This window comes from Stegostoma tigrinum, chromosome 35 (assembly GCF_030684315.1).
Source record: "Stegostoma tigrinum isolate sSteTig4 chromosome 35, sSteTig4.hap1, whole genome shotgun sequence".
Taxonomy (NCBI): domain Eukaryota; kingdom Metazoa; phylum Chordata; class Chondrichthyes; order Orectolobiformes; family Stegostomatidae; genus Stegostoma; species Stegostoma tigrinum.
In genome coordinates this window covers 16377637-16520009 of record NC_081388.1, presented here as the reverse complement: position 1 = coordinate 16520009, position 142373 = coordinate 16377637, and the positions used below count along the sequence as shown (strand labels likewise).

Genomic DNA, 142373 nt, shown 5'->3' with positions numbered 1-142373 from the left:
GGTCTTACGAGGAAAGGCTGAGGGATTTGAGGCTGTTTTTGTTAAGAAGGTTGAGACATGACTTAATTGAGACATATAAAATAATCAGAGAGTTAGATAGGGTGGATAGGGAGAGCCTTTTTCCTAGGATGGTGACGGCGAGCACAAGGGGGCATAGCTTTAAATTGAGGGGTGAAAGATATAGGACAGATGTCAGAGGTAGTTTCTTTACTCAGAGTAGGTAGGGGATAGAACGCTTTGCCTGCAACGGTAGTAGATTCGCCAACTTTAGGTACATTTAAGTCGTCATTGGATAAGCATATGGACGTACATGGAATAGTGTAGGTTAGATGGGCTTCAGATTGGTATGACAGGTCGGCACAACATCGAGGGCCGAAGGGCTTGTACTGTGCTGTAATGTTCTATGCCTGCCTCAAGCCCCACCTCTGGATGTGATAGCATTGAGGTGTGTCAGAACATGTCCAAACAGGTTTATTTTAGAAGAAAACTCCTATGATGCATAAAGAGAGTTTAGCTGAGCAGGCCACTTGTCATTTATCAATGGATGCTAAATACAATACCTCTGCTCTGCCATTCTAATTAATTGCAACTGTGTCATTAAACTAATAGTCAGCAATTGCAATATTCACAGGTGTTTCACAGCGATTGGATAATAAACCATGACTTCCTAATTTTTAAGGTTTAGTATGACCACAGCTCATTCTGCATGCACTCCCTGAATCTGTCACTCCCTGCTGTTGAGGCATCTGTCCTTGGAAGAGCTACATGTCGTGCCAACTAACTTGCAACTTGATTCTAATGCGCAGAATAGGATTTTTTTTTCTCTCAAATCAGATGTAATCCAAATGTCAGCTGTATTTTTTATAATATGTTGATTGCTGACATTGAAACTATATCTTACAGTTGAGGTGGGCACATCACTTCGTTCACTTAGCCAATACTACGAAAACTGGGGCACTGTACATAACCAGAGAGGATGCATGAAGTTGCAGCTACTGTAATAGGATGAATATGTCACGTTGTGTGACAGTGAGCTGACTTCTGCGTATCTCAGCCAGCAGACGGGTGCAGGTTTTTCTTTTGCGTATCATGGCATACAACTTCTTTCCCTTGTTTGGCGATATCAGCTTACTGAGCCCTCACAAACAGTCCTTTCATGACCAGTAAGTCATGATGTGGTAATTGTACATGAAGTCCTGACCCAGAGATGGAGATGCTATGCACTGCACCCTAAGTTCTCTTACAAAGGTCAGACCATTGGTGTCATTGTTCTTTGCCACACTGAGTGGTTGACTGAATCCTTGACGATCTCCGATGGAAAATAGACATACCTTTGTAGTGTAGTGACCTCTGTGTAGGGGAGTTTAAATATTTAACAGTTCCTGAATGGCTGCAGTTATACCTCTGTTGAACTTAAACTGAATCCTTGATCTTTGCTGGAGAACGCATGCACAAATGCATTGGAGCTGACCCAGCTATCATTGACCCCTACATTCCATGTTTTCCATTTCAGTAAACTATCTTGCTTGCATGCTACAGCTTCCATCCTGCTGATGTTTTCCAGAGATCCTCAAAGTGAACTGGAAGAAAAAAAAACTCACTTTTTGCTTAGAGATAATGGGAACTGCAGATGCTGGAGAATCCGAGATAACAAAGTGTTGATGAAGGGTCTAGGCCCGAAACATCAGCTTTTGTGCCCCTAAGATGCTGTATGGCCTGCTGTGTTCATCCAGCTCCACACTTTGTTATCACTTTTTGCTTAAGCGTTTTACACCACATTGTGTTCAACAACTTCAGATCATGAACACTATCCTACATTCTGATTCTCTCTCGCACCCCACCCACACTCCTTTGACTTTTTTTGTGCCTTGTTGGCCTTGTTCCCAGCAGATCTGATCTATTTTATTCTATTGTATTAATCCTATCATTAACACCTATTGTACATATCTGTCACTCCTTTAACACCTTTGTCTTTCTCTCTGGGCACCCTTGCCATCTGTTCTACTCACGCCAATGTCGACAGTGCAAAAACCATAATTTTTCATCCTCCTTCAGTTCCATAGAGTTTCTCCAGAGGTTTCTGCTTTTTGTTTTCGTTTCAGATTTCTAGTATCTGTAGTGTTTTGCTTTTTTTATGGCTGTGATCTTATCTCCTCCCTTGATTGAATAGAGAGATAAGGTTCCCTATCCAGACGCTTGCATTAAGAAGAGCCTGAGGTAGTTACTGTAGCCATGAAGCCATACCTTGAAGAGAGGGGTAGGAGAAATATATTAAGTTTCAGAGGTTGACTTGGGAATATTTTAACAACTGAGAGATTAATTACCCATTCATGCAATAACCATTCCCTGAATTGCCACGTTGTTGTACTATTTCATTACTGATCCGTGAAAATAAAGCATCATCATACAGAGTGTACCTGAGTGGGCTTAAGGAAGCTTGTACAGTGTCTTAGATAATAAAATGTGAGGCTGGATGAACACAGCAGGCCAAGCAGCATGCGAGATGCTGCTTGGCCTGCTGTGTTCATCCAGCCTCACATTTTATTATCTTGGGATTCTCCAGCATCTGCAGTTCCCATTATCTCTTGTACAGTGTCTTGTTTCTTTTTCTGATGTGAACCCAAGCATTGGAGGAAACATATTCCTTGGGCTCCCTCTCCTGGCCACGTTTAGAATACAATTTCACATTTGAGTTTAGAAGTAATGATGCCTTGGTGAGACCACAGCTGGATTATTGCTTGCAATTTTGATCTCCCTAGATAAGAAAATATGTACTCGCGGTTGAGGGTATGCAGAGGAGGTTCACTAGGCTGATGCTGGGGATGCAGGACTATCCTATGGGGAGAGATTAGTTTAACTAGTCAGAGGACTTGACAGAGTTTATTTGGACAAAGTTGATTCAATAGACAATAGGTGCTGGAGTAGGCCATTTGGCCCTTCAAGCCAGCACCACCATTCATTATGATCATGGCTGATCATCCACAATCAGTATCCTGTTCCTGCCTTATCCCCATAACCCTTGATTCCACTATCTTTAAGAGCTCTGTCTATCTCTTTCTTGAAAGTATCCAGAGAGTTGGCCTCCACTGCCTTCTGGGGCAGAGCATTCCATATATCCACCACTCTCTGGGTGAAGAAGTTTTTCCTCAACTCTGTTCTAAATGGCCTACCCCTTATTTTTAAACTGTGTCCTCTGGTTCTGGGCTCCCTCATCAGCGGAAACATGCTTCCTGCCTCCACAGTGTCCAATTCCTTAATAATCTTATACGTCTCAATCAGATCCCCTCTCATTTTTCTAAACCCAAGTGTATACAAGCCCAGTCACTCCAATCTTTCAACATATGATAGTCCCGCCATTCCGGGAATTGACCTCGTGAACCTACGCTGCACTCCCTCAATAGCAAGAATGTCCTTCCTCAAATTGGGAGACCAAAACTGCACACAATACTCCAGGTGCGGTCTCATCAGGGCCCTGTACAGCTGCAGAAGGATCTCTTTGCCCCTATACTCAATTCCTCTTGTGATGAAGGCCGGCATGCTATTAGCTTTCTTCACTACCTGCTGTACCTGCATGCTTGCTTTCATTGATTGATGTACAAGAACACCTAGATCTCATTGTGCTTCCCCTTTACCTAACTTGACTCCATTGAGATAGTAATCTGCCTTCCTGTTCTTGCCACCTAAGTGTATAACCACATATTTACCCACATTAAACTGCATCTGCCATGCATCCGTCCACTCACCTAACCTGTCCAAGTCACCCTGTATTCTCATAACATCCTCCTCACATTTCGCACTGCCACCCAGCTTTGTGTCATCAGCAAATTTGCTAATATTGCTTCTAATGCCTTCGTCTATATCATTAGTATATATCGTAAACAGCTGCGGTCCCAGCACCGAACCTTGTGGTACCCCACTGGTCACTGCCTGCCATTCCAAAAGGGACCCGTTTATCACTACTCCTCTTATGGGAGAGTCTAGGATCAGAGACGTAATCTTAGAATAAGGGAACATACATTTAAGACAAATGAAGAACGTCTTCTCTGAGGGTCGTAAGTCTATGAAATGCTTTACCACAGAGGGCTGTTGAAGCTAGGTCATTAGGACACATGGTGGCCCAGTAGTTAGCACTGCTGCCTGACAACATTAGAGACTTGGGTTTGATTCCACCCTCAGGTGCCTGTCAGTGTGGAGTTTGCACATTCTCCCCGTTTCTGCGTGGGTTTCCTCTGGGTGTTCCAGTTTTCCCCTACAGTCCAAAACTGTGAATTGGCCATTCCTAGTTAGGTGGTTTAGCCATGGGAAGTCCACGGTTACAGGGATGGTGTGGGTCTGGGTGCAATGCTGTTTGGAGAGTCAGTGTGGACTTATGAGCTGAATGGCCTGTAGGGATACAATGGTTTTTTTCATTTTGAGGGATGTGAGTGTTGCTGACTGGCTAGCATTTACTACCCATCCATAGTTCTGAAGGTGGGGGTGAGCGCCTTCTTCAACTACTGCAGTCCACCTGCTGTGGGTTGATCTACAATGCCATTAGGGAGGAAAATCCTGGATTTGAAGCCAGCGACAGTGAAGGAACAGTGATATATTTCCAAGTCAAGATGGTGAATGACTTGGAGGGGAATTTGAAGGTGGGGGTGTTCCCATGTATCTGTTGTCATTGTCCTTCTTGATAGAAGATGGGTTTGGAAGATGCTGTCTGAGGATCTTTGATGAATTTCTGCTGTGCATCTTGTAAATAGTACATACTGCTGTTACTGAGATTCGGTGGTGGAGGGTGTAGATGTTTGTGGATGTGGGGCCAATCAAGTGGGCTGCTTTGTCCTGGATGGAGTCAAGCTACTTGAGTGTTTTTGGGGCTGCACTCATCCAGGCACGTGGAGAGTACTCCTGAATTGTGCCTTGTATATGGTGGACAGGTTTTGGAGAGTCAGGAGGTTTTGGAGAGTCAGGAGGTGAGTTACTCGCCGCTGTATTCCTAGCCTCTGACCTGCTGTTGTACCCACTGCGTTCATGTAGTGAGTCCAGTTGAGCTTCTGATCGATGATAACTCACAGGATGTTGATAGTGGGGGATTCTGTGATAGTAACTCCATTGAATGAAAAGGGGTGGTCGTGGTTAAATTGTCTCTCATTAGCGATGGTCATAGCCTGGCATTTGTGTGGTGTGAATGTTACTTGCTACTTGTCAGCCCAAGCCTGGATATTGTCCAGATCTTGTTGCATTTGGACACGGACTGTTTCAGTGTCTGAGGAGTTGCAAATGGTGCTGATCATTATGCAATCTTCGGTGAACATCTCCACTTTTGACCTTATGATGGAGGGAAGGTCATTGATAAAGTAGCTGAAAATGGTTGGGCCTAGGACATTACCCTAGGAACTCCTGCAGAGATGTCCTGGAGTTGAGATGACTGACCTCCAACAACTATGACCATCTTCCTATGTGTCAGGTATGACTGAAACCACTGGAGAGTTTACCCACTGATTCCAGTTTTGCTAGGGCTCCTTGATGCCACACCTGGCCAAGTGTGGCCTTGATGTCAAGGGCTGTCACTCTCACCTCACCTCTGGAATTCAGCTCTTTTGTCCATGCTTGGACCAAGGCTATGATGTGGTCAGGAGCTGAGTGGCCCTGGCGGATCCCAAATTGGGTGTCACTGTGCAGATTATTGCTGAGCAGGTGCTGCCTGATAGCACTGCTAGTGACACCTTCCATCACTTTACTGATGACTGAGAGTAGACTGATGGAGCGGTAATTGACAGGATATACTTGATATGTACAGGATATACTTGGGTAATTTTCCACATTGTCAGGTAGTTGCCAGTGTTGTAACACTGGAACAGCTTGGCTAGGAAAGCAGCAAATTCTGGAGGACAAGTTTTCAGTACAATTGCTGGCATGTTGTCAGGGCTTGTAGTCTTTGCAGTATTCAGTGCCTCCAACCTTTTCTTGATATCACATGGAGTGAATCAAATTGGTGGAAGACTGCTATCTGTAATGCTGGGTACCACTGGAAGAGGCCGAGATGTTTCAACCACTTGGCACATCTGGCTGAAGTTTGTTATGAAAGCTTCAGCCTTATCTTTTGCACTGAGATGCTGGGCTCTTCCATCACTCAGGATGGGGATATTTGCAGAGCCTTCTCCTCCAGCCAGTTGTTTAATTGTTTACCATTATTCACGACTGGATGTGGCAGGACTGCAGAGCTTAGATCTGATCTGTTGGTTGTGGGATCCCTTAGTTCTGTCTATCACCTGCTGCATATGCTGTTTGGCATACAAGTATTCCTGTTTGGCTGCCTCACCAGGCTGACACCTCATTTTCAGGCATTTCTAGTGCTGTTCCTGGCATGCCCTCCTGCACTCTCCTTTGAACCAGGGTTGATCCCCTGGCGTGATGGTAATGGTTGAGTGGGGGATATGCTGGGCCATGAGTTTCCAGCTTGAGCTGGAGTACATTTCTGATGCTGTTGATGGCCCACAGCGGCTCATGGATGCCCAGTCTGGAGTTGCTAGGTCTGTTCAAAGTCTGTCCCATTTAGCACGGTGATAGTGCCACACAACACGATGGAGGTTATTCTCAATGTGGAGGCAGGACTTTGTCTCCACAATGAGTGTGCGATGGCCACTCTTACCCAAACAGTCTTAAACTGACATAACTCTGCAGAGGCTGGTGACCTGTCACCGAGACAGCTCTCCCAATTTTGGCATTACCCCCTAGGTGTTAGTGAGGGGGACTTTGCAAGATCAACAGTTTTTTGCCATTGTCTTTTCCAGTGCCCTAGGTCAATGCCGGGTGATCCATCCAGTTTCATTTCTTTAAGACTTGGTCACAATTGATACAGCTGAATAGCTTGCTAGGCCATTTCAGAGGACAATTGAGTGTCAGCCACTTTGCTGTCAGTGTGGAGTCACATGTAGGCCACACCAGGTGAGGGTGGCAGATTTCCTTCTCTGAAGGACATCAGTGAACCAGATGTTTTTTCTGACGATCAACAATGATTTCACGGTCATCAGTAGATTCTTAATTACAGATTTTTTTACCAGACTTTTTTTTTCCAGATTAAAAATCTCATTCAGCTTAATCAGTTAAGGCCATGAGGAAAAGGCAGAAAAGTGGATTTGAGGACAGTCAGATCAGACATGCCCTTATTGATTGGCAGAGCAGACTTGTTGGGTTGAAATCAAGACCTGATGATCTTGTGGACTGGGCCTGTACTCAGTTGAATTTAGAAGAATGAAAGCGGCCGTGATTGAAATAGATAACATTCTGACAGAGCTGAACAGATTGGGTGCAGGGAGAAAAGAAACAGAAGTTGGTGGAAAAGTGCAGCAGGTCTGACAACATCTGTGAAGATAAAATCAGAGTTGCCGCTTTGGGTCCGGTGACCCCTCCTCAGAACTAGGTACTGAGAGGATGTTTTCCCTAGTTGGGGAGCATTGAAGCAGGGGACAGTCTAAGAATACGGGGGAGAGCATTTAGGACTTGGGTGAGGAAGGATTTCTTCACACAGAGCGGAATTTGTGGAATTTCTTACCACTGAAGATGGTGGAGGCCAAGTCACTGAATGTATTCAAGAAAAGAGATTTAAGTTTCAGAATTTAAAGTCTTCATGGGGCATAGAGAGAAAGCAGCAATACGGCATTCAGATGGAGAAGCAGTCATGAGCGTGTCGAATAATGGAGCGTGCTTTATGAAGGGCTGAATGACCTACTCCTGCTCCTATTTTCTATGTTTTATAGTTTTGATCAATGTTGACCTGGATACTGGGTCAAAGAAAAACTGATTGTTTTGGTTACCATCACTACTGTCAGACACAGCTCCCATTTTGTGCACAATGATGTGTTAAAGATGAAATAACCTATACTTATTGTAATGTTGAATGAGGGGTAAACATTGGGGGTGGGATCATTTCCCTGTTATGAAATAGTACCTTGGGATCTTATATGAAAACATTTTAAATAAAATGAAACTGGAATCACATGTGATTTCCTACACCTAAGCAGGTTGATGCATCTTTACATGGCTGCTTCCTGTGACAGTCAGCACCACTGACAGAGCCGCACTTGCTGATTACTGTACTGAAGTAACGCATTGATTTGTGCTCGAGCCCTAGGGTGAGATTTGAACTGGAGCTTTGTGGTATGATGTGGTTATCCTGCTGACCCAATTGATTTGTAGGCTGGGGCAATCAGGCAATGAGATTGCTCGCATGGGAGCAATTGATAATGTGAAAGTTCCAGCCTGCAAGCAGAAGAAAAATGTCAAGTTTATAACATTCCCATTTGCTAACCAAGTTGAAATTGGTGGTTTGTCACAGTAGAAGGGGAAATACATAGGTTAAAAAGAGTAAAAGGTCTGTAAGAATGGCCTTTTAACAACAGTCTTGGATGTTAGTCATGGAGGATTATCGTATGGAAAATGGCTCTTCAGCCCATTGTCTTAATGCCAGTCATAGAATCCCTACAGTGGAGATAAAAGCCATTTGGCCCATCAAGTCTGTATCAAGCTTCCAAAGAGAATCACACCCAGAGTCAGGCCCTTACCCCATCCCCGTATCCACGATGGCTAACACACCTAGCCTACACGTCCTTGGACACTACGGACAATTTAGGCATGGCCAATCCACCTAACCTGCATATCTTTGTGTCTGTTGGGAGAAAGCCGAGCTTGAGGTGGAAATCCACGTAGACACAAGGAGAACATTCAAACTCCACACAGACACTGACCCCAAAGCTGGAATTGAACCTGGCACTATGAGGCGGCAGCACCAACCACTGAGCCACCATGCTGCATTTACCGTGCTGTCATCAAGCATTTTTCTGCTCTAATTTCATTTTCACAGCCTCGTATGCCATGGTGTTCTTCGTGTTCATCTAGCACTTCCAGATTCTCACCAACTTCTGGGTGAAAATTCTCCCTTAAGTACACTCTAAATCTGCACATGCACAATACAAAGAACTCAAGTTAATCTGTGTTTAAAGCCAGTATCACAATAGAGGGTCAGATAACATTGGCAAACAGCACAAATCGTAAAATCTACAGCAAGATGTCAACTACTGGTCACATTACTAAAATACAAACATCTCCTGCAGTAGAATATGACTCCTAACATCTTGGACAGTGATTCAGTTTGAGGTGAGTCCAGAAAATGATAATATATTTTTCATACAGAGGTTCTGGGAATAATAGATGATCATCAAGAACTACAGAAAGAGGTCCTTTGGTCCAACATGTCTGTAGGAGTCACCTATCTATTGAAATGGAATTTCCTCGGTGGCCAATCATACTCATTCGCAAGTGATTACTGCTGCCAGTGATCTAGCCAAGTCTCATTTTCTAATGCTTGGCTCATAGCCTTTGTAGTTAGCGAGTTTTGAGGAGATTTGTAGCTCAGGTTGAGTTTCTGGATGTGAGTTTGCTCGCTGAGCTGGAAGGTTCGTTTTCAGACGTTTCGTCACTTTTTTTATTTGAAAAAATATACTTTATTCATAGAATGTACAAAAAATAAAACATTTATACACCTACCCAGTCATGCAAGCTGCTCCGGGTTACCCAGGGGGTACGTACACCAACTAAAGGAAAAAAAACCAAATGAAGAAAAAAAACAAAGCAAAGAAAATACCCCGGCAGTCGTCTCCCCACACAGTCCCAGTTGGCCCCCTGACCAGTTGGGGAAGGCGCCAGCTGGGCCCAGTTACCAATAGGGCCCTTTTTTCTATTCTGGACAAGGGGGCTCATACGGTGGTCTTTCCCCTCCGCGCCTTGGCGGCGGCTGCCCCAAGCTTTAGCGCGTCCCTCGGCACATAGTCCTGGACCTTGAAGTGTGCCAGTCTGCAACACTCGGTCGGGGTCAGTTCTTTCAGCTGGCAGACCAGCAAGTTGCGGGCAGACCAAAGAGCGTCTTTCACCGCATTGATGGTCCTCCAGACGCAATTGATGTTGGTCTCGGTGTGCGTCCCGGGAAACAGCCCGTAGAGCACGGAGTCCCGCGTCACGGAGCTGCTTGGGATGAACCTCGACAAATACCACTGCATCCCCCTCCAGACCTCCTGCGCACAGGCACACTCCAGAAGGAGGTGATCGACAGTCTCGTCCCCCCCCGCAGCCACCTCGAGGGCAGCGTGCGGTGGCGCAGAGATTCTGGGCATGCATAAAGGATCTCACTGGCAGAGCCCCTCTCACCGCCAGCCAAGCAATGTCCTCGTGCTTGTTTGAAAGTTCTGGCGATGAGGCATTCTGCCAAACGACTTTGGCAGTCTGCGTGGGGAACCACACGACGGGATCCACCCTCTCCTTTTCCCGAAGGGTCCCGAGGATACTACGTGCTGATCACTGCCTGACGGTCAAAGGTGTTTCCCTTCAAAAATTTCTCCACAAAGGACAGGTGGTACGGGATGGTCCAACTACTCGGAGCGTTCCGCGGCAACGAGGCCAGGCCCATCCTTCGCAACACCGGGGACAGGTAGAACTTCAGTAAGTAGTGACACTTGGTGTTTGCGTACTGAGGATCTACGCACAGCTTGATGCAGCCGCACACAAAGGTAGCCGTCAGGGCGAGGGTGGCGTTCGGTACGTCCTTTCCCCCATTTTCCAGGTCTTTGTACATGGTGTCCCTGCGGACCCGGTCCATCCTCAACCCCCAAATGAAGTGGAAGATGGCCCGGGTGACTGCAGCAGCGCAGGTCCAGAGAATAGGCCAGGCCTGCGCCACATACAACAGTACCGAAAGCCCCTCGCACCTGACAACCAGGTTCTTACCCGCGATGGAGAGGGACCGGAGCGTCCACCTGCCCAGCTTCTGCTTCAATTTGGTGATACGCTCCTCCCAAGTCTTAGTGCACGCCCCAGCTCCACCAAACCAAACACCCAGCACCTTCAGGTAGTCTGTCCTGACAGTGAAGGGGATGAAGGAGCGGTCGTCCCAGTTCCCGAAGAACATGACCTCGCTCTTACCCCTATTGACTTTGGCACCCGAGGCCAGTTCAAACTGGCCGCAGATGTCCAATAGTCTACTCACCGACCGACGATCAGTGCAGAAGACGGCGACATCGTCCATGTACAGGGAGGTCTTGACCTGAAGGCCTCCGCTCCCTGGGATAGTCACGCCCTTCAGGCTCACGTCCTTCCTGATGGATGCGGCGAAGGGCTCCACACAGCACACGAACAAGGCAGGAGAGAGCGGGCAGCCCTGCCCGACTCCAGATCTGACAGGAAAACTGTCTGATTCCCACCCGTTGATGGAGACTGCGCTAACGATGTTGGCGTAGAGCAGCCGGATCCAATGGCGGATGCCCTCCCCGAACCCCAATTTGGAGAGGACGTCCCTCATGTAAGCATGAGAGACCCTGTCGAAGGCCTTCTCCTGGTCCAGGCTGACGAGGCAGGTATCCACCCGCCTGTCCTGTACGTAGGCGATCGTATCCCTGACGAGCGCGAGGCTCTCAGTGATCTTCCTGCCTGGCAAGGCACAGGTTTGGTCAGGGTGAATCACTGACTCCAGGACAGACCTGACCCGGTTGGCTATGACCTTGGCCAGGATTTTGTAGTCCACGTTCAAAAGTGAGATGGGACACTAATTCTTAATTTCTTCCCTCTCCCCCTTCCTCTTGTAAATGAGGGTGATGATGCCCTTCCTCATGGACTTGCACATTTCCCCTGCCCGAAGCGCACTATCGTACACCTCCAGCAGGTCCTGGCTGACCAGGCTCCACAGAGCGGAATACAGCTCGACCGATAAGCCGTCGCTTCCGGGAGTCCTATTCCTCTCCAAGGACTTGAGGGCTCTGCTCAGCTCGTCCAGGGATATCGGCCGGTCCAGCCACTCCCTCGTGCCGTCGTCTAAGACCTCCATGATAGACAACAGGAACGACTCGGAGGCCGTGCTGTCCGTGGGCTTCGTGTCGTACAGTCCGGCATGGAAGGATCTGCTGATCCTCAAAATGTCGGGCTGAGATGACGTCACCGAGCCATTGTCCTCCTTCAGCCGGCTAAGCACAGAGCTCTGTTTGTGCACCTTCTGAAAGAAGAAACACGAGCACTTCTCGTCCTGCTCCACGGAGCGGACCCTGGACCGGAAGATTATCCGGGAGGCCTCCGCGGCGAAGAGCGAGGCTTGCTGGCCCCTCACCTCGCGGAGATCCTCCGTGACATCGACCCTCATCAACTGCAGAAGGAGCAGGTTCTGCACCCTTTTCTGGAGTCGCGACAGCTTTCCCCGCCTCTCTCTTGCCTTCTGAACACCCTTGAGGACAAAGAACCTCTTGATGTTCTCCTTCACCGTCTCCCACCAGTCCCCTGAGACTCAAAGAGGGGTTTCACGGTTCTCCAACCGGCGTACTCCCTCTTAAGCTCCTCGATGTTCTCTGGGGTCAACAGAGTTGTGTTGAGCTTCCATGTCCCCCTGCCAGCCGGCTGGTCGTCCTGTAAGTGACAGTCGGCCAGCAGGAGGCAGTGGTCAGAGAAGAACACCGGCTCGACGCCAGTGGACCTGACCGAGAACGCCCGTGACACTCACAGGAAGTCTATCCTTGAGCGGATAGTCCCGTCTGGCCGCGACCAGGTGTACCTCCGCTGCGCTCCATCTGCAGGGGTGCTGAAGACATCGAGCAGCTTGGCGTCCTTCACCGTGCCCATCAGGAATCTGGACGTGACGTCCAGTTGACTCCCCCCACCCGCTGTCCCCACGCCGGATCTGCCATCTGCATCGATGATGCAGTTGAAGTCTCCGCCTAGGATGACCGGCCTGGACGTAACCAGCAGGGGTGGAAGCTGCTGCAGGACGTCCAACCGCTCACTCCGTACCACTGGGGCGTACACGTTGATCAGCCTCAGGGGAGCGTTCCTGTAGGTGACGTCAGCCACTAGGAGGCGCCCCCCCCACCACCTCCGGAACTTGAGAGATGGTAAAGTTGCGCCCCCGCAGCAGAATAGCCAGGCCCGAGGAGCGACAGTCGTTACCCCCCGACCAGATTGAAGGCCCACAGGTCCAGGCGCCGGACCATTTCCCGTACCTGCCGAGGTGCGGTATCCCGCACTCCTGCAGAAACAGGAGGTCCGCCTTGATGGTGGTCAGGTAGGCCAACGTGGACACACATCTCGCGGTTGACTTGACGCTGCGCACATTAATGCTCGCAACTCGTACCCCCATTGTGGGCAGTGACCGCAGTACCCTCCCCAAGTCCAAGGTCCAGCCCCTCCATCTGTCCCTTCATGCCCATTGCCCGGGCTAACTGCTGGACGCTGTCTGGGCTCAGGAAACCGTCCGTGCTGCCTTCCGGGTGGCATCCCCCCGTCAGGGGTACGGAGGCAGGAGGGTCCGGCTCCGGGTCAGGCTGGGGACGCGCTGTTTCCTCCTTCCCGCCTGGAAGTTCCGGGGGGCCCTCCAGTGCTCCAGCGGCACTTGACTGGGTGTCGGAGGGAGCCTCAGGACGCCTCCCGTCACCTGGAAGTGGGGTGCTGCTTTCCTTCTCCCTCGAGATCTTTAACTTCTGCTTCGGGTGGGCCCTCTCCGAATCCCCCTCGTCAGAGGAGCTCTTATAGCCCCCCTGTAGCTGCCTCTTCCCGCCTGATGGTTGCGGTTCCTGGGCCCATCGACGCACCTTCCTCCTCGCTTTCCGGACTGTTGTCCACTCCCCTGGGTCGCATGTCGCCGCCTCCATCGACTCCGGGTTGTCGGGGGGGAGCGGAGCCTGCAGGGGCGCTTTGCTGGCCTCGGGCCCATCCTGCGGGGCTGGGCCCTCCTGCACGGCCTGGCCCTCCTGCACATTAGTGGGGTCCTTGCTGGGCCCTGGTGCCTTCCTCTCCTCCGTGGGGGGCTGGCCCCGCATTTCCCCTGCCGGCGACCTGGCTGTAGGTGGTACCCCGCCACGGACATGCCCTATAGAAGTAGCCCGCTTCCCCGCAAAGGTTGCAGCTTCTCTCTCGTGGGCAATCCTTTGCAAGGTATCCCTCCTCCCTGCAGTTCCTGCAGATGGTGGCTTTGCAGTCGGCCGCCACGTGACCTGGCCTACCACAGGCATGGCAGACTTTAGGTTGCCCTGCATAGGTTAGGTAGCCTTTGCTCCCGCCGATCGTGAAGCTGGACGGTGGGCGTACGACATTCCCATCCGCGCCCATCCTCAGCGTCACCTTGACCTGCCTCTTACTCGTCCAGATGCCAAAGGGGTCCATGATGTCAGTTAGGTCCCCTTCCACCTTCACATACCTTCCGGGGAAGGTCAGGACATCAACTGCTGGCACATGCGGGTTGTACATATGTACAGTCACCATACGGCTCCTCTGTGCTGGCATCACAAACAGCGGGACAGCGGTCAATACAGAGAGGGGGCCCTCACCTCCTTTCTCCTTGAAAACCTCCAGGAAGCGCTCGCAAAGCTTGGCACTCCTGAAGGTCACATCGTAAAAACCTCCTCCAGGGAAATCCTGCAGGCAGTAAATGTCCGCAGCAGCGAACCCACAACAGTCCAACAGGACTCTCTTCACGAAGAAGGTGCGGTCCACAGGTGCACCTTCATCCACCTTCTTTACAGAAACACGGATGGTGTTCCGGACCCCCTGACCTGGGGCACGAGCACTTGTCGCAGCCATCGCTGCAGGCTGGCTGCTCCCCTGAACCAGCGTTAGGCCGAAGCCAGCATTAAGATCCACTGGTTGCAAGAGTACACAGCCAACCCGACGTCTTCCTTCCACCTCCAACACAGCACTCTCCCCCTCTCGGTCCACAAGAGAGTGGGTCTTTATTGTGTTCGAGATGTAAGCTGGTTCACTGAGCTTGCCGGTTTGTTCCCAGATGTTTCGTCACCATTCTAGGTAACATCATCATTGAGCCTCCAACGAAGCACTGGTGTTATGTCCCACTTTCTACTTATCTGGTTAGATTTCCTTGGGTTGGTGATGTCATTTCCTGTTCTTTTTCTCAGGGGATGGTAGATTGGCTCCAAGTCAATGTGTTTGTTGATGGAGTTCCGGTTGGAATGCCATGCTTCTAGGAATTCTCGTGCATGTCTCTGTTTGGCTTGTCCTTGGATGGATGTGTTGTCCCAATCAAAGTGGGACAAAACACCAGCGCTTCATCGGAGGCTCACTGATGATGTTACCTAGAATGGTGACGAAACATCTGAAAACTAACCTTCCAGCTCAGCGAGCAAACTCACATCCTTTGTAGTTATTTTAATCAACCTGTTCAGTCATGTTACAATATATCTCCAGGGTAGGTGGGACTTGAACCAAACCGTTCTGATCGAGAGGCAGTGTCACTGCCACTGCACCACACAAGACCCTCCACAGTTACTCTGGCACTTCAAGAGATCATCTAAATATTTCTCAAATGTTATGAGAGTTCCCACCTTTACCACCGTTACAGGGACTGTCACCTCTTGGGTGAAAAAAATCTTCCTTAAACCGCCTCTAGGTCTATGCTGTCTGGTAACAGATCCCTCTACTAAAGGACAAGAACAATACAGCACAGGAACAGGCCGTTCGGCCCTTTAAGCCCACATCACCACATTTTGCCCTAAAACTATTTTGCTACTTAAGCTGTCTTCCCTTACAGGATCTGTATCCCTCTATTCCCTTCCTATTCTTGTATTACCCAGGCATTTCTTGAAAGCTGCTACTGTGTCTGCTTCCACCATCTCCTCTGGCAGCGTGTTCCAGGCACTCACCACCCCTTCGTGTGAAAAAGTGCCTCGCACATCTCTTTCAAACTTGCCCCCCCCCATGCACCTTGAACCTGTGTCCCCTTGTAATTGACCCTCCATCCTGGTGAACAAGCCTCACACTTACCACTCTGCCCATGCCATTCACAATCTTATAGACTTCTATCAGGTCACACCTCGACTTCCTGCATTCCAGTGAAAACAAAGCCAGTCTATCCAACCTTTCTTCAGGCTAAAATCCCCCCTCTCCCATACCAGGCAACATCCTGAGAAACCTTTTCTGTACCACCTCCAAAGCATCCACATCCTTCTGCTCATGTGGTGACCAGAACTGCATGCAACTTTCCAAGTGTGGCCCGACTAAAGTTCTATAAAGCTGCAGTATAACTTGTCTATTCTTATACTCAATGCCCCTTCCAATGAAGGCAAGCATGCCATAATCCTTTTTTACTATCTTATCTACCTGCACTGCTACCTTCAGCGATCTGTGGACCTGCACACCCAGGTCCCTCTGCAGATCAATACCCCTAAGGGTTCTGCCATTCACTGTATAATTTCCACCTGCACTCGACCTTCCAAAATGCATCATTACTGAGGGGCAGTGTTTATTCCCATCGATCCTATTTATGCAGCTTAAGGTTTATAGATCGTAGTCAGGACCCCTCCTCAGCCGATAAAAGAAAGGGACTGCAGATGCTGGGAATCAGAAACACAAAAAGAAATTGCTGGAAAAACTCAGCAGGACTTTCAGCATCTATGGAAAGAGAAATCAGAGTAAATTGTTTCGGGTCGAGTGACCCTTACAATTTCACAGAAGTATTACGGCACAGAAAGACCCATCAAGCCTAAACTAGCCATCCAAATGAGTGCTATCACTGAGGGCCATTCTCCTCCCTTTTCCCTTTATACTAGCACATTGTCTATAATTCCCTCTATTGACCAAGACTGTTCAAATTGCCTCTCACACTGAAGATTCTTAGCCAGTATGATTAAATCTAGAGACTGTTCAAGGCTAAAAAATATTTTGAACGATATTAAAGCCTCTGTTCTAGTTTTGAAGAATTAGTTATTTTATATTGCCAGTCTTGGCAATCTTATTTGCCAACTGTGGTATTTTAATTTGTAATGAATATTAAATCAGGGAAGAAGATTTTGATTTTAAGCCTGAGGCATTGCCCATAATTAACTATTCTATTAGGAATCTGCAATTAACTCTGAAACCCTTTTCTTTTAAATGTTAAGTTATTACCTGTCTATTGCCTGAAAGATACATAATGCTTACATGCATGTTAGAACGTGAGGTGGAAGCATACGGGAGGGAGTATTTTCCTGTTAGAGTGAAGGGTAAGAATGGTAGAAGTAGGGAACGGTGGGATGAATAGAGATACTGAAGCTCTGGTCAAGAATAATGAGGCATACGTCATTTGTAGACAACTGGGTTCAAGTGAATCAAGCATAAGGGGAGTAAGGGTATTCTTAAGAGGGAAATCAGGAGGGCAAAAAGGAGATATGAGATAGTGCTGACAGAAAAGGTTAAGGATAATCCAAAGACATTCTACAAGTACATTAAGAGGAAACGAGTAACTAAGCAGAGAATAGGGCCCCTTAAAGATCAACAAGGTCATCAATGTGAAGAACCACAGGAGATGGGAAAGATACTGAACAAATACTTCATGTCAGTATTTATTGTGGAGAAAGACATGGAAGTTAGGGAACTCAGGGAAATAAATATTGACGTCTTGAAAACATTATAGAAGAGGGGATGCTGGAGGTCTTAAGAAGCATGAAGGTAGATAAATCTCCGAGATCTGATTAAGTGTATTCCATGAGGTTGTGGGAAGCTAGGGAAGAAATTGTGGGGCCCCTAGCAGAGAAATTTGTATAATCTACAGCAACTGATGAGGTGCTGAAAGACTGGAGAGTGGCTAAAGTTGTGCCTTTATTTAAGAAAGACTGCAAGGAGAAGCCTGGGAACTATAGATTGGTGAGTCTGATGTCAGTGTGGGTAATTTGTTGGAGGGGACTGTGAGGGACAGGATATACATGCATTTGGACTGGCAAAGACTGATTTGGGATAGTCAGCATGGCTTTGTGCATGGGAAATTGTGTCTCACAAACTTAATTGAGTTTTTTGAGGATGTGACTAAGAAGAGAGATGAGGGCAGAGCAGGAGACATTGTCTACATGGACTTCAGTAAGGCCTTTGACAAGGTTAGACATGGTTGACAGGTTAGTAAAGTTAGATCAGATGGAATTCAGGGAGAACATGCCAATTGGATACACAATTGGCCGGACAGTAGGAGACAGAGGCTGGTGGTGGAGGGTTGTTTTTCACACTGGAGACCCGTGATCACAGGATTTGGCACTGGCTCCACTGTTACTTGTCATTTATATAATCTACTTGGATGAGAATTTAGGAAGCATGGTTAGTAAGTTTGCAGATGACACCAAAATTAAAGAAGGTTATTTAAGATGACAAAGGCGTTTTGATCAATTGAGCCAACAGGCTGAGGAATAGCAGATGGGAGTTTAATTTAGATAAATTACATTTTGGTATGACGAACATGGGAAGGACTTACACAGTTAATGGTGAGGCCCTGGGGAGTGTTTTAAACAGAGAGACCAAGGGGCTCGGGTACATAGTTCTTTGTAATTTGTGTCACAGGTAGTCAGGATGGTTAAGAAGGAGTTCAGTACACTTACCCTCATCGCTCAGACTATTGAGTATAGGAGATGGGATGTCATAGTGAGGTCTTACAGGACCTTGGGGAGGCCACTTTTGGAAGCCACACTTTGTTGTGGATAGTCTGCTATAAAAAGGATATTATTAAGTTGGAGAGGGTTCAGAAAAGATTTACAAGGATGTTACCAGGACTGGAGGGTTTGAGTTATAGGGAGAGGTGGGTTAGGCTGGGACTTCTTTCAGTCAAGAATAGGAAATTGAGGGATGACCTTATAGGGGTTTATAGAATCATGAGGGGCATAGATAAGGTGAATAGCATAGGTCTTTTTCCTTAGGGTAGGGGAGTTCAAAACTAGAGGCTGTAGGTTTAAGGTGAGAGGGGAAGGATTTAATATGGGCCTGACGGGCAACTTTTTCACACAGAGGATGGTTCGCATGTGGAATGAACTGCCAGAGGAAGTGGTGGATGTGGGTACAGTTACAATATTTAATAGACATTTGGATAGGTACATGAATAGGAAAGATTTAAAGGGATATAGGTCAAATGCAGGCAAATGGGACTAGTTTAGTTTGGGAAATTTGGTCAGTGTGGATGAGTTGGATTGAAGGGTGCGTTTCAGTGCTGTATGACTCTGACTATGAATGCAGCAAACTTGAATATATTAATTTGGGCGCAATCCTTTGCTGATAAAATAAGTGCAAGCTTTGTTGTATTTCTGCTGATTTCTGATATTTATTTTCTAGCCTGCTTACTGCTAACCCTTTGGAAGCTCATCACAGCTGCTTAATACCTTTGCCTATGAGTCAGAAAGTAATAGGGCTAAATGTCACTTCACCATTTGAGAAATTAATCTGAAATGACATTGTGGTGCGTGACTGAGGGAGTGTCATGTTTTGCATGAGGAGTATTCCTGGCCAGTATTAATCCCTCAATCAATTCTATTTCACAAGATTAAAAAGATGAACTGGTTTTGGCCTCATTCCTATTTGTGGGTACCTGAGTGCATTTTGGCCACTGCATTTGTCAAAAAGCAAGCAAATAACAGCACCTCAATGCTAATGTACATTTACATAATACATTCAACATAGCAAAATATCCCAAATGCTTAGGCCCTAAGAAATTGGAACGGGAGTAGCCTATTCGACTCCTTGACCCAGTTCCTCTATTTGGAGGATCACGGATGATCCAAAATTCCTCACATCCACCTTCCTGTATTTTTCCCGTAACCCTTGATTCCCCTGCTGATCAAGAATCGATCTATTTCAGCCTTAAGTATGCACGAGGACTCTGTCCCCACAGCTCTCTGCGGCAAGGAGTTCTAAAGTCTCACAACCCTCAGAGAGAAGAAAAGTGATAGCAGTAAAATTGTTTGTTGACGCTGAACGGCAGGAGAAGGAATCGGGCTGGATAACTAAACATTTGAACAGCAAGATGGAGATGGAGAGGCTTACAGGATGACATCTAAAGATTAGGGCCAGGGCGAATGAGAATACAACTGTCAACAGTTGTGCAATTAAAATTGTAAAGATGTGAGAGGTAAGAATTGGAGGGATGTGAAAATCAGTGGCAAGTAGCAATATTTAAACATTCCAGAGACTTGAGCACAGCATCTAGGCTGACACTCCTGTCACAAGGGTAAAGGAATGCTGCGCTTTTAGAGATTCCATCTTTCAGATGGGACATTGACTGAGGCCTTATCTGTCCTTTCAAATAGGCATAAAATATGCTACAGTGCTATTTCAAAGAAGGGTGGGGAGATTCCATGGTGTTTTGGCTAATAATTAAAAAAAAAATACCAATAACAGTATATCAGTCAATATCACATTGCAGTTTGTGAAAACTGGCTGCAGCATTTCCTACATTACAACAGTGACAACATTGCAGTTAGATAGCTGCAAATGCTTAGGGCTGTCCTGAAGTCATGAAAGGCATGACACAAATGTGAGATCTTCTTCCTTTATGATTATCAGAAAACCATGCAGAAAATTAATTCAGTCAATTCCTCTCACCATCATGGAGTCAATATTGACAAAATGAATGTTCCAGGCCTTTGTGAACTTTGCAGGCCACTGTTGTATCGTAAAGATTTGACTCCAATAAAGTGAGAAGCGAGCTTCGGATTTCTTGGTAAATAAATGCAGTCTGATATACTGTAGGTGAGGAAGATTGCACGTTTAAATTCTGCTTCGTAGCTGAACCTATATGGGACAATACAATCGATGAGTATCCTGGGCAATGATCGGGCAAAGTCAGCTAGGATTCCCACTCCTGATCACTGCTGGAAAGGACATGGTATTTGATAATGACAGACTCACGTTCACATATTTAACATTGTACATTATCCCCCTCAAGCTCTCCCTCTCTCTCTGTCTCCATGTATTGTCCTCATTAAACAAGGTTTACTCATCATGGCTTATGTCACAATAGGACAAAGTGGGAAGGTAGATACTAGGATCTACTGCAGCCAGCACAGGGATAGAGCCTGCAATACTGCCATTATTTTGTACCAAGTGCTCGATATCTGAACTACTAACACCCCTTCAACTCCTAAAGTCTGCCTGAACTCACTGCCATGTGCCCCAAGAAGTTCAACGACCTTACTGGGAAGGACAAGCTAACCAAAGGGACACGTGTTTTTCTTCCTTGCCGCCTCTGGGCACCAGTACCCAAGGGGCATCTGAACAGCAAACACCTCACCAGATGAAGGAAGTCGGAAATCACACGACACCAGGTTATAGTCCAATGAGTTTATTTAAAATCACAATCTTTCGGAGAATCACTCCTTGTTCAGGTGTTAGTGAGAGGTAGTATCAGGCACATAATTTATAAGTAAAAGAACAAAGGTTCATACCATTGATGAGGATGTACTAAACAAACTTAAGATCCTGTTAAATCTTTAATCAGTTAGAAGGTTTTAATTGATTAATATGTATATGTAAAGCCCCGAATTCCTCTCAAGTCACTGTCCTGAGAAAACTAAATGTTTTATCAGTGTAAAGAGGAGGTGCCAGTTTAGGTCAGACAGTGCATGTTTGGTGTGAGGCTTTGTTTAGAATCTGGTTGTGTTTTCATTTGGAATCAGACGGGTTTAATTTCTAAAGTAGGAATTTATAAACGCCACGTTAACTGACTATCTATAAGTTGTTTCAGAGATAGTAGGAACTGCAGCTCTTGGAGAATCTTGAGCTAACAAGGTGTAGAGCTGGATGAGCACAGCAGGCCAAGCAGCGTCAGAGGAGCAAGGAATCTGACGTTTCGGGCCTAGAGCCTTCTTCAGAAAATCAGAAAATTATTTTCTGAAGAAGGGTCAAGGCCCGAAATGTCAGCCTTCCTGCTTCTCTGATGCTGCTTGGCCTGCTGTGTTCTCCCAGCTCTACACCTCATTATCTCAGTCTATAAATTGTGTGCTTTTTGAACAAAATATGTATCAGCAAATACAAATTCAGCTCATAAATTCACGTTTGTGTGTGTATCTGTGTGTGTGTGTGTCTGTGTGTATGTGTGGTGGGGGTGGGGAAGAGACAGTGTGTGTGTCTGAGGGAGAGAGAGAATGTGTGCATGCATGTGTGCTTGTGTGGGAGAGTGTGTGTGTGAGAGAGAGAGAGATAAGTGTGTGGGTGTGTGTTTGTTTAAGTGCATGCATGTGTGTTTGAGCGTGTGTGTGTTTGTTTCAGTGTGTGTGAGTGTGTGTGTGTAAGTGTGAGGGTGCACGTGTGTGAGAGCGTATGGTGTGGTGGGGTCACCTGGAATGCGACATGAACCCAAGGTCCCGGTTGAGACCACCCTCAAAGATACAGAACTGGGCATCTGCCTCTGCTCATGGACTCCGCATTGTTGAGTATCCTGAAGCCCACCTTGGAGTACTTTTACCCAAAGATCTGAGGCCAAATGTCTTTGACAGCTAAAGTGCTTCCCCCACTAGGATGGAACATCACAGTTTGGTGATTGTTGCATGCTATCCATTCATCCGTTGTCATAGCGTCTGCATGGTCTCGCCTATATACTATGCCTCAGAGTGTCCTTGCCTGCAGCGTATGAGATAGACAACATTAGCCGAGTCACATGAGTATCTGTGGTGTATCTGGTGGGTGGTGTTCCCAGGTGTGATTGTAGTGTCCATGTCGATGATCTGACAGTCTTGCAGAGGTTACCGTAACAGGGTGCTTTAGTGTTGTGGTCAATGTTGTACTGACGGCTGGGCAGTTTGCTGCGAACAATGGTTTTTTAAGGTTTGGTGGTTGTTTGAAGGCGAGAAGTGGAGGTGTGGGGAAGATCTTGGTGAGGTTCTCATCATCATTGATAATGTGTTGAAGGCTGCAAATAAAATGGCATAGTTTCTCCCCTCCTGGGAAGTACTGGGTGACGAAGGGTACCTTATCGGATATATCCGTGTCTGTCTTCTGAGAGGGTCATTGGAACTGGCGACTGATGAGTTGAGCATCATATCCTGTTCCTATGACGGTGTCCTACAACACCTTCAGGTGTCTGTCACCTCTTCTTTACACTGATAAAACCTTTAGTCCTCTCAGGACAGTGACTTCAAAGGAATTCAGCGATTTACATATGCATATTAATCAATTAAAACCTTCTAAATGATTTAACAGCATCTTAGGTTTGTTCAGTACATCCTCATCAATGGTGCGAACCTTTGATCTTTTACTTATAATTTCTGTGCCCGATACTACCTCTCTCACAAACTCCCGAAGGAGGACTGATTCTCCCAAAGTTTGTGTTTTCAAATAAATCTGTTGGACTACAACCTGGTGTCATGTGATTCCTGACCTTGCCCACCCCAGTCCGACACTGGCACCTCCACATCAAAGATGAAGGAAGACACTAGGCAAGGGAGTGGTGGAGTGTGTGATACTAGAGGAAGACAAGCAAACGTGATAAAGCCTGCAAAGTAAAGAACAAAATGGACAGCTCGATAGATATGACGCGGTGACCTGAAGGAATTAAATGAACGAAACCTGAGCAATGTGAGACAAAGCAACTAAACACTGAGTCAAAATTAAATGCTCTTGTCTTTCACAACCAGGCTGAACAAACAAGAACTATTATATGGGTGTAACATAGTCTATGACCAAGATACTCCTCCTGATACTGAGTTACTATTGATCCCTATGTTTGCCTTTACCTAAGTGATGTTGGTCACTATTCAAACACAGGAAATGCCTCAGCAGTTGAGAGTGGGTGCTAAAATGGAATCATAAGAAGTTACAATTAAATGTCATTGTCAGCTCTTGGGAGAGAGAACACACTGCCACCCAGATCTGCAGGAGCCAGAGTAAGGAAACCAGCTTTTATCTTGGATTTACAGCACAGACCCTTCCTGGATGGGTGCAGGTCCAGCAACTCTCAATAAACTTAATACCATCCAGAACAAAGCAACTTACTTGATTGGCACCACATTCACTACCCTCAGCATTAATTCTCTTCACCACAGATACACGGCTACAGCAGTGTGCACCATCTACAAGATGCAGGGGTATAACTCACATGGTTCCTCTGACAGTACCTTCCACACCCATGACATCCACCATCTAGAAGGACAAGGGCAGCAGATACATGGGAACAACACTCCCTGCCACTCCCTATCCTGACTTGGAAATATATCGCCATTCCTTCAGTATCATAGAACATAGAACATGGAACATAGAACATTACAGCACAGTACAGGCCCTTCGGCCCTCTATGTTGTGCCGACCTGTCATACCGATCTCAAGCCCATCTAACCTACACTATTCCATGTACGTCCATATGCTTGTCCAATGATGCCTTAAATGTACCTAAAGTTGGCGAATCTGCTACCGTTGCAGGCAAAGCATTCCATTCCCTTACTACTCTCTGAGTAAAGAAACTACCTCTGACATCTGTCCTATAGCTTTCACCCCTCAATTTAAAGCTATGCCCCCTTGTGCTCGCCGTCACCATCCTAGGAAAAAGGCTCTCCCTATCCACCCTATCTAACCCTCTGATTATTTTATATATTTCAGTTAAGTCACCTCTCAACCTTCTTCTCTCTAATGAAAACAGCCTCAAGTCCCTCAGCCTTTCCTCGTAAGACCTTCCCTCCATACCAGGCAACATCCTAGTAAATCTCCTCTGCACCCTTTCCAAAGCTTCCACATCCTTCTTATAATGCGGTGACCAGGACTGTACACAATACTCCAAGTGCAGCCGCACCAGAGTTTTGTACAGCTTCACCATAACCTCTTGGTTCCGGAACTCGATCCCTCTATTAATAAAAGCTAAAACACTGTATGCCTTCTTAACAGAAACCTTATCACTGGGTCAAAATCTTGGAACTCCCTCTGTAATGGCCACTATGTCAGGAGCCCTACAGGTTAAGGACAGCTGCAGTTCAAAAAGTTCCCACCACCACCCCTTCCAGGGCAATTAGTTGTGGCCATGAAATGTGGCAATGTGCATATCTCATGAATGAACAAAAATACAAATTAATAAGATAATATTGTACAAAACCTCCTCTTGTAGCCTCACTAAGGCCTCGACATTATTTCCAAAGTTTGGTTTGAGGAATTGGAGACAATGCTACAGATGAGGTTTACCAACGATTTATAAGGTTTTAGTGTGGATTCTGTACTTTTGTGCTCGACTTCAATATTGATAGCGTCAAGCATCCTGTAGGCCTCTTCGACAGCCTTCACTACATGTCCTTCCACCTTCGAAGGTTTTTGTGAGTCTCTTGGAGCTCTGCAGGATGCACCGTGTAGAAAATATTGAGGAACATCCCTTTGCAAAATGTCTAACTTTAAACAAAACAAGGCAATGCAAATGCCATAGAGGAATTTCCAATGCTTTCTTGACTGTTTGTTTGGAATGCATTGATGAGATTTTGTTCTTTTGAAGGAAACATTAACTAAGTTAAACAGCCCCTGGTGGGAAACTGCAACACAAACAACTTTTAAAGGTCGACAGAAAACTACAAAACTAGGAAGGAAACTTATAAAAATTGAATTCAAAATTATGTTATCCAGGATAATGATGCCCACTGCAACAACTGGAGAGGTATCAATCAGAGAGCCAGTGACAGTACTAAACAGTGCGTCTGCCAGCCCTTCGTTCTGATGCCAACAAGTCGGCCCAGATGTATGTTTGTGCAATTTCAGTAAAGGTGGCCCTGCCATCTCCTCCCACTGAGGCTGCTCCAGGTATGATGGTCACAATCAATTCACTGGCTTGTCTCCTAATGAGGAGCGAAGGCCCCCTGAGCCTGGTGACCGTTTTACTGAGTGTGGAACCTCTTAACCACTTCAACACGAATACAAAAGTGTACGTTGTCGCAGCAGCTGGGGCCACATGTTAACTGAATGGCTGGTGCCAACAGGATGGAGTTCAGTTCCCGTTTCGGCTGGGTTTTACTCAGAACCTGCTAACTTGCCCTACCCATGGTAGAAGTCAGGGCATGGTGGGTCAGACCTGCCCTTCAGCAGAAGAAGCAGTTTTCCATGGGGCTGACCATCAATCCTTCCCTCACCTTTAAGCATTTGTCCAATTTATTGTTGTTGATGCAAGCTTACTGAGGGTCAGTTAGCTCAGTTGGCCAGGTGCCTGGTTTGCGATGCAGAGTGACGCTCACAGCATGGTTTCAATTCCTATGCTGTCTAAACATTGCACATCACCTGTGGTGTGGTGACCCTCAGGGTTAACCCACTAACAGTTGTATCTCTGTCTTCCTCTAACAAGCAAGTGTAACTACAGTAACTTTACCTTCCTACCATCCAGGACACCCTTCCTGTGTTTGTTTTCACAATAAGAGTCATTGAGATATCATTTTCATTTTTACTGCTTATGTGGCAGTTCAGGACATTGTATGGGCGCTTGATTTTCACATGATTCAGTAAAATCTAGTTCTCCACTCCACCTGGTCACATTGCAGGAGGGCCACATGAACATGATCCCTGCCATTCCTTGAAGTGTTGCTGTGACATGATGCTACGTCAAATGATATAGAGCCCCAGTTATATCACACATTATTCCTGGCTACTTTAAAACCATGTATATTGGGGCGTCTCTAGTTCAGTCACAGTTCCATTGAATGGCACCAGGAGTGCTGAAGTTACTGTTAGACAGGTAGGCTAAATTCCCATTCCCAATATTGCCCCAGTGACCCCTGCTGGACTAAGCACACATCTGGACATGGGAATCAAAGACATATAGAGATGTACAGTACAGAAACAGACCCTTCATTCCAACTTGTCCATGCCAATCAGATATCCTAAATTAACCTAGCCCCAGTTGCCAGCATTCGACCTAGTTGCCAGCATTCGACCTATGTCCCTCTAAACCTGTCCTATTCGTAGAATCGCCTACAGTATGTAAAGCAGGCCTTTCGGCCCATCGAGTCCACACTAACCCTCCAAAGAGCATCCCACCCAGACCCACCCCATCCCTGTAACCCTGCATTTCCCATGGTTAACCCCCCTAACCTGCACATCCCTGGACACGACAGGCAATTTAGCATGGCGAATTCACCCTAACCTGTACATCTTTGGAGTGGGGGTAGGAAACCCACACAGACATGGGGAGAATGTACAAACTCCAAACAGACAGTCACCCAAGGGTGGAATTGAACCCAGGTCACTGGCGCTGTGAGGCTGCAGTGCTAACCACTGAGCCACTGTGCTGCCCATCCAGTGGCCTTTTAAAGGCTGTAACTGTATCAGCCTCTACCACCTACCCTGGCAGCTCATTCCATACATGCACCACCCCCTGTGTGAAAAAGTTGCCACCTGTAAGTCTTTCCCCTCTCACCTTAAACTTGTGCCTACTAGTTTTGTATTACTCTACATAATCAAGTTAAGCGGTGATGCCCACACCGTCCAATAGCCTGTCAACACTTGACCTTAAAGAATGCCAACTTAGGTAAAGGCGACTGGAGTGAAAGACATTCATGACATGAATTTTCAGGCAGAGAAATTGAAATAGAAAACAAACTGACAAATAAATAGTGTCCATTTATGTCTACAGGTGAATCAAGTTTCAGACTGAACTTGAGTAACCTTGCTCTGAAGGTATAATTTAAGAAGACAAACAAGCTTCTATATACTCCCAGGTGTATTTCATCAGTACACTCCTTCATTAAATCAATGACGTTTTCCCTAGAACCATGAGGTTAAAGTTACTGGTGACTTGCAGTAAATCGAACTCATTCTAAGTCTCGCCTACCCATCAGCCCAGTGGTCACTAACCTGTCTTAGCTCCCATTCCATCAATGCTTTAATTTTAAGAATCTCAATCCTGAGTTCAAATCCCTTCATGAACTCTTGCCTCCCTAACCTGATGACCTGTTGCAACCTATTTGCCTATTCTTCCCAATTGGCAGCTGTCCCTTCAGCTGCCTATCCCCTAAGTTCTCGACTGCCCCTCCCTCGGCTTCTCCAACTCTCTCTTCCCCACCCTTAAGAAACTTTTCAAAAGCAGACTTTTTTTGGCCAAACACTGGGTCCTCAGCTGTATTAACTCTTTGATTTCAAAGTTTGTAAGACAACACTGCCCATGAAGTGCCTTGGAGCCATTTTAATGCACTAAAGGTGCTATAGAAATGCAAGTTGTTGGTTTAAACATCGAATATTATGGGCTACATGATAGTAATACTTCCTCTCCCTTCAGCCCCCTTCAGTATTGGACTAGGTGTTTCATTCTTTATAAACTAAACAAGTTTTTGCTATCTGAAGTACATAAAATCTGAATTTTTTTTTTCACATTTCAATTTGCCCTAGCCAGCAATGCCCACATTCCACATTTTTTTTAAAACAGATCAGTAAAGTCATATTTGACTCAATCTGTTCCCAAAGGTCAATCAGGAGGTAACTTCAGCGAACAAATCCTTACTGTCAGGGTCACACTGCATCGCATTCCAACTGTCTGGCTGAATGAGTTAACTTATCCCCATCTCTCTTGGCGACAAGTATCTCATTCATTAAGCCGAGGATGCACACCTGTACGCAACCTCCAGCTGTGCTCTCCCCAAAACCCTTCCTAACTGGGAAGAGAGGTGTGCTGTTAATATCACTGGGTCTGTGATCCAGAACCCCAGCCACATGTAATGGGCTTCAATCTCATCATAGCAGATGGTGAAATTTAAATTCAGCAAAAACTTGGTCTAATGGTGACCATTATTAAACAAGCGCGTGTAGTTCATGAATTAGGGAAGAAAAATCTTCCATCCTTACCTGTTCTGACCTACATTAGACACCAAACCCACAGGATGTGGTAGTCTTAACTGCCCTCTGGGCAATTAAGAATAGGCAATAAATACCGGCATACAGAAATGATCATGTCCGATGAGTTAATTTTTCAAAAATTGCAGCGTTTAATGCAAATATCTGAACACCCTTGCAATGAAAATTCATCTACTTTTCTGGCTTTCCTGAATCCATCTGGGATTGTTTCCAGCTGCACTGACCAAATTTTCAGAAGTGTTCTGAGGAAACATCACACCAGACTGTAAACATTACCTCTGTTTCTCTCTCTACAGATGCTGCCAGACCTGCTGAGTTTCTCCAGCATTCTCTGTATTGGTTTCAAAAGTCAATACCAGGACATGTTAGGAAGGTGGGAAGGTATCTGTGGTGATTGACATGTTGTGGTGTCAGGAGTTTGGGTTGAGGAACAATTACAGGTGGGATGTTCCTTGATGATATCTCCTGGATTATGCCCAGCCAGAATTGGCAACATTATTCTGTGCCTCATTTAATACATACTATCAGAGCTGTTGCATGCAATGCAAATGTGATGTGATGAATATTCACAGGATGGAACTTCATGCAAATAATCTACCCCTTCCACACACCAGACCCAGTTCACACTTGACAATAAAAAGGAGAAAGGTGAAGACCAGAACATTGAATTATATCAAAAAAAAAGTGCTGGAGCAACTTGCCAGGTCTGGCAGCAACTGTGGAGAGAGATAGAGTTCATGTTTTGAGTCTGATGTGTTTTAGATCCTATGCATCTGCAGTTTTTTGTTTTATTTTGGCATTTGAACTATTTTTTGGAAAATCATCATGACACCAGGAAGTTGATGAGAGACAGACAAAACCAGGATGTCTAATGAACTGAGTGGACAAGATGTTACCCGCTTTTCTACTGAAAATATCACACATGCTGGAAATCTGAAATAAAACAAAAAGCACTGGTGAAACTCTGGCCACGTCTGTGGTGGGAGAGGCAGAGTTAATGTTTCAAGTCCAGTCTGATTCTTCTTCAGAACTTGCACAAACCTCTGTCTGTCCCAGATCTGAGTCACCCATTTTCACATCTCCCATGCTGGAAACGCTGTTAAAAGTTAGGAAACGAGATGCAAAGGGTGTGGGTCCAGTCTTCAGAACAGTTAAAATGATGGGATAGACTCGAGAGGCTGAATGGCCTATTTGTGGCCTCATGCTCTTTGAAGTAATTGCTTTGGGATTCCTTTTCAGGAATAATTAGCACCTTTTAAAATCAACTCTGGCATTTGGGAAAGAAATGGAACTCACCACACCCACGTGCAAAATCAATGGGGTTAGAGTTTAGCTTTAATGTGTCTCTCACTCAGTCTTACTGTGTTTGATCTTGTTCTGTTAAATAAAACTCCTGTTCTCTATGTGATTTCTCAGTCAGGAGATTTTCTCGTCGAGATCCTGTTTTTCAGGTTTGGCAGCTTTTATCTACAGTTTGAGAAAGGAATTGTATCAGTGACTCAGAGATAGTAGGGACTGCAGATGCCGGAGGATCTGAGATAACAAGGTGTAGAGCTGGATGAACACAACAGGCCAAGGAGCATCGTAGGAGCAGGAAAGCTGACGTTTCAGGCCTAGAGATAATGGGAACTGCAGATGCTGGAGAATTCCAAGATAATAAAATGTGAGGCTGGATGAACACCCTTCTTTGTCTAGGCCTGAAACATCAGCTTTCCTGCTCCTACGATGCTGCTTGGCCTGTTGTGTTCATCCAGCTCTGCACCTTGTTATCTCTTGTATCAGTGACTCAGTGGTTTGTGTGATCAACAATGTTAACCTTCTGACATAAAAGAAATGTAAAGATTCCACTTATTTTCTGAGCTGATGCAATATCTGTTTAGTTTCATTTTATTGCGGTTCATCATCTCCCTTACATCTCCTGGTTCATCAGCTCCATGGCTAGTCGCAACCCTCCCTTGTTGCACCCCAACCAAGTGACCACCTGGAAGCTTTCTAGCAGACTATTGAACTGTAAGTGGCATCACTGCAAACCTTGATCCTACTCTCATGCACCATCTTCAATTCCACCTGTAATGGACAATCTAACTCGGGGCACTGAGACCTGACGTTACTCCCACCACAAATGCAGGCCTGACTCTCCTGGGATCTTCCTGCTCTTTATAGTTCAACAGTTACTTGAACTCATACCTTTAATGGCCTGAGACTGGGATGGATTTTAAAACATACACTAACTGACAGTCAGAGACATTAGGATTGCTCAAAGACAGATGTCTTAAAGAAGAAAGAGAGAGGATCAGTGTGTTACAATATGCCTTTAAGAGCTATGGTTTCATTTCCAACATACAGAAATTGCATGGCATTTTATAACACACCTCTGACACAGCAATACTCTGGAAACAGAGCAACGCCTCTTAAAGGTGTACTGCAACAGAAAAGCAGAGAGTTTGGGGAGAGAATTTGAGAGCTGTAGGCAAAGACAGGTAATGAGAAGATCACCCAAGAATGGAGTGAAGGAAGAGGGAGATGCTGAAGGGGTTTGGGGGAGGCAGGGTAGTGTGGTGAAGAAGTGAAGGGTTGTGAGATGGAAGGGATGGGGGTAGTGGTTGTCAAGACAGGGACGGTGGGAAATGAGTTTTATAAAAGTAAAGTACTGTGGATGCTGGAGATCTGAAATAAAAACCAAAACTGCTGGATGGCAGCACCTGCAGACAGAGAAAGAGATGACTTTTCTTCCAAACCAGATTGTTTGTTACTTTAAAATTGCTTTATGCAAAGTTTACGTCTGTTCCTCCTTATTCTGGGCTTGGATTAGTTGTTAAGACACAACCAACCCTGTTGTATGAATGCCTATTTCTAGGCAGCAACAATATCTTGCATTTATTTAGAGCCTTTGATGTAGCTCCCAGAGTACTTTGCAGGGAGGTTATCAGAGAGATGCTGACATGGAGCTTCAACAGGAGATAGTAGGGTCAAGCCTAGGTGTCTGAGCAGGTGTATGAAGGAGAATCTCAAAGGTGGAACAAGAAATGGAGAGTCAGACAGATTTTGAGAAGTAATTCCAAAGCTTTGGATGTTTTCCACAGAATGAGGGTGTCATGGGTTACATCAGCATTTATTAACCAGACTGGGCCAGTTAAGCATCATTGCTGTGGGTCTGGAGTCACATGTAGGCCAGACTGGGTAAGGATGGCAAATTTGCTTCCCTAAAGGATATTTGTGAACAAAATAGGTTTTTCCAACAATCAACAATGGTCATCATGAGACTCTTAATTCCAGATTTTTACTGAATTCAAATTCCACCATCTGCTGTGGCAGGATTCAAACCTCAATCCCCAGAACATTACCTGGGTCTCTGGATTAACAGCCCAGTGATAATACCACTAGGCCATCACCTGCCCTATAGGCAGCTAAAGGCTTTTAGATCCAATGTCCCCAGTTGTTCCTGGCATAAACATCCATTGATATCAATGCTAACAAATATCTCAGAGTGAGTGTATGGGTGGCACATCTGGTACCACCCACTTTGGTTTTAATTGCTATCCCAAATATTTCTCAGAAGCCATTAAAACCACTTCCTCATTCCCGTCCTCCTCCAGATGTGATGATTTCTCCTGAAACACCATACCTCACCCCCACCTCCCCCCACAGAGGAGACAGTGGTGTCATGGTAATGCTACTGGACAAGAGCCCAGAGGCCCACGCTAAATGCTCTGGGGAGGTAGGTTTTAGTTGCACTATGAAGTCTGAATGCAGATAATGAATCTAGAATTGAAAGCTAGTAAAACTCCATCTATTCCACTGTTGCCCTTTAAGGCGTTACATCCAGCATAAATAGCCTGGATCTTGACCGTTACGGGTCCTGCTGTTCTGGGAGTGGGGCCTGAGTTGGCAGCACCCCTGGGGCCTGTGATTTCTGTCTCTGCCACATATATGTGACCCCAGACCCACAACAATGTTAAGTGGCTGCTTTTTGTGGTTGCTTAGCAAGGTCCTCAGTTTGTGGGCAGTTAGGGATGGGCATCAGATTCTCACATTGTCCATATCTTGCATTCATTCATGGGATGCTGGCTGAGCCCAGATTTATTTCCTATCCCGAGATGCCCTTGAGAAGGTGATGGTGATCTACTGTCTTGAACCACTGTAGGTTTTTCTCACAATTCCCTTAGTGTGGGAATTCTAGGATTTGAACTCAGTGATGCAGAGGAATGAAAATATATTTCCAAGCCAAGATGGTGAGTGGCTTGGAGGGGAACTTGCAGGGGGCGATGTTTCCACGTATCTGCTGCCCCAGTCCTTCTAAATGCTTGTGGTAATGGTTTTGGAAGATGCTGTCTAAAGGGGCCTTAGTGAATTTTTGCAGTGTATCTTGTAGATAGTAAACACTGCTGTGGCTGAGCATCGGCAGTGGAGGGAGTGAACATTTGTGGATGTGGTGCTAATCAAATGGGCTGCTTTGTCCTGGACAGTGAAGGTCCTTGAATATTACTGGCATATAATTGGTTCGTTGCCACTTTTCATCCCAAGCCTGGATACTGTCAGGGTCTTGCTGCAATGGGAAATGATACTGCTTCAGTATCTGAGGATTCATGAATGGTGCTGAACATTGTGCAATCATCACTGAACATCCCCACTTCTGACCTTGTGATAGAGAGAAGGCCTTTGAAAAAGCAGTTGGAGATGGTTTGTCCCAGGACAGTACCCTGAGCCAGGAGGGTTAGGGTTGGGTGTTCAAGTCCAACCTGCTCCTGAGGTATGCAGCAACATTGCTGAATGCATTGATTAGAAAGTAAAAACAGAAACCGCTGGAAAAGTTCAACAGGTCTGGCTGCAGCCATGGAGAGAAATCAGAGGTAACATTTCAGGTCGAGTGACCTTTCCTCACTGGACCCTAACTCTGATTTCTCTCCACAGATGCTGCCAGACCTGCTGAGATTTTCCAGCGATTTCACTTTTTGTTTCTGATTTACATCATCCGCAGTTCTTCTGGGTTTTAATCAGAACGTATCTACCCTGAGGAACTCCTGCAGACATCTCCTGGAGCTGAGAAATGGACTGACCTCCCAACAGCCACTCATGTGCCAGGCATGACTCCAATCAGTGGAGAATTTTACTCCCCTGATTCCCACTGTCAGCTAGGGCTCCCAAAGACCACAACAGTGCATGGGGATGACACAGAGTTTCAAAGGCTACCTTTTCAGGAGGCTGCTTTTAATACAGGTTGTGATTGGTTCGGGGTTGGGGGGCGGGAAGGAGGTGTTTCCAAAGTGCAGTGACAGACGGCCGTCGCTATCTCCCTTCGGAGACATCCCTGGGAAAAGCGAGCAAGTTGCGACTGGGGCGGGTGGCTGGGCACAGTTCTGCGCTGCTTTCCTCGCCTTCATTCCCAAGCCGTAACTGGAGGAAGTTGCAGGGGAAGTGGGACACGGGAAAGTGGCCGAGGTACCGTCTCTCCATCCTCCCCGCCCTCCCCTTTCCCCCGTCCCTCCCCAGGAGCGGATCATTGACTCCCATTAGCAGCGCCAGCCTGGTTTTGTTTTCAAAAAAATCTCACAACATTTCTGGAGCCGGAGCAGCTGGAAATGGCTAACTCCAGAGAGTCCCCGCCCAGCAGGCAAGTATACGGGAGAGAAACAAAATAATTGAAGTTTTCTGCCTTCAGTAAAGCCTCGCCACTCCGGGTGAAGTTGTTTGCAAATATTTGCTTCGACTTAACAACAGATTTTCAGATTTCTGTTGGAACACAATTGTGTGGAGAGATGCAAACGTGGCACTTCAATCAGCAGAATGGAAATATATTTAAACATTTTTTTAAAAGGAGAACGGGGGTCTTGGCTAAACCATTTGGTATGACTACCCTGTTCTATCCTGCTGGAGTTACCGATTGCTACATGCCCCCCTCCCCGTTTGAAAGGCTGATGCAGCAGTTCTCATGTACAACAGGTGTAATGTCGCCATTGTCTTAGAGAACCATAGAGCTCCTCTCTCATTAGAGCAAGAGAGGGGTGTGGGTGCCTGGTGTTGAGCCTAACCTGAGGTTACTACTGGTGTCTGAACCACTGGACAGAGTTATTCAGAATGCGTTGCATGGACCCTTTTGAGTGTGGGTTCTTTGACAGGGTACGTGCCAGCAAGGTTGTTACCCCTCATGGAAAAGAGGGCAAAATTTCAGAATAAAGGGTCCCCCCTTTTGAAATCAGAGATGAGGGTTGTGAATCTGCAGAATTCTTTGACCACAGAAAGCTGGAGACACTGGGCTGTCAAGTATGTTTGAGGCCGAGAGTGATGGCTGTTTAATCAGTCAGGGAATCAAGGGTTTTTGGGGGGGATCGCAGGGGAAGGCTGGAAAGTGGACTGCTTCAGTATCCGAGAATGGCGGACAGGCTCGATGGGCCGAATGGCCTAATTATGTTCCTGTGTCTTCGTGCGGGGTGTGGGATGATTTAATTTGTTCCTGTTTTCTACCCGCTCCCTTCCCCAGTTGGTATCAGGATGGCAGCAGGTGAAATTGGTCCACATGGCAGGCTTGCATTCTTATATAGGGAATTGACATCCATTGGGACTTCGCAAGAATGCACTAAGACAGCCTGGCATGGACAGTGGATGGTGTTGGTGTGTTCCCGTTCACTTGGGGAGGGATGGTTCCAGTGGTGACGGGCACATTGCAGCTTGGACCTACAGACAGAAATGGAAGACACGCCAATTTCTTCACATCACAGGATCAACTGGGAACCTCTCTGGCCCTTACTGCTCGTCGTTGCCACACGTCAGATGGATTTGCGGCTTGATAACCAAATTGTTTGGCTGCAAGTTCCTTGGGTGCCAGGTCCTGGAGTGGGACCTGAACTTGGAGATCCTGGTTCAGAAGCAGAGGTGGTAACTACTGCACCCCAAAACCCCTTTGTATGCTAGTATCGAGATTCCGATATGGGACCAAAACAAATCTTAAACGGAGGTTGCGATTTAGGGAGGGAATTCCAGAGCTTAGTGGCGGAGCAGTGAAAATCATGAGGTCAGAGGAAGAGATTGTAACTGGCCTAGGACAAGAGCCTGACACAGGCAGTAATTTTATCTACCACATATCTGGGCCTGGCAACTACTTGGAGAGAAAATGGGAACCTTTTGTAAGAAAGAAGCTCTTGCAGTTGTGTCGCATCCTATTTTACGAGAGGATGACGAGGCTTTTTTTTGAAAATAGAAACTTAATCTTCTCACTCTGGTAAGGTCGGTGTTTATTGTTCCGTGGTTTGAATACTGGTGACTACTGCTGTGGGCTAGCTAGATGAAAAGGAACTGCTGTGGGGGAGGGTTTAAACTAATGTGGCAGGGGGATGGGAACCAAATATTAGACAGAAAAAAGGTAGAAATGAAAGCCTGTAGGGATCTGGATAATGGAGTCAGTGTGACTAAAGGGAATAGCTAGGGGGAGCAGATGATGAACACAAAGGGACAGGTGGTCTGAGGTGCATTTGTTTTAATGCGAGAAGTGTAGTAAATAAGGCAGATGAGCTTAGGGCTTGGATCAGTACCTGGAGGTATGATGTTATTGCTATTACTGAGACTTGGTTGAGGGAAGGGCATGATTGGCAACTAGATGCTTCAGGCGGGATAGAGAGGGAGGTAAAAGGGGTGGAGGAGTTGCAGTACTGGTCAAAGATGATATCACAGCCTTACTGAAGGAGGGCCCCATGGAGGACTCAAGCAGTGAGGCAATATGGGTAGAACTCAGAAATAGGAAGGATGCAGTAAGAATGCTGGGGCTGTACTACAGGCCTCCCAACAGTGAGTGTGAGATAGAGGTACAAATATGTAAACAGGTAATGGAAAGGTGTAGGAGAAACAGGGTGGTGGCGATGGGAGATTTTAATTTTCCTAACATTGACTGGGATTCACTCAGTGTTAGGGGTCAAGACGGAGCAGAATTTGTAAGGTGTGTCCAGGAGGGTTTTCTAGAGCAGTATGTATGTAGTCCAACTCGGGAAGGGGCCATACTGGACCTGGTGCTGGGGAATGAACCCGGCCAGGTGGTTGATATTACAGTCGGGGACTACTTTGGAAATAGCGACCACAATTCCGTAAGTTTTACAATACTCATGGACAAGGATAGGAGTGGTCCTAAAGGAAGAGTACTAAACTGGGGGAAGGGTGACTATGATAATAAAATGTGAGGCTGGATGAACACAGCAGGCCCAGCAGCATCTCAGGAGCACAAAAGCTGACATTTCGGGCCTAGACCCTTCATCAGAGAGGGGGATGGGGTGAGGGTTCTGGAATAAATAGGGAGAGAGGGGGAGGCGGACCGAAGATGGAGAGAAAAGAAGATAGGTGGAGAGGAGAGTAGAGGTGGGGAGGTAGGGAGGGGATAGGTCAGTCCAGGGAAGACGTCAGGTCAAGGAGGTGGGATGAGGTTAGTAGGTAGGAAATGGAGGTGCGGCTTGGGGTGGGAGGAAGGGAAGGGTGAGAGGAAGAACAGGTTAGGGAGGCAGAGACAAGTTGGACTGGTTTTGGGATGCAGTGGGTGGAGGGGAAGAGCTGGGCTGGTTGTGTGGTGCAGTGGGGGGAGGGGACGAACTGGGCTGGTTTTGGGATGCGGTGGGGGAAGGGGAGATTTTGAAGCTGGTGAAGTCCACATTGATACCATTGGGCTGCAGGGTTCCCAAGAGGAATATGAGTTGCTGTTCCTGCAACCTTCGGGTGGCATCATTGTGGCACTGCAGGAGGCCCATGATGGACATGTCATCTAAAGAATGGGAGGGGGAGTGGAAATGGTTTGCGACTGGGAGGTGCAGTTGTTTATTGCGAACCGAGCGGAGGTGTTGTGCAAAGCGGTCCCCAAGCCTCCGCTTGGTTTCCCCAATGTAGAGGAAGCCACACCGGGTACAGTGGATACAGTATACCACATTGGCAGATGTGCAGGTGAACCTCTGCTTAATATGGAATGTCATCTTGGGGCCTGGGATAGGAGTGAGGGAGGAGGTGTGGGGGCAAGTGTAGCATTTCCTGCGGTTGCAGGAGAAGGTGCCGGGTGTGGTGGGGTTGGAGGGCAGTGTGGAGTGAACGAGGGAGTCACGGAGAGAGTGATCTCTCCGGAAAGCAGACAAGGGTGGGGATGGAAAAATGTATTGGGTGGTGGGGTCGGATTGTAGATGGCGGAAGTGTCAGAGGATGATGCGTTGTATCTGGAGGTTGGTAGGGTGGTGTGTGAGAACGAGGGGGATCCTCTTTGGGCGGTTGTGGCGGGGGCGGGGTGTGAGGGATGTGATTCGGCAGGATCTGAGGAATGTAAATTGGGACAAACTGTTTGAAGGTAAATCCACATTTGATATGTTGGAGGCTTTTAAGGAGAGGCTGATTAGCGTGCAGGAGAGACATGTTCCTGTGAAAATGAGGGATAGAAATGACAAGATTAGGGAACCATGGATGACAGGTGAAATTGTGAGACTAGCCAAGAGAAAAAAGGAAGCATACATGAGGTCTAGGCGACTGAAGACAGACAAAGCTTTGCAAGAATTTCGGGAATGTAGAGCGAATCTGAAATGAGGGATTAAGAGGGCTAAGAGAGGACATGAAATATTGCTGGCAAACATGGTTAAGGAACATCCCAAAGCCTTTTATTCATATATAAAGAGCAAGAGGGTAATGAGAGAAAGGATTGGCCCACTTAAGGACAAAGAAGGAAAGTTATGTGCCGAGTCAGAGAAAATGGGTGACATTCTTAACGAGTACTTTGCATCGGTGTTCACCAAGGAGAGGGACATGACAGATGTTGAGGTTAGGGATAGATGTTTGCTTAGTCTAGGTCAAGTTGACATAAGGAAGGAGGAAGTGTTAGGTATCCTAAAAGACATTAAGGTGGACAAGTCCCCAGGTCCGGATGGGATCTATCCCAGGTCACTGAGGGAAACGAGAGAGGAAATAGCCGGGGCTTTAACAGATATCTTTGCAGCGTCCTTAGACATGGGTGAGGTCCCGGAGGACTGGAGACTTGCTAATGTTGTCTCCTTGTTTAAGAAGGGCAGCAAGGATAATCCAGGTAATTATCGACCGGTGAGCCTGACGTCAGTGGTAGAGAAGCTACTGGAGAAGATACTGCGGGATAGGATCTATTCCCATTTGGAAGAAAATGGGCTTATCAGTGATAGGCAACATGGTTTTGTGCAGGGAAGGCCATGTCTTACCAACTTAATAGAATTCTTTGAGGATGTGACAAAGTTGATTGATGAGGGAAAGGCTGTAGATGTCATATACATAGACTTCAGTAAGGCGTTTGATAAGGTTCCCCATGGCTGGCTGATGGAGAAAGTGAAGTCACATGGGGTCCAGGGTGTGCTAGCTAGATGGATAAAAAACTGGCTGGGCAACAGGAGACAGAAGGTAGTAGTAGAAGGGAGTTTTTCAAATCGGAGACCTGTGACCAGTGGTGTTCCACAGGGATCTGTGCTGGGACCACTGTTGTTTGTGATATATGTAAATGATCTGGAGGAAGGTGTAGGTGGTCTGATCAGCAAGTTTGCTGATGACACTAAGATTGGTGGAGTAGCTGATAGTGAAGGGCACTGTCAGAGATCGCAGCAGAATATAGGTAGACTAGAGAGTTGCGCAGATAAATGGCAGATGGAGTTCAATCTGGGCAAATGCGAGGTGATGCATTTTGGAAGATCAAATTCAAGGGCGAACTATACAGTAAATGGAAAAGTCCCAGGGTAAATTGATGAACAGAGAGATCTGGGTGTTCAGGTCCATTGTTCCCTGAAGGTGAGAACGCAGGTCAATAGGGTGGTCAAGAAGGCATATGGCAGGCTTTCCTTCATTGGACGGGGTATTGAGTACAAGAGTTGGCAGGTCATGTTGCAGTTGTATAGGACTTTGGTTCGGCCACTTTTGGAGTACCGTGTGCAGTTCTGGTCGCCACATTACCAAAAGGATGTGGATGCTTTGGTGAGGGTGCAGAGGAGGTTCACCAGGATGTTGCCTGGTATGGAGGGTGCTAGCTATGAAGAGAGGTTGAATAGATTAGGATTATTTTCATTAGAAAGACGGAGATTGAGGGGGGACCTGATTGGGGGGGACCTGATTGAGGTCTACAAAATCATGAGAGGTATAGACAGAGTGGACAGCAAGAAGCTCTTTCCCAGAGTGGGGGACTCAATTACTAGGGGTCATGAGTTCAAAGTGAGAGGAGGAAAGTTTAAGGGAGATATGTATGGAAAGTTTTTTACACAGAGGGTGGTGGGTGCCTGGAACACGTTGTCAGCGGAGGTGGTAGACGCAGACACGTTAGCATCTTTTAAGATATATTTGGACAGGTGCATGGATGGGCAGGGAGCAAATGGACACAGACCGTTAGAAAATAGATGACAGGTTGGACAGAGGATCTTGATCGGCGCAGGCTTGGACAGCCGAAGGGCCTGTTCCTGTGCTGCAGGTTTCTTTGTTCTTTGTTCTTTGAACTCTTGAGTTCCAGTGACATTGAAAAGGCAATGACATATTTCCGAGTTGAGATAGTGTATGGGCTGGAAGGGGGCTTGAGATGGTGTCCACTGTATATGCTCCCTCCCTCTGGTTGGGAGAGATCAGGGGTTTGTAAGGTGCTGCAGTGCACCCAGTGCATAGTACACAGCACTGTCACTGTGTGTCCAGGGTGGGGGCATTAAAGTGTAGGATGGGTATCCGCTGCATTTGAGCATAGAAATTCTTACAGGCATCTGCTAGTTGGCCTTTGGAACCTGTGTCTGCTGCTTGACAAGATGGTGGCTGAACAGATTTCTTTCTAATTCATTCATGATATGCGGGCATCACTGGCTGGGTCTGCATTTATTGCCCGTTCCTAATTGTGGGAGGGCAGTTAAGAATCAGCCACTTATTGCTGTGGGTCTGGAATCACATGTAGGCCTGCCTGAGTAAGATATCCTTCCCTAAAGGACATTAGTCAACCAAAATGGTTTTTCCCCAAACAATCAGCAATGGTTGCATAGTCATCATAGACATCATTCTCCACCCTGACTTCAAACTTCACTATCTGCCATGGCAGGATTTGAGCTCAGGTCCCTAGGTTAATACTCTAGTGATAATACCACAAGACCATTGCCTCCCTGTGGTGGGCCCAATTCCATTATCCTGCCCACTCCCTGTAGCAATTAACACCCTGTCAATCAGAAATCCTTGTAATGCAGCAGCAGAAAATACTCCATCCTGTATTCTGTAAGGAGGAGAATAAACATAAGAATGAGCTTCTGTTTTCCTCATCTCCATCTTAGTTTTTTTCCCTAAAACTCTGTCCTCTAGTTCTAATCTCTCCCATAGTGGGCCGCATCCTTCTTAGCATCCAAGCTGTCACACCCACTCAAGATCTTAATGTAGAAACATAGAAAATAGGAGCAGGAGTAGGCCATTTGGCACTTTAAGCCTGCCTCTGCCATTCAGTAAGATCATGACTGATCATCCAACCCAGTTCCCTGTTCCTGCTTTCACCTCAGACCCTTTAGCCCTGAGGACTTTATATCTAACTCCTTCCTGAAAACATTTAATGTTTTGACTTCAGCCTAGAACTCCACAGTCTCACTGCTCTCTGGGTAAAGAAATATTTCCTCTCAGTCTGAAACGACCTACCCCTTATCCTTACACCGTGTGATTCCGAGTCCTGGACTCCCTGGTCATCGGGGACATCCTTCCAGCGCTTACCCTGTCTTGCATGTTTCAATATCTCTCATTTTTCCAAACTGCAATGGGTACAGACCCAGCTGTCTCATTAAAACAATCCGGCCATCCCAGTAATCAAGCTTCATTAAACTGCTTTTGGTACAATTATATCCTTTCTTAAGCAAGGAGACCAGAATTGTACATTGTACCCATTGTAGAAAAAAAATCCCTATTTTGATGTTCTGTTTCCCTTGCAATAAAAATTTGATTTTCTTTCCTGCTCATTTGCTGTCGGAGTTGCAGGTAGACAGAGTAAAAACAGAAGGCATTTTGTATGCTTGGCTTTTGTTGGTTGGTGCATTGAGTATAGGAGTTGGGAGGTCATGTTGTGGCTGTACGGGATATTGGTTATGCCATTATTGGAATACTGCGTACAGTTCTGGTCTCCCTGCTATAGGAAAGATGTTGTGAAACTTGAAGGGATTCAGAAAAGATTTAGAAGCACGTTGCCCATGCTGGAGTGTTTGAGCTTTGGGAGAGGCTGAATAGGCTGGGGCTATTTCCCTAGAGTATGGAAAGCTGAGGGCTGACCTTATAGAGGTTAATAGAATCATGACGGGCATGGATAGGGTGAATAGGCAAGGTCTTTACCCTAGGGTAAGGGGGTCCAAAACTGGAGGGCATAGTTTTAAGGTGAGAGGGTAAAGATTTAATGGGGACCCAGGGGGCAATGTTTTCATCAGAGGGTGATGCGTGTATGGAATAAGCTGCCAGGGGAATTGAAGGCTGGTACAATTACAGCATTTAAAAGGCATCTGGATGTGTTCATGAAGATGAGGCCTTTTAGAAGGATATGGGCCAAATGCTGGCAAATGGGACTAGAGTGATTTAGGATAAGTGGTTGGCATGGAAGAATTGGACTGAAGGATTTGTTTCTGGGCTGTACACCTCTATTTGTCTATGCTATACCTGTGTACTATGCACTACTCTGATTTGCACAGCGCTGTATTTCTTCAGTGTCAAAGTGAGCAGGGCATATTCAGCCATACTGCAGATTTGTGGCTTGTAGCTGTTGGAGAGAGTTGAGTGAGTTAAGGAGGTGATTTGATGATGGTGACACCAATAAATGTGAGGGAAAGTGCTTGAGTCACCTCTCATGGACCTTCGACTGAAGCAGTTGGTAGCACATGCATTTCTGAGGTTGTGGGGTGAAGGCTAGTTCAGAGACTTGAATTACTCAGCCAACACCTGAGTTCAATGTCAGGAGTGCCTTCTTTCAGACCAAGCCCAATAAAGTGAACACAGTAGTTGCTGTTTCAAAGTGACTATCAGGATCCTGGTGTGTCTTGATGCGTTAGCCAACACCCAAAACAAATGTTTTAGTCATTAACTCCTTGTTGTATACAGGAGTTCATTGTGTGCAAATTGGTTGCCACGTTTCCCATGTTATGACAATAAATGCACCTCAATGATTTACAGTTAAGGAATCACTTTTAGAGACTTGAAGGCAGAGCATAAATGCTAGTCTGATTTTTATTCTGAGCACAACAAATGCTGGAGACCACAGCGGGTCAGGCAACCTCTCCGGAGACCGAGCAAGATAATGTTTTCAGTCTAGATGACTCTTCATCAGAGCTGAAGTGAAGTGTGCAGGGGACAGCATTTATGCAAAAGGTTTGGTGGGTGTGGGGTGCTGGTGAAGAAAAGATGTTGATAGTTCAGTTTGAGTGATCAGAATGTGAGAATGGCAGAACAATGGTGTATCTAAGTGCCAGACTGGAAAGGACACCCCCACTGGGGTTGGGGGGACAGGAGACAGGGCATGGTGACAGAGAATGTAACAAGTAAATCCAAAAGAAAGAGGAAAAATGGAAGCTGGTTCACAATTTGAAGGTGTTGAACTCAGTATTAAGTACAGAGGGCTGTAAAGTGCCTAGTCTGAAGATGAGATGTTTTTCCTCCAGTTTGTGCTGTGTTTCGCTGGATCCCTGCAGCATGCAGAGCAGGGACATGTGGTATGTGAGCAGGATGCTGTGTTAAAATGACTCCCATCTCATTTGCCCTGTTCCTTTGCTTATGTTGCATGTGTTTGGATGGTGCCACACTCAAAAACATGGTTTGCTTCTTCCATGATCGTGGTTTCCCACCCACTGTGGTCTTCGGGACTCTCAACTGCATCCACCACATCACCCATGCTTCTGCCTTTGCACCTTCCCATCACTCATAACAATGTGATTGAGTCCCCCTTGTCCTCATTTTTCATCCCACCAGCCTCCGCATTCAAAGGATCATTCTCTGCCATTTCAGACAACTCCCGCAGAAAGCCACCACCAAACCCATCTTCCCCTCACTGGCCCATCTGCATTTCACAGGGATCGTTCCCTCTGGGACACTGCACAATCATTCCACGTTAATGGTCCATTCGACGACCACTGACAAAACCCACCCTCCCCACGGCACCTTCCAATGTAACCACAGAAGGTGTTATATCTGCCCCGTCACCATCTCCCTGCTTACCATCCAAGGGCTAAAACGGTCTTTCCAGGTGAAGCAGCATTTCACCTGTACCTCGTCCAATCTTGTGTTTTTTATTCACTGCACCTAATGTGGCCTACTCTGCATTGGAGAAACCAAATGCAGACTGGGGGACTGCTTTGCGGAACACCTCCAGTCTGTGTGCAAGTGTGACCCTGACCTGCCTATAGCCGGTCATTTTAACACAGCGCCCAGCTGACCCACTCACTTGTCCTGTCCTCGGCACACTGCAGTGCTCTAGTGAATCACAGCGCAAACTGGAGGAACAACATCTCATCTTCAGACTAGGCACTTTACAACCTTCTGTACTTAATATTGAGTTCAGCTTAAGATTGTGAACCAACTCCTATTCCTTCCCTTCCTTTTAGATTTATTTGTCGCATTCACTGTCACCAGGTCCACTGTCCCCCATCACCCAGTCCAGTAGGACTGTGTGTTCTTTCCAGTCTGGCAGTTAGACACACCACTGTTCTGCCATTCGCACATTCTGATCACTTAATCTGAACTATCAACATCCTTTCTCCCTTTGCACTCCACATCTCCCCACTCACACACTCAATCATCCCCAACTATTGCATAAATGCTGCCCCTTCCACATATCATGTCAGCTAATCATCTGGACTCGAAACGTTAGCTTGCTGTCTGACCCACTGTGATTTCCAGCTTTTGTTGTTTTAGGTACAGAGTCCAGAATCCACAGTAATTTTGCTCCTGACTTTTATTCTATTGGTGATAGCCCTTGGAATGTGAATGTTACTTGCCACTTAGCCCATAGACTATGCGTCATGGCCCTGTGTTTTAGAATATTGATTTAACAACTTTAATGTTCTATGATGGACAGAATTTATGCTTTTTTATTACCCATGATCAGTATCCTTTTGTGTGAAAGAATTGTGCGTCTTCTTACCCGTTTGAATGTGTATTTCAATTGTATGCCATCAGCAGCAAACTTTTGTGAGTTGATCCCCCTCTCCCCCTCTCCTTCCAGTTAGGTTCTTGGGTGAAATTGAAGCTGGAATATGTTGACTGAGTCCTTCTCTCTGGGATCTCCTACTTTCAAGGTAGTGTTGTTGCTTGACAATTTGGGGCTAGTTTGTGGTTGGACTTGCTGACCGCTGATGTATTGAACAAACTGACAATGAGCAGCTTCAAGCTGATGTTTTTTAAGAAAGGCAACAATGTGGCTTTTTTTGCCATGTGACTTTCAACAAACTCAAGCCTTTTTAAAGAAAAGGTGATCCTGTTGATTCTAATATCAAGTGGTATGATTTAACATCTTGTGGTTTGAGACTGTCATATTAGAGTTATAGAGTCATACAGCATGGAAACAGATCCTTTGGTCCAACTCGTCCATGCCAACCAGATATCTTAAATTAATCTAGCCCCACTTGCCAGCATTTGGCCCATAACCCTCTCAACCCTTCCTATTCATGTATATATCTAGATACCTTTTAAATGCTGTAATTGTACCAGCCTCCAGCCTGTACTCTGGCAGCTCATTCCATACATGTAACACCCTCTGTGCGAAAACATTGCCCCTTGGATCCCTTTTAAATGTTTCCCCTCTCACCTTAAACCTATGCCCCTCTAGTTTTGGACTCCCCCCTACCCTAGGGTAATGACCTTGGCAATTCACCCTATCCTTGCCCTCATGATTTTACAAACCTCTATAAGGTCACCCCTCAGCCTTCAACACTCTGGGGGAAAAAAGCCCCAGCCTATTCAGCCTCTCCCGATAGCTCAAACCCTTCAACCCTGGCAACATCCTCATAAATCTTTTCTGAATCCTTTCCAGTTTCACAACATCTTTCATATAGCGGGGAGACCAGAGCTGAATGCACTATTCTAACAGTGGCCTAGCCAATGTGTACAGCCGCAACGTGATCTCCCATCTCCTGTACTCCGTGCACTGACCAATAATGGCAAGTGTATCAAATGCCTTCCTCACTACCCTGTCTACCTGCAACTCCACTTTTAATTATGAGCCTGCACTCCGAGGTCTCTTTGTTCAGCAACACTCCCCTGGACCTTAGTATTAAGTGTATAAGTCCTGACCTGATTTTCCTTTCCAAAATGCAGCACCTCATATTTAGCTGAATTAAACTCCATCTGCCACTCCTTGGCCCACTGTCCATCTGATCAAGCTCCTGTTGTACTCTGAGGTAACCTTCTTTGCTGTCTACTACACCTCTATTTTTGGTGTCATCTGGAAACTCACTAACTGTATTTCCTGTATTTACCTCCAGATCATTTATATAAATGAGAAAAAGCAGTGGACCCAGCACTGATCTCTGTGGCACACCACTGGTCATAGGCCTCCAGTCTGAAAAGCAACGCTCCCCCACCGCCCTCCCTCTTCTGCCTTCAGACCAGTTTTTATCCAAGTGGCTCGCTCTCTCTGTGAGCTAACCTTGCTGACCAGCCTACCACGCGGAACCTTGTCGAATGCCTTACTGAAGTCCATATAGACACCATCCATCGCTCTGCCCTCATCAATCCGCTTCGTCACTTCTTCAAAAATGCAATCAAGTTAATGAGACACGATTTCCTATGCACAAAGCCATGTTGGGTATCCTTAATCGGTCCTTGCCTTTCTGAATATACATAAATCCTGTGCCTCAGACTCCTCTCCAACTGACATCAGGGTCATTGGTCGACAGTTCCCTGGCTTTTCCTTACTTTTTGCAACAAAACAATGATAATGTCATTCATGTTCCTCTGCCATCAACTGTATTTCAATTCCCTGCATTGTTCAGAAAGACAGATAATCTGAGGATTCCACAAAACTGTTTTGTTGGCCCTGTCTGAACCAAAGTGATGTGTACATGTTCTGGTTGACTGGGAATGTCCATGTTTAATTAGGTATTTGCTTGAAGTTTGGTATTGTCTATAGCTCCAGCATCAATGGTTGCAAGATTTGTAGTAGCCTTCTTTTAATAAGCCTACTGTGTGCAGTCTTTGAAAGTGTTGGTGGAAAATTCACAACATAATGGATCATGGCAATGAGATCTGTGGCCCTGGTGGTGTCAGGAAAAGATTTACCAGTTTTTATCACAAACAGTGAATTGAACAATCCGAAAATCTCTGCTGCTGATGAGTGAAGGTTTGGGCACTAGGAGATGACCTTGTTCATCTCAATGTACTACAGGATTGTCCACATTCACCTGGGATGGCACAGAAGATGAGGGTTTAATGTTCCACCCAAAGCAAATAGGCAACAATGCAGCATTTCTTCAAAGTGGCACTGCAATGTCACAGTTGACTAGCTGCTCAAGTCTTTGGGATTGGCCGTCACCCACAAGTTTCACATTTGAGTGAAAACATTGAGAAAAGATTTTGCTGGGAGCTCATACAGCTGTGTACGCTAGCCAGGAGCTGAGGGAGTGGGCTCAAGGTGCCGGTCGGAGGAATGCCGAATGAAAGTGGATTTAATGAGCTTCACCAATGTTTTTAAAGCAATAGACAACTTGTGAGCTGCATTTTTTTTTAATGGATGTATTTGAACTGACTTGTTTTGTGTTGAGATGCTAAAGGAGGCCTGACTGGTGATGGAGGTGACCTGTGTGTGCACCATGGCTGACGCTTGGACGCGGCTACAGAGTACAGATCGCTGTCTGTCAGTCAAACAGTGAAGGAACGGCGATTATATTTCCAAGCGAGTGGCTTGGAGGTGAACTTACAGGGAGTGGTGTCTCTGTGACTGCCACTATTGTCCTTCTCAGCAGATGTGGTCGTGCATTTGGAGGGTGCACCTTTGCCCATCTGAACCCCAGCTGGTTGACTCTGAGAGGCACAGGAAATCTTAGGCTAGCTGCACATCTAGACCCATGCCACATAGCAGTGTGCTCCTGAAAGGCCACATTCAAAAACCTACCCTCCATGTTCATAAGTCATGTGAGCTCACTCTTTGAGCCATGATGTGAGAATGTTGGTGTATAGTTACTGATGTGACCACAGGAAGCCCCTTCACTAGCTAATTCAGTGAAAGATACTGACATGGTTGCCTGAAACCCCACTTCAGAGCCTCCCGTTGTCTTTTACACAAGCCCAAGAGATTGCTGCCATGTCACAGATGCTACCCTGTGGGTAAGGTGTTTAAACTGAGGGCCCCACCTGCCTAAAGGAAAGGAATAAAAGGAGTGAGGTGATGCTGGAACTATATAAATGGTGAAGTCACACAGTTATTGTGTTGTGTTCTGGAATCCACATTAGACAGAGGATGTGATTGTGCAAGAGAGAGACAGCATGGTGGTTCAGTGGTTAGCACTGCTGTCTCAAAGGAGCAGATACTCAGGTTTGATCGTGTGACTGTCTGTGTGGAGTTTGCACATTCTCCCTGTGCCTGTGTAGATTTCCTCTGGGTTCTCCCGTGTCCTCCCACAGTCTGCAGTTTGGTGGACTGGCCATGGGAAATTGTCCTTAGTGTCCAGGGATGTACCGGCTGGGTGGGTATGCAGGGTTATTGGGACAGAGTTGGGTCAGGGTGGGATACTCTTGAGAGGGCCAACGTGGACTCGATGGACTGAATGGCCTGCTTCTGCACTGTAAGGATTCTATGAATGTATGATGCAGGGGTGATTTACCAGGATGTTGCATACGTTGGAAAGTTTCAGTTATGAAGAGAGCTTGGACAGACTGGAGTTGTTTTCCTTGGAGATTGAGAGGGGACATGATTGAGACGAAGAACATTGAGGGGCATGGACAGGAAGCAACTTTTCCCCTTGACAGAAAGATCAGTGACCGGGGTGGGGGGTAGGATAGCCTTAAGGTCAAGGGCAGAAGGTTTTGAGGAGATGTGAGGAAAAGCTTTTTCACCCAGAAAAACATGTGCACTTGTATTGCCAAGGCTTCCAAGGTTATGGGCCAAGTGTCAGGAAAGGGGATTAGGATAGTTAGGAGAGAGATAATGGGAACTGCAGATGCTGGAGAATTCCAAGATAATAAAATGTGAGGCTGGATGAACACAGCAGGCCAAGCAGCATCTCAGGAGCACAAAAGCTGACGTTTCGGGCCTAGACCCTTCATCAGAGAGGGGGATGGGGAGAGGGAACTGGAATAAATAGGGAGAGAGGGGGAGGCGGACCGAAGATGGAGAGTAAAGAAGATAGGTGGAGAGAGTATAGGTGGGGAGGTAGGGAGGGGATAGGTCAGTCCAGGGAAGACGGACAGGTCAAGGAGGTGGGATGAGGTTAGTGGGTAGCTGGGGGTGCGGCTTGGGGTGGGAGGAAGGGATGGGTGAGAGGAAGAACCGGTTAGGGAGGCAGAGACAGGTTGGACTGGTTTTGGGATGCAGTGGGTGGGGGGGAAGAGCTGGGCTGGTTGTGTGGTGCAGTGGGGGGAGGGGACGAACTAGGCTGGTTTAGGGATGCAGTTGGGGAAGGGGAGATTTTGGAGCTGGTGAAGTCCACATTGATACCATATGGCTGCAGGGTTCCCAGGCAGAATATGAGTTGCTGTTCCTGCAACCTTCGGGTGGCATCATTGTGGCAGTGCAGGAGGCCCATGATGGACATGTCATCTAGAGAATGGGAGGGGGAGTGGAAATGGTTTGCGACTGGGAGGTGCAGTTGTTTATTGCGAACTGAGCGGAGGTGTTCTGCAAAGCGGTCCCCAAGCCTCCGCTTGGTTTCCCCAATGTAGAGGAAGCCACACCGGGTACAGTGGATGCAGTATACCACAATGGCAGATGTGCAGGTGAACCTCTGCTTAATGTGGAATGTCATCTTGGGGCCTGGGATAGGGGTGAGGGAGGAGGTGTGGGGACAAGTGTAGCATTTCCTGCGGTTGCAGGGGAAGGTGCCGGGTGTGGTGGGGTTGGAGGGCAGTGTGGAGCGAACAAGGGAGTCACGGAGAGAGTGGTAGTAAAGCTGAGTGGAACTGGGTGTTCAGTCCGCGTCTCCCGTATTTCCCGCAACACATCCCTCACACCCCGCCCCCGCCACAACCGCCCTAAGAGGATCCCCCTCGTTCTCACACACCACCCTACCAACCTCCGGATACAACGCATCATCCTCCGACACTTCCGCCATTTACAATCCGACCCCACCACCCAAGACATTTTTCCATCCCCACCCTTGTCTGCTTTCCGGAGAGACCACTCTCTCCGTGACTCCCTTGTTCGCTCCACACTGCCCTCCAACCCCACCACACTCGGCACCTTCCCCTGCAACCGCAGGAAATGCTACACTTGTCCCCACACCTCCTCCCTCACCCCTATCCCAGGCCCCAAGATGACATTCCACATTAAGCAGAGGTTCACCTGCACATCTGCCAATGTGGTATACTGCATCCACTGTACCCGGTGTGGCTTCCTCTACATTGGGGAAACCAAGCGGAGGCTTGGAGACCGCTTTGCAGAACACCTCCGCTCAGTTCGCAACAAACAACTGCACCTCCCAGTTGCAAACCATTTCCACTCCCCCTCCCATTCTCTAGATGACATGTCCATCATGGGCCTCCTGCAGTGCCACAATGATGCCACCCGAAGGTTGCAGGAACAGCAACTCATATTCCGCCTGGGAACCCTGCAGCCATATGGTATCAATGTGGACTTCACCAGTTTCAAAATCTCCCCTTCCCCTACTGCATCCTTAAACCAGCCTAGTTCGTCCCCTCCCCCCACTGCACCACACAACCAGCCCAGCTCTTCCCCCCCCACCCACTGCATCCCAAAACCAGTCCAACCTGTCTCTGCCTCCCTAACCGGTTCTTCCTCTCACCCATCCCTTCCTCCCACACCAAGCCGCACCCCCAGCCACCTACTAACCTCATCCCACCTCCTTGACCTGTCCGTCTTCCCTGGACTGACCTATCCCCTCCCTACCTCCCCACCTATACTCTCTCCACCTATCTTCTTTACTCTCCATCTTCGGTCCGCCTCCCCCTCTCTCCCTATTTATTCCAGCTCCCTCTCCCCATCCCCCTCTCTGATGAAGGGTCTAGGCCCGAAACGTCAGCTTTTGTGCTCCCGAGATGCTGCTTGGCCTGCTGTGTTCATCCAGCCTCACATTTTATTATCTTAGAATAGTTAGGATTTTGTTTTTGGCCCAGCGTGGCCCAAAGGCCTGTGCTGTAGTCCTCTACGATTCTAATACTGACAAAGGGAAGATTTGCATTTAAATTGTACAATTGATGACCTTTGATTTTCCAATTGAGTATTTTGAGGTGCAGTCACCTTTTTCTTGTTTTATGGGACATGGGAGTCACTGGCCAATATTTATTGTCCTTCCCTGGTACTAATGTGGGGCCGGAGTCACTTGGAGCCCTGATGGGGTAAAGACAGCAGATTTCCTTCCTTAAAGGACATTACAATGTAGGGGAAACAGCTGGAAAGTTATGCACAGTAAGCTCCCACAAACAACAATATGATAATGACCAGATCATCTGGGCCTTTTTGTGATGTTGATTTGAAGGGTAAATATATCCTAACATACCAGACAGAGCTGTTCTTTAAAATAATGCTGTGGGATCTTTTGCATCATGGGACTTGGTTTAGTCTCTAGTCGAAAAAGACATCACCTCTGACAGTGCAACACTCCCTCAGTATTTGGAAGGTGGAGGCTTGTATTGGGTCATGAACCTACAAACGCCTGACTCTCAGATCAGAGATGAGGAGAAACTCACCCAGACGGCGGTGAGCCTGGGGAATTCTCTGCCAAAAAAAGCAGTCAAGGCTAAAACATTGAATGTTTTCAAGCGGGAGTTAGATAGAGATCTTGTAGCTAGAGGGATCAAAGGGTATTGGCGAGAAAGCAGGAACAGAGTACTGTGTGGGCAGAGCAGGATTGAAGAGCCAAATGGCCTACTCCTGATCCTTTATGAGAGTATTAACAGCTGAGTCACGGCTTTAGGCTATTATCCCACCTGCCATTTGAAGAGCAGAGAGTTCTCCATGTATCTGGAGCAGTGTTTATTTCTTCAAGGGACAAATTAACCTGCTGATTACACATTGCTGTTTTTGGGATTTCTCAGCTCCTCACAAGTTACACTGATGTATGACACAAAGCTCTCAGTAATTATTACAGATTGTCAGAGCTGCCTTAGTCCCTGCTGCTTGTTTCTAACCCAAATTACCTCATTATCATGTGAATGGCACTTGTGACTTTGTCTCTGCCCAGCAATTGTGTTGCTGTCTTGTTAAGTCCCAGCCATGTGATAGTTTTATTAGTTGGCACACTTTTTTTTGTTAAAACTCTGATTTAGATTTTCACAGAAGGTATTTTGAGCTGCTCTTTGTGGGATCTTCCTATATTGCACAACAGAAGCAGCAATGACTCCCCTTCAGAGTTAATGTGAAGACCTGAGTAGAGTCCTTATAGTCCATTGGGACTATTCCAGCATTGTTTCCCATTTCACCAGGAACTCAAGACTCATTGCGCCATCTTTACTCCTACATCCAATCCAGCTTTGTCATCGTCTTTCATGGGATTTAGGCATCACTGGGTCAGTGGTTGTGAGTTTGGAAGGGGCTGTCCAAGGAGCCCTGCAGTGCATCTTGCAGAAGGTACACACTGGTACTATGCACTTGTGGTGAAGAGAATGAATGTTAGGGTGGTGCATAGGATGCTAATTTTGACCCAGATTGTGTCAAACCTTTTCAGTACTGTCAGAGAATTGGGCCCAGATCAGACAGCCAAAACTGGTTGAATCTGAATTCAATCAGTGTGGGTGGAATGTAAGTCTGAGGTTGTAGACTTGCTTGCTGAGCTGGTGTGTTTGGTTGCAGACATTTTGTCACCCTGCTGGGTAATGTCGTCAATGTGCCTCTGGTGAATACAAGTCGCGTCTTAGTAAAGGTGACCACAACAGCTATCTTTGATTGTTGCAAAAGCTCATCAGTTTGCTAATACGCCTTTCGTCAAGGCAGACTGCAGACCTTTACTGGTGCGGCCTACAAGTGACTTCGGGCCTGTTGCATTTGGCCAACCCAATTGGTGGCCACTGAGCAAAGAACTGCCCACGAAAGAACATCACAAAAATTTCTGAGCTCTCTCTCAAATTCTCCAAATTTCGATGAGGTTACTTTGTTCTAAAACCCCCTGGCATTTTTTCCAGTTTGCTAACAGAAGGTCATTAACCGGAAACCTCTCTTTTACTCCCTAACCACAGACGCTGTGTGAACCATTGAGCATTTCCACTCTTGCTTCAAGATCCCAATGTTTTCTGGTATTTTGCCTGATGCCGACATTTTTAAAAAAAATTCTTTCATAGGCCTTAAACCAACATTTGTTGGCCACCCCTAATTGTGCTGTCAGGCTGTTTTTAAAGCTAGTTAAGAGCTGACACATTTCTGTGGATCTGCAGGCCTACCTTCACATTTTAGGCCCGAGCAGGTAAAAATGGCAGACTTCTCTCCCTGAAGGACATTAGTGAACCAGATGGATCTTTGAAACAATCAATGTAAGTTGGCATGTGGTACTAATTGAATTTAAAATGCACCAGTTGTGATGGTGAGATTTGAATCTGTGTTCTCAGAACTTGGGCCTCAGGATTGATAACCTGGCGACGTTATCACAACTGTCTCTTTAAATGGGAGCAGTACTGAATGACCTTGGGTGTGTCACAGCTGAACCTAATAATGATGTCCTGTTGGGATCAAAAGCGTGGAACCTCGTTGATTTTGGACTTAGTTGAGGGGCTCCTGCAGCAAAGCTGGAACACTTACCTTGTCTGAGCTCAGTTGACTCAGCATAAACAGTGAGTGAGACCTGAGTGCTATCAGGTCAGTTTGTCTCAGCAACTCACTGTCCTTGCCAAATATATCATTAGAAAGGCTGCCTGGGACTATAAATGGCAACAGAGGAGGTGCCAACTTGTCATTTTTAATCAGAACAAATGGCATACGATTTTCTTTTTCCCAGAGGGGGAAAAAAAGGACGGAATCTGATCTCTGCAGCCCTCGTTTCCATTGTAATAAAAACTGAACTTGATTAGTTCCATTTGTTAGGAATTCCAAATGTGTAGCCCACGTGAGTTGAAGTGTTTACATGAGGGTGGGGTGCCATTTTATTCCAAAACAGCGGCTGTTGTGCAATATTTATTCATGAAAAGTTGCTCTAATGTTTATCACACCCTTCCTAAGGAGAAAGATGGCTTGCCTCTCATATGGTCTAAAGGGATTTTGAGGAAGACTTCTATTTACGTAATCCTGGTCAGTCTCACCTTAATGTGTCAATGCCTTGGCCTCTCCTGGCTCCTCTGGCTGTACCCCCAAAGCGGAGAGTTGATTAACACTTCATGTAGTGCCTACAAGAGCAGTCAGAGGCTTGATATCCTGCAGTAAGTCACTCCATCTCCGCCCTAAAGCCTGGTTATCATCAACAAAGTGAGTCAGGAATGGGGTTGAATACCACCCCCCCTTCCCCCCCCACCCCCTCCCCACCTGCCTGTTTGGGTGGCCTCAGCAACACTCATGAAAGAAAATAAAATTCAAATTAAAGATAAAATTCACATAAAATTAGCAATCTGCGACTTGGCAAGAAACTACAAGTGATGATATTGACATGCATCTTTGTAAAAAAACATTCACGGGATGAGGGCATCACTGACCAGGCAACATTTGTTGCTCATCCCTAATTGCCCAGAGGGCAGATCAGAGTCAACCACATTGCTATGGCACTGGAGTCATGTTTAGGCCAGACCAGGTAAGGATAGCAGTTTCCTTCCCTAAAGGACATTGGTGAATCAGATGAGTTTTTCTGACAATCGACAATGAATTCATTGTCATCATTAGACTCTTAATTCCAGATTTTAAAAAAAATTGAACTCAAATTCCATTGTCTGCCGTGGCAGGATTCAAAGCCATGTTCCCAGAACGTTATCTGGGTTAACAGTCTAGCCATAATTGCCTCTATTGCCTATCTTCCTCCTGGTGGTAGAAGCCATGGTATTAATGGAGGAATCTTGCCTCCGTGCATCTTGTAGCTGGTACACATTGCTGTTACTGCGTTGGGTGGTGGACATGGTGGATGAGTGCTGATCAAATGGATTTCTTTGCCCTGGATGGTGGAAGCTTCTTGGAGCTGTGCCCATGTAGCCAAGTTGAGAATATACTGCAGACTCCTGTCTTATATTGATAATTTTTCATTTCCAATATTTGGTAGTGTTTTTGGTTGGGGCTGGGGTGCTTGGGTTTGAGTTACAATGAGAGCTCTGATATTTATTGGGTCAAAGTGAAGAGAGCTTTATTCTGCAGTAATACTAGGAAAAACATCTCAATGTTCCATCACACCATTAGCTTTTCTATCTTCAAAAGCCTCTCAGTCAGTTGGTGCCCATATCCCATCAATTAATTGTTTTAGTAATCTGAATTCTAATATACTAGCACAGTAGCTTAGCACTGCTGCCTCACAATGCCAGGGACCCAGGTTTGATTCCACTGTTGGGCGACTGTGTGGAATTTATGCATTTGCCTCATGTCTGTGTGCGTTTCCTTCAGGTCCTCCGGTTTCCCCCGACAGTCCAAAGATGTGCAGGTTAGAGTGGATTGGCCGTACTAAATTGCCCTGTAGTGTCCAGGGGTGTGAGGGCTAGGTGGATTAGCCATGGGAAATGCAGGGTTGCAGGGATGGGGGTGGGCATTGGGCCTGAGTGGGATGCTCTTTGCAGGGTCAATGCACATTTGATGGGCTGAATGGCCTGTTTCCTCACTGGAGTTGTAAGATTCTATGATTCTGTGAAGTCAGGACCTGAGAGGAGAGTAGGAGTGATTTTAGTGAGTTTGAACTCTGTCTCTCTTTGTCTCTGTCTTGCCAAAGCATGGGATTTTGGAAATGGAAATAGGAGAATTTGAAGTTCCACCATCAACAGTCCACGCAACAGTTTTCATTAATCCAAGGTGCTTTTGTCATCTTTTGGCCCAAGTTTGGTTGTCTTTTACATTTCCTGTTTGGTGTCCAATATTCCTCTCTGAAAAGTACCTCCAACTGAATTCACCCTTTGTACCCTCACCTGGTTGACACCTTATTTTTGGGTATTCTTCGTGCTCCTCCTGGTGTGCCCTCCTGCCTCCTCCATTCAACCAGGTTGATCCCCTGACTCAATGATAATCATAGGGGTGGGGAATATGCCAGTCCATGAGGTTGCAGATTTGGGTTGAAGTACAGTTCTGCTCTTGGACCACACCACTTCATTGCAGGCCAGACTGGAAATGCTAGATCTGTCTGAAGTCTATTTCATGTAGACAAAGTGCCAATCAATGTAGTGTAGGTGTTATCAACGTAAAGACAGGACATTGTCTCCACCGGGACTGTGCACTGTTCATTCTTACCGATACTGTTGTGGAGAGAAGGCAGATTGATGAAGATGAGGTCAAGTACACATTTCTCCCTCTTGTTATCTTCCTCACCAGCTGCTGCAGCTCCCATCTAGCAGTGATGTCCTTGACCAGCTCGGCCAAGTTGCTGACGAGCCACTATTGGTGACGGACACACATCCCTCACCCAGACGACATACCTCACCCTTTGTCACCCTCAGGGCTTCCTCTAAGTGCTGTTCAATATGGAGGAGCACTGATTCATCAGCTGAGTGAGTATGTGATCATCAGCAGGAGCATTCCTTGCTCAGATTTGACCTGAAGACATGAAACTTCATGGGGTCCTGTGTCAACGAAGAGGAGTCCTGGAGAAACTCCTTAACCATGTAACCAAACTAAAAGAGAATGTAGACTAGGTATGCATTCTCTCAGAACTGCTGAATTCCTTTCGTGGAGGAGCCAGGACCTTGGAAAAGTCAAAGTAATGTTAATCTCTCACCTTTTGCCATCTTCTTAAAGATGTGGGAATAGGTGATGTGATGCAACAATGTGACAAAATTGCAGACAGGCAAACCACAGGTAAATTGTACGAGATTTTTAATGCCTATAATGAGCAACTTGACTCAGAGGTAGCGTGAGTTAGTGAGAAGACAAACAGTGCATGTTCCGTTTAAATAAATAACTTTGTTTGTTGAATGGCAGTTGTGAATGTCTGCTCGTGTGTGTACGTGTTTCCATATGTGTACATGCACGATTTTGTGTGTGTATACGTGTGTATGTGTGTATATGTACTTGTATTTATATCGCTCTATTGATTACCATAGAAAGTCCCAAACAGTTTTACAACTAATGACGAGCTTTGTGGAGTGTCAGAGTGTGGAAGATGACCTGAGTGTGAGGACTAATTTGCACACAGCAAGCTCCCACAATTTCTGTTTGAAAGATGCGATTTGAATATTTGATAAATATTGACTACAGGATGCCAAGAAGACTTTCTTTGCTCTTCTTTCCAGATGATTCATGTTTATAATTTACCTCCATCTCACAGTCAGGGGCCTTGGCATCACTTCTCATCTGAATGGCCAACATTGCAGCACTCCCTCTCCCTCTCTGTCAGCCTGTGGTGTGTGACTTGAAGTGTAAGTCTGAGACATCTGAACCCCAGGTTACACTGAACCAATTCAAACTCGGGTGGAGGTCATTTTTCACAGCATTCTGCTTTTTAAGTGAGGCATTCTTGGTGAAAGCCAAGAGCTTATTGTTTGATTAGGACAGCAAATAAGATAGTGGCTAGGTAACACCACATGTAAACGCTTTGTAGAATGGTGATCTATGGTGATGCAGCAAATGGAGGTGGGGTTTTTCGGTATCATTCATGGGATATGGGCATTGTTGGCTGGGCCAGCATTTACTGAGAAGATGTTGAGCTGCTGCCTCGAACCACCGCGGTCCGTGTGCTGTAGGTTGACCTACAATGCTGTAGGGGAGGGAGTTCCATGATATTGACCCAGTGAAGAACAGCGATATATTTTCAAGTCGGGACGGTGAGTGGCTTGGAGGGGAACTTGCAGCTGATGGTATTTCCATGTATCTGCTGCCCTTGGCCTTCTAGATGGAAATGGTTGATAGTTTGGGAGGTTGTGTCTTATGAGCCTCAGTGAACTTCTACAGTGCATCTCATAGGTGGTACACACTGCTGCTGCTGAGCATTGGTGGTGGAGGGAGTGGATGATTGTGGATGGAGTGCCAATCAAGTGGGCTGCTTTGTCCTGAATGGTGTTCCAACATTCCTATTTCCTTTTGTTTTTCCCTCCAGCGTTCGTTAGATGAAGATGTCCCAACATTTGTGGTGTGAGCTGAAGGCAATTTGTTGGAAGCATAAATAGGGAAATGGGGAACTTTCACACAAACGCTGGGATGGATTCACCTTCATAGTTTGTACCTTCCCCCTCACTCATTGCCAAGTGGGAGTGGAGGTCATCCTGAAAATCAATGGTGCCATACACAGCTATATGCAGTAACATTATCCTGAGGATATTGGTGTGGAATTGTACCCAGTGAGGCATCAGGATGGTGGAGGTAAACTGTTAGTAATATTCTGATTTATTTCTTCAATTTGTTTTCTGTAGTTCTTCGAGTGTTGACCTGAAGACATCTCTGGATGAATGTATGACTGCTATGGACTTGTTTCTTAATAATCGATTCAGTGAGAGCCTGGAGATGCTGAAACCAAGGTAAACTGTCCAAAGCAGGACCATCAACTCAGTAACCTTCTCCAGCCTATTATTAGTGACCAACTGGTCAGTGCCACACTGTCAGGTGCCAGTTTTGGGTCTTATCTGTCTGTTTCTGTGGTTCTGGTGGATATGATGGTTTCCATGGCTCTGTTTGGAAGGGAAACCTCTTGGAATGCACCAGGCACGGATGGAATACTCATTTGTGGGATCTTCCTGTTCACAAAAGATCTGTCTTAACTGAATTGGCACCTGAAAGTAATTTATCACATATGACATGCTGCAGGACTGATGTGTGAAGAGAGACTGGCTTGGTCAGAACTGCATTCACTATGGTTTGGGATAATGAGGGGGAATCTCATAAAAGGCTATACAAGTCTAACAGGGTAAACACAGGAAGGATGTTCCTGATGACCGTGGGATCCAGAACCAGGGGGCCACAGCCTATGGATACAGGACTAGGTTATTTAGATGAGAAATGTCTTCACCCAGAGGGTGGAGAGCCTATGGAATTCTCTGCCACAGAAAGCGAGTGAGACCAAAAGATTGAAAGTTTTGAAGAAGGCATGATTTCCTATTTTCTGTGTCTGTGCTTCTACAGCATTTTATAAATTCCTACTTTAGAAATAAAATCAATCTGACTCCAAGCCAAAACACAAACAGTTTCTAAACAAGGCCTCACACCAAACATGCATTGTCTGACCTAAAATGTCACCTCTCCTTTACACTGAATAAACCTTTAAGGTCTCTCAGGATAGTGACTTGAAAGGAATTCATGGATTTACATATATATAAAAATCAATTAAACCCTCTTAGGTTTGTTTAATACACCCTCATCAGTGGCCTGACCCTTTGATTTTCTGCTTATACATTCTGTGTCAGATACTACCTGTCTCATGAACACCTGAAGAAGGAGTCAGAAAGCTGGTGATTTCAAATAAACCTATTGGACTATAACCTGGTGTCATGTTATTTCTGCCTTGTCCATCCCAGTCTGACACTGGCACGTCCACGTTATGTTTTTATGGATGTTTTTGAAGTATGATATGTTGCTCTGTCAGTGTATAACTTTTTAAAGTTAAAGCTGATATTTGTACTGTTTTGAACTGGTTGTGAGAAATTCCAAACTTAAACCAGACTTTGCTTCTGTGCTGGTTGCTTTTGACCGGCACAGATTCGTTGGGCTGAAGAGCCATTTTCTGTGCTGTTGACCTCTGAATCTACGGCTGTATAGAGTCATAGAGTGATAGAGGGAAAAGACCTTGACTATTTCCCCCTTTCATGCCCCTCAAGATTTTGTAAACCTCAGCCTCTGATGCTCCAGAGAAAATAACCCCAGCATATTCAGCCTCTTCCTATAGCTCAAACTCTCCAACCCTGGCAACATCCTTGTAAAGCTTTTCTGAACCCTTTCTAGCTTCACAACATCCTTCCTATAGCAGGGAGACCAGAATTGCACACAGTACTCCAAAAGTGGACAAACCAATGTCCTGTACAGCCACAACACGACCTCCCAACTCCTGCACTCAGTGCACTGACTAATAAAGGCAAGCGTACCAAACACCTCCTTCACTACCCTAGCTACCTGAGACTCCACTCTCATGGAACTATGAACCTTTATTCAGTAACACTTCCCAGGTCTTTCCCATTAAGTATATAAATCCTGCCATGGTTTGCCTTTCCAAAATGCAGCACCCCAGATTTATCTAAATTAAACTCCATTTGCCATTCCCCAGCCCATTCGCCCATCTGATCACAATCCTATTGTATTCTGAGGTGACCTTCTTCACAATCCAATACACCTCCAATTTTGGTGTCATCTTCAAAGTTACTAACCATGCCTCCTACGTTCACAACCAAATCATTTATATAAATGACAAAAAGCAGTGGACCCAGCACCGATCTTTGTGGCACACCACTGATCACAGGCCTCCAGCCTGTAAAGCAATCCTTCACCACCACCCTCTGTTTTCTACCTTCGAACCAGCTCTGTATCCACATGGCTGGTTCTCCCTATATCCCGTGTGATCTAACCTTGCTAACCAGCCTACCATGAGGAACCTTGTCGAATGCCTTACTGAAGTCCTCATCAATCCTCTGTTACTTCTTCAAAAAACTCAATCAAGTTAGCGAGATATGATTTCCTGTGCACAATGCCATGCTGACTATCGCTAATCTGTCCTTGCCTTTCCAAATAGATGTAAATCCTGTCCCTCAGGATTCCCTCCAACAACTTTCCCACCACAGATGTCAGGCTGGCTTTTCCTTACTATCTTCCTTAAATAGCGGCACCACATTAGCCAACCTGCAGTCTTCTGGCACCTCACCTGTGGCTATCGATGATACAAATATCCCAGCAAGGGGCCCAGCGATCATTTCTCTCACTACCCACAGAGTTCTGGGGTACATCTGATCAGGTCCTGGGGATTTATCCACCTTTGTGTTTTAAGACGTTCAGCACCTCTCCTCTGTGATATAGGCATTTTTTAAGATGTCGCTGTTTATTTCTCTGGAGTCATACAGCATAGAAACAAACCCTTTTGTTCCAACTCATCTGTGCTGACCAGATTTCCCAAATAAAACTGTCTCTTTTTCCTGCATTTGGCCTATAACCTTCCATATTCATGTACCTGTCCAAATGTCTTTTAAATGTTGTAACTGTACCTGCATCTAACACCACCTGTGGCAATTTATTCCATGAATGCACCACCCTCTGTCTGAAAAAATTGTCCCTCAGGTCTCATTTTAATCTTTTCCTAAACTGTGCCCTCTCGTTCCCTACCTACTGCTGCCTTAAGAACGTCCAAGGACTTTGTCTCCATTGCCTTTTCAGGAGGAGGGTCTCAAAGACTCATGATCCTCTGAGAGAAGGACTGTCTCTTTGCCTCAGCCTCAAATGGGTGACCCCCTTCTTTTAAAGGAGTGGCCCCTGGTTCCACATTCTCCCACAAGACGGCACATTCTTCCCTCTCATGACCTACTCAGTATCTAGTGTGATTTGATCAAGTCACCCTTCTCTAAAATCCAGTTCGTACTTTTTTTTTTCAGAAGAAGGGCCCTGACCCAAAACGCCAGCTTTCCTGCTCCTCTGATGCTGCCTGGCCTGCTGTGTTCCTCCAGCTCCACACTTTGTACGAGATAACATTCTTAGCCTGTCCAGCATATCCTTGGAAGAGAAGCTGACAGTTCTGGAAGTCTAGTTATAATGTTGTGGAGCCTTAGAGCATGGAAATGGACCCTTTGGTCAGCATTTGCCCCATATCCCTCTAACCCCTTTCCGCTACCCTGGGAAAAAGACCTTGGCTAGTCACCCTATCCACGCCCCTCTTGATTATATAAAATTCTGAGGTCAACCCTCAGCCTCCAACACTCTAGAGAAAATAACCCCAGTCAGCTCAACCACACTTTATAAATCGGACCCTCCAGTCGCAGTAATGTCCCTGTAACTCTTTTCTGCACCCTTTCGAATTTAACGACATCCTTCCAGGGTGAAAAGAACTGTGTGAAATACTCTAAAAATGGCCTTGTCAATGTCCCGTACAGCCACAGCATGACCCAACTCCCATAGACAGTGTCTGACCAATGAAGGCAAACTTCCCAAATGCTTTGTTTGCCTGCCTGCCCACCTGTGATGCCACTTTTAAGGAACTATGTAACTACTGCTAAAATCATCATCCCAACCTTTATGACCTGTAGATATGACTATAGCGAAGCACTCTAACTATCTATCCACTATAAAGTTGAGTTGAAGTCATCCAAAAACATGGCTGCATGTGTGCTCACTCTCACCAAGGTCTGTTACCCTTGTGCTCATTAAGCTGCAGTAGCTCCTGTTCGAGCAATGCCACAATTTTAGAATCCTCATCCTTGTTTTCAAATCCCTCTGTGCCCTCATTCTTTTATTTCACTGTAATTCTCCCTTGAGAGCCATTACAGGCTCAAAATATACTAGGGAGGAAGGGGAATTTGTTCCTGAAAGTGCCCAGAATGTCCAGGCAAATGTAAAATGGATAGAATCTGAGAGGGGTGGCTCTTTCAATCACGTGCTGGCTCTTATCTGTATTTGCTCCTGACTGGCTTGGCTGAGGGCTAAACAGCAGCAAATGTGGGCTGAAGCCAAGCTGTGATTGGTGGAACAGGAAGGGCTCACTGTGCAGGAGCCATTGGGGAAGCCCGAGCCAGCTTTCACTCTGATTTTGGGACCTTTTCCTGGAGCTGGGCCCTTTGGGGATATTTGGCACAGCTGTGCCTTCTTTGCTGGAAGCATGGGGTTTGTTTACTGAGTGGGAGAGAAGGCTGTGAGGGAGACTTGGGGCAGAGGAAGGCTGAAAGTGGACAGGGTTAAAAGAGGAGCTGCAAGAAGAGTGTAAGGAGATTATGGGCAGAAGAGGCTGCAAGGAAAAAGGGAGGGAGAGAATAGTTTTAAATGTATTGACAAAAAATTAGCTAATTAAGAGCTACTAAAATCACTGATATAATTGCTTTCCAGCAAATGAATGTGGAATTGCTCGTTTAAGGCTGCATAAGTTCAGGAGCTACTACATGGGGAAAATGTAGCTGATACAATAAGGGTGAACACTGTGTGTCATTGGTTAATTTGAAATCGAAGGTTGGGATCTGTGTAGTGAAAAAGGTAACAACTGCCTGGTCAAAATGTTCCAGCTGTTTATATCAATATGAAAATCTGTTAGCTGTGCCCTCACCAGTCTGTTTTGTGTGATGAAGTTCTGTGGGCAGAAGTGTTTAGCGAGAAAAGCATGACTTACACCTATTGTCCTTTGCCAGTTTAAGTGGTTGTGTTTAGGAAAGTGGTGTTTTCCTTGGGTGTTGTGGTTTAAGTTTAGTGGAGGATTGATAGTTATTTGTCCAGTTTCACCTTTGAAATTCCCCACGTGGCAACAGAAGGTACTGTTCCTGTGTGACTGTGTGAATACATGAGTTAGTGAGAAATGAAATGTGGCCCCCTGGAAACCCAAAGGCAGACCCCAAAAGTTAAACAGTCGCCAAGGAAAAGCTCAAAAAGAGCCCTCGAAATTGGGGAAAAACAAATGGTTTGTCCCCTATATAATAAAATGTGAGGCTGGATGAACACAGCAGGCCCAGCAGCATCTCAGGAGCACAAAAGCTGACATTTCAGGCCTAGACCCTTCATTGGAGAGTTTGTTCCCTGTTCCCCTGAGTGAGGGGGTGGGCTCTGGGAGGGGTATTGGGGGAGTGAGTGCTGGTGGTTGAGAGTATGGGTTTGGGAGTGCAGATTATTAATTAGAAACCGTAGAATCCCTACAGTGTGGAAGCAGACCCTTTGGCCCAAAGGCCCACACCAACCCTCACAGCATACCGCCCAGACCCATGCCCCTATAACACACCTAATCTACACATCCCTGAACACTACGGGTAATTTAGCATAGCCAATCCACCCAGCCTGCACCTCTTTGGACTGTGGGAGGAAACCAGAGCGCACGGAGGAAACCCACACAAACACGGGGAGAATGTGCAAACTCCACACATTCAGTCAGAGGGTGGAATTGAACCTGGGTCCCTGGTGCTGTGAGGCTGCAGTGCTAGCCACTGAGCCACCGTGCTGCCCCAAATGTATGTGGAATGTGCATGTGTCGGGGAGCAGGGCATGTTAACAAACGGAAGCTTGATCTTTCTGAAATCCCTTCTTGATACAAGAGTGCTTGGCCCCTTGAGCCTGCCCCGTCACTCAGGATACAATCACGACTAATGTTAAGATTCATTTACTTGTGATCCTTACTCAGCTGGCCGGACTATTATCATGGTGGGAGTTAGAACTGTCCAGAAAAGAATGTAGTTGGAAAAACAGGGTAGGACGGGGAAAAACACCATCTGAAAGCTAGCAGATGTCTCGGTAGTGGTACAGAATTTGCTGACGTGGATTTAAGTTTACTCAGAAGCTAACTCCCTGTCTTGAGTAAACGACACCTTGCCTAGCTGTTTCTTCATAAGTCAACAGCAGGTTAATTATCGGTTCTGTGTACATTCAGATCTTATCAGCAGCAACTGAGATTGGGAACGAACAGTTTGGGGAAAGTAAGAGTTTGCTAAGGGACTGAAATTGATCACCAGGGATTTCAATGATTTCAGGATTACATTACTAAAGCCAAGTTGCATTTAAAAACTGGTTTTAATTCCCTTGGGTAAACAAGACTGTGGGAGGTGATTGGATTGAGGTATTTAGACAGTGGTTCGATGAGGTGAAGTGTTTTCCCCTGATCCTGATGTGGAGGTGCCGGTGTTGGACTGGGATAGACAAAGTGAGAAATCACATGACCCCAGGTTATAGTCCAACAGGTTTATTTGAAAACACCAGCTTTCTGAGCCTCGCTCCTCCTCCAGCTGTTAGTGTGAGATAGTACCAGACTCAGAATTTACATGTAAAAGATCAAAGGGTCACACCATTTGAGGGGAACTAAACAAACCTAAAATGTTGTTAAATCTTTAGTCAGTTAGAAGGTTTTAATTGATTAATATGTCTAAGTAAATCCCCTAAATTCCTTTCAAGTCACTGTCCCGAGATCGGGAATCGGGAAGGAGAGGTCAGGATGGTAATATCATGTCATATAAAATTGATATCATTTGAAATGGGAGAATCTGTAGGAAGAAAGGAGAATGGCATGGATTAATTTGCTCACTGGGAGAGTTGGTGCCTTTTTTTGGTGAAGTGATAAGTAATTTATGAAATGAAATGGCAGGGGGAAATGCAATAAAATGTGGCAGTCAATTTTGGCACAGCAGGATCCAAAAAGAGCTGTCTGATCAGAACATTTGTACTGGTGCTTGTTGTCTGAAGGATAAATATTGATCAGATACCACACAAAAACTCTCCCATTCTCTTGTGCCAGAGAAACCACATGGGCTCGTTATTGCCTGGGTTTTGCACCATTGGTCTGCTTCGTACTCTATTGGTTTGTTATCACTTCATAAAAGCAATATTTGGCCACGATGAGCTACAGTGTCTTCAGGATTGGGTGGAATGCAAATTTTCTGCTCCAGTTTGAATTTTTGTAACCTGCCTTTAAGAAATCATCTCGAGGTTCCTGACAGTCAGCCAAAAGTGATCCAAAGAGAGCAGATGACCGACAGTATGGCTAAAAGGGGCAGATTTTAGAGTTCTTCAAAGGATGAAGGAAGGCAAACGGCTTGGGGAGGGCATTTTCTAATTAAGGGCTGAGTTAACTCAATGAATGGCTGCTACTAGTGCAACCAGCATTGGTTAAGTCATTACCTGTTGCTGAGATGTACTGAATGGGATTACTAGCCCATTAAATCACACCATAAATATGTGACCACTGGCCTTGAACTGGCCGATTTTTATAGAGCTGAATCTCAGTGGTGTCACGTCTACAGATCACGGTGAAGTCTTTGTGGTTGAATTGCCGATGAAGGCCATGGTTGTTTTGTCTGCCATTGGACCATGAATAAATGAATAATCAGTCAATTTGTCACCCTTTTTTTGATGGTGCTTGCTGAGGCAAGTATATTCACCAGGACACCCCTGGCGGATCATTAAGTAGTGCCACAGGGTCTCGTGTGCCTGCTGGAGTGCTCATTGTACAGTAACCTAGTGTTTCTCAGTCCCTGTACTGGCTGGGGTTCCTCAGGGAGACTTTGCCTCCTCAAAGGGCAGCATTTTAGAGAGCCTTGATGATAGCCTGAAATTACAACAGGTTGTTGATGGATTTGGTGAATGAGCTAAGCTGTGGCAGATGGATTTTGATATAAACAAATGTGGCGTTACCCATTTCAGACCAAGAAAGGATAGATCAGGGTATTTTGTAGAAGGCGTAATGTTAACTACTGTCAATGTCCAATGAGATTTGGGACTTCAGGCGCATTGCTGTTTAAAATGGCATGGGCAGGTGCAGAAAGTAGTCAAGAAGGCTAATGGAATGCTGGCCTTCATATTCCAAAGGACTGGAGTATATAGATGCAGAGGTTATGCTGCAGTCATATAAACCCTAGCTAGACCCCACTTAAGAGTACTCAAATGCAGATCTGGGCACCAGACCTTCAGAAGGATCAGAATAACTTAACTCGATTGGAAGGCTTAACAGAATAATAGATACGCTAACTATTACTAATTAACTGTTCCAATATATTGACATCCCATAAACACACCCTTGGCAAAAGGCACATTCCAAAAGCAGATTGTCTCACATGCAACTCCAGTAGCCCAGTAGGAAAAAAACACATCAAGAGAAAATTGAGAGTGTAGCAGCTAGCAGGAATTTACTGTAGCTTTCAGCTCTGCTCAGACCCCAGCAACAACTGCTGCTGAGTCTCAAAGCTGAGAAACTAAAAACTAGAAATCCTGGTTTGTGAGAGCTGGCCACACCCAGCCAGGTTACTTCTACTGTTCCAACTTTAAAAAAATCCCAAAGCTTCACAAGTTGTTTATCTTCTCATACCCTACTTGCCGTTTGTCCCCCTATGTCTCTCTAAAAGAAACCAGGATAAAACACGCAGCTTAACACCACAGCGTCATCACAGAATTAAATTATGAGGAGAGATTAGATGAATTAGGCCTTTATTCTCTAGAATTTAGAAGGCTTAAGGGTGGTCTCCAGGATATTAACAGGGAAATAGAGGGTAGATAAAAATAAACTATCTTCACTGTTCCACTGATTTGTCTCCAGTTCTGAAATCTTCATAGTCTAAGAATTTGGGGCAGGCCATTCAGAAGAGATGTTAGAAGGCATTTTTACGTGCAAACAGTAGCAGATGTTTGGAACTCTCTCCCAGAAATGGTGGTCGATGTTAATTCGGTTTTTTAAATTTAATTCTGAGATTGACAATTTTTTTTGTTAAGCAAGTGTTTCAAGGGTTACGGGCCCAAGGCAGGCATATGAGTTAGGCCACAGATCATCCATGATTTTATTGAATGGCAGAGCATTCTCAAGGGGCTGAATGGCCTACTCTTGTATCCTGTGATTATGATATGGTTGCCCTCAAGCCGTACAATACCAATTGTCCTTTTCTAAAGGAGGGAAACTTGGCTTCTTACAAGTGATGAACAGTATGTGGGTGATGGACATTAAATGGAGACTCACTTGAACTACTATATACAGGAGCAGATTGAAACTACGAATAATATGCTTGTAATATGCACACCTGTAAATAAACATTTAAAGGCTAGTTTTCTGTTCCACCCTTCATTCGGCATGTAACACTGAAAGGGCAGATGGAATAATATCTCTTCAATGAGTGGCATCTCTAATGTTGTCCCACATTCTCTCTCAAATGTCAGCTCGAAAATCCATTTATCTCTGACTTGACAGCAAGGTGTTGCCATAAGACCATAAGACAGGAGTGGAAGTAAGGCCATTCAGCCCATCAAGTCCTCTCTGCCATTTAATCATGGCTGATGGGCATTCCAATTCACTTACCCACACTCTCCCTGTACCCCTTAATTCCTAGCAAGATCAAGAATTTATCCACTGCTAAAGTTGGTAGTCCTGCAGGATGGTATTGTGGGGTCTTGCTTCAGGTGAGGGGCATAGAGTCATATAGCAGGGAAACAGACCCTTTCGGACAAACCAGCCCGTGCTGAACATGATCCCAAACTAAACTAGTCACACCCACCAGTGGATGGCCCATATCCCTCGAAGTCTTTGTTATTTATGTACTTATCCAAATGTCTTTTAAACGTTGTAACTGTGCCCCAATCCACCATTTCCTCTGGACCTTCATTCCACAAATGAACCACACCACTCCATAAAAACAAAATCAAAAACCCTCATGCCCTCGTGTCTTTAAATCTTTTTCTTCTCACCTTTGGAAATATGCTCCCTAGTCTTGAAATCCGTTGCCCTCGGGCAGCTTCCAAACTAGGATGTGGGCAACGTACCTTCTGTTCTCTTCTTGAGTCTGTCCGTAAAGTCGCAAGTTGCTGCTTGGTTTGAGGAAACAGCCACTGGCGATTAGCGTAAAGTTAAACTGAGTTTTAGAAGCACGACTTCATAGTCATGGTGGCACAAGAAGAGGCCATTTTGCACATTTAGTCCATGCCTGATTACCCCTCCTAGTACAGTTCCTTCCATTACACTGTGCCTTTATGTACCCCACAGTCTGGTATTGAGACAGAGAGAAGAGGAAGATCCCATGCCCATTGCCCTTTTTCGCATATCTACACGATGGCAGGGAGCAGCAGTATTAGGAGGGGGCATTGTCAAATGACAATAGTAAGCTGTATTTACATAGCGTAGGTAATTTTGGACAGGGTTGCAGTTACCGATCCTTGTATTATAAAGCAGAGGTTGCCCCCCCCCCCATAACTACCTCATAATCTGTTAAAAGAAATGTGAGAAGTGGTTTGACCTGCTTCTCACACCCCAATCTATTATAAAGGAACGATTAACTGAAATGAAATTCTTTCACTCACCCTATAATCAACAAGTAACTATTTATCTAACTTTAACAGTGAACAAACTAACAGAACTACTAACAAATCAAACAATTCTCCCTTAACTAGTAACTATTCCTGAATAAAACAAAACTATAATGGTATGCTGTTCCAATAAATACAAGTCCCACTTATATAAACCAAAAAAAAATCAAAACTTAATCCCTTGAAATCTTCCGGAATGCTCCGCGCCCTCTCCACTGATCCTCAGTCAGGAATGTCTCTCTCTATCTAATTCATGTGTCAAAACTATTAGCTAAGGGTAACCTTTAGTTAGATAATGGTTGTTTTGAGAGCTTAGAGAATTCTGTAATCGCCAATGAATTTTCTTTTAGAGCTGATGGGTTCTTAACTCAATTAGATGGCAGTTGCTCTCACATTGATTTTCAAATGCCTCTTCTTTTATACCCTTGATGACCACCTATCAATTTCTTATGATAGGATTGGTGCTAGGTTGTCAAAACCTTCAGATACATTTAATTGGTGTTTAGTTTCTAAGTGCCTGGTTTAAATTAATTGGCTGATATTCAAACTGGTTGCCTAAACAAACTACTGTCTAGATTGACAACCACATAGTCCCCTGATACAAATGTTTCAATTATAGGAACTATCTGTGCATCTGCTTGTAGACATTTTCTAAAAGAAACTCTCCAAGCTGAGAAAAAAAAGCATCACCTTTTAAAGGGGTCACACAGTCTTCCCCTCTCATTTTACAAAAATCAAATTTTAACGTATTCTACCCAACTTCGCAACCTCTATAAGGTGACCAGTGTTAGAAGGTTTCTGTCTGAGACCATTGTCTGAGAATGTGATTGATTGGTCTTGGTGTGGCGTTGGTCGCTAACCCCAGCCCAACCCAGGATTCACCCTGTGCCCTGTCAAGCTGGGAGCACACAGGGAGTATCCAAATATGTACACCTCAAACCTTAGTCAACACTGTGTGAAGGGGCAGAAAATGTTTTGGAATGAGAAAGTATTGGAACATGAGAAATAGGAGCAGGAAAGCCCTTCAAGCCTGCTCCACCCATTCAATACTGTCTCAATTGTTGGCCTAGTGCAGGAAAGTGGGATTAGTGTAAGTAATCATGTATTTTTGGCAGTACAGACTTGATGGGCCAAAGGATCTTTTCTGTGCTATGTGATTCTGTGACTGTTGCTGCATTTCGTTGAGGGCTAGGGTCTTCCGATCCGGAGCTACGTGTCCTAGCAACTCAGATACAGGTGTTTACTAACTTGTCTCTCACTTGTGTGACAGGGTGAAGGACAGCATGTACCATGCTTTGATATATGCCACCATTTTGGAAATGCAGGCAATGATGACCTTTGAACATGATGACATCATCAGTGCAGGACACACGATGAAAGAAGCACAGGAGATTTGTCAGAGGTAGGAATGGCGGGCCAGGGGAGGGACGAGAGTTTAAAAAGCTTGGGCAATTTGCTTTGGTGTCAATGTCGTCTTCTGGGGTTAAAGGTGAAGAGACACCGGTGAAAAAGCACAGTTATAGCTGCTTTATCAACTTGGGGGGAGGTGATGGCCAAGTGGTATTATCACTGGACTGTTATTCCAGAGACCAGCTAATGTTCTGGGGCTTTAATTGTGCAGAGATAGAGGAACTGGCGATGCTGGAGAGTGAGATAACAAGGTGTAGAGCTGGATGAACACAGCAGGCCAAGCGACATCAGAGGAGCAGGAAAGCCGATTTTTTTCCTCTGGTGAAAATGGACTTGAACCCAGACCTTCCTGCCCAGAGAATGGGAAATTACAGTGGCAATGCAATTGCATGCTAATTTAAAATATCCAAAATACTCTGGATGCTGGAAATCTGAAATAAAAACAGCAAATGCTGAAGAAACTCAGCATCTCTGGAGGGAAAAGAAAAGTCATAGCAGACTGAAATGATAATGCTATTTCTCTATCTCCAATGATGCAGCCAGAGCTGCTGAATCTCTCCAGTGTTTTCTGTGATAAATCCTGCCTTTTCCAATATAATGTGTTATTCAATGTATCATCCATGGTGGACATTGAAGGTTTGCCAATGCTCAGGTGCTATTATCTGAATAGAAGGCCAGTCTGCCCAGGGGAGAAGGAAGAAGGGTCTCGACCTGAAACATCAACTTTTCTGCTCCTCTGATGCTGCTCGGCCTGCTGTGTTCATCCAGCTCCACACTTTGTTACCTCTGAGTCTCCAGCATCTGCATTTCCTACTATCTGTGCCCAGGGGGGAGTCCTTTTATCTATGAACAAATCTGGTGGACCTTTGGTCACACTCCCTCCATGGAGGTAACCAGACCAAAACTGTGTGCTGCACTCCGCATGCTGTCTAACCAAGCCAATTGAAGCAAGGCCTCACTATTCCTGTAATAAAACCCTCTTGTAATAAAGGTTAACATTTGATTAGCCTTCCTAAATAGCTCTTGCCTTTTGAGTGCCTTCCCTTCTTTGCAAAGGAGCGTTGGCTAACCTTACAATCACCCGGGGGCATTGAATGATCAGATGAATAGAAATGGCATGCAGGGATGTGGGGAAAAGGCAGGAAACTGGCTCTCAATCGTACAGCCAGTGAGGGGATGATGGGCCGAATGGAGAACTGTAACAATTTTGTGATTCTGCACACTGGGCCTGCAGTGTAGCTTTTTATTTTAGTTCCAAAAATATACTTTATGCGTAAATATTTTAATGTACATACACGGTCACTAAAGTACTTTGGCTCTGTGCAGCAGCATATGAAGAAACCAGCAAACATTGGAGTTTGATTCCACCCAACAAACAAATCACAGGAGACAATAAGGACTGCAGAGGCTGGAAGCCAGAGGCAATAGGTGTGAGGCTGTGAAAGCACAGCAGGTCAGACAGCGTCCGAGAAGCAGGTCAGTCAATATTTCGGGCCGAAACTCCTTTACCAGGACAGTCCTGATGAAGGATTTTGGCCCGAAATGCTGTCTTAGCTACATCTCAGATGCTGTCTGACCTGCTGTGCTCTCGCAGCCTCACACCTATTGAAACAAACCAAAAGCACCTCTTACTTGAGAGATCGTAGGAACTGCAGATGCTGGAGAATATGAGATAACAAGGTGTAGAGCTGGATGAGCACAGCAGGCCGAGCAGCATCAGAGGCGCAGGAAAGTTTGACGTTTCGGGCCTAGACCCTTCTTCATAAAAAGCTGATTTTTTTCTGAGAAAGGTCTGGGCCCGAGACATCAGCCTTCCTGCTCCTCTGATGCTGCTTGGCCTGCTGTGTTCATCCAGTTCCACACCTTGTTATCTCTTACTTGAACGGAATTATATTTGCATTCACTGTGGGCCCTCCAGGTGCCTCAAATATAACACCACAGCACAGACAGACAGCACCTTCAATAGTGAAGTCTCTGTGGTGCTCAGTGTGTGCTTTTGTTAAATGCCCAAGCCTTAGAGCTCTTGATAGTTTTTACTTATTTTTCAGCAGTTTTGAAGCAGGTCCAGGTTACTCTGTGGCATTTCCTGGGAAACCTTTCCTTGCTAGAAACATTTTGGTAATTTTGACAATGTGGTCATACTCAGCTGGAATTTGAAAGTTCCTTTACTAGTTGAACCAAAGCTACAGCAGAAACCTCTGTGGCTCCTGTTATTGAACTGAAGTTATTTACATTTTGATAACAAAGGGTTGGTTTCCAGGCCAACTGCTGTGTCGACAGAATCTGACAACCACAGTTATATCTGGGGAGACTGGCTCGCATTTCTCGCACTTGTGTTGTAGGTCTGGAGCTCCGGATAGTGGCCATCTTTTTTCTTGATTAGTGAGGGGATCAAATGCTACAGGGAGAAGGCAGGAGAATGGGGTTGGAAAACATAGCAGCTGTGATCAGATGGTGAGGCAGACTTTACTGGGCTGAATGGCCGTGCCATTGTAGCACTGCAGGAAGCCCAGGATGGACACGTCACCCATTATATCCCCTGCTTATATGCAGAAAGTTTTGCTCCATCCTAGACCCTGTTCCACCTGGAGCTTGGCTTCTGGCCATGCTGTGGACTCTCAGCAAAGTGTCTGTTCCTTACATAGCAACGATCATTTCGTGTAAAGAGGATGAGATAAAAGGCTAATAGGGTAGGAAGCTCCATTAGGTTATGCAACATGGAACTAGCTAGATTTGTAGAGTCCTCCATGGTAAAGCAGCCTGCTTGATTGGCACCAAGTGTCCACTCCCTCCACTATCAACACTCAGTAACAGCACTGCATACTATCTTCAAGATGCACTGCAGAAATTCACCAAAGATTCTCAAACAACACCTTCCAAAGCCACAACTTCTTTCAGCAGACATTTTGGGGACATCACCACCTTCAAGTTCCCCTTCAAGCTAATCACCATCCTGACTTAGAAATATATCGCAGTTCCTTCACTGTCACTGGGTGATAATCCTGGAACACCCTCTCTGCTAGCTTTGTGGGTCAACCCACAGCAGGTGGACTGCCGTGAATCAAGAAGGCAGCTCACCCCCACCTTCTCAAGGGAGCAACTAGGGATGGACCACAAATGCTGGGCCCAGCCAGCAATGCCTGTGTGCCGCAAATGAATAATTTTTAAAAAAAAAGCCTTGTTTTTAGAATATGTCCAGCAGGGACTGCTCCTCAGTAAAGCTCCTCTGAAGGCGTTCTAACATGCCTAATGCCCTGGTGCATATTGAGGTCGTTTTCCATGATCACGTCTGGCACCCTGATCATCCTCTCACCTGAGATTGTTAGTAAGAGCTGTACTGCAGATGACTTTTTCAATGCAGCTCATTCTATAAGATCATTATCAGGTGCAGGAGGAGGTCTTTCAGCCTGTTGTGCCTGTGCTAGTTCTTCAACAACAGTTAAAATACAACAAAGAGCTATGGATGGTACAGATCTGAAACACAAACAGAAATTGCTGGATAAATTCAGCAGTTGTGAAGAGGGGTCACCCGAACTCGAAATGTTAACTCTGTTCTCTCTCCACAGATGCTGCAAGGCCTGCTGAGTTTCTCCAGCAATTTCTCTCTTCAAAGGAGTCATTCAGTTTCACCCTGCGCCTCAATAAACACTGTGTAAAATTGAGTCAATTTCCCCTTTGTACACACACAGGCTTGACAATTTTGCAGCCTGCGTTTTCCATCCCCTTATCTTACGGGCCACGGGATCCTGGGCATCCTTGTACACAAGCCACAAAAGGTAGGAAGTCAAGCATGAAGTTGGGTTATATTGTAATGAAGAATGGAGTGTAAAAATAAGGAAGTCTTGTTACAATGTTCCAGGGTATTGGTTAAGACCCATGTGGAGACCACCTGTCTATCTCTGTTCGCTTACTTAAGGAGGGACATTCTTGCATTGTAGGCAAATCAGAGCAAGTTTTCTTTGCTAATTCCTGGGGTGAAGTTACAAAGAAAAGTTGAGCCAGCTGGGCCTATATTCACTGGAGTTATGAGATTGAGAAATGATTCTGTTGGAAATACAAGATTTTAAAGGGGTCTGATGGATTAAATACTGAAAGGGTGTTTCCCTGCATGTGGGAATCTAGAACTAGTGGCTTCAGTTTGAAAATGTATGGCCTCCCATGTAAGATGGTGATGCGGAGGAATTTATTCTCTCAAAGGACTTGTGGTATTACTGGTGTTGTTACCGCTAGACCAGTAACTCGGAGACCCAGGTAATGTTCTGAAAACCTGGGTTGGAATCCTGCCATGGCAGATGGTGGAATTTGAATGCAATAAAAAGCTGGAATTGAAAATCTAATGTTCACCGTGAAAAGATTGTCAGGAAAATAAAAACATCTGGTTCACTAATGTCTTTTGGGGAAGGAACTGATGTCTTTACCTGGTCTGGCCTACACATATATCTCCAGATCTACAGCAATGTAGTGGACTCCTGACTCCTCTGAGCTATTAAGCGTTGGCAATGAATGCTGGCCTCGCCAATAACGTCGCATTCTACAAATTAACACATAAAAACTTGGGAATCCTTTTCCCTGGAGAGCAGTGGAGCTGTGGTGATTGAATATATTCAAGGTCAAGATAAACAGAGTTTTGATCGAGGGAGTGTAGGATCATGGGGGCAAACGCGAATGTGGAGGGAAGGCCACTTTGGATCAGCCATGGTCTAGGAGCAAGCTTGAGGGGCCGAATAGTCTATTGCAGCTCCGAAATCCTACATTTTGTTCCCAAAATCAGTTCCTCCTCATCCCTGTCTGAGGTGAAGGGAGAGTGAGTGCCCTTGACATCTAGGCAGAGTTTGCCAGAGTGTAACATAAGGAGTCCTGCCAAATCTATAATCAGTGGAAGTCAAGGGGAAAACTGTCCGCTGACTAGAGCCGTCCCTGGCACATGTGAAGTTAGTTGTGGTCATCAGTTAGTTGTTGGCAGTCAGTCATCTAGATCCAGGACATCTCTGCAGGAGTTGCTTAGGGTAATGCCCTAGGCCCAGTCATCTTCAGCTGCTTTGCCAATGACCTTCCCTCCACCATAAGGTCAGAAGTGGGGATGTTCAGCACCGATCGTGACTCCTCAAACATTGAAGCAACCCCACTCCAGATGGAGCAAGATCTGGACAATCTTCTGAGTTTCCAGACTCAAAATGTTAACCCTGTTTTTCTTTCCACAGATGCTGACAGATCTACTGAGTTTCTGCAGCACACCTTGTTTTTTCTTTCTGAACTGTATCCAAGTTTAGGCTGAGAAGTGGCAAGGAACATTTATACATACAACTGCCAGGCAATGACCATCTCCAACAAGAGAGAGTCTAATTGTTGTCTCTTAGCAATTGCAATGTCATTGAATGTTGAATGCCCCCAGTATCAACATCTTGAGGGTTTCCATTGACCAGAAACTCAACTGGACTACCTGTGTAAATACAGTGGCTACAATGGCGGAGAGTAACTCAGCACCAGATTTCTCAAAGCCTGTCCAACATTTACAAGGTACAAGTCAGGAGTGTGATGAAATACACCACCTTTCCTGGGCGGCTCCAACAGCACTCAAGAAGTTTAATACTGTCTGGGACAAAGCAGCCCGTTTGATTGGCACCAATTATTCGCTCCCTCCACCACCGATGCGCAGAAGCAGCAGTTTGTACCATTGACGAGATGCACTGCAGAGATTCACAAAAACTCCATAGATGGCACCTTCCTAACTTGCAACCACTTACTTCTAGAAGGACAAGGGCAGCAGATACATGCGAACACCATCCCCACCAAGCCACTTATAGAATCATAGAGTATACAGCATGGAAACACACCCTTTGGTGTAACTTGTTAATGCTGACCACGTAGCCTAAATTAATGTAGCGCCGTTTGCCAGCATTTGGTCCATATCCCTCTGAACCACTCCTATTTGTGTACCCATCCAGATGCCTTTTACAAGTTGAACAAAAACAAAGTTGCTGGAAAAGCTCAGCAGGTCTGGCAGCGTCTTTGGAGGAGAAAACAATTAATGTTTCGGGTCCAGTGATTACGGCAGTTCAAGAAGGGTCACCAGACCCAAAGCATTAACTCTGTTTTCTTCTCCACAGATGCTGCCAGACCTGCTGAGCTTTTCCAGCAACTTTGTTTTAGTTCCTGATTTACAGCTTCTGGTTTTTATTTAGCCTTTTAAATGTTGTAATTGTACCAGCCTCCACCACTTCCTCTGGCGGCTCCTTCCATATTCGCACCACCCTCTGTGTGAAACGTTTTCCCCTCAGATCCCTTTTAAATCGTTCCCCTCTTACTGTAAATCTATATTGTCTAGTTTTGGACTCCCCTACCCTGGGGAAAGGACCTTGACTTTTCACCCTATCCATGCCCCTCATGATTTTATAAACCTCTATAAGGTCAGCCCTCGGCCTCCGACACTCTGGGGAAAATAGCCCCAGCCGATTAGGTCTCTCCCTAAAGCTTAAACCCTCCAACGCCAGCAACATTTGTATATCTTTTCTGAACCCTTTCAAGTTTAAAAATATCCTTCCTATAGCAGGGAGACAAAAATTGTGCGCAGTATTCCAGAATTGTCCTGTACAGCTGCAATGTGACATACCAATTCTTATATTGACTGCAATGACCAGTCAAGGCAAGCATACCAAACACCTTTGCTATCCTATCCACCTGGGGCTTCACCTTCACAGAATTGTGAACCTGCACTCCAAGGCGTCTTTGTTCGGTAACACACCCTGTTGCCTTGCCATTAAGTGTTTAAATCCAAACACTTACCATTCTGACTTAGAAATATATTATTTCAATGTTGCTGGGTCAAAATCCTGGAATCCCCTTCCCAATGGCATTATTGGTCTACATACAGCAAGTGGACTACAGCAGTTCAAGAGGGCAGCTCAGCACCACTTTTTGAAGGAAGCTGGGAATAGGCAATAAATGTCAGCTCAGCCAGCGATGGCTACATCATATAAATGAATTACAGTTAAGGAGGTCCCTTATCATGGACTGTGCCTCCAAGTTCCAGTTACCAGGAGAAGAGGCAACATCATCCCAGTTTGTATTCGTGGACTTCATACCACCATTCCTTTCCCAAGGGCAATTAGGGATGGGCATCAAATGCTTACCTTGCCAGCGGTTCCCACACATAGTGAAAGAATATAAAAAGAATTTCTTGTTTGAGTCCTGGGCAAGATTACGATGACCTTAACATCTTTTCTAATATTATTGTGTTTAACTTCCTTGTCTGTACCATGATACAGCTTAGAACATTGGACATAATGGTTGCGGCCATTCAAAAAAATATCATTCTTGGCGTGTGGGTGTCATGGGCAAGCCTGGTACTTAGTGTACGTCAGCTGTTGCCTTGAGAAGCTGGTGGCGGAGAGGCCATCTGTTGACCACCATTTGTAGAGGTTTAAGTAAGTGCATAAGAAGTAGGAGCAGGACAGTGGAGATAAGGCCACTAGCCGATCAGCCACGATCTAGAATTTGGAGCGACTCCAAACGGCCTAATCCTGATGCTCTTTCTTAGGTGTGCTTGTGTCTGTCAACACACCAATGTCAGGACACTGAACAGTCTTCCCTAATTGACCACTTGTTGCCAACAGGTTCCGCAAGAAGTCGACTGTTGTTGGTTCGCTCTCGAGTCTGGTGAACAAGCCAGCTGGGGACCACTTCACAGAAGGTTTGTGTTAGAGCCCCCTGCTTGGGAAAGATGAAGGCATCCATTCCATTAGATCAATAACTCCACTACTTGTTCAAGGTTACAACAGCTTTGTGTTCACATAGTGCCTTTGACATCACAAAATATCCCGAGGTATTTCTCAACTTCCACTGGGCTATATTTGACGTCGAACCTCGCAAGGAGATATTAGGGTGTGTGACCAAATGCTTGAGTTACTCCTTTAAAACCTACGCCTGATTAGGAGGGGAGAAAGGTGGAGAGGTTCAGGGAGGGAACTGTGGAGCTTGAAGCCCAGGTAGCTAAAGGCAAGGTCATTAATGTTCTCTCTAATCCACATAGTAGTTCTGAGGCCCCAAGTGCACCAATCAGTGTGGTTGACATGTCACGCATTGTCCATAGTCTCAGGGGTTGCCGCACATGGACCTCAGAGTTCCACGCACAAAAAGGAAATAATTAGAGGGAACATCGATGGTCACCAAACATAGAGTGATGCAAATTCGGAAAGTACAAGAAGCTAGAATTGGAGGCAAAAGTTGGCCATTCAGCTCATTGTATCTGTACTCACTCTTCATATCTCCCTTTAACCAGTATGAGTATTCCTTGGTATTTTTTTGACCAAGCATCCTGTCTTTGCTGTTTTAATTCATCTGTACTCTTCTCCTGTCTTCTGGGCTTAAGGCTCTGTAAACACTGTCCATCTCCAGTTCTGAACCAGGTTGACTTTGGGTAAACTGTATGTGGGAACCCAAGCACTGTGTCCACAACACCACCCAATTGTGTAAGGGTCATGGCTGAGTGTGATTTCATCTTCACTGGATGTTCTCGTCCACTTCCTGGGGGTACTGAGGCCAGTCCCTCTTACGTGTCACCAGCCTATGTAAACTTCATTATTGATTGGAGAGCTCAGTGGGACCAGGGAGGCTTACAGGAATGGTTAGAGACAATTTGGTTCCTAATGCATGTTCCCCATTATGACAGAGGCAGTTCAACTCCATTTACCTGCCTTTTTGATTCACTAATCCTTAATAGATGTCTTTCTGAGAAATTTGGATCAATGTAAGGGGAATGTAATAGAAGGATATGGTGAGATGGTGTGGTACCCACCCCACTGTAAAAGGTTCCACATGTAAGACTCTGCCGTAACCTTGATCTGATGGATTAATGGTTAAAATGAGAGACCAGCGTAGACTGCTGATCTCTGATCTGTAAATCTTTGGTAACCCCTTGCCTAATACAAAACTGTCCATTAGAATTGTTCAATTAATCCCCAGGGCACTCTGTTGATTTTGGGGAAGGGCATTCCAGATTTCCATTTCCCTTTGTGTGAAGAAATGCTTCCTGATATTCTCCCTGAATAGCCCCTCTCGAATTTTATGGTTATATCCAACTGTTGAATAACACACGCGCACACCTGCAGATACACGCGCACACCTGCAGATACATACACACCTGCAGAGACATACACGTGCACAGAGGGACATATGGCCACACACACACACACCAGAGAAAATAATTTCTCTCCCCCATGCTACCAAATACTTTAGATTAGATTCCTACAGTGTGGAAACAGGCTCTTCAGCCCAACAAGTCCACACTGCCCCTTGAAGCATCCCACCCAGACCCATCCCCCTATAACCCACACACCCCTGAACACTACCGGCAATTTAGCATGGCCGATCCACCTAACCTGCACATCTTTGGACTGTGGGAGGAAACCGGAGCACCCGGAGGAAATCCACACAGACACGGGGAGAATGTGCAAACTCCACACAGACAGTGACCTGAGGCTGGAATCGAACCCGGGTCCCTGGCGCTGTGAGGCTGCAGTGCTAACCACTGAGCCACCGTGCCACCCCAATTGATTGTCCTAAACACCCCAATTGAGCCATGTGTTAATATCTGATCTCAAATGAATACCAATAGAGTAAATAGTTATTAAATTAACCTCATTTCAAAGCCTATGCATTTTTGCTGAGGTGAGGTGCGGGGACCCGATTAAAGGTAGATTTTTCATTTATTTCCTCATGAAGCCAGCATTTCTCTCGTTGTGGAGAAGATGGTGGTGAGTTACTGTCTTGAGCTGTTACTGTCTTGAGCTGCTACAGTCCGTAGGGAGGGAGTTCCAGGATTTTGACTCTGTAACAGTGAAGCAGCAGTGATATATTTCCAAGTCGGGGCAGCGAGGTGCTTGGAGGAGAACCGACGCTTTCCATGGTGGATTATAACTGGAGCATAACTCTACCCCTTTGCATCCTGTACCAACTTCTCCATGTAGGACCTCCCTGGGCTCTCAATACAAAACTGGACAGTGCATGCAGCCATCAGTAGAACCAGCTCGGGCACCATTGGTGGAGAGAGAACCAGAGTTAATATTCCCAGTTGGTGACCTTTCATCAGGACTGGGAAAAGCCCATGAGGTTTTGAGGAAGGAATGGGTGGGGGTGGGACAAGAACAAAGGAGAACAGAAACAAAGAAAAGTGCCCCCCATTGACTGAAAGAAAAAATAAGTTCAATAATTTTAGTCTGCAAACTCTCTGTCCTCGGTTTTGTCTCCTTTGCAACTTCCAGTTTTTCTCTTATTTTTGCTTTTAGACAGTTGTGCACCCAGCCTAGGCCTTAGTTACCTCTCCCTTTCCTTCGCATCATTCTCTCTAGCCCTGGAGGGCTGGCTGCCCTCTCATTCAGTCTCTCTTGTCTTCTTCCTGTGTCCACATCCCACCGACTCCTTCCTCAAAACCTATGACAGCTCTAAATTTGCCCAGTTCTGATGAACATAGAACATAGGACATTACAGCACAGTACAAGCCCTTCAGCCCTCGATGTTGTGCCGACCTGTCATACCGATCTGAAGCCCATCTAACCTACACTATTCCATGTACGTCCATATGCTTATCCAAAGCATAGAAAGACCTTCGAACTGTTCCTCTCTCTCCATAGTTGCTGCCTGAACTGCCAAGCATTCCTGGAATTTTGTGTTTTCATTTCTGATTTCTGGCGGCTGCAGTATTCTGCTCTCTGATTTAGTATTTGTCCACTCAGCTCAAGGTGAAATGAGACAGGTCATCGAGACCTGTAGCGTTTGCTCCATCTCCAACCTGCTCTGGTGACTCTGACTGTCGTGTGAAGAATGGTCGTCGTGTGGAACTGGAGTCAGTGAGTAGACCAGGGCAGTCAGCGAAGGTAGTTCCCTACTCTGAAGGACAGTGGTGGACCAGCTTGGGATCTTCAGGCAGATGGAAACTTTCAATGTCATTATCAAAGTGGTAGCCCATGAATGACCAATCCTCAGGTGTGCCTTAAGCATTGGACCTTCCTGATACCACTGTATCATTCGCTCTGTTTATAATGGAACCAGAAAATGTAGGATTGTAAGGATTAATTGTACCTGCCTGATTGTTTTAACTTGTTTTGCAGAGGAAGTCCACGCAGAGGTTTGCTATGCAGAATGTTTGCTGCAGAGAGCAGCTCTGACCTTCTTACAGGTAAGGGACAATTCAATGGATGTGATTGCTGACATTAGCACTTCCTTTATCAGTTTGTGTCAGAGCTGTTTAACATCTTTGATGGTTTGATAAGGCAAATATGTTAATTTTTTTTAAAAAGGTACTTTCAGGATGTCCCGAGGCTGTGAAAGGCATCCACTATACCCGGTGTGGCTTCCTCTACATTGGGGAAACCAAGCGGAGGCTTGGGGACCGCTTTGCAGAACACCTCCGCTCAGTTCGCAACAAACAACTGCACCTCCCAGTCGCAAACCATTTCCACTCCCCCTCCCATTCTTTAGATGACATGTCCATCATGGGCCTCCTGCAGTGCCACAATGATGCCACTCGAAGGTTGCAGGAACAGCAACTCATATTCCGCCTGGGAACTCTGCAGCCCAATGGTATCAATGTGGACTTCACCAGTTTCAAAATCTCCCCTTCCCCCACCGCATCCCAAAACCAGCCCAGTTCGTCCCCTCCCCCCACTGCACCACACAACCAGCCCAGCTCTTCCCCTCCACCCACTGCATCCCAAAACCAGTCCAGCCTGTCTCTGCCTCGCTAACATGTTCTTCCTCTCACCCATCCCTTCCTCCCACCCCAAGCTGCACCCCCATCTACCTACTAACCTCATCCCACCTCCTTGACCTGTCCGTCTTCCCTGGACTGACCTATCCCCACCCTACCTCCCCACCTATACTCTCTCCACCTATCTTCTTTCCTCTCCATCTTCGGTCCGCCTCCCCCTCTCTCCCTATTTATTCCAGTTCCCTCTCCCCATCCCCCTCTCTGATGAAGGGTCTGGGCCCGAAACGTCAGCTTTTGTGCTCCTGAGATACTGCTTGGCCTGCTGTGTTCATCCAGCCTCACATTTTATTATCATAGAAATTTAAGTTCTCTTTTAATAGATGACAGAGTCGTGTTTTATTGGTCTGTCACACTCTGCCGCTTGTTAAAAACCTGCCACTCAGTGTTGGGTGCTGCTGACCTAGAGAGAAATTTACAAACACTTTACACTTTGCAAAGTCCCCTGCCAAGCAGCAGGAATTCTGATCCCTGTGGCTTGGATATTTAAGACCGTTTGTGGTTTGGAGGGACGTATGTAGCAGCAGATAATTTCGCTGCAGTTTAAATACAAAACAATCATGCCCAAATACACAGTTCTTCCTTTGCACAGCCGCGTGTTCTACAAAACCAGCTGTGCCTGCAGGACCATCCACTCAATGGAAGATGCTGTTTGGTCTGTCTGAAAGGTGCTGGTCTCCCTGTGCAGGGAGTTGACCTCAACTGAGTGTTACAGACTGGCACATTCCAAGGTCCAGGACTATGTGCTGAGGACGCACTAAAGCTTGGGGCAGCCATCACAAAGGATCAGTGTGGAAAGGTGATATTGGGTACTGCAGATGCTGGAGAATCCAAGATAATAAAGTGTGAAACTGGATGAGCACAGCAGGCCAAGGAGCATCTCAGGAGCACAAAAGCTGACGTTTCGCGCCTAGACCCTTCATCAGAGAGGGGTTGGGGAGAGGGTTCTGGAACAAATAGGGAGAGAGGGGGAGGCGGACCGAAGATGGAGAGAAAAGAAGATAGGTGGAGAGGAGAGTATAGGTGGGGAGGTAGGGAGGGGATAGGTCAGTCCAGGGAAGATGGACAGGTCAAGGAGGTGGGATGAGGTTAGTAGGTAGGAAATGGAGGTGCGGCTTGGGGTGGGAGGAAGGGATGGGTGAGAGGAAGAACAGGTTAGGGAGGCAGAGACAGGCTGGACTGGTTTTGGGATGCAGTGGGGGGAGGGGAAGAGTTGGGCTGGTTGTGTGGTGCAGTGGGGGGAGGGGACGAACTGGGCTGGTTTAGGGATGCAGTTGGGGAAGGGGAGATTTTGAAGCTGGTGAAGTCCACATTGATACCATTGGGCTGCAGGGTTCCCAAGCGGAATATGAGTTGCTGTTCCTGCAACCTTCGGGTGGCATCATTGTGGCAGTGCAGGAGGCCCATGATGGACATGTCATCTAAAGAATGGGAGGGACAGTGGAAACGGTTCGCGACTGGGAGGTGCAGTTGTTTGTTGTGAACCGAGCGGAGGTGTTCTGCAAAGCGGTCCGCAAGCTTTCCGGAGACACCACTGTCTCCGTGACTCCCTGGTTCGCTCCACACTGCCCTCCAACCCCACCACACCCGGCACCTTCCCCTGCAACCGCAGGAAATGCTACACTTGTCCCCACACCTCCTCCCTCACCCTCATCCAGGCCCCAAGATGACTTTCCATATTAAGCAGAGGTTCACCTGCACAGCTGCCAATGTGGTATACTGTATCCATTGCACCTGGTGTGGCTTCCTCTACATTGGGGAAACCAAGCGGAGGCTTGGGGACCGCTTTGCAGAACACCTTCGCTCGGTTCGCAACAAACAACTGCACCTCCCAGTCGCGAACCATTTCCACTCCCCCTCCCATTCTCTAGATGACATGTCCATCATGGGCCTCCTGCAGTGCCACAATGATGCCACCCGAAGGTTGCAGGAACAGCAACTCATATTCGGCTTGGGAACCCTGCAGCCCAATGGTATCAGTGTGGACTTCACCAGCTTCAAAATCTCCCCTTCCCCCACCGCATCCCAAAACCAGCCCTGCTCGTCCCCTCCCCCCACTGCACCACACAACCAGCCCAGCTCTTCCCCTCCACCCACTGCATCCCAAAACCAGTCCAACCTGTCTCTGCCTCCCTAACCTGTTCTTCCTCTCACCCATCCCTTCCTCCCACCTCAAGCCGCACCTCCATTTCCTACTTACTAACCTCATCCCACCTCCTTGACCTGTCCGTCTTCCCTGGACTGAGCTATCCCCTCCCTACCTCCCCACCTATACTCTCCTCTCCACCTATCTTCTTCTCTCTCCATCTTCGGTCCGCCTCCCCCTCTCTCCCTCTTTATTCCAGAACCCTCTCCCCATCCCCCTCTCTGAAGAAGGGTCTAGGCGCGAAACGTCAGCTTTTGTGCTCCTGAGATGCTGCTTGGCCTGCTGCGTTCATCCAGCCTCACACTTTATTATCTTAGTGTGGAAAGGTGAGTGTCTAAGGCTCTTCAACCATAATGCACTGAAGGGCTGGAAATTGTAGATATGACCCCTGAGCCATATGTTCCATATGTGGTGACTGTGGTAACACCTGTAATTGTGAACGTATTAAATGGCAACGTGTTGGATGAAATGGATTTGAGTTTTGCTCTTTGCAATAGTAATATCGAACATTCACATAAGACAGTAAACATAGTAAATAGGATCAGGAGTACGCCATTCAGCCCTTCAAAACTGCTCCACCATTCAATATGATCATGGCTGATCATCCAACTCAGTCCCCTGTTCCCACTATCTCCCCATACTCCTTGATCCCTTTCGCCCTAAGAACTACATTTAACTCCTTGTTGAAAGCATTCAGTGTTTTGGTCTCGACGCCTTTCTGCGGCAGAGAATTTCACAGGCTCAGCACTCTCTGGCTGAAGAAATTTCACCTTGTCTCAGTGCTAAGTGGCCTCCTCTGTTTCCTCAGCCTGTGACCCTGGTCCTGGAGTCTTTTCTGTTGAGCAAGGGGCTGGACAGGAATATCACTTGCTCCCTCATTAATCTCCAACCAGAGGAGTTGATGAACCCTATTAATTGTAGGGTTGCAGAGTCATATAGCATGGAAACAACCCTTCAGCCCAACTTGTCTCTGCTAATCAGATATCCCAATCTGACCTAGTTCCATTTGCCAGCATTTGGCCCATGTTCGTCTAAACCCTTTCCTATTCATCTATCCATCAGGTGCCTTTTAAAAGTTGTGATTCTTGAAAGAGTTAAAATAAAGCAAGAATTGCACTTACATATAAATTATATAAAAGGAAAGATAAATGTGCCTTATGGAAGTGACTTTTTTTGCTAGTTTTCTTTCGAATGTTAATGTTTGAGATTTTTAACTTGTGTACATATCCCATGTGGGCTATTAGTACCAGAGTCTAAAACACTTTTCCAATTTTGATACTCCCAGACAATGTGGAAGTGTAGACAGCAGTTTTTCCATTTTTTGAGCTTGCCTTACCTGTTTTCCTTAAAAAAAAAAACTAAATTCACTTCATTTGAATTCTGTTCCAAGTGGTGCTGTTGAAGTTCTGTTATTGGACTCGTTGACCAGGAGGCTAGGCTAACGTCTTGTATTCATGGGTTCAAATTTCACTCATGGTGTTAAAATTTAGTGAATAAAATCTAGAATAGAAAAGCTAGTCTCAGTATCCATGAAATTATCATTGATTGTTGTGAAAGCCCAACTGGGTCAGTAAGGGAACAAATTGGCCATCCTTACCTGGCCTACATGTGACTCCAGACCCACAGCAATGTGGTTGACTCTCAACTGCCTTCTGCAACAGCCTAATAAGGCAGTCAGTTCAAGGGTAATGAGGAATGGATATCCAATGCTGGCTTGGCCAGTGACACTCTCATCCCATGAAATTATCCCTGACAAATAGGTGATGGACTTCTCATCAGATGCTGGAACCTAAGACCATTCTACGAACACTTTTTTGCAATTGATGAGTTCTCTCTTCTAAGTTATGATCACAGCAGATTAGTACAGAAAGACCAGAGCTGGTGTTACAATTAGACTTGACTCTTGTTTATATCTGTACTTACAGGATGAGAACATGGTCAGCTTTATCAAGGGTGGAATTAAAGTCAGAAGCAGCTTCATGATTTACAAGTGAGTTCAGATTTTTGTTCCAGTTTTTAGTTTGCAATTTTCACTGTGTGCCCCTCCTCTACTCGTGAAGGTTATCACTGTGTCCCTTTCAGCTCCCGGTTCTAATGATTCCCTCTTCATTCCCTGTCAATTTTTTATGTACATCTGACAGTCGATAGTGTAAAGAGCTCTGAGGAGGTGATGGTATTTCCACTTGTGGGTGAGGCTGGTGAAAACCAGGGACCATAGACGTGACATAATCACAAAAGAAATTTCCAGCAGAGAATTTTGAGTGAAACTCCTTTACCTGGAGAACCTGGGAATGTGGAGCCCTGCTCCCACAGGGAGTGGCTGAGGACAATAAAATCAACGCATTTAAGAGAAGCAAAGTAAACACATGGAAAAAGGGTCATAGTCATACAGCACGGAAACAAACCCATTGATCTAACCTGTACGTGCCAACCAGGTTTCCTAAATTGAACTAATCCCATTTGCCTGCGTTTGGCCCGTATCCCTGTAAACCTTTCCTATTCAAAAACCTGCCCAAATGTCTTTAAAATGTTGTAATTGTACCCACCCCTGGCACTTTGTTCCATTTATGCACCACCTTCTGTGTGAAAAAATTTCCCTTTTAAAATCTTTCCCCTCTCACCTTAAACCTATGCCCTCTAGTTTTGGACTCCCCCACCCTGGGGAAAGAGTGGAGGGATTTTGATGAAGGGGATGGGGGAGGAAGGGTTGGAGGAGCTCACTGTTCTCCTTAAATCATTCTGGAATTCATTGCAGTCATGGCTCATGTGTGCCCAATCCCCACATACTTGTCTCTGCATCCCATCCATTCGTTACCTTGACTTACACTTGGCTCTTCCAGTCCCATTAACCTTTATTCATTAATTTTTGCTTAAATTTTTCGATCTCAGTTTTAAATATAACAGTGGACCCATTATCAATTGCCATTTACAGAGGAGAGTTCCAAAGTTCTCCCACTCTTGGTGTGTAGAAGCACTTCCTAATTTTACTCCTGAATATTCTGGCTCTAATTTTTTGTCCCTAGTCCTACACTTCACAGCTAACGGGGACAGTTCCTCTCTGCCTACCCTGTCTATTTCACATTGTATCTCAAATATTTTGATCAAATCACCCCTTGACCTTCTACATTTCAGGAGTGTCTCCCTTATTTGTGTAAGTTCTCCCCAAATGAACCTATCTCCTCTAGATACCATGCTTTTGGAACTATTTTTTATTCACTGAAGGGATATGGTTGTCACTGTCAGGGACCTGCATTTATTGGCTGTCCCTGGTTGCCTCTTGAGAAGGTGATGGTGAGCTGCCTTCTTGAACCTCTGTAGTTCATAACCCACGTATTATTCTAGTAAATCAGTGCTGCACTCCCTCCAGGATGAAAACAGCCTTCCCAATGCTCCCATTGGTATCGAACCAGGGATTTATATGAAGCTCACAGACTGCTGGGGCCTGGTGTCAGGGTTAAATTACCCTGGTTTGTAAATATTTAGTAACATAAATGCAACCTGCTGTCTCTGGGGCGCTGGTTCGAAGATATTGGTTGTTTGCATGTATAAAAATTCCTAGTGAATAGTAAATGGACTTATTCAAGCACCAGGGCAAGCCAGTTTGATCATGTCACCACCCACCCTCCAGTCCAGAGACCCTGAGGAGGATCCAGTGGGATCTCTGATGTGTATTAGTTTCTCTAACTTGGGGGGTTTGAGGTTAATTGTAGTATCCAGACTAAGGTACCAAGGTGTGGAGCTGGATGAACACAACTGGCCAGGCAGCATCAGAGGAGCAGGAAAGCTGACGTTTTGGGTCTGGACCACTGATGCTGCCTGGCCTGCTGTGTTCATCCAGCTCTACACCTTGTTATCCCCGACCCCAGCATCGGCATTTCCTACTGTCTTGTAGTATCTAGACTGTTAGCTATGATCAGATCAATTAGCTCATTATAATCCAGACATTGAGTCACAGTGTATTAGAGAGACTAATCAATTGTCTGGACCTTGGCTGAACCTTTGATTTCATTAATGGGTGGTTCCCGAGGTTGGCATTTATTGTCCCTCTGGAACTGAAAGCTAGTTGCAGTTCATGGTGACCGTAAAGCTGTCATTGATTTTCACTTAAAAATAAAATCCTTTAGGAAAGGAAATTTCCTGTCCTTGCCCAGTCTGGCTGACATGTGACTGCACACCCACAGCAATGTAATGCATTAGGGCATGAGAAACAATGCTGGGGAATACATGATGGATGGTAGGACCCTGGGAAGCACAATGGATCAGAGGGACCTCAGTATGCATGTCCACCAGTCCTTTTAAGGTAGTAGATAAAGTGGTTAAGAAGGCGTATGAGATACTTGCCTTTATTAGTCACGACATAGAGTTTAAGAATAGGGAGATGATGCTGGAACGGTTTAAAACATTGATTAGACTACAGCTACAGTATTGTGTGCAGTTTTGTGATTGCACTGGAGAGGATGCAGAGGGAGTTTTACCAGGATGTTGTCTGGCCTGGAGAGTTCAGCCATGAAGAGAGATTGGACAGACTGAGGTTGTTTTCCTTGGAGCAGAGGAGATTGAGGGGAGATAAGATTGAAATGTCTAAAATTATGAGGGGCGTAGATACGGTAGACAGGAAGAAAAGCTTGACCTTAATTGAGGGATCAGTGACCATGTGATGTAGATTTAAGATAAGGGGCATGAGGTTTAGATGAGATATGAAGAAATATATTTTCACCAGAGGGTGGTGGGAATCTCGAACTCCCCGACTATCAAAGGGGTAGAGGCAGAAAACCTCAAAACATTGAAAATGTATTTAGATGTGCATCTGCAATGCCAAGACATACAATGCTGTGGGCCAAGTGCTGGGAAAGGGGATTAACACAGCTAGGTGGTTGTTTCTCGTGTGGATGTATTGGGCCGCGGGGCCTTTTCCTCTGGTGTAGACCTCAATGACTGTAATGTGGTTGACTTTTAACTGCCCTCTGCAGTGGCCCTGGCAAACTGCTCATTTCAAAGGGAAGTTAGGGATGCTCAGATGCCTGTGGTATCCACATCCCATCAAAGGAATTTTAAAAAATATTCTCTGAATGTTGTGATGAGTCACTCCCATGAATGGCTGGGCTATGTTTGGAGGGACAGGGCATCGTGCGACTGTGAAAGACAAATATAGAATCATAGAGGTCCACAGCACAGAAGAAAGCCTTTCAGTCCATCGAAGTTGGGCTAGTCATAAACAGCCACCTAACTATTTTATTAGAGATAACACGGTGTGGAGCTGAATGAACACAGCAGGCCAAGCTGCATCATAGGAGCAGGAAAGCTGACGTTTCGGGTCTGGACCCTTCCTCAGAAATTTTCTGAAGAAGGGTCTTGGCCCAAAACATCAGCTTTCCTGCTCCTCTGATGGTGCTTGGCCTGCTGTGTTCATCCAGCTCTACACCTTGTCATCTCAGATTCTCCAGCATCTGCAATTCCTACTATCTCTGTAACTATTTTATTCTCACATAAATACGAGTTATTTCTTTTCGAGCACACAGCCTTGCCCCTTCCAGCCCCAGTGGGGAAAAAAAATTGTTTTGCAGTCAGTTCTGTCAAAAACTCATACTTCATTTCCAGCCAGATGCCATTCCCTCTGCTTGCTCAGGGAGTGGGTCACCCCTGTGTTTTGTGTTGGAGCCTGCCCCTCTCATGCCCAGGTTTGTGGGGATTAAATTATCTGTTGACCTTCTGTCCTGCTTGAGGTGTAAATGAAAAGCTTGGTTTCTGTTTGTCGTTGACAGGGAGCTCCACAATTTTCTGCAGTCGAGCCTGTTCATTAAAGGACCGAATCATTCGCATTTAGAAGGAGGCATTTCCTTGGGAATTGGAGCATTCAACCTGGTAAGATCAATGGTCAAAATGACTCATTCAAAAAAAAGAGAGGCTGAAGACAAAGTACAAATGATGGTTCTCCTCAGAGTACAGGTGGGGCTGGACTACAGAGTAGAAACATAGAACCCCTACAGTGTGGAAGCAGGCCATTCGGCTCATCAAGTCCACACTGACCCTCTGAACAGCATCCTGTCCAGACTCACCCCCCTCCACCCCCCCACCCTATCCCTGTAACCCCATATTTCCAATGGCTAACCCACCTAACCTGCACTCCCCTGGACACGGCCAATCTGCCTGGAGTAGGTGCCACTGGTCAGAGGAAAAATGCTGAGCTTCCCTGAAGAAGGATTCATCCCACAGAGTCATACAACACAGAAACAAATCCTTCAGTTCAACTCGGCCAAACATCCCAATCTCATCCAGTCCCATTTCCCAGCGTTTGGCTCACTTCCTGTAAACCCTTCCTATTCATATACCCATCCAAATCCCTTCTAAATGTTGCAACTGTTACCTACTTCACCACTTCCTCTGGCAGCTCATTCCATACGCACACCCCTGCTCTGTGTGGAAAAAGTTACCCCTCAGGTCCTTTTTAAATCTTTCGCCTCTCACCTTAAACATATGCTGCTCTAGTTTTGGAACTCCCCTTGCCCTGGGAAAAAGACCCTCTCCATGCCCCTTATGATTGTATAAAGTTCTCAGCTGTGGTCCAGTGGGTGGCATTCTTGTGTCTCAGTCAGTGTAGTACTGGGGGAGTGCTACACTGTCTGAAGTGCCAACCATTGGGGTGAGAGTGAATCTACCCTCCCAGCTGGATGCTCAAGTCCTCTTACTGCCTCCTATTGACGAGTGTTGGATGGAGTCACAAGTTGATACTTGCCCTGAATTACAAATGCAGCTTGATTGGCCATCACGTCCTGGAACGGAAGTTGAACCCAGAGTTTCTGGCAGGGATGCTACCCAGTGTGCCGCAGGACCAGAGGAAACTATCTCATCTGTGCTGTTCCCAACCAGGAAAGCTTTGGAGCTGTCACTTGCAGATGGGTGACTTTCAATTTCCTAGACAAGCCATTCCTCACTTGGAAAAACACTGAATATTAAGACCATTGCCCTGTATGTGATAGGAGAAAGAGTAGGCTATTCAGCCCCTGGAAGCTGCTCCGTCATTCAATAGGACCGTAGCTGATCCAAAATTCCTCCCGCCTCCTTTCCTGCACTTTCCCACTGTAATCCCAGATTCCCCAATGGATCAATGTCTGGGAACAAAAACAGAAATTGCTGGAGAAACTCGGCAGGTCTGTCCACGTCTGCAGAGAGAGAAAGCAAAGTTAACGTTTTGAGTCCCGTGACTCTTCATCAGCACTCTTGGACCATGGGACTCAAAACGTTAACTTTGCTTTCTTCTAACAGATGTGCCTTGTTGAGTTTCTCCAGAAGTTTCTGTTTTTGTTTCAGACCTCCAGCACCTGCAATTCTTTGCTTTAATTCAGCACATAACTTAGAATCTAGTGAAACGGTCACTTGCGGTCACCTGGATTGTCTCTGGAAGGCAGCTTTGTTTCTTGACTTACTCTTTGTTATGTCCTTAGACGCTGTCGCTGTTCCCCACACGGATCCTGAAATTGTTGGAGTTTGCTGGCTTCTCTGGTGACAAGGTAGGGACAAGAAAACCTGCCACATTTACTCTTGAGAAAGGTGCCACAGATCCCTTTTAATTTGTAGATATAGAAACGGGAGTAAGTGGTGGATTCTGAGTTGTTGCTGTAGGGGAAGGTAAAAAGCCTCCAAACCGGTTTCCGATGGACTCTGAAAAGTGATTGTGCGTAATTTGAGGAAGCGAACATCTTTGACCTATTCAAGCAGCATTTGACGTGCCCGAGCAAATGTAAGTCTCATCTTTGATGGTAGAGTAAATCTTCTTTAAAGTAATTGACCAAAGAGCTAGGCATGAGTTGAGGAGGGAGTAAGAACTGCCGATGCTGGAGTCAGAGATAACACAGTATGGAGCTGGAGGAACTCAGCAGGTCAGACAGCATCAGAGGAGCAGGAAAGCTGATGTTTCGGGTCACGACCCTTCTTCGGAAATGGGGAGGGAAATGAGGAGGAACGCTTTTACGCGGTGAGAATGCAGTGTCAGCAAGGATTTAAACGTGAATTGCATAAACACATGGGATGGGAACATTCACAGGAAGAGAGGAGGGGATGGGAACTAATGGAGTAGTTGCTTTTAAGGAGGCTGTACAGGTGTGGTGGGATGAATGGGCCCCATGTCAGTATGATCACATTCCTTTCTTTGCCCATGAGTCTGAATTATGGGACCTTGCCTTCATTGCTCAGACCCATGAGTGTAGGAGTTGGGATGCCATGCTGAGCTTGTACAAGATGTTGGCGAGACCTCTTCTGGAGTACTGTCTGCAGGTCTGGTCACTGTGCTATAGGAAGGATATTAGAGAAGGTTCAGAAAAGATTTACCAGGATGTTGCTGGGAATGGAAGGCTTCAGTCATAAGGAGAGGCTGAATAGACTGGGACTTCTTTTCATTGGAGCAGAGGAGTTTGAGGTTACACCTTATAGAGGTTTATAAAATAATGAGGGGCATAGATAAGGTGAATAGCCAAGGATCTTTTCCTCTAGGGTAGGTGAGTTCAAAACTAGGGGGGATATTTCTAAGGTGAGAGGAGAAAGATTTGAAAAGGACATGAGGGGCAACTTTTTTACACAGTGTGGTTTGTGTGTGGAACGAACAGCCAGAGGAAGTGTTGGATGCAGGCACAGTAACGACATTTAAAAGACATTTGGATAAGTACATGAATAGGAAGGGTTTGGAGGGATATTGGCTAAACGAAGGCAGGTGGCACCAGTTTGATTCAGGAACATGGTTGGCATGGACTAGTTAAAACGAAGGGTCTGTGTCTGTGCTACACGATGCTATGAATCTGAACCAGCAACCGTATGGACCAATAGGACTTTACCTTCGCCTTAATAAATATTACAGTAATGAATGCATCTTGATTTTGCCTCACGTAGCTTATTCTGAGAAGATATAAAATAAACACACATTTGTGATTATTGTGAAAAGGTTTAAGAAGTAAAGACCAGTATTCATTGGCCAGTAAAACAGTAACAAGGGAAGGTAGGCAGGATTTCAGTCTTCCTCTTTATTTTTTGCTGAGATGCGGGTGTCACTTGCAAGGTTTGGATGAAATCTAAGTGGATTTCTTGGCCATTTCAGAGAGTGGTTATAACGCAACCCCAATGCTATGGGCTTGGTGTCACATGTAAGCCTGACCAGGGAGGGATGGCAGACGTTAGTGAACCACACGGGTTTTACAACAGTCAGTCATAGACTCATGGCCTCCATCACTAGCTGCTCAATCCCAGAGATCATTGTTTAAATTTAAATTCCATTTTGGTAGAGTATTACTGCTGTCAGAAGTGGACGGTTCAAGTGTAATTATTTCAGGTGAAGGATCCTTAAGGAGATTAAATGCTTTACTACAAGATATAATTCAGTTTATATCAGCTCCTGCTGTGTGTGATACACTTTGTCACTTTCATACTTGGGAAGGGAAGGAGCTCTGATCTGCATACTGCTCCATTTCTGGTGTCTTGTGCCTTCTCAATGTTCATCACCCCACTATTGGCAGCGCTACCTTCAGCTTCTCAGGTCCTAAGCTCTGGAATTCCCTTCTTTAAACCTTTCCAAACCTCTTCCTCTCCCTTTCTTCAAGCCTGTACCGCTTTGACCGAACCTTTGGTCGTCTCCTAAGGTGGCTTGGTGATAGTTTTTTACTTGTAAGATGTTCCATCAAGTACACAACTTGCAGTGTGGGTGGTGCTGTATAAATGCAAGTTGCAGTTGTCGCACTGTCATGGATGAAAGCTGTTGAGCTCTCTCTCTGATGTTGCTCATGTATTTTCCAACAGGAGTATGGTCTGTCGCAGTTACACGATGGAGTGCTGGTGCCCAACCTTCGAGCGATTCTCTGTGTCATGCTGCTGCTGTGTTACTATACTTTCCTCACTTTCATACTTGGTAAGAGAAAACGGATGGCCTTAAAATTTGTTCAAGTCACATCAGCGTGTAACAGTGAAAATGGAGACAGGTCTTCAGGGATAGTCTCCCACCATCCCTCCAGTACCTTGTTCCTTGGCCATCCTGCCAGCTGAGAATCTAACTGCAAGCCATTCAGCCCCTCAAACCTGTTCTGCTTCTCAAGAAGATCATGGCTGATCTGTACGCTAACTTTATCCACTTGCCTTGGGCCTGTATCCTATTAGCAATAATCTCATCAATTTTACAGTTATTCACTGCTTCTGTAACTTTAGTATTTTTATCCACCTTTTTGCAAGTATTTGCTAATATCTCTGGCTGGCACTGGTTTTTAATCTCATGCCGCCACAGTCCACATCTCCCCATGTCGCAGTGGACAAAGCTTCTTTCCATTCTGTCCCCCGCCACTATCATTGCTTCCAAAGAACTAAAATCCACAATCACGTCATCCCTTATTTCCCCCCCCCACCTCCCGGAGAAAATCAATCCTGGGTACGAAACACCCTCCTCCATGAAACTGGGCCCAGCCAACCCCCGCCTCCAACACTCTTCCCAAAGCTGACATCTCCAAGTTGTTCCAGGAAATCAGAATCTCCTGGGTTTGTTGCCACGGGCAGAGGAACTGTGCCCCTCTTTTGTTTCCTCAAATCCATCAGGATTCTTGTAACTTTCCTGCCCCTTTCATTCTGTCAAGGGATGCAGGTTTCGCTGGCAAGACCACCCCTAATTTCCCTTGAGCTGAGCGGCTCACAAGGCCATTCCAGAGGGCAGTTAAGGGGTCCTGTGGCTCTCCTTGTGGGAGTCCTGCAGGTCACCCTGTATTGATTGGTCCTTTCTGAGTGATGTGAATGCTGGCTACCCATGACAGTAAGGACCTTTCCTTTCACTTACAGCCCTCCCACAGATCTATGGGCAGCATGAGCGAGGAGTCCAGCGACACCAGGGGTCTTCAGCGCTGTGTTACAGTGTAGGGATAGGGAAAATGTAGGGAATGCACTCAGCCGTCAGCACTGCTAAAACATAAGGGGTCACCCTTGTTGAAAACGGGGATGGGAGAAAAACAAAAATGTTCTCATGTACAGCAGTTTATCTTTTAGTCTCCCTTCCCGAAGAGATCGTGGATGCAGAGCTTTTCACTAGATTGTGGGCGGAGGGAGGTAGATTCCTAACGAGCCAGGGACATTGAAAGGTTATCGGTGCTGGGTGAGTGGGTTGGGGTGGGAAGCAGGAATGTGAAGTAATCAAATCATCTGTTATCTCGTTGATTGGAAGAGCAGGTATGAAGGGCTGAGTGGTCTACTTGTGCTCTGAGGGAGAACAAGCTGGAGATTTAATCACTTGTGCCACTTCTAGCTTGACTCTGAAATGCTATTTTCATGATGCTTTGTTTCCTTTTGGCTTTAGGTACAGGAGAGGAGGAGGTCACAGACGCAGTGGTTCTCCTTCAGCCCTACCTCACTCGCTATCCCAAGGTAGGACAGACCTCCATTTTGCTTTTCCTTGTAATGTTTAATCAATAGCTCTCTTCTGATGTAGTTCAAGGTGTGACCTGCCCCTTTAAGGTTGTACGCTATTCCCTATGAAAGCCCAAGGGCAGGAGCCAGTGTTTGGGTTTAACTGGTGAGCTGGTGGCCTCACGATTCAGAGCTCCAGGTTAATTTTCTGGGGACATGGTTTCAAATCCCATCATTGCTGTTAATGAAATGTGAAACCCACAAAAACCTGGGATTTAAAAGCAAGCCTAATGTGTGGTTGTACAATTCCTACAGACAACTGGAGGAAATATTCCCTGGGAAGATGAAAATTTTTTTGTGTCTCTCTCATGCCATTATAGTGATGGAGTCAGAGAGCTTTACAACACAGAAACAGACCCTTCAGTCCAACTCGTCCACGCTGACCAGATATTCTAAATTAATCCAGTCCCATTTGCCAGCATCTGGCCCATATCTCTCTAAACCCTTCCTATTCATATACCCATCCAGATGCCTTTTTACATGTTGTAATTATACCAGCCTCCACCACTTCCTCTGGCAGCTCATTCCATACACACACCACCCTCTGTGTGAAAAAGTTGCCCCTTTTCCCTTCTCACCTTAAACACATATCTTCTGGTTTTGGAACCCCCCCTACCCTGGGGGTTCTTTGTTAAGTTTATGAAGGGACTTACAAGGAGGTTAATTGCAGTCATGTTTCTAGGTGTGGGCTTAATCCTTTGAAAAACTTCTCCTCTCAACTCTCTCTCTTTCCACCTGGCTGTTAATGATGTAAACACAGAAACAGAAACCTGGAAAACGCTATTATTTGCTAATGAGATCATCCTGTTGCTTATTTTCCTGCAGGGAGCAATATTTTTATTCTTTTCAGGAAGAATTGAAGAAATTAAGGGGAACCTTGATGAGGTAAGAAGACCTTGTGAGGTTCGCTGTCTTGGTTGGTGCCTGTGTCAGACGGGGTTGGTATTCCTGCCCAAGTTCAGAGGTTGCGTGTTCAAGTCCAAGCCCAACTCCAACTCCAGCTACATAAGTTCCACAGTCCAGGCCAGTGATCCAGTGCAACTCTGAGGGAATGCTGCACTGCTCTCTAAAACACACCTTTTAGATGTTAAACCCAGCCAACTGCCTGCTGTTCACGATGGATTTGCAAAGCATTATTTTGAAGAAGACATGGGAGAGATCTCCCTACTGCCCCGGCTGTTATTTAGCTTTCAATCGACATCACAAAAAATAACTTTGAGGATCGATGACACGTTATTTGTGGGAGGTTTGCAGTGAACAGATTGCCTGCCCTAACTATGGCCTAAGGTGGTGTCGGTTTCAGTTAGATAACAGCCCGACGAAGTACCTTAAGATGCGATTTGACAATAAGGGTGCTGTTTAAATGCAAGTTGTTGTTTACAGTCATCATTCCCTAAAACAGCGAATCCTGGGTTTCCCCAAAAGCAAGCCAGCTGGATGACCATTGGTGTGCATCGAGGCTGGTCAGATCCTAGTTTAAAAACCCCATGGGAGGCTGTTGTGAACCCTGTAGGAGAGACTGTTGTCACAGGGACTGAGGGGGTCTGGGTACAACCCCTTCTCCCGAGGGCGTCTGCCACCGATCTCCATTTCTCATACAGTCCACGGTGAAGGTTAAACCTCAAAAATGTTTCTGCAGAAGATGCTTCTCCCAGTGGTAACAGGATGTAGCTTGCTCCCTCTCAGTAACTAAGTATATGTTACTTTGACCCTTAGCTCTAGTAACTATTACTAACAAGAGGTTGTTAAGGCCAATCTGTTTCTATGAGTAACTCTCTTCATTCTCTGTCTCTCTCTGTACCAAGCCCCAACTAACTGTGCAACCCAGCTGTCCCACACTCAGTGACTGTGTTATATAACAGAGTGGGTGGAGCTTCACTTTACTCAGATTAACTCTTTCATATCCATTACATTCCAGAACATCATTAGCTGGCTGCAGTCTGGGCCACAAACAGCATCCCAGAGGGATCATGCCAGGGAGCAGGAACCTTCGCTGGGAGGACTTGGGGAAGGAGAGATTGTGATTTGGGGTTGATATAGAAAATAGGAGCATGAGGCCATTCTGCCCATTGAGCATGTTCTGTCATTTAATAAGATCATGGCTGATTATCTAACTCAGCTCCCTACTCCTCCCCCCCCCCCCCCTCTCTATATGTTTGAAGCCTTTAGCCCTGAGAACTATATATAACTCCTTCCTGAAAACATTCAATGTTTTGGCCTCAACTGTTTTCTGTGGCAGAGAATTTCACAGGCTCCCCACTATCTGGGTGAACAAATTTCTCCTGATCTCAGTCCTTAATGGCCTCCCCTGTATTGTTAGACTGTGACCCCCTGGTTCTGGGTCAATGGTTCGTTGCGGTGTTGAGATTTCTGATTGCACAGGATCTGGCTCAGGATCAGCCCCTCTGCTCTGCTCTACTTGCTGATGATTCTCAGATCTGTGGCTTCTGGGACATGAGGACACAGAACAGTGGAATATAAGAGCATACCATATAGGAACACAGCTGCCCCCACTCACCCCGATTCAAATCTTTTAAAAGTTACATCCAATTATCCTCCCAAATACAATTGACCTTTTTTTAAAAATCCTCTTGACAAAGCTCCAAAGGCCCATTTTGCACCGATCACACACCCGTCTCTGGTATGTGTCATTGGGGTGGGTTTGTCCTTGGCTGTATGTGGAAATGTGTGTGTGGAGGAAACTCTGAAAATAGAGAACAGACGTCTGATGGTTGGGGGGATAGCCATCAGACCATAAGATATTGGAGCAGAATGAGGCCTAACGGCCCATCGAGTCTGCTCCAGTGTTCGATCATGGCCTATGCATTTCTGAACCCCATTCCCCTGTCTTCTCCCCATAACACTTGGTCTCCATTATACATGCATGAACATCCTGCAGCAGCCAAACCCTTCATAAACATTTGTGGCTGTACATGGCAATGCCAGATATTAGGGAATGCAAGTTGAAGCAGAAAACTGAACTTTGAACAAAGATGGCAGGATGATTTTGACTTCAGTATTGAAGGCAGAAAACCCGTGTCTAAACTGTATTGTTTTCACTGACTCAAAGAATCCGTACAGCGCGGAAAAAGGCTCTTCAGTCCATCAAGTCTGGACTGATCCTCCGAAGAGCATCCAACCCGATCCCAGGGTCTACCCAATCCCTGTAACTCTGCAATCCTCATGGCCAATCCGTCTAAACCGTACATCTTTGCACTGCGGAAGGAAACCCTCGCAGACACAGGGTGAACCCGCAAACTGCGCACAGATAGTCACCGGAAGGTGGAATCGAACCCAGGTTTCTGGCACTATGAGGCACTAGTGTTAACCACTGAGCCACCATGCCAGGCTACTCACTACACCCTATATTAAAAGCATGAGGAAGTTCATTAAAGCAGAGGACATACGTACAAATTTACAATTTAGGAGTCAGCCATTCAGCCCTTCTAAGCCTACTTAGTCAATCAATAAGATCATGGCTGATCTGATCACTCCATATTCCCACCTACCCCAGATAAATTCTCACCAACACCATCCTCCCACCCCAACACTTACTGAGAATCTGTCCACTGCTGCCTTAAGAAGATTCAATGACTTTGCTTTCATCATCTTTTCAGGAGGAGGGTTCCAAAGACTCATGATCCTCTGAGAGAAGAACTGTCTCTTTGCCTCAGCCTCAAATGGGTGACCCCCTTCTTTTTAAGGGGTGACCCCCAGTTACACATTCTCCCACAAGACGGCACATTCTTCCCTCTCAGGATCGAGTGTGATTCAATTGTCACCCTCTTCTGATATCCAGTTCATACATTCCTAACCAGTCCAGCATATCCTTGGAGGAGAAGCCACCAATTTCGGAAGTCTAGTTATAGTGTTATAGAGCATGAAAATGGACCCTCCAGCCCACCTCATCCATGCTGACCAGATACCTTAGTCTGAGCGAGTCCCTGTTGCCAGCATTTGGCCCATATCCCTCTAAACCTTTCCTGTTCTAATACCCATCCAGATGCCTTTTTAAATGCTGTAATTGTACCAGCCTCCGCCACTTCCACTGGAAGCTCATTCCATACACACTACCCACCCTCTGCGTGAAAACGATGCCTCTCAGGTCCTTTTTAAATCTTTTCCCTCTCACCTTAAACCTATGTCCTCTAGTTTTGGACTGTACCTCATCCTAGGAAAAGGACCTCGGTTATTCATCCTATCCATGACCCTGATGATTTTATAAACCTCTATAAGGTCATCCCTCAGCCTCTGATGCTCCAGGGAAAATAGCCCGAGCCTGTTCAGCCTCTCCCTGTAGCTCAAACCCTCCAGTCCTGGCAACTTCCTGGTAAATCTAGTCTTCAGAGGTGTTTGACAATTAAATGACGAAGTGGGATTTGGAATCCATGGTGACAGTACAGTGTAGTAACTTGCTAATCTATGTTGAATGTAGGCAATCAGAAGGTTTGAGGAAGGCTGTGCTGCACAGCAAGCCTGGAAGCAGTTCCATCACATGTGCTACTGGGAGCTGATGTGGTGCTTTACCTATAAGCAGCTGTGGAAGGTGGCTTACTTCTACGCTGACCTCCTCAGCAAAGAGAACCGCTGGTCTAAGGTGAGGGCCGTACTTTAAGGTAAGAAGCAGGGGGTTTAGAGAGGATTCAGAGCATGGTAGGTATCTGGAATTCTCAGCCTAAAGTGCTGGCACATGCAGGAACCCTCAGGACACATTTAAGAAGTATTTAGACGAGCACTTGAAACATCAATGCAATACAAAATGACGGTCAGAGCTGTTGTGGCGCAGTGGTAGCGTCCCTACCCTTCATTTGAGTCTTACCTGCTCCAGAGTTATGTCACAAAATCTCTTGGACATGTTGATTAAGGAACTATCTACACTGAAGAACTAGGGGCTTTCATAGTGCAATGGTAGTGTCTCTGCCTGTGAGCCAGGAGGCCCAAATTCAAGTCCCACCTGCTCCAGAGGTGTGTAATAACATCTCTGAACAGGTTGATTAGAACATTTCTACAAGCCTATGCGCCATGTTCTGGAAAATGGAATTAGGATAGATGGATGCTTGATAACTAGCACAGACTCAATGGGCCAAAGGGCCTTATTGTATTCTGCAGTGACTCTATGATTAATGGTGGGGAGATTACTTTTATTAAATTCTTTGCTGCGTTGTTAGTGTCACGGGCAAAGGCAGTATTTGTTGCCCATGCTGTTTTTTGCTTGGTCATTTCAAAGGGCAGTTAAGAGTCAACATCACTGTGGGCCTGGAGTCACATGTAGGCCAGCCCAAGTAAGGACAGCAGATGTTCCTAAAGGACATTAGTGTCGTTCAAACCAAATGGGTTTTTACAATAATCAATGATAGTGTATTGGCTGCCATTACTGAGACCACTTTTCAATTCCAGCTTTATTAAGTGAATTTAAATTCCATCAGCTGATGGACATGGTGGTAGCATGGTAATATCGCTGTTATTGGAAACTGCTGGAAAAACTCAGCAGGTCTGGCAGCCTGTGGAGAGGGAAAGCCAAGTTAACATTTCAAGTCTGATGTGACTCCCCCTAAGAAATTCCGTTAACTCTGTTTTTCTTTCTCCACAAATGCTGCCAGACCTGCTGAGTTTTTCCAGCAGTTTCCAATAACAGCGATATTACCGTGTTACCACCATGTCCATCTGTTTTAAGGGAGACTGACCTTGAGAACAAAATACATTATAAGAATGGCAGAAAGAGGAATTCCCCACTTCATCAGGTCCTGATTTTAACGAGGATATGACCTATTAGACACCTTTAAAACTATAGTGGGGATTTAATTGGGTAGGGGTGGTGAGGGTGTTTCTATTATGGGGAAGACCAGAAGTGGAGGCAGTGAATTCCAGAGAATCACAAATAAATCCAGCGAAATAACTTAGATACCAACCATCTCTGAACCGAAGGAACTAGGCTGAAAGTAAGTCATCTTCAATCCTAAGGGGCTGTCTGCGAGGAAGATAAAAGGTATGAGCCCCTAAATAACACAGTGTGGAGCTGGAGGAACACAGCAGGCCAGGCAGCATTAGAGGAGCAGGAAAGTTGATGTTTATCTGAGGAAGGGCCCCGACCCGATACGTCGGCTTTCCTGCTCCTCTGATGCTGCCTGGCCTGCTGTTTTCATCCAGCTCGACACTGTAATCTCAAACTCCAGCATCGTCAGTTCCTACTGTCTCATCTTGAGTCCCTTTTTTTGTTAAAACCCTGTTTACTTTGCCACTGATTATGCAGGGGGTCAGTTGGCTGGATGGATGTTTGCGATGCAGAGGGACACCAACAGCGTGGGTTCAGTTCCTGCACCAGCTGACAATGCTGTGAAAGACTCTCCCCTCACCTGAGACATGTAACCCTCAAGTTAAACCATCACCAGCTAACTCTCTCTGTCTATCTCTCTCTAATAATTATAGTGACGTCATTGTTTTGTTTACATATCCAAGGTGTCACTTTGGATCTATGAACCTTCCAGAAACATCTTCAACCTTCATTTGAGTGCCCGATTATGATGTGGGTGGCAAGGAGAAAGATAAACTCAAGCTATTTACTGAGCTATTTGTTGAGCAGTTTTCCTCAAAGTTCCAGAGTGCCCAACAATGACTAGTCCTGTTCTCCCCCAGGCTATGTACGTCTACATGAAAGCTGCATACCTGAGTATGTTACCTGCACACGAAGCAAAACCCTTCGGGGATGATGAGGTCGAACTCTTCAGGTGGGTCAGATTCCCAAGGAATATTTCTCTCCATCCCACGGATAGAGTGAGTTGTTTCCACTTGGTGAGTTTCCATGCCCCCGTGCATATATATATACTTGTGTACCAGCAACCTACTGCTTGGGTGCAGCCAGTTGTAAGACCATTTGGAGAGTTGACTGCATTGTGCCAGGGCAGTTTGTTCCCTGATGGGCTGAATGGCATACTTCTGCATGGTGAAAGGACTGTGGTGAAAGGTTCACATTCACCTCCACCTCATAGGTGAAGTATGCAGATTGACTCAACACCGGTTGTGGACTGAATGGATGTGATGCAATATTTGACATACTGGCAAAACTTTGGCATCATTGCACACAGTCTGGCTTTGCTTACATGCATTAGATGCTTTCAATTTTTTTTAGTGCATTTAGAAACTCATCCAGAGTTGTTCAGCAGGTACTGCCCTAATAGTGCACTTTTGATTTTGCAAGGTTTGGCTTCTTGGGTACAGGCAAAACTCTGCCAACAATCCTGAGTTTTCAACCAGCCTGCTCTTGCAAAATCAAAAGCCCACTATTACATGTAATTTGGTGATTGAGCAGTACCTGAGTGAGCTAATAGCTGCACCAGCAACCAATTTGAGATCCTGAGTTGACCCTGCTATTTTAGCTTGTTTATACTTGCTGGAAGCCACATATACAAGGTCACATTCTCTCCAAACAAAAGGAATATCTTCAAAACTTGCATTTCTTTTCAAATTATCTGCAAATAGGGGGAATCTATGTAGTTCCTCATTCCTTTCTCCAGGGCAACACCTAAGCCAGTCAGAGCTGATTTTAATATCTATTTGCACCCTGTTCTTCTTTAACAGAAATTGTTGTAGTGTTTGAAATTTGGTATTCTTGCTCTTTGTCCTGATGGATGCAAATCGAAAAACTGCAGCAGCCTGTCTCTCTGCTTAATAAGATTTATCTTCCTCTTGTACCTGGCTTAAAATCATTTTTAATGTCGCCTCTTTCAGCAGCATTTCACTCCTTGTGTGTTACCAGCTTCACATGAATGAAGGTGCTATAGGACCTGACCTGACCTGGCTAGGAGAGACCCTCCTGTGTCTGACTAGTGGACTCCTCCCTCTGCCACATCTGTAGATGAGGTCTTCACAAGGGAGACCCCTCCACCCCGAAACATACCAGGCCCCAGACTACAACACCCACCCTACACCCTGCAGTTACCGCCCTCCAGCAACATCCTGGGATTGAGGGCGGTGGAGCTGATCTGTAGGAGGCTATCTATTGCCAAGCTTGGGAGCCACTTCTCCTCCCTCCTCTCACTCTCCCTCCTTTCTTCCCTCCACCTTCTCTCCATCTCCTCTCCTTCCTCCCTTCCCTTCTGTCCTCTCCTCTTCTTCCTTCCATTGTTCACCCCTTCTCTGTTCTCCCCCCTCCCTCCATCTTCTCTAGCTCCCCTTGCTTTTCTCCTTCTTTCCTTTCTCCCTCCCTCCCTCCCCCTCCCTCTCTCCCCCTCCCTCTCTCCCCTCTCTCCTTCCTTCTCCCCACTCCCCTCGCTCCTTCTGCTCCACCTCTCCCCTCCCTCCTTCTGCTCCCCCTCCATCCCTCCCTTTTGCCTGTTCACTCTGTCCTCTCCCCTCCCTTGCTATTCCTTCCCACTTTTCCCTCTGGGACACCTCCCTGTGTGAGTCACTTTTCACTCCATGTTGCAATTCTCAGGAATGCAACCCTGACTTTAAGTGAGGATGCAGCGTTGAACCCCGTGAGTGCGACAATATCAGCAACATGCAGTTTTAATTGGCTCTGTCTCTGTAATGTTTACTTGTGTTCATTGGTGAACTGTCAGTTTAAAATCTATTTTCTTCTCTCTCTCACAGACAAGTACCCCTGCTGAAGCAGAAGATCGCTGGTAAGTCTCCTCCCACTGAGAAATTCGCTATTCGAAAAGCCAGAAGATACAAGTCCAACCACGCTGTGAGGCTGCCAGTACCAGCCCTGGTGAGTTTATTCCCAATACCTTGGTGAGCCTGCACTGAGGGAAGCTTCAATGGGGAGACTTGCTTATGGAGAGGCCTCTTTTTTAATTTCTGCGAGCTCAATGACTGTGTAGGGGGAAGGAGCAAAGGCAAACTGAGAGACTAAAGCGGTTTTCTAATCAAAAAAACAAGGAACTGTGGATGTTGGAAATCTGAAACAAAACATTTGTTTCAGAAATTGTGTGGAGAGACTCAGCAGGTCTGGCAGCCTCTGTGGAGAGGAAGCAGAGTTAACATTTCCGGTCAGTTAACTTCCTCAGAACGGTTAACTCTGTTTCTCTCTCCACAGATGCTGCCAAGACCTTGCTGAGTTTCTCCAGAAAATTCTGTTTGTGTTAAAGTTGTTTCCCATTTGATTCTGGGATGTTGTGTCTAAGGGGTGCTTCTGTGAGTGTGACAAGTCTGTGGTACAGATCCCTCTCAGTTTTGGCATGAACCTTAGATGTCGGTGTGGGGATCTTTGGTTACTCACCTGGGCAGCCTGTGCCTTCCTGGAACCCGAGTCAGTGCTGAGTTACCTCTTCAGGTACATTCCTTTCCCTGTTATCCATTGGAAAGCTTCTCATGCTGAGTTACCCTGCACCCGTTTTGTGCAGGGTCTGAGTCGGTCACCCTAGTGAACATAGAGTAGGATCCCAACAGTGCTGAAAGACACCATTTGGCTTGTATTGACCTCCTGAAGAACATCCCTCCCACCCCACATGGGGTTTATATCATGGTCCATCCACCTAACCTGCACAGCATTGGTCTGCAGGAGCACCCGGAGGAAACCCAAACAGACATGGGGAGAATGTGCACACTCCACACAGACAGTCACCTGAGGCTGGAATCGAACCTGGGTCCCTGATGCTGTGAGGCAGCAGTGCTAACCACGGAGCCCCTGTGCCTGCTACCTCCTCAACTGAGTGGTTTGCTAGGCTATTTCAGAGTCGACCAACCAGTTCTGTAAGAACCAGCATCAAGTGGAGACAGTGCAGTCAATCTACACCTGTCTGGGTTAAGGGTTCGGGGTGAAAGAGAAAATAACGTATGCTAGCTTGGCTTTGCCAATGACCTTCTCAGCTCTGTCTTAAGTGTTGGTTCATAATCCAGCCTGACCTTTCAGCCCTGTCCTGAGGAGGGTGTGCTGCATTGTCAGAGGAACTGTCAATAGTGAAGCTGTTATTGACCCCGTCAGTATTTGCAATGGTTCAAGAAGGCACCTCACTGCCACCTTCTCAAGGGCAAATAGGGATGGCTATGCCACGGGAACATAAGAACAGAAACAGGCTGTACAGCCCATCAGGCCACCCCTAGATGATGGCTGATTGTCTCCTCAATGCCATTTTCCTGCTCAATATCCTTAGATGCAATTACTCTTCAGAAACCTATTGACCTCAGTCTTGAACAATGTCTGAGTCTCCGTGGTCCTCGGGAATAGGGAATTTCAAAGATTCAACACCCTCTGAGTGAATAAATTCTTCCTCCTCCTCCTTGCCAGTCCAAAGTGGTCTGCCCCTTATCCTTGGTTTATGTCATCTGTCTCTAGATTCACCAGTAGAGGAAACATCTGATTTACACACTATAAGAATTTTGTAAGTTTAAATGGGTTCCCAACGCCTACCTCTTTTACACTTCTCTTAAACTTTTTACTTTCTGAATGATAATTCACATGTTTCTGCAGAATTGCATACAATTCCAGAAAGGGGGTGTTTTATTAGGTTTCATCATTGCCCCCCCGCCCCGATCAATTGTTTTCAATTTAACAGATACCTTTTCCAGGCTCCGACACTTTTTCAGCTTTGCACGCAGTTGTTTCTGTCTCGATGCTGTTGTTCTGGTTGTAACTTCTAATTATAAATCTATACTTCCCCTTAAAAAAAAAAGATACATTTGCAGTTATATCTTTCCAAAGAACCAATTTATTATCAAATGCGTCTCTGTGGTATGCACCGAAATATCTTTGTGGGTTTATTCTCTGAACTGATTTAAAGTCACCTTTAATTACGAATGCCTTAACATTAATATTTTAATGCATCTTAGGTAATCAGAGGACATGGATGTAATCTAATTGTTAAAAGGCGTTGTGGAAAATGATGAGAAGACTTTTTTAAAGTAGTGAGTTATTGTGATCTGGAATGTGCTGGCTGAAAGGGTAGTGGAAGCAGATTCAACAGGAACTTTTAAAGGAAATTGGATAAATGATTGTAAAGGAACCGGTGGAAGGACCATGAGGAGAGGTTGGGGGAGTGGAATTAAATGGATGTCTCTATTCAAGGAGGCAGCATGGGCTTAGTGGGTTCAATGAACTCCTACTATCCCATATAACTCACTATACAGTTCATTGGTTACAGCACTTATGTGACTTATATCCTCAATTTAACAGGAAAATGCCAAAGGTGTTACTTGTACGGTCCATAGAGAAATAGATGAGTTTAGTAGTCCTCATTATTTCGGGGAGGTGATGGCCAAAGCAGTATTAACATAAAACTATTAATCCACAGACTCAGATAATGTTCTGGGGACTTGGGTTCTAATTGCACCATTGGATAAATTGAAGTCAATTTTTTAAAAAAATCTGGAATTACGAGTCTAATGATGACTATGAAACTTGCAGCCAATTGTTGGGAAAACCCATCTGGATCACCCCTGTCCTTTTAGGGAGGGAATCTGCCATCCTTACCTGGTCTGGCCTACATGTGACTCCAGACACACAGCAGTCTGTTGGAGCTGTGAGTGGTGCTTGGGCAGTTAGAGATGGGCAATAAGTGCTGCTAGCCAGCAACGCCCTCAAACCATGAATGAATAAAGAAAAACTGAGGCAATCTGATGAGCCCCTTCCTTGTATTGAAAGCATACTAAGGGAATTTAGGGTGTGGTGTTAGGGGGAGTTGGTAAATTTTATTTATAGCTCATTAAGGATTATTATACATTTTATATGTTTCTAAGCAATGTGCAGGTTGCAGTAGTTTCCAAGTGTGTGGCAGGTTTATTTACAGAAGTTGCAAAATATCTCTACAACATGTATGAAATTGCTTGTTTACTTTACTCTGAGTCTTCACCCAGGCGTAACCAATCAAAAAAAGTGGGCATAGATTGGTTAGCAAACTCTCAGAATCAAACACAAACAATTGAACTCTTCAGGAACAAGAAACCTTTTAGAAAATAACCCCCCTAAGCGTCACTTTTCTCCTCTTAACACCCTTACCCTTACCTCCCCTCCAACAGGAGATGATGTACATGTGGAACGGCTTTGCAGTCATCGGTAAACAGCGGGATCTTACGGAAGAAATGCTGAGAACGATCAGCGAGGCAGAGACAGCGCTAGAGCAAGCAGCACGTACGTACTGACTGGCACTTACACGTGAGGAAGGCCGTTATGTTCAGAGCCTTGCTTTCTGTCGGTTTAAGGCATCCCGTTCCATTCATTGAAATGCCCTCACTATTGTGCAGCTAATTACACCAGCCAGTGGATGCACACAAGATCCCACAGAGGATAGTTGAGAGTTAATTAACTTGCTGAGAGTCTGGAGTCGCATATAGACCAGACCATCATGAGGGGTATACATAAAGTGAATACAAAGGTCTTTTCCTAGAGTGGGGGGATTCAAAACTGGAGGGCATAGTTTTAAGGTGAGAGGAGAAAGTTTTAAAAAGGACCTGAAGGACAATTTTTCCCACTCAGAGGGTGATGTGCATGTGGAATGAACTGCCAGAGGAAGTGGTGGATGCAGGTATAGTTACAACATTTAATATAAATTTGGGCAGGTAAGGTTTAGAGGGAATTGGGCCAAACACAGTCAGATGGGACTAGTTTAGTTTGAGAAACTTGGTCAGCACTGATGAGTTGTTTCAATGCTATATGACAGTCTCACCAGGTAAGTGATAGTAGATTTCCTTCCCTAGAGACAGTAATGAACCAGGCGGGGTTTTCCCCTGACGATGATAATTTTATTTCCAACTTTTAGTTTGATCAAATTCAAATGTGAAGATTTGGCATGGGGTGGGGGGTGGGATTTGAACCCAGACCTGAGGTTCTGGATTAATAATCTGGTCACATTACCAGTAGTTGAGCCATCTGTCCTTCCAAGTGGAACCATGTGTTACCTGTGATGGCTTCAGTTTAATACCTTGGCCACAAGATGGGCACCTCTGGCAGGGTGGCATTCAGCACTGCTGGGAGCGTCAGCCTGTAGCTCCTGCTCAGAGTGAGATGCTAAGTCCTCTGGCTCCAGCGAGGTTCAACATTGGGAGTGATCACTGGCTAATGGCCTGTCTCACTGCTCGGACTGAGATCAGCCCCATTTTCATTTCTGCAGCACTCGCTTTGTGAGTGATATTTCTTGAAAAACTCGGATTGTTTTCTGTAGAGGGGCGGAGCCTGAGGGGAGACTTGATAGAAGTCTATAAAATTACAAGGTGCATAGTTAGGGTTGACATTAGAATCTTTTTCTCAGAGCTGAAATGCCTGATACTAGGGGGCCTGCATTTAAGGTGAGAGGTGAAAGTTCAAAGGAGACATGAGGGGCAAGTTTTTTACACCAAGGGTGTCAGGAGTAGGGATAGTCATGGAGGCAGACACATTAGGGCATTTAAGGTTAGATTAATTTTAGATAAGCACATGTATTGAAGGAATGGAGGGATATGGACCAATGGCAGGCAGAAGGGATTTGTTTACTTTGGCGTCAGGTTCAGCACAACATTGTGGGCCGAAGGGCCTGTGCTGCACATTTGTATGTTGTATATTTCTTCAGACTGACTTCCTGTCCTTCTCCTTAGCTAATGACTATCTGACGGATGACAGGTGCATGGTGAAACTTCTGAAAGGGTTATGCTTGAGACATTTGGGAAACGTCTTGGAAGCTGAGCAGTGCTTTGTCTACATATATCACAAGTGAGTACAGGGGTGTTGTGGCGGGGAGGAGGTGGCTGAGGATGTAGCTATTGCAGAATTGAACCGAAAGAAATAACCTGCTCACCCTTGGTTCACTGACAGTGAGAAGCACATCAAATTTGACCACTACCTGATTCCAAACGCACTTCTGGAGCTCAGTCTGCTATATATACAACAGGCGAGGAAAGAAGAAGCTATTAAGTGGCTGAGACGAGCAAAGTGAGTACTATGGTGGTGTGGGATGTCAGTCTTAGGAGCACAGACCCCTTTACGGGTTATCCAGAAAGGCTCCAGAATTGACTTTGAGAACAATGTGCTGCTCGTTGGACTTTGTGGGGTGGGTGGGGGAAATAAAGGCTGCGTTGTGAAGCTCCTCTTCTGGCACAGTTGTAGTGTCCCTACTCCTGGACCAGGAGGATCAGGTTCAAGTCGCACCTGCTCAGAGATGTGTAATAGCATCTCTGAACAGGTTGAACACGTAAAATCGGTAATATAAAGAAAAAAAGAGCAGCATTGTGAAGGCTGTCTTGTGGTGCAGTGGCAGTGTCCCTACCCTGGGCCAGGGAGATCCAAGTTCAAGTCCCATGTCCTCCAGAGGTGTGCATGAACATGTTTGAACAGGTTCATTCGGAAAAAATAGATTAATAAAAGAGCTGCATTTTGCAGTGCTTTATCTCCCCTTCCAACTCTATTTTGGTTTATCCCTTCTCTCCCTCCCTACCTCCCCCACACTGTTGATGGTTTGCATTCCCATAATGGGCTTCACTCGTTAAATATTTGAATGGCTACACTAGTGGTAGTTGAAAGATTTTGGTGGTGGGAAACTTGTTGAGTTCTTTCTGATCACACTCCTGGGTGTAGAAACAAAAGAGAAAAGAAGGAACTGCATTCTGATGACGCTCTTATGGCACCAGTGATAAAGTCTCTACCTCTGAACCAGGACACCCAAATCCCACCTGCTCCAGAAGTGCACAATGACATCACCAAACAGACAGATTGGCAATTAGTTTTTAAAAAGCTGGATTCTCTTGGCCGTTAACAGGTCTGTGTTGTGGGGGGTTATAGCCACTGTCTGCCTGCCCCTCCTCTGTGGCTGCATCTGTGCCTGGGTGTGCCAGAGGAGAGAGCACACTGCACCACAAATACCCCTGATGCCTTTAGCTAGAGGCACTGAGCGTTTTAACTTCCTTTCCCACTTCATTTTGACTCGGCCCCTTCCCTGTCTCTCCCACCTTTTGGTGGATTCCATCGCCCTTAACGGGTTTTGCATGTACATTTTTTTCAGTTGGAAACATAAGTGACATTACTGGTGGTGGTACAAAAAAATAAGCACCATGGGTGATGGCGAACTAAAAACAAACATTCAGTTTTGTGTATTTTTGGTTTTAAAGAAAAATAGACTGCATTTTCCTGGCTGTTAACAGGTTCAGGCGGGGGCTGTGGAGGGGATCATTTCTGCTGACTCTCTACCTGCTTCTGTGGCTAACTTTGTGCCTGGGCATCATTGGCAAAGCAGCACATGGTGCCCATCAGTGCTCTCGATGTGCCTTTACAGAGAGGTGGGCACTGTGGGTGGGGTGGAGTGAATTTTTTTTTAAACAACTATGAGATACTAACACTTAGTTCAGTTGGGAAGCGACCTGCTGACAGGCGCATTTGTATAGCACCTTGCCAAAATTTTAAAGCTTCTTAAAGAAAACTCTGTGGTGCTTTTTTTTTAAATATAGAAAAATAGCATCCAGTTTGTGCAAAGTAACCTCCCGCAAACAGGGGAATGGTGATGGACTGATCAGCAGCCGACCGAGATCCCTCCTTTGCTGCTCATGTGGCCACAGTGGGACTGGAACCCACAACCTTCTCAGCACAGGATACCACAGCAGATGCTGACACCAGTGTCTGGTTTGGAGTAGGAGCCCAGATAGTCTTCAGCACCTTTAGGGTGTTGACTGCAGCTAGACAGCATGAGGCCTCATCTGCTGTCTGGGCATTTGTGGTTAAGTCGGCTGTTCTGGTCATTCGTAAGAAACTGACTCCATGGTAAGAGTCGGGGGTGGGGGGGGAACAAACTGAGGGCAAGGGAATCAAACAATTATTGTGTTGGAGTTAGTTTTCCATTAGGTGGTACAAAAACAGGAGTTGCTGGAAAAGCTCAGCAGGTCTGGCAGCATCTGTGAAGAAAAAAAAAATCAGATTTAACGTCCTCCGAACTGGTGGTGGCCGGGAAAACGTCGGTTTACGTGCAGAAAGTAGGGACGGAGGGTGGGGTGGGGAGTAAATGATAGGATAGAGCCCAAAGAGAGAGAAGAGCAGTTGGACGGACAAAGGAGTTGCTAACGATCAGGCTGGGAGGGTGAATAGTTGTTAATGGGGACTGTTAGTGACTAACAACAGGGGGTGTGTACTGGCAGGCTGTGTGGTAACAAGGCCTGGTGTGTGGGGTGGGGGGGCAGGGACATGAGAGAGTATAGGCCCTAAAATCATTGAACTTGATATTGAGTCTGGAGGGCTCCAGGGTCCCCAAGTGGAAAATGAAGTTTTTTCTTCCAGCTGGTGATGAATTTCACGAGAACACTGCAGTAAGCCTGAGACACAGATGTTGACCAGGGAACAGGGTGGTGCATTAAAGTGGCAGATAACTGGAAGCTTGGAGTCTTTAGCACACAGAACGTGGATGTTCCTAGTCTATGCTTCGTTTTCCCAATGTAGAGGAGACCACACTGTGAGCAGCGAATGAAGTAGACCAGATTCTTGCAAATGCAGGTGAAGTGTTGCTTTACCTGGAAGGTATATTTGGGCCCTTAGGTAGCGGGGAGGGAGGAGGTAAATGGGCAGGTGTTACACCTTTGCCGGTTACAGAAGGTGCTGTGGGATTGTGGGGGGTATTGAGGTGTAGGAAGTGTGGTCTAGGGTGTTCCGGAGGCAACGGTCCCTGTGGAAGGTGGCCAAGGGAGGGAAAGGGAATATGTGCCCGATGGTGGAGACTCGCTGGAGGTGATGGAAATGGCATCTGATGATCTTCTGGATGTGAATGCTGGTGGGATGGTAGGTAAGGATAAGGGGAACCCTATCACTGTTGCAGGAAGGAAAGGTGGGGAGGATAAGGGAGTAAGTGCAGGAGATGGGTTGGACCCAGTTGAGGGATTTTTTTTTCCTTCACAGATGCTGCTAGGCCTGCTTAGCTTTTCCAGCAACTGACCTCTACATTGCTGAGGCCAGGCGCCAACTCTCCTACACCTCCTCTTACCGTCCCCGGATCATGACCTCACCCCCGAGCACCAAACCATCCACAACCTTATCACCTCAAGTGACCTCCCACCCACAGCCTCCAACCTCATCGTTCCCCAACCCCGAACCACCCACTTCTATCTCCTTCCCAAAATCCACAAACCCACTTGCCCTGGTCGACCCATTGTCTCCGCCTGCTCCTGCCCCACTGAACTCGTCTCCACCTATCATGACTCCATTTTCTCCCCCTTGATCCAGGAACTCCCTACCTCTGTCCGTGACACCACCCACCTCCTCCAGAATTTCCAATTCCTGGTCCCCAACACCTCATTTTTACACTGGATGTCCAGTCCCTATACACCTGCATTCCTCATGCAGATGGCCTTAAGGCCCTCCGCTTCTTCCTGTCCCACAGGCCTGTCCCATTCCCCTCCATTAACACCCTCATCTGCTTAGCCAAACTCGTCCTCACCCTCAACAACTTCTCTTTCAATCCCTCCCACTTCCTACAGACAAGGGGGGTGGCCATGGGCACCCGCATGGGCCCAAGCTATGCCTGCCTCTTTGTAGGTTACGTGGAACAGTCCCTCTTCCGCACCTACACAGGCCCCAAACCCCACCTCTTCCTCCGGTACATTGATGACTGTATCGGCGCCGCCTCTTGCTCCCAAGAGGAGCTCAAACAGTTCATCCACTTCACCAACACCTTCCACCCCAACCTTCAGTTCACCTGGGCCGTCTCCAGCACATCCCTCACCTTCCTGGACCTCTCAGTCTCCATCTCGGGCAACCACCGAGAAACTGATATTCATTTCAAGCCCACCTACTCCCACAGCTACCTAGAATAGACCTCCTCCCACCCACCTTCCTGCAAAGATGTCACCCCCTTTTCCCAATTCCTTCACCCCTGCCGCATCTGCTCCCAGGATGAGGCATTCCACTCCTGAACAACTCAGATGTCCTCCTTTTTCAAGGATTGCAACACCCCTCCCCGTCAGTAGCCAAGAACACCCTCGACCATGTTTCCCGCATTTCCCACAACTCGTCCCTCACACCCTCTCCCCGCAATAACAACAAAAACAGAATCCCCCTCGACCTCACATAGCACCCCACCAGCCACCGGATCCAATGCATCATCCTCCGACACTTCCACCATCTACAATCCGACCCCACCACCAAAGACATTTTTCCCTCCCCATCCTTCTCTGCCTTCCAGAGGGACCACTCTCCCTCTGATTCCTTCGTCCGCTCCACACTCCCCTCCAGCTCCACCACATCCGGCACTTTTCCCTGCAACCGCAGGAAGTGCTACACTTGCCTCCACACCTCCTCCCTCACCCCCATCCCAGGCCCCAAGAAGACTTTCCACATCAAGCAGATGTTCACCTGCACATCTGCCAATGTGGTATACTGTGTCCATTGCACCCGGTGTGGCTTCCTCTACATTGGGGAAACCAAGCAGAGGCTTGTGGACCGCTTTGCAGAACACCTCCGCTCAGTTCGCAATAAACAACTGCACCTCCCAGTCGCAAACCATTTCCACTCCCCCTCCCATTCCTTAGATGACATGTCCATCATGGGCCTCCTGCAGTGCCATAATGATGCCACCCGAAGTTTGCAGGAACAGCAACTCATATTCCGCTTGGGAACCCTGCAGCCCAATGGTATCAACGTGGATTTCACAAGCTTCAAAATCTGCCCCCCCCACCACTGCATCCCAAAACCAGCCCAGTTCGTCCCCTCCCCGCACTGCACCACACAACCAGCCCAGCTCATCCCCACCTCCCTAAGTTGTCCTTACTCCCACCTGTCCCCTCCTCTCACCTCAGGTCTCACCATTTCCTACCTCCTAACCTCAGCCCACCTCCTTGACCTGTCCGTCTTCCCTGGACTGACCTGTCCCCTCCCTACCTCCCCACCTATACTCTCCTCTACACCTATCTTCTTTTCTCTCCATCTTCAGTCCGCCTCCCCCTCTCTCCCTATTTATCCCAGAACCCTCACCCCATCCCCCTTTCTGATGAAGGTCCAGGCCCGAAACGTCAGCTTTCCTGCTCCTCTGATGCTGCATGGCCTGCTGTGTTCATCCAGCTCTACACCTTGTTATCTCAGATTCTCCAGCATCTGCAGTTCCTATTATCTTGGATTACTTCTGTTTTTTTCCTTGATTTACAGCATCCACAGTTCTTTTGGTTTCCACCAGGTGGTGCCATTTGCCTATTTATCAGAATCTGTTGGTTTAATTTTGAAATTCTTGCTGAAATTGTGCTGAGTTTAATGACAATTGAAGCTGATTCAATGACAGGAAATCCAGAGAGTGATGTATAAAAGCTCAGTGGGATGTTGAAAAATTGCAGCTTGGTCTTCCCTCTGTTTTCCCATAAACCACGTTGCTAAGAATGATCATAGGCATGGGATTGGGCCATTTCTTGGCCGTGGCTGATCATCCATGCCTACGTGATCTCCACATTGGATCAAGCAATGTGGGGATAATGCAGCATTTGGAAATTAGTTGATTGCTGTCTTGAATAGAGTCCATGATCATGCTTTCACAGCCAACTGGTGTAGAGATAGATGGTTCCAAAGTGTCACCACTCTCTGACCTAACCAGGCGAGCCCCTTACTCGGAGCTCTGTACTCCTAGACCCTTCCACACAGCGGGGAGAAAACCCCTCTCTGAATCTACCCTGTCAAGTTGCCTAAGACTCTATGCTTCAATAACATCATCTCTCATTCTTCTAAATTCCAATGATGACGGACCCAACTGACATAAGACAGTCTCTCCATATCTGGGACCAGCTGAGTGAGCCTTCAATGCCAGTATGCCTTTCATTAGCTGGGGAACGCTTTCCAGTCTTCTGGAACTTTCCTTAAGATTACTACTGGTGCATCCACTGTCTGTAGCTACCACTTTTAATAATTTAGGATACATCCAACAGGTCCAAGGGATTTAGCAGTCTTTCACCTGATTAATTTCTCTTGTACTTAGTAGTACTGTAGTAATTATTGTATATAATTCCTCTCCCCCCCCCCCCACTTTTTCAATACTATTAGTATCTTCTATTGTGAAAACTGATGAAAAGTGTTTATTTAACACTTTGCCATTTCCTGGTTCTCCATGATTGTATCCCCAGTTTCTTTCTTTAAAGAGCCTATGTTCACTTTGGGTTCTGTTTTTCCTGTTTATGTATTTAAAAAAGCTCTTGCTGTTCAACTTGACATTACTTGCCTCTTTCTTCCTTCACACCTGAGCAAGGCCGACAGGTATAGATATTTTCTAATGAACATGTTCGGAGATTTTATGAGACATCCCATGAGTAGAGACAAGGAGTAGGACCTCCTTGTTCAGAGGTTGGAAAGCTACGACTGTGCCACAACAGCCCAAGGCTGACAGGTGTGAGTTTGAATGGGTTTTGTTGGTTTTCACTGGGTTTGATTGGCTAGATGGCTCACTCTTCTCCCTTATCTATGCTGCAATCTCTCTTAGGCAAAACTACAAGGATTATTCCATGGAATCTCGGACGCTCTTCCGAATACATGCTGCTCTTTCCAAACTGAAGGCAGAGAAAGACGAGAATGGGTTTGAAGTGACTGCCCTCTAGAAGTGAACCCAAACCAATGTAAAATGGAGGACTTAATAAACATTAAAAGTGGGTCAATATAGGAAGTGGGTAAAATTAAAACAGGAAAAGGCCAGGAAATACCTGGGGGTTGAATTTTTATGCCTTGGGACATTTGTGAGCTTCGGGGAGCTGGTCTGCCCATACTGAATCTCACACACTCATGGCTCATAAGTATTGTCCTGTGTCATTTTGATTTGAGGGGAAGAGGTGGAGAGTGTTCCCATGGTGACAAGTGACAATGCCATATTTCAATTGCGATGCAGGGTCCATAGTCCTTCCGACTTTTCTTGGGGCTTAGGATCTTAAAAATACTTCACAGGTTGCTCTTATCAACATGGAGTGAGAAATGCCTTTTATTAACGTTGAGGTATCAAGATGAGAAAAGGACTCTTGGAAGACATTACAGGAAGAACTGCGTACTTTTTGATTTTTCTTACTGCTCCTGAATTTACCATGATTAATCCAGGTGTTATTTTTGGAAGCCCCAGAGTTAAGAGGTCACTTTATTAGCATGACTGCATTCATTTAATTGTAAAACAAAAATGTAGCTTCTTGAGCTAGGTTCTTCCTCAAAGTATTTGGAGATAGAGACAATAAGAAAACTTTCCCTCACAAAAAAAACAAATACGCAATTAACATTTTACCGAGTTTACACTTAGAATTGAAATAACATTGAAATGCATTGATATGGCTTCACTCTTTTTTAAAAAAAAATTGTGGATAGGTCAACTTCCCTTCAGTTTTATAAACCAGATTAGATGATTCGGTTCCGGTCAGCGAATGGGATCAGAATTGAATACTTTGGGCAGGAGACTTGCTGTTTTAATCTGGAACATTAAATGATTTTCAGGAATGTTTTGATATCCTGTGTTCAGATGAAGTTGAGTTACATAGTGGCTACTGCTTGACAGCTCAACTGCTCGGTTTAATGTCTTGTCTTTCGTTTGTGTAATTAAGAAGATAGATTCTGTAGGAGTGTTGGCAGACTTGGAGGATGAGCTAACTATTCCCACAAATAATTACTTTACCACCCCTGCCTCTTCCAGATCTGTTGCTCTCATTGCCAGCGTGCAGTGTTACCCTCTGTCGCATGGTCACGTGGAACTTGTCTTGTTGAAAAGAGAGAGGTGTTTCCAAAACTTCTTATCTCTTACTCATCACGACAAACTCAGGAATGCCACATTTTCACACTGAGCCAAGTACATAGGCTGTACATCTTAGTGAGTGGCTTATTAGATCAAACAACATGTTCTTTTGGTTGTTCAAAATAGCCAAGTACAGCTTGTACCTGACAGGACTGTGTTTGCCAAGCCCAGAGAAATTGTCAACCATTAAATGTGATTCCATGGTTGGACAGTGCATGCTGACTAATCCCAGGTGTGCTGTTAATTTCACTCAGAACCAACCTAAGAGCCAATGGGGAGGTGATGGCCTACTGGTGTTATTGCTGGACTGTTAATCCAGAGACCCAGGTAATGTTCTGGGGAACCCAGGTTTGAATCCTGCTACGGCAGATGGTGGAATTCAAATTCCATGTAAATATGGAATTAAGAGCCTAATGATAACCATAAAACCATTACCAATTATTGTGGGAAAAATCTATCTGGTTTCTGATGTCCTTGCCATCCTTACCTGTCTGGCCTACATGTGACTTTAGACCTAGGGTAGACCACTGGGCAATTAAGGATGGGCAGTAAATGCTGATCTAGCCAGTGACATCCCCACTCCATGAATGAATTTTAAAAAAAGGATAATCGCTCAGCTTGTAATGTGGCTCATTCATGTTTGCGAGGTGTGACATACATTCAGACAGAGGGACCCACTCTCTGTAAACATGTTCAAGCCTTGGGCCTTTGTTGAATTACCTATAGTTTAAATGTGTTGCTGTGGCTTCATTCTATTTTCAAATTGCAGAATGATCAACTCTCCTTCAGTTTTAGCAACAGGACTCAATGATTTAGTCCTACCTGGTGAGTAGGATCAGACATGAATACTTTGGATACAAGATTTGCTGATTAACACAGCATAATAATTCATTCAGGATAATTTTTGTCGATAGTTCTCCATTGCTTCTCCAAGACAACACCTCGGCTAATCATAAGTATACTTGCCAACCAATCATTTCTCTTGTATTAGAAATCATTTTAATTGTTGGAAATTTGGCATAGTTTGCATTTGTCTTGGTGAGTGCAAGATTAAACTAATTGGAAAATATGTCTCTTCAGCAGCATCACCAACATTGGTATTGTTCCATCATCTGGGACAAGGTCATTCTTCATTTGAGACCATTGATGGGCTGGTTGATTGTGGAGAGAATCACCGGGAACCTTAATCTTCTTCTCATCTGATATCAACACAGGGTACAGAGGAAGATGGTCATAGGTGGAGACCTGTGCTGATCTTCCCTCTCATGCAGTGATGTCAAGGCCAGTTGACATGCTCGAGTGTAACCAATGTGGCCCGGCCTGCTCTGCAAGACTCCAGCAGGTGATTGTGGTGCCCAATTGAGAAGTGTCAGTCCCATTGACTGACCCCTGGCACCACAATAGCAATGATTGGCTCGCTCACCGAGTTTGAAGACGTTTCATTACGCTGCTGGGTACTCTTGTGGCTAATTTTCTTACTGCCTGTCCAATGTAATGTTTGTCGCAGTCCTTGCATGGAATTTTGTATATTATGTTGGTTCTGTGCAGATTGAGTAAGGAGTCTTTTAGTTTTAATTAGCAGGTGGCATAGGGTTGAGGTCGGTTTGTGTGCTACTCTGATGCCCAATGGTTGTAGGATTCTTGTGGTCAGTTCAGATATGTTCTTGATGTACAGTTGCATAATGAGTTATGTTAACTTATGTTATGAGTTATGTAGTGTGATGGTAGGGCGTACAGTATGTTCCTGTTATTGTTCATATAATACGCATCATTGGATCTAGTTGGTCGGGTCTCCAATGTCCTTAAATACTTGGTGGAGATACTCTTCCTCTTTTTGGTATCGTTCTGGGTTGCTGCAGTGTGTTGTTTTCATTTAAACAGTGTTTTCGCGCAACTTCGTCTGTGGGTGTTAGGGTGGTTACTGTTGAAATTCAGTACTTGGTCGGTGTGTGTGGCCTTTCTGTGTACCGTTGTCAGGAATTCCCTGTTGGCTCTGCATCTACCATGATGCATGTTGGACAAACAGGAAGAAAATTGGCCACAAGAGTACATGAATACCAACTAGCTTCAAAAAGACACCACCAATACCCACTCATGTCCATCCGCACAGTTAAAGAGAACCACCAATTCGACTGGGGCAACACCGGTCGGTCAGGCTAAACAGAGAGAAGTACGGGAATTTCTAGAGGCCTCGTCCTCCACCAAGACCATCAATGAACACATAGAACTAGACCCTATATATATACCACTGCGAAGGAAAACCGGAAATCCAACGGACCACAGAGTTTAAATAGCAGGTGGGAAAACACAACGGCACTTCATTGGAGGCTGCACTGATGTTACCCCACAAGGTAATGAAACGTCTGCGAACTAATGAAACAGCTCAGCGAACAAACCAATCACAACATCCACAACCCAAGCTACAAACCTACTCAAGGACTGTGATCGCAAATCAATTTGCCCTTGTATACTTTTTGTATCTTGGCAACTAATTTGAAGGCTGACCCAAAAAGATACCATCAGCCAATGGCTCAGTTGTCTGTCATTAATGAGCAACTTTGGGAAGGTTGAGCCACTGGTAACATGAAAATGAAATTACTTACAAGATAGCTGAGGTTGTTTGACCCATTGTCGTTCATCCATCCAGAGGATTCTCTGTCCCTCTCCCCACTCTCCCAGTCGGCCAAAATATCTCTTCAATGGTTTCGATCTCCATCTTATTCACGAGTCCATACCACAGGCTGACTCCTTGTTCCCAATAACGTGTCCTTAGACTAAAGTGGAGTGGAAGCTACTTGACAATTGTATAAGGCTACTGGAACACTTTGGGGTACTGCCCAGAACTAACACAGAAGGGTGTGTCGGTCTGGGGAATGGATGAAGTACAAGGCTAGAGAGTAAGCTTGAACACAGCTAAGCATACGCAGGACTTTAGAAACTTAGTGTGATGTGATAAAGGATTTTAGTGTTATTTGGTATACGGATTGATCGGGGTATAGATGCACTACCTAGAAGTGTAAGGTGCAATTGAGGCATTCAAGAGCCTCATAGTGGTAGATTATTTGGACAGAAATAACATGCAAGAGTATGGGTAATCATGCTCGTTGACAGCACCATGAGCCAAATAGCCACCTTCATTGCTGAAACACTTCTGTGATAAAGTAGATTGAAAATAGCTAGTCCTCTGGTGTGGAGGATCCAGAAGTCAAAAAGTACGGCTTTGCACCAAGGCAAGTGGAAATCTGGAAGTGGATTCATGGTGTTACGATGCAGAACACTCAACAGTCTCACTGAATGGTAGCATAGGCTTCAGGGGCTGAATGGCCTCCTTTTTTTATGTTTAACCCATACCACCCCTTTGTTTTCCTGCCAACTTAACCTTCACTTTTAACATCACAGAGTGACCCATTCTGCACTGCCAACGATAATCACGGGTTATGACACGCTGCAAATCTCCCTCATGACTCAGTTGTGTTTAACTCTGATTTGGAGCAGGGCAATGTGGGATCCAAACCCTACCTCACCTTCTCGCAACATGAAATTTTAAAATCATTTGAAATTAAGCTTTCAGAAAGGAATTTCACATTGGAGTCAACTGAAATTTGACCCCAACATGGAGCAGATATTCCTGTCAAGTTTCCCGAAAAAAAAAAAAAAAATCCCAGTTTCTCTTTGATTGGTGACTATTCCTTTTGGATGTAGACTGCTGCGTGTTGCTTTTCCTGTGCTCTGTATCCACAGGAGACTCCATAGCCCTGACTATAGACAGGTTCAGGAAATCTTACTGTTATAAAGTTCTGAGTTGCTGCGATGATACAAAGACAGGAACTGGTACAACATCGCACCAACCTATGGGCACGAATTACAAATGGGTAAAGGCTGAGAGTATTTTGGTTGCAGGAATTGCTAATGGCACTGCCATCACTTGGCCTTGCTCCTGTTCAACCTCCCTCAGCTTGACAATGCCTGTAGCTATCACAACCTGAACCATCCAAGGGCCAAGTGCTCCAGAACACTCTTTCCAGCCAGGCATCTGATACCTTATAAGGGCATCCATGTTGCAGTTGGTAGCGTACCTGCCTCTGTTCAGTGGCTTCTGGCCTCACATCCCGCTACCAGGATGTCCAAGAAGGGTACGTTTCTCTAACACCTTCCAACATGCCCAGGCAGAGAAAGCAGGAGACATTCCTAGTCAACCATGCAATGGAAAGAAATTACAGCCTCCATCACGATGCATAGCTCCACACTACATCATGCCAGTAAATATGTATGTTACTACAACAACTGGGACATTCCCAAATGGATTGTAACCCACCAGCACCACTCAACAGTGTGTGGATATTTGCAACAGTGCATCAATCAGCCATTCCCAAATTAAATGGAGGGGCCAGGTATTTTCATATAGATTCCCTGCAACAACTCAGACTAGATTCATGCTCTCTCCTAGTCCTTGAAATTCATTTTCAGACAGTTTTGCCCTGAATATCTTTGTTATTCCCAAATTGTAACCACAAAAAGTATTATTTATTTTAGAAGTAATTTTTTCCACTTCTCATTGGGATTACGTCACTTACCATGTGATTTAATGCACAATTCCGAATCTCTACCAAGCCTGGTTAAAAAGCGTCAATTTAAACACGCTGCCCTTTTAGTAGTGATCCAAAGATTCTGATGTCATATGGCAGGGGTATTGTTGTGTTAATGCAGGGCTTTTGCTTCAACCAAGAAAGGTAATTGACAGCAACAAGGTACAGGTGCAGTAATCATCTGACACAACTGCACCCAAAGCAGCTTGCAGGATCTTAAGCGCAAAGACATCTGTATTCCAGTGGACTGTCAGCCTGAGGCCATCATTGACTCTGGTTTGCCTGGTCTTTAGGAGCCTGCACAAAACACTTTAAACGAAATGATTTCATTTTATTTAATGTGACAAGTAGTATGAGTGCAAATTCACAAGTGATTTACTTAAATGCTATGAGTACTAAGTACAAGGACTTCATGCAGAATTATTTCAAAAAATTAAAATCATTTTAATTTATGTCAATTAACTATCAGAATAAAATGGAAATTTAGTTAACACTTGTTGTATTCTGTCTTTGAACACTATTTTACCATATACATCTGTGGTGGTTTAGCCGCTGACTGCAGGTTTCAATCCCACTGTAGGAAGGCATGCATCCCGGTTCTAACCTCTTCCATCGGGCAAAAGGCTTAAGCACATGCACCAACAGGTTCAAGAACAGCTTCTTCCCTGCTGTTATTAGACTGCTGAATGGACCTGTCTAATTTCAAATCTAATGTCGATCTTGCTCTTTGCGCACTTTTGCTGCAGTTAAACATTGTATTCCTCACTTTGTTCTATTACCCCAATGGACTTTGCATGGTATGATCTGCCTGTCCACACAAAACAAAACTTTTCATTGTACCCAGATTCACGTGACCGTAATAAATCAAATCCAAAATTCCAGAAATAGTTTGGAAAATTAAGGGCCAGTGCTACACAGTGACCAAGATGATCATAGATTGCCAGTGAAAGACCAACCAGTTCCACAAGGGAATGGAGCCTGCTGTCTTCATGGGGTTCAAGCTCGCATGACTCCAGTGTTAGATGGTTAACTCTTTAATAGTTTAAGATCACTTGACAGTCACTCCTACAAATAAAATGAAGATGTAAAGACAGCAGCCTCCAAATGTCACAGTATACCGGCAATAGATGTGACCTTGTTAATGATCGAGGGCAAATAAAAATTCGATAGATGACCTGGGATCACTCAGAATGGAATATTTTAAACACATTAAAGTCACCACGTTTCATTAAGTCTGTTCAGTCAGTTTAATGAATTTCAGCAGTGTCAAGTCCTAGCAATATAAATGAGCAGTTTAAGAGGTGCCTGCTGCTACATCACTCCCAGAAGTCTCCTCTTTCTTTCGTATTTTCAACAATTTACGCTTCTTCTTCTCCTCCTTCTCCAACTCCTTCACCATCTCCTGAAACTTGGAGCTCCGGGGGTCGATGCTGTAGCCAAAACGTTCCCTAGCCTCTGTAAGCAGACGCTCCCGCCTGGCCTTCTCCTCCCTCTGCTTCATCTTCAGCTCGCGTTTTTCTTTCCGCCAGTCTTCAACCATCTTGGGCATCTTGGCCATGTTGGCCGCAATCAGCTTCTGCCTGGAAATAGCAGAGGAGAGGAGAAGACATGCCAATGCGGTCACCTTTCCAAAGATCTCCCTGTCTGCTCACCTCCCTGACAAATCAAATTGATACACAACTTGCTGCTGTCCAAGAAACTCCTTGTTTGATGTCAAACTTTTTCTGCTTACTCTGTGAAATGCTTAAATTTTTAAATCTTTATTCTTGACTGTGTCTATGGTCTCAACCCAATTCAATCTCACTAACCCGCTCTAGTATCTCTGTGCAGCCTCTTCCCTTTCTCTCCACTGTTGAAATCATAGAACATAGAACAGTACAGCACAGAACAGGCCCTTCAGCCCACGATGTTGTGCCGACCATTGATCCTCATGTATGCAACCTCAAATTTCTGTGACCATATGCATGTCCAGCAGTCTCTTAAATGTCCCCAATGACCTTGCTTCCACAACTGCTGCTGGCAACGCATTCCATGCTCTCACAACTCTCTGTGTAAAGAACCCGCCTCTGACATCCCCTCTATACTTTCCTCCAACCAGCTTAAAACTATGACTCCTCGTGTGAGCCATTTCTGCCCTGGGAAATAGTCTCTGGCGATCAACTCTATCTATGCCTCTCATTATCTTGCATACCTCAATTAGGTCCCCTCTCCTCCTCCTTTTCTCCAATGAAAAGAGTCCGAGCTCAGTCAACCTCTCTTCACAAGATAAGCCCTCGAGTCCAGGCAGCATCCTGGTAAACCTCCTCTGAACCCTCTCCAAAGCATCCACATCTTTCCTATAGTAGGGCGACTAGAACTGGACGCAGTATTCCAAGTGCGGTCTAACCAAAGTTTTATAGAGCTGCAACAAGATCTCACGACTCTTAAACTCAATCCCCCTGTTAATGAAAGCCAAAACACCATATGCTTTCTGAACAACCCTGTTCACTTGGGTGGCCATTTTAAGGGATCTATGTATCTGCACACAAAGATCCCTCTGTTCCTCCACACTGCCAAGAATCCTATCCTTAATCCTGTACTCAGCTTTCAAATTCGACCTTCCAAAATGCATCACCTCGCATTTATCCAGGTTGAACTCCATCTTCCACCTCTCAGCCCATCTCTGCATCCTGTCAATGTTCCGCTGCAGCCTACAACAGCCCTCTATACTGTCAACGACACCTCCAACCTTTGTGTCGTCTGCAAACTTGCTGACCCATCCTTCAATCCCCTCATCCAAGTCATTAATAAAAATTACAAACAATAGAGGCCCAAGGACAGAGCCCTGTGGAACCCCACTCACCACTGACTTCCAGGCAGAATATTTTCCTTCTACTACCACTCGCTGCCTTCTGTTGGCCAGCCAATTCTGTATCCAGACAGCTAAGTTCCCCTGTGTCCCATTCCTCCTGACCTTCTGAATGAGCCTACCATGGGGAACCTTATCAAATGCCTTACTGAAGTCCATATACACCACATCCACAGCTCGACCCTCATGAACTTTTCTAGTCACATCCTCAAAGAACTCGATAAGGTTTGTGAGGCATGACCTGCCCCTCACAAAGCCGTGTTGACTGCATTTAATCAAGCCATGCTCTTCCAGATGGTCATAAATCCTATCCCTCAGAATCCTTTCTAACACCTTGCAGATGACAGACGTGAGACTTACTGGTCTGTAATTGCCGGGGATTTCCCTATTTCCTTTTTTGAAGAGAGGAATTACATTTGCCTCTCTCCATTCCTCAGGTACGACTCCAGTGGAGAGCGAGGATGCAAAGATCCTCGCAAGTGGCGAAGCAATTGCATTTCTCGCTTCCCAAAGCAGCCGAGGACAAATCTGGTCCGGGCCTGGCGACTTGTCAATCTTAATGTTTGACAAAATTTTCAGCACATCAGCTTCCTCTATCTCTATCCATTCCAGCATGCACACCTGCTCTTCAAAGGTTTCATTCACTACAAAGTTCGTTTCTTTCGTAAAGACAGAAGCAAAAAACTCATTTAGGGCTTCCCCTACCTCCTCAGACTCCACACACAAGTTCCCTATGCTATCCCTGATCGGCCCTACTCTTTCTTTGACCATTCTCTTATTCCTCACGTAAGTGTAAAATGCCTTTGTGTTTTCCCTAATTCGTTCTGCCAAGCCTTTCTCGTGCCCCCTCCTGGCTCTCCTCAGACCATTTTTGAGCTCCTTCCTCGCCTGCCTGTAATCCTCTAGAGCTGAGCTTGACCCTAGCTTCCTCCACCTTATGTAAGCTACCTTCTTCCTTTTCACAAGAAGCTCCACCGCTCTCATCATCCAAGGTTTCTTTATCTTACCCCTGCTTGCCTGTCTCAGAGGGACATATTTATTCATCACTCGCAACAACTGTTCCTTAAACAGTCTCCACATGTCTATAGTGCCCTTACCATGGAACAATTGCTCCCAGTCCATGCTTCCTAACTCATGTCTAATCGCATCATAGTTTCCTCTTCCCCAATTAAATATCCTCCCATTTTGCCTAATCCTCTCCTTCTCCATAGCTATGTAGAATGTGAGGCAGTTATGGTCACTATCACCAAAATGCTCTCCCACCACAAGATCTGATACCTGCCCCAGCTCGTTTGCAAGCACCAAGTCTAGAATGGCCTCTCCCCTCGTTGGCCTGTCAACGTACTGAGTTATGAAACCCTCCTGAACACACCTTACAAGAACAGCTCCATTCAAATCTTCTGCTCAAAGGAGGTTCCAATCAATATTAGGAAAGTTAAAGTCACCCATTACAACAACCCTACTGCGTGCACACTTTTCCAAAATCTGCCGACCTATGCTTTCTTCAATCTCCCTGCTGCTACTGGGGGGCCTGAAGTAAACCCTAACGAGGTGACTACTCCCTTGCTGTTCCTAATTTCCACCCATACTGACTCGGGAGGCAGATCTTCCTCGACAATGGAAGCTTCTGTAGCTGTGATACCCTCTCTGATTAGTAGTGCTACACCCCCTCCTCTTTTTCCCCCCTCCCTATTCTTTTTAAATGTTCTAAACCCTGGAACATCCAGCAACCATTCCTGCCCATGAGAAACCCATGTCTCTGTTATGTTTACCTGGAATTTCTCCCCGAACCACTCCAACTTACCCTGTCTGATCAGAGATAATGGGAACTGCAGATGCTGGAGAATTCCAAGATAATAAAATGTGAGGCTGGATGAACACAGCAGGCCAAGCAGCATCAGAGGAGCACAAAAGCTGACGTTTTGGGCCTAGTCCAATGGTCTTTCCTTTGTTATCTCTTACTTTCCCGTGCCCCCCCCTCTCTTTTCCTTTCAGATGCTATAGTACTTATAACTTGCACTTATTGTCCTGAAGTGATGCAGTGTCAAGTATTCTGAAACAAAAATAGAAATTGTTGGAGAAACTCAGATCGTCAGGCAGCATTTGTGAACAGAAAAACAGTTAACATTGAGGCTAGTGACTGTTCAGCAGAATTGCGTTTGAGTTTTTCCAGCATTTCCATTTTTGTTTCAATTTCAAGCATCTGCAGGTCTTTCTTTGATTTTGGTGTCCACTATTGTTTGCTAAGTGTTCCTGTGAAGCACCTATGGAATTGTTTGCTATATTAAAGCAGCTATGTAAATGTAACTTTTCTTCCTGTAGTTTTTATACATTGAATTCTTTGGATAGAAGCAGCTGCTCATTGCCTGTGCAGCGTTCATGATGACCTCGCCTGAGCTTTTGTGCAGACAGTCACAAATTTAATGTAAGCATTCTGCAAACCCAATGCACAGGAACTCAGATTCCAACCAAAACAAGGCACAGTTGTGAAAGACACTGGCTAGAGGAGAATCCAGCAATGCAGAAGGCTTTTCAGCTCATTGTACCGCCTGCTGGTTCTTTGAAAGAAGTGTGCATTTCAACCCACTTCTCTGCTTTTTCTCCATACCCATGCACATGTTTTTCCTTTACAAATACTGATAAGTCATAAGATGCAAGAGCAGAAATAGGCCATTTCGGCCATCAAGTCTGCTCTGTAATTTTTTTTCCTCTTTGAGTTCATGGCTGATCTGATAAGCCTTAACTCCACTTTACTGCCTTTTCCCTATGACCTTTGATTCCTTTGCTGATTAAACATCTGCCTATCCCAGCTTTGGAAATGCTTAAAGACCCTGCCTCAAAACTCTTCTGTGATAAAGAATTCCACCGATTCACTACCTTCAGAAAAATAATCCACATTTCTGTCTTAAATGGGTAACCCCATACGCTGAGCTGATGCCCTCTGGTCCTAGATTCTCCCACAATGGGAAACCTCTCCACATCTACCCTGTCACCACCCCCAAGAATCTTGTGTATTGAAATAAAGTCTCCCCTCATTCTCCTAAACTCCAACAAGTACAGACCCAATTTACACAAAGACAAAAACAGAAATTGCTGGAAAAGCTCAGCAGTTCTAGCAGCATCTGTGGAGAGAAATGAGGGTTAACATTTAGGGTTGAGCGAGCCTTCCGCAGAACTACCAATCTACTTCACCTCACCTCATAAGAAAATCCTTCCATATCCAGGGTTTGTCATGTCAATTTTCTCTGGATGACCTCAAATGCTGAAATGTCTTCCTTTTGATATTTTCTGTTCACAATATTCTAGCTAGTGCCTTATTTAGTTTTAGCAAGATCTCACAATTATCTATCCCATCTTCTAAGTTCCAAGTTCAGTCCCAACACTTAGATTCCAGATTGCAGCAACCTAAACTGTGCAAAAAAGAAATTAAAAACTGTTTCGCCTTCTCTCAGATTCTTTTCCTAGTTACCCCAAGTTTGTGACAAGTGTTTGAAAAGTTAAATGAGGTGGAAGTCTTTGTGGCCTTGATTCTAAAAATAACTTAAAACCAGCACATTAGTTTGGTTAATAAACACTCCAAAGCAGCAACCCTTTGAACAGAGGTCAGTAAGGGGGGGGCATCCGAATCACTGAGGTGGCCATAAACCACACTGCAGTTTCTCGCCTTTGATTTTATTAATTACCACGATCTGCATTTTCACACTTGCTGTTACAACCTGTATTAGCACCTCATTCAATCGGTTGTCAAGGAACGAGGTCATTATTGCAATTTACATCCTGCATTTGGCACTTCCCACAGTTGAGTACACAAAAGGCCACATTCCTGTGCAAACTTGGTTGCACAGCCTCAGTGGGTTTCTCCCTTCTCGCCGGTTGGGGCAACACTGGGCTTTATGGTATATCAGTGAATCACAGAAATCCTACAGTGGAGATAGAGGCCATTCAGTCTGCACTGATGCTCCTAAGAGCATCCCTCCGAGTGACCCCCCCCACCACCCTATCCCTTTAATCCTGCATTTAGCATGGCTAGTCCACCTAACCCATAGGAAGAAACTGCAGCACCTGGAGGAAACCCTATTCAGAATGTACAAATGGCACACAGTCATGAGACTGGAATCAAACTTGGGTCCCTGGCGCTGTGTGGCAGCAGTGAACAACTATTCCACTCGAGTCTCTTTACTACCTCCCTCTCTCACAAAGACCCTCATAACATCATCTTCCTTGATATACCAGTATTCATTTCTCTGATGAAGGGTTCAGGCCCGAAACGTCAGCTTTTGTGCTCGTAAGATGCTGCTTGGCCTGCTGTGTTCATCCAGCTTCACACTTTGTTATCTCTTCATTTCATACCTCAGCTCTGTCTCCTGCCTCCATGCATAAGTCCATCTGTTTTTGTCTCTATTAAGCCCAAATCATTTAATTATTGATATAATCCTCTTCTTTTTTTTGTAACTCCCACTTAGTGCGAAACGAAGGAAACTGGTGCACACAAACACTGCTGCCTCGGAATCCAAACTCTACATGCATCAGTTTCAGTGCTTTTCCAGTGAACAACACAGCAACCTGCAGGACTGTATCTTAAAATTGAGTGACCTCCTGCTGGTTTCTGCTTAAACAGACACAGAGTTGATCTTCTGCCTCTGTGAAATGCAAATCAAGAATTGACTGGCATAGCAACACCAGATTGACTCTCCTGTATACCCAACCCCAAATAATGCTCAGATATTGCTGTCCTCCTTTTCAATGTGTCTACTGGATTATACCACAGAAATGACCCAAAAGGCCTTCACACCTTCAACTCAAGAATCCTCCTTCTACCTTTCCCCATCATCTCTTTCTCATACAACCCCAATCCCAGATTTCTCTCTCTGATCATAACGGAGCCTCCTCAGCCATTCAAGTTGGCTCTACTATTGATAACGGTAGACCTGGTTGTGGCCTCAGCTCCACTTTCCTGCTTGTCCCACTCCATAAACATGTTGGCACAGACTTGATGGGCCTGAATGTGACTCTATAAATCCTTGCCTCCCTTGTCGATCAGAAATTTGTCCAACTCAGCCTTGAACATACAACCCGACATATTCTAAGCCCCTTCTGGAGTACTGTGTCCAGTTCTGGTCAAAGCTGGAGAGGGTTCAGAAAAGATTTACCAGAACGCTGCTGGGAATGTTGGGGTTTGAGTTATAACGAGAGGCTGGATAGGCTGGGACTTCTTTCACTGGAGTGTAGGAATTTGAGGGGTAACCTTATAGAGGTTTATGTAATCATGATAAGGTAAATGCCAAGGGTGAGGGATTTCAAGACTAGGGGGCACATTTTTAAGGTGACAGGAGAAAGATTTAAAATGAGAGGCCATTTTTGATTTTACACAGAGACTGGTTCATGTGTGAAATGAACTTCCAGAGGAAATGGCAGATGCGGGTACAGTTACACCGTTTAAAAGACACATAGATAAGCTCACAAACAGGAAATGGTTGAAAGGATATGGGGCAAGTGCAGGCAGATGGGATTAGTTTAGTTTGGGATTAAGGTCAGCATGGTCTGGTTGGACCAAAGTGTCTGTTTTCATGCTGTATGACTATGACCCAGCCTTCACAGCTCACTGAGGAGATTTTCACATGAGTGATCGGCTGGCGGGAGAAATTCCTTCTCACCTCTACCTACAAATGAGGTAGGCATTATTTCCAAGCCATGGTTCCTATTTCTAGATTACACCATGAGTGGAAACAACTTGTTAGCACTGACTTTGTCAAACCCCCTCAAAAATCACATATCTTTCTGCAAAATTCCTGCCCGGCCCACTTGCATTCTTAAAGGACATGAAAGGGTGGATGTAGATGTTTCCTCTGGTTGGCAAGTTTAAAACCATGGATGTAATTTCAGCATGACGGGCAGGCCATTTAAGATCGAGAAGAGGAATTTCTATAAACCTTTCGTCTCCCCTTAGTCTAGCTCTTCCCTCACTCTTGCTCTCTTCCTCTTTAGATTCCCTCATTTCCAGAGAACACCTCTGTCCATCTCCCATGATCTGTTCCATCAAATCCCCCTCAATCCCATTCCATTGCTTGTCATAGCTCAGAGGGCAGCATTGTTGCCCAAAAGACAAATTCCATTCAAGAGGCCTGACCTGACACACTGCAGTACTGCAGGAATGCCACACTGTCAAATGGTTCCTTCTTTGGAAGAGAAACGAAACTAATACTCAGTATGGGGAATCAAAAGAGCCGCTGAGAGGAGCTGACACCGGGAGCATTTATGTACAGTTTTGGTCTCCTTATCCAAGGAGGGATATACAGTACTTGCCATAAATGGATTTCTATGGGGCTTCACCAGATTAATCTCTGGGATGATAGGGTTGTTTTACGAGAAAATATTGAGGAAAGTGGGTCTGTAATCTCTAGAATTTCAAAGAATGAGAACTGACCTCAACGAAACATATAGGCAGCGAGTTCCAGATTCCCACCACCCTCAGTGAATATTTTGCCTTTAAAACACCTGTGCTATGCCTTACCTTAAATCTATGCTCCTTGTCATTGATCCCTTCATCAAAGATAACGTTACTTTCCGTCTATCCTACGACCCTCATAAATTTATACATCTCAAACATGTTAAACTTTAAAGGGTTCAAAGAAGATTTACAAGGATGTTGCCAGCGTTGGAGAGTTTGAACTACAGGGAGAGGCTGAACAGGATGTGGCCATCTTCCCTGGTGCGTCAGAGGCTGAAGGGTGGCCTTACAGAGGTTTATAAAATTATGAGGGGCATGGATAAGGTGGATAGCCAAGGCCTCTTCCCCAGGGTAGTACAACCAAACCAAAGGGCAAAGGTTTAAGGTAAGAGGGGAAAGATATAATAGGGTCAATTTTTTCCACACAGAGGGTGGTGCATATATGGAATGAACTAATGGAAGAAGTAGTAGAGGTTTGTGCAATTACGTTTACAATGCATGTGGATGGGTACATGGATAGGAAAGGTTTAGAGGGACATGGGCCAAATATTGGTAAATGGGGCTAGATTAATTTAGGGTATCTGGTTGGAATAAACAAGTCGGACTGAACGTTTCCATGCATACAACTCTATGGCTCTATGTGCCCTTTCAATCTCATCTGCTGTTACGAAAACAACCCCATTCTGTCCAATCTCTTCATCACTGAGACTCTCCAGCCCAGGCAACATCCGGGTAAATTTCCTCTGCAACCTCTCTAGTGCAATCATGTTGATCCCATGTCAAGAGAGAGAAAATGTAAACTCTCGTGGGAAAATGAGGAGCAGCATGCTATTTAAAGGGCAGGAAGGACACTTCCAAAGTACTGAACAGAAGCCAGTCGAGGACGCGCCAGGCGCCACAGAAATGTAACTGCGTCCTTCCATTTCCCGACTCTCGACTCCCACCTCTCTCGCTTCTTTTTCTCCCGCTCCAGCTCCTTGGTGCGGAGGTTGCTCAACATCTGCTGCAGGCTGGGCTCCCACTCGGCCTGGTGCTGGGCCACCAACGCAGCCTCTGGCCACAGGGAGGCGGCCGACACGCCGGACGCGCTACCCCAGCGGCCGTAACGTTTCCGCTGGGCCCGCGCCCCCCGCTGCCACTCCGGGCTCCCGGCATGTGGCAAGTAAAAGCCACTGAGGTCCAGACCCAAGCGTCGCGCGTTGTAAGATGCCCGGACGGTGAGGAGAGGTTCCGGAGGCCGCAGGCCGGCCACAGCCACACGGAGCGATAGACCGCGCAAGATGGGCGCCGCCATCTTGGATCTTGGTCTTTGCCCGCGGCAGGAGCCTACCCAAATGCCTGTTGAAATGTTTTTTTTAAAGGACTTAATTTTAAAAAGTTTTCAAGCACATTCTTCTTGCGGTCCCACAAGGCCATACTGAGCTGTTTTGAAATTCAGTATATTCGCTGCACACATTTTCGTCTCCTCTATATTGGAGACTGCATAATTACTTTGCAGAACTCCTATGCGCTTCCAAGATAACGCAGTGTGGAGCTGGATGAACACAGCAGGCCAAGCAGCATCTCAGGAGCGCAAAGGTTGACGTTTTGGGTCTAGATCCTACATTAGAAAAGGGTTAGGGTTAGGTCTTTTCTGATGAAGGGTCTAGGCCCGAAACGTCAGCTTTTGTGCTCCTGAGATGCTGCTTGGCCTGCTGTGTTCGTTCAGTTCCACACTTTGTTATCTTGGATTCTCCAGCATCTGCAGTTCATCATCTCCTATGCGCTTCCAGTTGTCTGTCACTACATCGCTCCACCGTGTTTCATGGCCAAAATTTGAATCCTGTGCCCTGTTGCAGAGCTTAAGCTGGAAGAACATTATCTCATTTTCTGCTCGGGAACGCTGCAGCCTTCAGCACTCAATATTAAGTTCAAAAATTTAAGGGTCTAAAAAATTCGTTCAACATCGTTGACCCAACCCCACACCGCAAGCCCTGCCGTTGACATAGGCTGCATTCAGCACACCAACCAAATTTCGTTATCAGCCTTCTTTTCTCTCCTCAATCATCCATCCATTTGGCTAACTGTTTTTTCACTCTTTGAGCTCCTTCTCACCCCTACCCCATCTTCGGAGTATATATGTCATCTTTTCCTTGCTACAATTAATTCTGAAGGAGGGTTATTTAATTCAAAATGTTAACTCTACTTTCTCACCACAGACCTGCTGAGTTCCTTGAGAAATTAGTGTTTGTGTTGCAGCACTGGCCACCATGCGAGAGAGGGCACAGAGTAACGAGAAAAAAAACTACAGATGCTGGAAATCTGAGATGAAAATAGAAAGTGGTGGAGTAACTCAGCAGGTCTGGTAACATTAATAGAGAGAGGGGGGGAATAAACCTTTCCCTTACTTCACTAACTCACATTTATAATTGCAGGCACAGATGCAGCTGGGTTCAAACAAGATTCACCAGGATGCTGCTTGGGCTGAAGTGATTTGGCTATGAAGGCCAGCTGGATAGACTGGGAGAAAGACAGAAGACATTAGAGAAATTCTGCAGGTCTGTGGTTAGAGTAACAGAGTTAATGTTTTGGGTCTTGTGACCCTTCTAAATAGGCTGAGGTTGTTTTCCTTAAAGTAAAAAAGCCTGAGAGGCGACTTGATTGAGGTGTACAAAGTTCTAGCAGACATAGTTACGGTAAATAGGAAGAAATGGTTTTCCTTTAGTAGAAGAGTTAATATCTAGGGCCACAGTCTTAAAGTAAGAAGCAGAAGATTTAGAGGAGATTTGAGGAAACCTTTTTCATCCAGAGGTTGGTGGGTATCTGGAACTCACTGCCTGAAAGGATGGTGGAGGCCTGAGCCCTCAAGGCATTTAGGAATTGTTTAGGTGAGCATTGAAATATCATAGCATCAAAGTTACAAGCCAATTTCTGGAACATTAGATTTGAATAGATAAATGTTTGATGAAGAGCATGGACATGATAGACCAAAAGGCCTCCTTCCGTGCTGTAAAAACTCTGACTCTGAGAGAGAGGACAAAAAAAACTGCGTTTCAAGGAATGTGTCAATAGAACATGTCTCCTTAACCCTTTTGCAATACAAGTATCTAACTTTGGTCACTTGGTATTGCATAGAACTTGAGTATTACAGACAAAAAGTAGGAGATATGTTGTCAAAATGTTTTACCATGCACTCACCAGGACAATTTGCAAGAAATACTAATTCAAGGGGAAGATAACAAAGTGTGGAGCTGGATGAACACAGCAGGCCAAGCAAAGAGCTCTCTGATGAAGGGTCTAGGCCCGAAACGTCAGCTTTTGTGCTCCTGAGATGTTGCTTGGCCTGCTGTGTTCATCCAGCTCCACACTTTGTTATCTTGGATTCTCCAGCATCTGCAGTTCCCATTATCACTAATTCAAGGGGAAGTTGGTTTTCCCTTTAGAATTGTAGAAGGTTACAGTGAAGAAGGCTACTCAGCTCATTGCATCTGTACTGTTTCTCCAATTAGGTATCATGACTTAATGCCATTCACCTGCCTTTTCCCCCTGTGCTTGTGCGTTGTTTCCATTCAAATAATCATCCAGTGCCCTCTTGAATTCTTCTGTTTGGTCTGCCTCACCACACCTACAGACAGTTCATTCTAGGCAAAAAAAAGAAAGTTTTTTAACATCGCATTTGCTGACTTTCCAAAACACTTTAAATCTGTGCCTTTTTGTTCTCAATCCTTCACATTGTTATTCTTGCAAATTATCCTGTTGAGTGCAAAATCAAGCTTTATCAAAATGTGTTTTCAGCGACATCTGGTTTTCTCACTATCAATGTGGTCTCAGAACTCAGTTAAAGCACTGTCTTCAATCTCAGGACATCCAAAGTGCATGTGGTAGAAAACACTGAGGCCAATTTGGATTGTAGAAATTGCAATGTGATAATGACCTAATCATCTTCCTTCAAGGGATTTTAATTGATATGCATCAGGCCACATTGAGTTAACACCTCTGCTCTTCTTTGAAGTGGTGGCTGTGGTATTTTTCACATCCACCTGAGAGGGCAAATGGAGCTTTGATTTAGCATCACATCCAAAACACAGCACCACCACCACCAACAGTTTTCCTCCAGTACTGCATCAGGCTGTCATCCCAGATGGTTATGCATGAGATTCTGAAGTGGGGCTCCAACTCACAAACTCATTTTTTGCATTTGGTAAAATTGTGATTGTGTGAGACATTGTCCATATTATCTACTGCTTACCATATCCTTGAATTATTGAACATGCTGTTATTGTATGAAACACAGCACACAGCAGGCTACCAGATAAAATGAAAACGATCAATTAACCCTGCATTTTAGCTATTGTGTGATGGAAAAATATTGGCCAAGACACTCCCTTGTGGCAGTGTAGAATGGTGCATTGTAAACCTTTTACATTCATCCAGGGAGGATCTCCAGTTAACGTCTTATCTGAAAAGCAGCACCTACCCCAGCATTACTTTGCAGAGACCCCATCTCTGGAAGGGATCTTAAAATATATCTTTGAAGCAAGAGTGCTGCATCATATATTCCTAAGATGCAGAATTCAAAGAATCTAGTATGCAGAATCTTCTTGCTTTCAACATGAAGATTGATAAAGGAATGTTTACATCAAATGGAAGCTCTACAATAAAACAATTTTTAAGGGACCCTACAGGACATCACACATTTCATTGTGGTCAGTTGTAAACCACTTGTCAAGAAATTATGTTTTTTGGAGAACTCATTACCAGAGTTAGCACATACCCCTAAATCTCATCTCAAGTGGTTTGGCTTATTGATCTGACAACCTCGTTTTCTGGTTGGTGGGAAATCCTTTCAGTTTCAACAACCCTTTCTCTAACATGGAAACTCAAACTTCTGTCTTTTCACTTGGGATTTAACATCTGAAAGCAAAAAAGTATTTCCAGGTCGGCAGGAGTCCTCATTGTGGGACCACCTTGGTGGAAAGCAGGATATCATCCTCAATTCTGGTGGTTCCTGCTAAGCAAACTCCACACAGTAAATATTAGATTGAAGCACAGAATTCTAGAATATATGAAATCAGAATGTGTGATATAAGGCTAAGTTATTGTTGCGGGAATAAAAACAGAAAATGCTGGAAAAACACAATGGCTGTTAAGCCCCTCTGATGACAGGAAGAACAGGAAATGTTTTGAGTCCAATATGATTCAGAATATGAACCGTCTTATTGGACTCAAAATGCCAACTGTTTCTCTCTCCACAAATGCTGCCAGATCTGCTGAGTTTCCCCTATACTTTGTTTTCCCCCAGCACCTCAGTATTTCATTTATATTTTAAGGTTACCGAAGTTTGACAAGATAAACTGGTTTCTGCTGGGAAATTTAGTTGGACCTATCCAATATATTCCCCTAATTGCTATGAGTTCCCAATATTTCTGTTGTCTGTATTACTGTACATATAGAAGGCATGAGTTAATGTAATGGGTCATTATCTGCTTTCATTCTCACAGCATACAGACATGCTGTCCGTAGTGCACGCACATAATCTCGAGTGCACATAATCACACTACTTCTAGTGCACATAGACACACCACCCCAAATGCACAGACATCACCCCTAGCACAAACACGCCATCCCTACTACACACAAGTGCATATTGACACACTGCCCCAACTAGTGCCCACAAACACAACCACCTAGTTCACCTACACCATCCCTAGTGCAGTCACACTTGCTCTAGTGCACACAGACACAGCTGGTTTGTGATGCAGAGCGACGCCAACAGCATGCGTTCAATTCCCACACTGGGTGAGGTTAACTTCTCAACTTCTCCCCTCGCCTGAGGCGTGCTGACACTCAGGTCAAAAAACCAGCAGTCGTCTCTCTTTAATGGGACAGTAGCCCTATGATCCTCTGAACTATGGCGACTTTATTTTTTTTATAGACATGCCAAGCCTCGTGTACACAGACCACCACAAGTGCACACATATCATCTTGAGTGCACATACCACACACACCATTTCTAGTTTGCGCAGACAGACTCACAAAGTCTAATCACTATCAGGATTGTATACAGTCATTTCCATGGATCTTTTCCCTTGTTTAAATTTCCCCATATTACATCTATCCCCATTGAGTGTGTTGGAGGGGCTGCAGAAAACTGTACCATCAGTGACAGGGGCACATTCTCTGCCCACTGGCACAGATACACCTTTTGACAAAATGATTCTTTGCCTAAGTTCCTAACTCTGTGGTTTCTTGTCTCTTGTTTTGAAGGCCACGGGCAAATGGCAGTCATCAAGAGGAAATTGCAGAATATCATCACTTACAAAGAGACTTTGGAAATATAACAATTTGCATGGAACAGGAGAGGTGTTGGCAATAATAACTCAGAAACTGGCTACTGTTCTGGGACAGAGTATGAATTCCATCATTGCAGCATATTAATTCAAACATTAAAAATGAGATCTGTAAATAATGACAATCATCAAAGCACTTTCCAGTGTTGTAAAAACACACCTGGTTCACTAATGTCCTTCAAGGAAGGAAATCTGTCATCCTTACATGACTCCAGGGCCACAGCAATGCAGTTGACTCTTGACTGCCCTCTGGGCAAATTATGGATAGGCAATAAATGCTGGCCTGGCCATCAATGCCCACATCTTGTGCACAAATTTAACATATATTTTGAGGTTGGTTGGCTCGCCAAGCTGTTTTGTTGTTCTCCAGACGTTTTGATACCGAGCTGGTTAACATCCTCAGTGCAGCCTCTGATGAAGCTTCACACAAAACAGCTCAGTGAGCCAACCAACCTCAACATCCACAACCCGAGCTGCAGACTTAGTCCAAAACCCTAGAGACCTACAGGCGCAACATGCTCAAACTGGCAAGGAAAGCTTCATCAGAGATAATAGGAACTGCAGATGCTGGAGAATCCGAGATAACAAGGTACAGAGCTGGATGAACAGCTTTCCTGCTCCTAAGATGCTGCTTGGCCTCCTGTGTTCATCAAGCTTCATCAGAGGCTGCATGGTAATGAAATGTCTGCGGAACAACAAAACAGCTCGATGAGCCAACCAACCTCAACACCCACAACCCGAGCTACAGATCTACTCCAAAACCTTAAGGTATATTCATCACACATTTGATGTAATAAAACATCCCCAAGGCATTATCAATGGAAGTTAATCACTAAAGGAGCTATTAGGAAAGGGGACTGTAAACCTGGTTAAAGTGATAGGTTTTAAGAAGCCTCTCAAATTAGGGGGGAGATGTTCGGGGAGGAAATTCCAGATCTGAAGGCCCATGCATAGCTGTCCGCAGTAAAATGTTTAACATTGAAGATGGTTCCAAAGCTTAAATTGGAGGTCTGTGGGAGCTGGAGAAGGTGGAATATGGCCATGGCAGAATTTGAAACCAAGTCCCAGCCAAATGAGTCATCAAGGACACAGAGGAATGATGAATGAAAAATGAAAATGCAAGCAAATGGGAATAGTTTGGGAAACTTGGTTGGCATTGACGAGTTGGACAAAAGATTCTGTTTCTGTACTGTATGACTCTATGATTTGGCATGCTTGCGGGGCAGCTGAGTTTTGGATAATTTCAAGTGTATGTAAAGTGTACGGTGCAAGATCCAATGGAAAATGAAAGGAGGATCTTGACGCTTGCCAACAATTTGTGGGTACTTGTAGCTAAAAACCTGTGCCAGAATATGAGCCAAAGGTAAGTTTTATATTTAGTTGTTAGTAATATCTGCAAATAGATTTTGCTTTGTACTACTGCTAATCCACAAATCCGCATGCCTTGCCTATCATACGTGTCTTCAGTACTACTTCAAACAACAGGTGTTAGCACCGAATTCGTAAAGATTGTTCCTCCCCCTTCCCCTGAGTGATTTATTGATTCAATAAAAGGGTGTGAGAATGTAGCTTCCTGTTGTAAGCTCTCCAGCGGGAAAAACCAGCAACTTATAAAGAGCCAGGTAAGAAGGAAAGACGATCCAAAATTGACTGCAAGGCCTCGTTGTGACGGCCTTGAACTGAATTTTTATTTATTGAAAAACGCAGGAGTCCTGTGAAATGTTAACTTTACAGACTGAGCTGATCTTGAGTCTCTTCCTCACAGCTACAGGACTCAGGTTTCTTCCAGCACAAGGTGACAGTGAAGAAGCAATGTCTTCAGGTGATTCTCTCACGGGGAGCAGCGAGCTGGAGCTTGGAGAAATCCCCAAGCGGTTTCGTGCGGGATTCTCCTCGAGCCAGAGACCCCGTCTCTCAGTCCCGCGTCTGTGGTCGACATTTGTGGGGCTGCAGAGCAAGCGAGCGGACGCAAGTGCCGATGACCTCCCCTCCCTGGGACTGCGATTCCTAATAAAGCAGCACCCGGCCGGTGGCTCCTGGAGGAATCGCGGGCTGGACGTCGCGCAGGAGGGGTCGGGGAGGCGAGTCCCATTTCCGGCTTTGCCGGCGTGGGGGGAGCGAGTGCCATCACCGGCTCTGTCCGGGTCCGATCGCAAGAGAGCGGGCAGCATTCAAATCCACAAGATGAACAGCTACGGCGTGTGGGGCACAGTACCGGCGGATACCCGTTTTCGGGCGGGTCCGCAGAAACGGCGCCCTCCATCGAAGAAGAACACCCCCCGCTTTCGGCCGAGTGTGGACGACGCCTCAAAAAGGCGGGAAGAGGCGCTGGCACGCGACTGGTTTGGCAGATCAAACCCAACGGACAAACCGTCAATAGCAGCAGCGCTCTCTAGGAACTACACCAACGATGATGGGAAAAGCAGGCAGAGAAGTGCCGAGGAGGCTTGGAGGAGATTGATTGATAAAGGGAGGGGAGTCACTGAGGAGATTGTCCTTCCGCTGTCCGAGCGGGAGGCCACCGGATCAAGCTGCAGAGCTGTACCTTTTACCCAGGTGAGTGAGCGAGAGACTGGACCCAATGGCCAATCGATGTGCAGACAGATGGGATTAGTTTAGAATGGCAGCATTGTCGGCACAGACATGGTGGGCCGAATGGCCTGTTCCTTTGTTGTATTGTTCTTTGTGCTCTCGTGTGCACTCTCTCTCAAATTGTAATATACGATAGAACCGAAACAGTGCTGAAGAAACTCAGCAAGTTCTGGCAGCATCTGTGGAGAAAACAGATTTAACGTCTCAATTCTTCAGAACTTACTGAACTCAAAACTTTAGCGAGATCTAGCAGCATCTGTGCAGAGAGAGAGAGACGTTGCGAATCCATTGACCTTTCTTCAGAACTTCCTGGACTCCAGAACATTACCTTTTTGCTTTCTTCCTTCACAGGACCTTGCTGAGTTTCTCCAGCACTTTGTCTTTTTTTTTGTTTCAGGTTTCCAGCCTCCACAGTACTTGGCTTTAGTTTAGTGCTCCCGTTGCCGTACGTATAGAGTGGAGAGAAGTGAGACCTTGAATACATTCACTGACCTAGCCTCGACTCAGGAAATTCTGCCTTAAATGGGCGACCCTTTAACTTGAAACTGTGGTCCCTTGTTCTAGGCTTCCCCCATGATTAACTGCTTAATAACCGGACTTAAATGCTAACCGTTGATAAAACACTTCAAAATCTATAATCCTTTGGGGCAGTCTTTATAGATTTGCCATACTGCAAGTGCAACGCGCGTTCACCAGATAGATTTCTGGGCTATCCTTTGAGGAGACTTGGGCCTGAAACAAAAAAAGACAAAGTGCTGGAGAAACTCAGCAAGGTCCTGTGAAGGAAGAAATCAAAAGGTAATGTTCTGGAGTCCTGTAAGTTCTGAAGAAAGGTCAATGGATTCGAAACGTCTCTCTCTGCACAGATGCTGCCAGATCTCGCTAAAGTTTTGAGTTCAGTAAGTTCTGAAGAATTGAGACATTAAATCTGTTCTGTCCAGAAGAGAAGTGATCTCACAAATTTACAAAATTCTTGATTTGTCTAGAGAAGGAAAATGCTTCTTTTGGTTGCAAGGTCTAGAACCATGGGACATAGTCTCAGAATAAGGGGGAGGCCATTTAAGACTGAGGTAAGGATGAATTTCTTCACACAAAGTGGTGAATCTTTGCATATCTCTACCTCCTTTTGGATGATCAGTCATTGAAAATATTCAAGACAGAGATTGAGAGATTTCTAGATATTAATGACATCAGGGAATATGGGGGTGGCGCAGGGAAATGCCATTGAAGTAGATGATCAGCTGTGATCCAGAATCATGGAGCAGGTAGAAGGGGCTGAATGGCCTACTCCTGTTCTTGTGTAACCATGGAGACAGAGGAGAGAAGTACCGGGAGATGCAAAAGGCCAGAGGGCTGCAGAGATTTCAGAGGATTGTTGCACTGCAGGAGGTTTCATCTACAGGACGGGGAAATAAACCAGCCAAGGAAATGCGAATGGAGAAGATTTTAAATTACTCTTGCAAGCAATGAATTGCCCTAAATAGATTTTGCCTTCTGCTGTGACCCTGCACACAAATTAATCTGTTGCACTCATTATAATGTCTTCCGCTAGTCCTGACCTCAATCACTGGACATCGGTGCTGAATTCTTAACAATGTCTCAAAACAATGCATTTTGGTTGTGTTCCTAATGCATACATTTCACGCAGTGCATCATGCCAGAAACACACACAGTACTTTTTCAGACCCTCTCTCACACTCCAAACAAAGAGAATTACTGGGCAATGTAGTAGCAATGGTTGGAGTCTAGAAGGAGGCCGTTTAGCCCATTGTGTCCATGCAGGCTCTCTTCATTCAGTGCACTTTCATTTTTGTTATTGGAGGGAATGTTCCTATCCTCTGACGTAGGCTGTTCACAGTTCATGTCAGCTCTTGCGGCTAACCTTAAAATCTAAACTGAGAACACAAAACCCTTCTCTCCACGTCTCGAACCCTCGACTAACAAGCCGTTTGGATGACGAATAATGATTTAGACTAGGGCTGTCAAACCATGTGTCCCGATCCCCATTTGGGACTTGAGGCAGGCATCTTGGGGTTGCAGTGCTTTTGAGACCTCAGTGGCTCCCATGTAGCTCCAGCTGAAGGTCCCCTTAAATGCTCATGGTTTTTTTTTTTGGCGGATACTGTTGTTTTAAGAAGGATCAGGAGGTGCAAGTGTTGTAACAGGAGTAGCAGCTTTGGTCATAATGAGGTCTTCGTCATTCTGAATGGCAAACAGACTGACTTCTTTCTCCGTTTGAAATGGGCAATGACGTTATCCGATTCTTTAAGTGAAAGTCCACCATTCTTAAAATTGGTGTGTCCTAAAATGAGACCCAACTCCTTGTGCAGTGAAACCAGCTAAGAGAGAGGTTTCTAAAATTCTAAATACTTTGACTCCCCAACCAGAGCTCTCAGAACCACTCAAGTCTCATGGCTCCCTGTCTTCCCACTTGAGGGGCCATTGCAACTGGCAAAATCTCAAGAAGGGTCACAGCGAGAAAGACATTTAGACGCAGTCCAATCTGTTGAGCTGTGTAAACGTCTAGTCAGAGCATATTTGATGTACTTTGTGCAGTTCTGGAAGGATGTGGAGGCTTAGGAGAAGGTGTAGAAGAGGTTT

General features: G+C 45.6%; 3 protein-coding genes across 4 annotated transcripts in view; 2 read left to right on the top strand and 1 right to left on the bottom strand.

The window, feature by feature from the left end:
* The first annotated feature begins 33876 nt into the window (after positions 1 to 33876).
* On the top strand, positions 33877 to 122032 carry zgc:158403 (tetratricopeptide repeat protein 39A). 2 transcript variants are annotated; one of them, XM_048521761.2, is made up of 18 exons: positions 33877 to 34159; positions 58102 to 58206; positions 69888 to 70019; positions 77641 to 77717; positions 81133 to 81200; positions 85860 to 85924; positions 89697 to 89796; positions 91377 to 91442; positions 93715 to 93823; positions 95246 to 95313; positions 96181 to 96240; positions 99791 to 99952; positions 101989 to 102080; positions 103945 to 104065; positions 107311 to 107422; positions 108862 to 108976; positions 109079 to 109195; positions 115689 to 122032. In XM_048521761.2, exons 1-18 carry the CDS (start codon positions 34128 to 34130, stop codon positions 115801 to 115803), a joined length of 1716 nt encoding a protein of 571 aa, XP_048377718.1. In that variant the 5' UTR covers positions 33877 to 34127; the 3' UTR covers positions 115804 to 122032. The 2 variants fall into 2 exon arrangements, with proteins under 2 accessions (XP_048377718.1, XP_048377720.1); XM_048521763.2 differs by having other exon boundaries at positions 33919 to 33987.
* A 541-nt stretch (positions 122033 to 122573) lies between these two features.
* gadd45gip1 (growth arrest and DNA-damage-inducible, gamma interacting protein 1) lies at positions 122574 to 132193 on the bottom strand. The gene is made up of 2 exons (XM_048521764.2): positions 131796 to 132193; positions 122574 to 123135 (listed from the first exon to the last, which is right to left on the bottom strand). Exons 1-2 carry the CDS (start codon positions 132143 to 132145, stop codon positions 122850 to 122852), a joined length of 636 nt encoding a protein of 211 aa, XP_048377721.1. The 5' UTR covers positions 132146 to 132193; the 3' UTR covers positions 122574 to 122849.
* A 6706-nt stretch (positions 132194 to 138899) lies between these two features.
* The window catches only part of LOC125447409 (cerberus-like), a 9692-nt gene continuing 6218 nt past the window's right edge, over positions 138900 to 142373 (top strand). Inside the window, exon 1 of the mRNA XM_048521736.2 lies at positions 138900 to 139736. Within this exon, the coding sequence (XP_048377693.1) occupies positions 138900 to 139736 (837 nt within the window). The remainder of the gene's footprint in view (positions 139737 to 142373) is intronic.

Excerpts from the sequence above, each read along its gene's own strand:
- zgc:158403 (XM_048521761.2), top strand. The coding sequence starts at position 34,128 with ATGGCTAACTCCAGAGAGTCCCCGCCCAGCAG. Across the intron at positions 81,201-85,859 it reads CAGCTCTGACCTTCTTACAG|GATGAGAACATGGTCAGCTT; the intron begins GTAAGGGACAAT and ends CTGTACTTACAG. Across the intron at positions 93,824-95,245 it reads TTTCCTCACTTTCATACTTG|GTACAGGAGAGGAGGAGGTC; the intron begins GTAAGAGAAAAC and ends TTTTGGCTTTAG.
- gadd45gip1 (XM_048521764.2), bottom strand. The coding sequence starts at position 132,145 with ATGGCGGCGCCCATCTTGCGCGGTCTATCGCTCCGTGTGGCTGTGGCC. Across the intron at positions 123,136-131,795 it reads GAGAAAAAGAAGCGAGAGAG|GCAGAAGCTGATTGCGGCCA; the intron begins GTGGGAGTCGAG and ends TGCTATTTCCAG.